Source organism: Nelumbo nucifera, chromosome 4, assembly GCF_055504915.1.
Source record: "Nelumbo nucifera cultivar China Antique chromosome 4, China Antique-T2T, whole genome shotgun sequence".
NCBI classification, from domain to species: domain Eukaryota; kingdom Viridiplantae; phylum Streptophyta; class Magnoliopsida; order Proteales; family Nelumbonaceae; genus Nelumbo; species Nelumbo nucifera.
This window is the reverse complement of record NC_142652.1, coordinates 30,403,789-30,533,679: the sequence shown is the minus strand read 5'-3', so window position 1 is coordinate 30,533,679 and position 129,891 is coordinate 30,403,789. Positions and strand designations below refer to the sequence as shown.

General features: G+C 37.8%; 3 protein-coding genes and 3 long non-coding RNA genes across 22 annotated transcripts; 5 read left to right on the top strand and 1 right to left on the bottom strand.

Moving 5' to 3' along the window:
- Nucleotides 1–27,991: 27,991 nt before the first annotated feature.
- LOC104587759 (pyruvate kinase 1, cytosolic-like) lies at nt 27,992–61,398 on the top strand. 14 transcript variants are annotated; one of them, XM_088886406.1, is made up of 15 exons: nt 27,993–28,251; nt 32,903–33,380; nt 33,466–33,675; nt 33,754–33,846; nt 33,941–34,042; nt 34,124–34,424; nt 34,516–34,621; nt 34,695–34,935; nt 35,017–35,071; nt 38,291–38,411; nt 38,630–38,821; nt 39,208–39,303; nt 39,418–39,485; nt 39,724–39,824; nt 42,653–42,932. In XM_088886406.1, the coding sequence occupies exons 2-6, from the start codon at nt 33,327–33,329 to the stop codon at nt 34,295–34,297; spliced, it is 633 nt and encodes a 210-aa protein (XP_088742532.1). In that variant the 5' UTR covers nt 27,993–28,251; nt 32,903–33,326; the 3' UTR covers nt 34,298–34,424; nt 34,516–34,621; nt 34,695–34,935; nt 35,017–35,071; nt 38,291–38,411; nt 38,630–38,821; nt 39,208–39,303; nt 39,418–39,485; nt 39,724–39,824; nt 42,653–42,932. The 14 variants fall into 14 exon arrangements, with proteins under 14 accessions (XP_088742540.1, XP_088742541.1, XP_088742532.1 ...); XM_088886403.1 differs by lacking the exon at nt 38,291–38,411 and adding an exon at nt 38,457–38,544 and having other exon boundaries at nt 35,017–35,084; XM_088886402.1 differs by having other exon boundaries at nt 35,017–35,084.
- A 6,459-nt stretch (nt 61,399–67,857) lies between these two features.
- Nucleotides 67,858–69,579, bottom strand: LOC104587758 (uncharacterized). The gene is made up of 2 exons (XR_733644.3): nt 68,766–69,579; nt 67,858–68,654 (listed from the first exon to the last, which is right to left on the bottom strand). It is a non-coding gene; the product is annotated as an uncharacterized LOC104587758 (long non-coding RNA).
- A 2,153-nt stretch (nt 69,580–71,732) lies between these two features.
- On the top strand, nt 71,733–82,157 carry LOC104587755 (uncharacterized). 4 transcript variants are annotated; one of them, XR_733642.3, is made up of 4 exons: nt 71,733–72,277; nt 72,370–75,379; nt 75,490–75,598; nt 82,010–82,157. It is a non-coding gene; the product is annotated as an uncharacterized LOC104587755 (long non-coding RNA). The 4 variants fall into 4 exon arrangements; XR_016085362.1 differs by lacking the exon at nt 82,010–82,157 and having other exon boundaries at nt 72,370–75,151; nt 75,273–75,379; nt 75,490–75,928; XR_016085361.1 differs by lacking the exon at nt 82,010–82,157 and having other exon boundaries at nt 72,370–75,151; nt 75,247–75,379; nt 75,490–75,928.
- A 14,780-nt stretch (nt 82,158–96,937) lies between these two features.
- Nucleotides 96,938–98,987, top strand: LOC104587754 (protein PIN-LIKES 2). Its single transcript, XM_010245478.3, has one exon. The coding sequence runs from the start codon at nt 97,492–97,494 to the stop codon at nt 98,848–98,850; it is 1,359 nt and encodes a 452-aa protein (XP_010243780.1). The 5' UTR covers nt 96,938–97,491; the 3' UTR covers nt 98,851–98,987.
- Nucleotides 98,988–117,864: 18,877 nt separating this feature from the next.
- Nucleotides 117,865–120,802, top strand: RPI2 (ribose-5-phosphate isomerase 2). The gene is made up of 2 exons (XM_010245477.3): nt 117,865–119,467; nt 120,315–120,802. Exon 1 carries the CDS (start codon nt 118,397–118,399, stop codon nt 119,201–119,203), a length of 807 nt encoding a protein of 268 aa, XP_010243779.1. The 5' UTR covers nt 117,865–118,396; the 3' UTR covers nt 119,204–119,467; nt 120,315–120,802.
- Nucleotides 120,803–125,193: 4,391 nt separating this feature from the next.
- LOC148792124 (uncharacterized) lies at nt 125,194–128,924 on the top strand. The gene is made up of 2 exons (XR_016085313.1): nt 125,194–125,723; nt 125,929–128,924. It is a non-coding gene; the product is annotated as an uncharacterized LOC148792124 (long non-coding RNA).
- Nucleotides 128,925–129,891: the final 967 nt, after the last annotated feature.

The following is a 129,891-nucleotide window of genomic DNA, read 5'->3' as shown; positions in this document are numbered from 1 at the left end:
TATTATTTTATTAATATTTTATATTCTTTTATGTTATATTTATTTGCATTGGACTATAATACAGGGCAGATATGATACCAAAAAAAACTTACAACCTGTATCATAAAAGAGGTTACTAATCAGGTGATATTCATCAAAATTTACAGGGATGTTTTGATTGGTGAAAGCTCTTCTGGTATCATGTTTTTTCAATATCATAGGTATTCCCTATTTATTTATTTTGGTAGTGAACCGAATGGAATGGAGAAACAGGATTCATGTAGCCAACCCAGATGATTGACACAACTGACAAGGCTTAGATGATGATGATAGTGATTTACACGATTTATTTTATCAATTTTGACAAGAAACCAAAATTTGGGGCAAAATATGTAACAAAATCCCGAAATTTTGGAAAAGATTCTGAACTACCTAAATTTTCCTTAATTTTGTTTCACCTACCAAATCCGAAACCGAAATTAAAAACTATGCCTAGAACAAATGGAGACCCTGACAGGCCCATTAAACATACCTTGGATTAGGCTATAAAGAAAAACACAAAGAGAAAGATAGCTCCTATCTCTTAATAAATTGGCCCAACGCAGGAAGCATCTTGGGTCTGGAAAGTGGATTCTGCCAGGGCCCCCATAACTAGCAAGATCTCGGAGTATAGAACCCACCAACCTAAAGTGAGTCCCACTTGGGAAGTGACCTATATTTTTATGTTATTTACAGAAAGAACACTACAGTCTAAACTGTCTAACTTGCAATTTGGATTCAAGTCAAAGGGTTCGCAGTCTCCGGAATCCAAAGATCGTTTTATTACAAGAATTATTGGCTCCTACCTGGTCGGAGGAATTGTGTCCGACCAAATGCAATTTTCAGCTAAAATTTAGTGTTTAAATTTAGGGGATTTAGGGTTTAAAATTTAAGAACTTTATATTTATAAAGGAAAAATCTATGATGTAAAAAAAACGTGGTACCCTAGAGCTTTGACCAATCAAAATCCATCCAAGAATTTTGATAAATTCCATCTGATTGGTTAATATATTATGATACCAATTATTACTTGGTCATAAGTTTTTCAGATATATATGATGTCTTTCCGGTATCATATTTCAACCCATTTAAAAATATCAAGAGGTGGTAGGAGCGAATATGTTGTATGTATGTATGTATGTATGTATGTATGCATGTGTATTTTTGTTTTGAGAAACAATTTGTTTTCAAATTAAATGGTTTTGATTTATTTTGGAACCGGTAACAAGAAAAAAAAATCATGTAATAAAATGCTACTTAAATAACAAAATGAAAACATGTCCATTAAACCAGAAATTCAAGAACATATTCTTAGTTTCAGTTGTGGAAATTAAAAATAAAATAAAAAAATAGTACCCAAGAACAGAACCCCTATCTTTTTGTTTAATGTAATTTTCTTTTAAGATCTAGCCAATTTATTTTCAAACCAGCTGATTTTGTTTTATTTGTGGAACTCACAGTAACAAAACCAATTCAAATTGACGAACTCTTAAAATGACTACGTTTTCACAACATGTGAAGCCTTTTTAGCTGTTTCTAAGCTAGCTTCTGGCTACGCTTATGGTACAGGATTCGTCTACCAAACTTGTCCCCATAAAGGGTAAATTATGGAATCTTTCTATACATCTCGAGGCAAAAACAAATAAATTGCCTAAACCACTTTTTGTCACGGGCTCACGGCATTAAAGAAAGAAGAATAAAATAAAATGCATTGTATGCAGCAGCTCGTGTTGACTAGTTGCACCTAGTGCTTTTGAAGTTGCACCTTTTCTTTGATCTTTATTGTACAGAAAAGGATTAAATGGTAATGCCTATAGACATAGAAAAGACAGAGTCAAGGATAACGGCATAGCCGGTTCTTAAAGGACCAGACAAACAAGATTTGCCTTGTCAGCTGTTGTTGGAAACACATGGAGATAGAGATTTTATTGGAAACAATTAAGATGGTTTTTTTCATTAACTAAGACTCAAAATAATATTTTTAATTCATTAGAAAACAACCCTATTAATATTTATAATACAAGACATAGGTTCGTTTGGTTTGCTGTTGGAATCAGAATTGGAAATGAAAATCCAAATTGAATGATCTATTCTCATAGTTTGTTTGATTCAAATAGGAATTAGAATGTGAATTGAAATAAGTTGGATTGGAATTTCATTCCCAAGGGAGGGAGAGAGGGATGAGAGAATGCCATTCCACTATTAATGGGAATAGGGATTCCAATTCCGATTCTAGACCCCTATTCCCATGAACCAAATGGACCCTTACTGTATATCCAAATTTTTACAATGAGATTAGGTCATGTTTGGTTCAATTCTCTTTCTTACCCAAGATGAAATTCTAAAATGAACAAGAATGGGCAAAAATGGGTAGAATGAGAAAATATTGCTATGAAACAAATGTTTTTTTTCTTAAAAAAATGAAATCTTTTCAAACTGACAAATGCCCTATATTGCTCATTTTCATCCTTAAAAAAAAAAAAACCTGTTTCAATGATCATAAACCACTGGACTAGGTCTCCAAAACCATTGACATAGATGCTTATCGGTGGATGACTTGTCCGTCTACATAAGTTTCCACTGTTCCACGGTAGTCTGCCATTAAGCATTTATGGCAGTGGTTTTGTAGACCTAGGCGAGTGGTTTATGACCGCTGTCATAGAGTTCTGTAAAGAATGAAAATGAGCAAGATGGGAAATAATTATTTTTCATGTTGCAGTCAACCTCAATTTTAATGCTATGGACTGATTTTTCATTCATAAAAGAATGAGATTTATGGCAAGAATTTTATTATCAAACACTCTAATGCTATTCATTCTTATCCATTATTATCAAACACCCAAAGCAGCAAACCAAGCATGGCCTTATGGGAGTAATTAAGTACTTATTTTAGAAGAAGACAAATATTGACTTTTTTTTAGCCCTTTTTAAATAAGTACTTGTTGTGTTTCTTAGAGCGTCTTAGCCCATCATGTAATTTTCAAAATAACTATGCTACCAGTTTAAAGCCATATCTCAATCCTATTTCTCAATGATTCTTTATGAATGGTGATCAGATGAGAATGCTTTCATGGGTTATCCCTAGCTATCATGTCCACATTCGTTGGCTCAAAAATAGAAAAAAGTTGACTATCATCAGGTTGCAATTCTTCCAAGTTCTTAAACGTGTAAATTTTCCAATAATATATATATATATAGTAAAAAAATATATTAAATTTTATTGCATCCTTTCCTAGTTTCTATGTATGTCCTCTCTGTGCACGGCACCATATTGCTACTGCTAGTTTAAACAAATGCAAATAAGATTCTATTCTTCAACTAAATGATAGCGTTTCCTTGGATTCTTCCAAAGAAGCTCTCGTTTACGCCTTTTTTTTTTAATTTCTTTCCTGGTTTTCAATAGAACTTGGTTAGAAAATCAAAACAGGACAGTGATAAACCAACACACACGCAAGTGGAGAGAGATTCTGCAAAACCCTAACCACTAACCATCCACCAGACAGAAAATTCTGTAGGCACACGTAAACACAAAGGCAAAGCAAAATAAACGTGTATCTGTGACTCTGTGGAGAGAGAGAGAGATGTTAATTTCAACAAAATAATTTACGCAAGATTACTAGAAAGCTGTTCCATATATACTATCATTGGCACAGAGTCATCAGCTTGTCATAGTGGTGCAAATGAAACTATTTGACATGAACAAATTGAACTGTTGCTCTGCACTCTTTATCCAAACCTATTTATCAGAACTCCTAATATGTAAATTAATTCCAAATGAGAAAAAAAAAAAAGAAAAAGTAAGGGAAGCCTTACAGCTTCTTCTTTGATAGAACGGAAAGTATATTTATATACTCATCAGATCATAATATCGGATTGTGCAATATTGCTTATGACAATATATATATATATATATATTTGATGAACTGGATCAACTGATAAAGCAGCATGTTGTTTGTTTGATTCAACTACTCAACAAATACCTATCTACTTCAGGATGATTTCGAGATATATAGCCATGAACAATATGTAAGAACAGCAAGAAAAGTCTTTTTGCACAAATCAATAACTTAACATATACACAAATCACCAAAAGAAACTCAACAAAGTTCTGCTTTTGCTTTTTCGCGAGTTAGCTGCACAAACATGTTTTTCCATTTTTTTTTAGGTTAATGCTGAGCAATATAGGTCTATTGGATGCATCTAGCTCTAGCTAATATGGGGTTCTTGCGGATAAAAAAGGTAGAGTGAGTGAACTCAGAAAAAAACAAGTAGTTCAAGTGGACCAATGGTAATGGTGAATGAGAGTGAGAGATTGCTCTTCTTATGTTACAGTGACCTGAGGGCTAGGAGGGGTAAGGGGCCTTAGAGTAGGAGACCCTTCAGTCCAAGACGAGACAGCGATAGCCAAACTCGGCTCCTGCATCGTTCAATCAAAAACTCATCCCATAGTACGTACCAGTTGGATGTTTTCATGAATGAACGAGTCAGCAGCTGTGACAGGCCAATACGGTCTTGTTTGGGCTGAAGAGACTCCAACCACCGGAACCTATCAGCCATCAACAAAGAAAAGGAATGACTGTAGCTTCACTGAGAGAACTGTAGTCATCGTAATCACGAATGGACAAAGCAAAGCAAATAAGGTTAGTGGGTGGGTGGCTTGCTCAATGCTCAGCCAAATTCAAGTGATGGAAGGAAAAACAATAAGTCCAGAATACGTTGTCAAAGGAAGAAAAATGAGACTCATGAAGGAGACGGTGAAAAGGACAGAGTTGAAAATTGAAAGGCCTCGAGAAAAGGCCCTTGCTCTTGCCCTTACAGTACAAGACAGCCATGACAGTCTCCCCTCCTGCATGGTTCGATTAAAAACACATGCATTTTCAGATATTCATGTGTTCATTAACCAGCGAGTCAGCAGCAGAGATCAGCTCAAGAGACCGTCCTGGTTGGACTGAAGAGACTCTTTTCTCAAAATCCAACAGAAAAGACACGCTCAGTTTCACACACAATTACACAAACAATAGGGTGGAGAGAGAGAGAGAGAGAGAGAATTAATTGAATGCTTGGAATAGAGATTGGTGTCTGCAATTTATAGACGTAGAACGCCAGTAAGCGCCCCATCATTCTCACATTGCAGGGATAGGGAAAACCGCCTCCTTGACCCCTAAGAAGTAAGAACACAGCAGTTGGTCTCTGTGCTTTGGTTACTTTCTGGAAATAATAATCCCTCGGAATCGAAAAAGTAGTGTGGGGGCCAAGAGCGACCATCTTCACTTTCCATCCACAGAATCAAACAGGCACCCTACCCTACTTACAAAATTAATTAACGTAACTGCACAGCATTGGTGGGTTGCAGGTGCCTTGCATGGTAAAAGGTTTTCTACCGAAATAAAAACTATATATTGTGCTTTCGTGCCTAACTAGACCACACTCAGACATGAATCCAACATTACAAATGCTTGGGCTGTTGGGTTTTGGGCCAAGAATTTGCCAGGTGCCCTAGCTATATATATATAGGATTAGGAACTTATTAGGACCCAATATAGTTTAGTTTGGTTTAAACTTAAAGTCAGCAAACAATTAATTTAATTGTACTAGGTGATTCCTCTATTAACCACGCATTATTGTTTGGTTTGATAACCCTCATCTATGTCTGGGTGAATGATTTGAATGCGTATCATTTGCTTCTCCTACTTAATGAAGTTTGTTGAGCTATGAGGGAAAAAAGCAACTTTTGGGTGGAATGAGATAATATCATATAATTAACAAGGACTTATTACAATGTTTTTTCGTTATAGATAATTTCCACAAAGATTTTTGTTATTATTATTTTTGCAAATATTGCACCATTTTTCTTTATAATTTTCATGTATATATAGGTGTAGATACGTATGTTGGGCTAACCTCAAAAAGTAAGGTTAGTTTTGTATTAAAATAAAAGAAGAATAAGAAAACAGATTCCTTTCTGTCTATAGGACAATAATGTCAAGTTTAAAATGGAGGATTCAGCAACTAGAATAAAAATTTAAAAAAAATGAAAAGTTTTCTCTCGACTACTGTAGCTTACTCAAAGACAATAAAATCTGAAAATTGTGTCTGTCTGTGGATTGGGAGCGGATCGAGAGAGAAAAAATAAATCAATTCCAACAGGGGATCAAGGATGGGAAGGGATGGGATGGGTGCTTGGGATATACTAGTAGATAGAGGGTAGAAGATAATTTTTCTCACTGTTTTTAAAACCGGACCGGACTGGACCGGACGGTCGGACCAGAAAAACGGGGAACCGGTCACTTGACAGTTCCATTTTCCTCCAAAATCGCTTTTCCCCCCAAAACCGTTGATTTTTGTTAGCAAACCATTGATCCGGCCGGTTAACCGTTCAAACGGTTTTGACTGTTTTCTAATTTTTTTTTATTTCTTTTGTCAGAACGGGACAGCCGTTCGGATCGAACGGTCCGATAACCGGACCCCTGACCGGTTTGATCACCAGTTCGTTTTTAAAAACCATGATTATTCTCATTCTAATTCTTTTCAAAAGAGAAAAGTGTATAGGAAAGATTTCTCTATTTCTTCAACATCTTTTAATTCGCTTTTAATATCAACTTTTTTTAATAAAAAAAGGGGGTAAAGAATATACAGTCATACCACACATTAAGGTTAATGTAGTTATTAAAGTATTAGTTATAAATAGTTGAACAAAGTTATTGGTTTATAAAATATTTTTGGCCATTGATGTTATTAATTATTTATAAAATATTAATTATAAGGGGGCCAACTATTTTAGAAAGCTCTAAAAATAATGCATAAAATTAATAGATGACAAGAATGGTGTTTGAAGTTATATTTATTTGGCTTTTCCTTAAATAAGGTGAAAATGTTGGATTGGATAAGGAGGGATATCAAAAAGTAAGGTGAAAATATGGTCAATAACTATTTATTGTTCCTTATCTAGATTGCTAAGTAGGGGTGGATTTGAGCCGAGTCAAGTCGAATAGTATCAGGCTCGAGCTTGGCTCAATAATGTTCTACAAGGTTCGAGCTTGAGCTCGAGCTCGATTTTGAGAAAAAAATATTTTATAAAAATAAAAATTATATATAAAAAAATTTATTTTATATTTAAAAATTTAAGAATTATAATAATTAATAATTATATATATTATTTTTTATAATTTTATTATTTATATATATATATATATTAAATATCAATATATATATTCGAACCAGCTCGCAAGCCAAACTCTAATAGGTTCGAGTTCGGCTCATTTAATAATCGAACCACTGAATTGGGCTCTAGCTCGAGCTCGATTAAAACCGAGCCGAGCTCGAACAACTCATGAAAAGCTCGGCTCATTGCCACCCCTATTGCTACATTAAGATCACCTGTGATATTAGACTTAAAATTATCATTGTCACGCCATGAAAATTTTCAAAAACATAAGCTAATACCTTTTATTTTCTATTAAAATTTTAAAATTACCAAGCTTCACTTTTTCTTCATATTAGAATCAGCATCTAACTTATAGGTTTTGAATATTTGCAATACTTATCCATTTAGTTGAGCCAAACTAGAGATAATGGCTCTGGCATTGGCATTCAATGTGAAAAAAGTATGCACATTGTTGAGCTGAGATTTCTCATCCATGCTTAGCCAGGGTGTTGTGTGTGATATGGCCAACTTAGAGAATGTCCTATATTTTGTACTTTATATATAAGTTTTAAGAAATTATAATTTTATTCCATACTAATAAGAATCTCCACCTACTTGATTTTTGTATAAACATTTTCTATATTACTTTTAATTCCATATATTTTTATTGTATTTTGTAATTCTCTGTACTAAGTTTTTCACAAAAAAAAAAGAAATTTCATGTAACATGACATTTTTACGAAAAAAATAGATGAGTTCATAAAGTAAAACTCAATTATTAGCATAGTGATCAGCCTCATCCTTGAAAGATTAAGAATCCCCCTTAAGCACATCCATTTGAACGCAAATTATTAGGTTTGAACATAAGAAGGCTAAGTTTAAAAGGAGTACAAATACTAATATGTAGAGTGAAAAATCTTGTCTTTTGTATTATTTTGTATGTAGTTGCACTGTGCATATTTGTGTTTGTACTCTTACCAAACTGAGTCTAAGGCTCTGTTTGCAACACAAACCTGAACAGGTTATAAGCTTTGCACCCAGTTCAGTTTTGCATCTGTTTGTTTGTCACTATGACTTGCATTTCTATCTTATGCAAATTTTGTACTTTTCGTCTCATTAACACGTATTGGAAGTGCAAATTTTGCATCCAAAAAATTGATGTAAAATTTACACCACTTTCCTCCTACCTTAATTCTCTCTTATATAAAGTGTGGATCACATCAATTTGCTTTCTACTTTTTTGTTCCTCCCAAACAAATAACCTTCCTACAGCCTCCATTCTCTTTTATATAAGGTGGTGATATTATTTTGCTTCTTAAAACAAACAAAACAAGATCAAATCCAAAGCAAAAGTAAATCAGGATTTACACTCAGCCCATTTGCACTCCTACTCATTTACATCAGGCTCAATTAGGAAAGCGTATAAATACAAATATGTACAGTACAAATACCTACAAAATAATACAAAATAGAAGATTTTAATTTGCACTCTATATATTTGTATTTATACTCTTTCCAAACTGAGCTTTAGTAGTAAAAAAGGGGGCATAAGGGGAAGAAAAAGAAAGCATTTCTTTGGAACTGGGTGCTTTAAGAATGGTGGAGGAGACAATAAATTCTCCATAAGAGGGGCCTCTACCTCTTGGGGAGGTATTATATCACCTATATCTCTCCCTAGAGATGAATAGCAACTCTCCTAGCTAGGGCAAAGGTGACAAGTGAAAAATAAGATAAAGGACTAGAATGGGAATTTAATGCTTTCAATTACACATATTACAGAGATTCAGAATTAATATGGAATATATGGAGTTTAATTTGGATATATATTACATTAAAGGAGTGTGAAAAGATGTTACTTTTTTGCTACATAGTGCCTTGGGGAGTGGCAGTGACAGAAGAATGGTGTAGGTGCTAGGTAAGAGGTTTGTCTACCTAAAGTACAATCCTTGTTAGGCAGGGATTCACCCCTATAGAACACTGCCTGAAGAATAGCGTTAATAATAACTCTTCTTTCACTTTTCTTTGTCCTTTTTATTGAATTGATACATAGATGGTTGAACTGGGGGTTCCAAAGACCAAAGATATATTATATTGGAAAAAACATTATTGGTTCTAACTGATTAAATATTACTCTCCTTTTTTATTGCACATACAGAGTTGTCAATGAGTCGGATCTAACCAATGTAACTAAACCAATTAATTTGTTGTTATCCGATTAAGATCCAAACCCATTCTGTAATTAATAATATATTTCTTTTGTGACTTTTAATATATATTATGCCTAAAAGGGTAAATTTTATAGACAGCATATAAGATAATTTTAGTTAAAACACTTATTTTTATAAACATGTAAACAGTAATTTGTCATTTACTGTTATTTTTATTAAGGCTTTTTTTGGTAGATAAAGCATATTAACTAGGTTGTCATTAAAAATGAAGTTTCAAGTTGTTATTTCATAGGTAATTATAGATGCCACATCTAAGTTGGGTCAGACCCAATTATCCAGATTAATAATTAGTTCGGTTGTGGGTCTATTTTGTGAAGCCAATCTGGTCCACCATGTCTCAAACCAGACCTGATCCATTGACATATGTTAAGTGTTTGATCAACCTTCCTCTTAAAAAAGGTTAATAAAGAGGTTGTTTGGTATCAATGGCGTTTATAAGATAAATGTTTTGTATGATTTTATCTTAAAAAATTAGACAAAATCTGATTTAAACATTTTATACTATTCTTTTACACCTCAGCGCCATTTGGCGCCACTAGACGCCATATAAGTCAAACAACGAAAAATCGGTCCTGAAAATGAAAAATGTCAAAATTGATATTTTTTTTAATAATCGGTTCACACAATTTTCGAGAAAACTGCTCAACTAAATAACTTTTTAAGCATTTTTTTGTTAAATGCGTCTCCAATGCTGAACTGACACTGTTTCTTCCAAAAGCTACATCAATACCAAACACCATCAAAAATTGAAAAAAAAAAAAAAGGAAGTATCCTACCCTTGCAAGAGAGAATGGAACTTAATAAACTTGCCATATGGGAAAACAAGTTTGCACACTGATAACCAAGATCTTATGTTTTTTTGGTGCAACAAGATCTCTTTAATTAATTTGATAGTCAGCAATTACTACTGATTTAACCTCGCATGGAAAGATGGCAGCAAGGTCCATTCAGGGCATTGAGTGGCCAGTAATTCAGTAAGTAACCACTCCACATCCTAATAAAACATCAAAACAAAGCCCGGAAGAAATCTACTTTTGCCACATGACAAGAGAGAATGGAGTCTTTCCATATAGAGTAACTTCTGTGTACCAGCTTATTTGAGTTCAACTTTTTACTCCAGGTCCAGGGAATGCTCCTTGTTTCGATTGGTGGATTATAAAAACAGGTTACCCATGTAATCATAAGAAGTAATTTAGAGTTCACTTGGGATGGCAGAAGGTATAGAGAGAGAGAGAGAGAGAGATGCCCCTTTCAATGGTTTAACTTAACATTCGGAGAAGTTGTTCAAAAGTTCTGCAGGACGACTTTGGCTCTTTCATCCACCCGTGAAAAGGAGCATTAATTCTCTTAAAAATCCCATATAAAGTAATTGCAACTTTTAATCTCGGATTGAATATTTTGAGCTTTGTTGATCTCTGGAAATTGTTCTCCAAATTCTTTTAAAGGCTTTGATTTTCATTCTTCTTTTTCGTGAGCTAGAGAATATCCCATACGTTCGGGTTCTATATATCAGACTACTTAATTAGGTAGAATTCGAGAGGGGAGATCATGATGATGATCACATACTTCAGTACACTCGATATCCTATTAAAAAAAGGGATAAGTAAACTTTATAGCACAACAGAAAAGGAGACATTTTTTGCTAGCTAACCAGTCAGCTACATAGTTAGTAACTCTCTAATGGGTGACAAAGAAACTGATTCCTTCTACTTTATTGCCAGACAAAGGCATTATGTAGCCCTAACTCAGCCGCACAATTTGACGTTCCTCTCAAATGTGGAGCACATTCACAGAGATGTTCACTCTCGTCTCGAGGTTCTCTCCGGTGCATGCATCTTTTGAAGACAGAACCATCAGCTAGAAAGCACTATCCCTATACCACTTACCACCTAATTAACGAGGGAGGAAATCATCTAATTATGTATGTCTCCCCTTTTTAGAGTTTTGGTTTGTTGAGACCAAGTTTGATACTGTTGTCATGGGCTGCATATATTCAAATTTGATACTGTTACCATGGTTGACTATGCATCATCTCTCCATCAAGGTGGTTACAGACGCATTTTAATTAGAGGCTTTCTTTGCAAACATGCATGGTACAATCTGGAACTTTCGAAGATTTAGATGGGTCTGCTCTATGATTACCAGGCTTAAATAAGGCAATAACCGTAATAATTATTAAAAAAAAAAAACATTTTTGTTCAAGTGTTGGCAATTTTCCCTACCCACCCAAGAGTCACTAATCGGTGATACACAGAAAAAAATACTTTCCCTAGTGCAGGAATTTTCGAGCTTCTGAAATTCCCAATACCCAGTAAATTTGTGTTCTCCACTATGAATGCAGCGAGCATTAAGCCCACGTGTTTCTTCGTTTTTCTACACAGAAGTGTTCTGGTAATCATACCTGTTTATGTTAAAAGCAATGGTGAGACAAGTTAACTATGGTTCTACACGAGAGAGATGAATTGATATATTACACACTGCAAAGTACAAACCTCGCATTACAATCAGAAATCCCACGGTAAAGACCTGAGGCCGCGCGCCTCGAATGTATGACCTACTGTATCTCTCCAAAAGATAAAAAGTAAGAGAATATGTCGACCTACTGGCCGGACTGTATCTGTATGGATGGACACAACTACAACATGCTCTGGCAAAATAATTTTCATTAAAATGTTCTTGCTTGTAGATCAGGAGACCATAATCATGGAACCCTGTAAGGGATTCAGGGTCAAGGCTCAGTCACATGTAAGTATGTAGCAATAGCACTTGATATACATGGACACAAGAGAATTCTCTCACATCTCGGAAAATATTGGAATATTGCAAGTACAGACAGACACACCAGCCAAACTCTCTTTTCTTTGGATTCTCGTAGCAGAGAACTTTCAAAGTTGCAATCCAAAACGGTTCATCAGTATCAGTAACAGCACTCGTATTAGTTATCATCAACAGTGGAAAGAACTTGAAACCAGCAGGAACAGATATGTAAATCTCAAATACGTTCACCCCTTTAGGTCCTCTTGCTCTTGCATCATCCGAAATATGTTCAAACAAAGCCACCCATTTCGTCGATGAGACCTGTCAAAGAAAAACTAAAGAAAAGGACAGAAATTAAGGACCAGAGAGAGAGAGAGAGAGAGAGAGAAGGGGTAAGGGGCCGTAGAATAGAAGGGAGCTCCCTTCAGTCCAAGACGAGACAGTCTCAGCCAAGCCCAGCTCCTGCATCGATGGATCAAAAACACATCTCATCCCGTAGCTTGATGGGTTCATGAACCAGCGAGTCAGCAGCAGAGATCAGCTAAAATCCATCTCGGACTGGACTGAAGAGAGCTCCTTCCTCCAAGACCTAGTTACCAACACATCAACGTGAATTTGTACATATGAGCAAGCTTGTCTTAATGCCTATGTTAGAATCAGAAACGACAACTGAAACAAACGAAAAACAAAATATTATATAATGAAATCAACTGGTTGGATGAATCTCCGTCTCACCTATTTTGTATGAAACCCTAACCCGAACGACCATAATTTTATTATAAACAATTACTTCTATCGTAAACCTCACTTTGTGCATATATATGACCATGCTTGTCTTGACGCCTAAACAAAAAACTGAAATAGAATGAAAAAACAAAAATATTATATGCTGAAATCTACTGGTTGAATGCACCCGTGCGTCATCTGTTTCCTTTGAAACCCTAAAGACAAAGTCTTTATTAATAGTAGACAACCATTTTTTTTATCATAAAGCCATCAGAAAACGCTTGAACATCACGAATAGACCAGTTGATCAAACAGAAACTTGCATTTTGATCAAAGCGAAGAACTTTCATGCGTGGAGCTTGGAAATCAGACCCAAGCAAAGATCATGAATGCAACCTTGAGAGAGAGAGATGAGGAAGAGGGTTAGAGGCGATGGACATTTAAATAAATGGGAGCACCGACATGGAAATCCAAAGCAACCTGAAAACAAGATTTAGAGCAGACATCAAATATTATTTGAATATTGGAAACTGGAGTTGGAGTTATCAAATCAACATTCCAGCACATCATCACTCTCAAAGCTCGTACTCTGCTAACATCTAATCATCCAGCTGGATTTTTCCAACTAAAAATTCTCTCTCTCCATCTCTCTCGCTCTGAGTCTGAGACACGCCCCCGGCCCCACATGCAGCCCTGGAAACAAGGCATATATCTGAAGTTTCGAACAGTGTAACTGGTTAAGAGGGTTCTTCACTTCTTTGTTTCAGTCCCTCACTGTGTGGCACGAATCTTAACGCTAGTCAGTGGTCAACCCATGGATCATCAAATTTGTCTACCAGTTGAAATTTTTTTCCTGGGTAAATGACGACACGGACCCACCGTACTATAGGGTCTGTGACAAAGTCCCTTTTGTACTTTTTTTTTTTTGAAATAGACCCCCGAACTTTGACTGTTAAACAAAGATTTTCCTCCGTCAGAATTTCGTCGGTTAGATTTAAAAAAAAAATCATTCAGATATTTTAATTTTTTAATCCCCAAATTACCCTCCGTCAGAATATCGGTGACGGAGTAGGGAATCGTCGCCGCAACTTGTAAGTGGTGTTTTATCTGAAACTGGCATTTTCATGCAAGTTGCATGTAGATCTGATCTCCAGTATATATGTATATAGGGGTTAGGGGAATACTGGTCTTCTTCACTAGGTTCGCTCGGGTTGTGCTGGTTATATAAGGAGAAAAACTTGGATTCTCAATGTCTAGGGTTTAGGTTATTGTGGAAGAAGCGGCGTTCATTTTTCCGAGGCTTATCACCTCTTGTTCTGTTCGGTTATCTACTGTTCTTTTTGGAGATTCCTATAGTTTGAGGGGTTTTGTTCATGGAGGAGGTTTACTATCTCCTTCATCCCGCTATTCTGGTTTTACTTCGGTTGGGAATAGTTTCAATGTGAAGTCTGAGCCCTCCACGTCTACATTGCCACCGCTATCCCCAGCGTCTACTTCAAAATCTTAAAGTCATTTTGGTCATGCAATGTCCAGTCGTTTTAGCCATGACATCAGCCGCATGTCGGAATTTTAACCTAGAAAAATATTGGTCATCGGAGGTGAGATGTTGTCTACTGCTGCGGCACCGCCACCAGCACCAATAACTATAGCTCCTTTGAAAAAAGAGGGGATCTGGGGTTTTCTCCGCCAACCAGAGCCAATAGCCCAAGACGTTGTTGGCCCAGAGAGCTACTTGATCCTGATCCTGGCACACAATGAGATTAGAGGAATGTTGGTTCTGTTCCTCCATTATTACATGGTCAAGGCTCCTGTTGTGCTTCAACAAAAGCCATCACTCACACTTCCAAAGATCAAAGTCAAGGTTGCCCATCTGCAATCGGAGGAAAATTACCCCATGGAAGAGTCATGCTTATTCTCGCATTTCATTGAATAACCAGATGCTTGTTCTTGTATTTCTCTCTCTGGTCTTTCTGATTGAAGGTATTTTTGGAATTTTGTGTCGATTAGATGGGGTATTTTGGTAATTTACTGCCTTCCGTCATCTGACATAATGGCCGAGAGGGCTTTTGTCTAACGGCCAAAGTTCAAAGGTCTTTATCGCAAAAAAAGTGCAGGGTCTTTGTCACTGACCCGATAATACAGAGGATCTGTGCAATTTACCCTTTTTTCTTGATTATGGCTGAAATTCTGGACCCAACCTACCCGATAAGCTCAATATTAATCACGGAAACTGTTGGATTGGAAATTTGGAACATATTGTTCAATTAATGGGTTTCTTATTTTTGAGCACATAATGACAACCCATATTGACCCGAGCACCCGAACCCAATTTGTGGGTGTGTGGTGTGGCTGTCTTTCTCGTGCTTAAGTTATAATTATAAATTTATAGTTAAGCTAATTGGGCTTCAAAGCCCAAGCCCTTCAAATGATAAATGGGTAACAACCATTGAAACCAATATTATTGACTTATTGAGTAGAATACAAAACAATAAGTCATTCAATTCAGTCACTTCTGTTGTTGTAGTAATTGAATAAGAGGATAAATTAAGTTTTATTAAATCATGTTAAATAACAGACAAGGTGTGTAAACATCGCAATTAAATGTATTTTATTAAATTAGTTTTCATACCAAATTAACTAGTGCTTTACCAGAATGCTAGTCTGTATGTCTTTGCTTAACAAGAACCCTAATTTAACCACAGAAGGACAAAACCTAACCAACTATTTGTTGGAGTTCTGTCCATTTTGTAGTTCAAACGTCTGATGTTGCTAGAATTTTTGGACCATAATTGTCTAAATGTCTATAAATCTTTATATGTTTAAACTATTTAACACAAGTTATGCAGCCAAATCATGCAATTTAAATAAAAAGTTCCATAGAGACCGTGGACATGTGAAGAATTTGGGCCCTCAAAATCACAAATATTTGAGTGATTTGACATTACTTGCCATGAGCCATATGATTTAAGGATTCAGACCCACTACTAGATGGGCAAAAGAACTAGTCAGTTACCAAAGAAAAAATAACAATAGATTGAAGAAAAAAAAACTTACATTAAAACATTCATTCACGGATTATAATTAGGGATGCAAAACGGATTTGATTGGATTCGAATAGAGTATATTCTAACATAATTCGACTTGTTTATGTTGGATCTGATTCAATTGATCTGAATTCGACCAAATAAGATCAGATCTCAGATTGGATCGGATCATGATCCAATCCATTTGTACCCCTAATTTTAACCAAATTTATTTTAGGCCTTGCGTGTAGCATATCACTTAAATTGAAAGAAGTTTATGTTGACTATTACGGGCCAACCAAAGTTTATGTTATTAGGTTTTAATGTAAATCAATGTTTTAAAAAACAACCCAAAACTCAAATTATTCTAACACTGGTTTTTGGGTCGATGGTCCAACCGTCTAATTTGAACGGGTGTCCTGTTTTGACAAAATAATTAAAATAAAAAAAATGATCAAAAATTGTTGAATGGGTCAAACAGGTCAATAGTTCGAGTGCTCAAATTAACGAGCCATTGACTGATTCAATAGTTTTTTGCTAGGGACCAAATTTAGGGTAAAACATAACTGGTTACTTGAAAGGTTCTCGGGCCAAACAATCTGACAATCTGAATCGAGGGGGTTCAAAAACCATGATATAAATAGGTAATGTATTTGAAATGGTAGGTTGTCAAATTCATCACACATTTGAATAATATAATATTTAGGGTTCGACTATAATATAGAAAAGATATGATATCTAAAATGTTTTCTAACCAATCAACTAGAATCATAAACATGGTAGCCAATCAGGTGTTATTTATCAAACTTCATGGGTGTTTTGATTGGTTGAAACTTTTCCCATACCATATCTTTTCCGCATCATAGATTTTCCCTAATATTTATATTATCGCGTGGTCTATTTTTTTGGTATTTGGTAGTTAGGGTCGCTAAATATTAGAGTATAGTTAGCACCGCATTAATAACCATTTCCCCAAGGTGAATTAGGATCTGCTCTTCAGAGCGTGCCTCACACAGACCTCACAACCACATCTTACCATGTATTGGGAACATCTCCCCATATTCCCGGTGTACGATCAGGACATGCTGTGAGACATGCTCTGTGAGGAGTAAATCCGATCTCCCCCAAAGTTGGTATATTCTTATTTATAGGAGTTAAAATACAAAAAAACTTTTATCAAAATATAAAAAAAACACAATCAATGTTGAGTGTTTAACGGTATGGTTTATATTGAAGCACAAAATTTTGAGTGGATAAGATGAACTTGATGTAGTGAAAATTCATCAAAAAAGTATGGATAGGCTTAATGCAGATTTCTGAATTTAACTCCAGACCTATAAACATTTAAAATGTCAAAACCCCCCTACTTTATACACACATACTGGCCATCAATTCCGACTTGACACCTATCCCAACTGTAATTCGGACTTAAAAATTCTGATCATGGGCTGAACCGTCATTCTTCCGAAAATTCATTACTCAGATACCCGATTCAATCCCTACACCAAATCACCTACCTCTCCCAATTGACCTGATGGATAATTGGGACCCGACCCGGAATACATCGGAGAAAGGTCAGTTGCGTTTCGCCTAACCTATACCCAACTAGACATTGAATTTTGGGAGCAAAAATGCTTCATTGCTTCCTCATTACGTCAGGGCTGTCAATTAAAGGGTCACTGGTTTTAAGGCGACTTGTTTTGTCCTTCGGAAACATCAAAGCATCAAACCAAATTGCTCGTCTAGTCATTTCATGTCAATTCAATATTACTAATTTATTTCTCTTTTTTACTTACTTATTCTATGAAAAATATATATTCGGGTCAATCGGGGAATTTTCCTATACAACCTGCAACAATTCTGCCACGTAGGATGATCGCGTGGCTGATTGAAAGTGCACCAAATTAAACACCTGATCTGTTCGTTATTAGCACTAATCTGTAAGCATAGAAGGTAATTCACCTCTGAATAAAAGTTGTGATATTTTTAAATTTCCTTAATATTGATCTAAGATCTGAATGATTAAGTAATAGCATATAAGGGCAACTATTGGGGTTTAATATCAATAAAAATAATATTTTTAAAAAAATTATAAAAATAGGTTAACTTTTTAAAAATAATATTAATAAAGGGCAAAGACATGTTAATCATCTTCTTCTTACCATTTGTTCACGGCGCAGCGCCCCAAAAGTTGCCTCTATATGCTATTATCCCTTAAAAAATGATAATTAACGATTTTACCCTTTATATTATGGATAATAAGGGGCATTCTTTCTTTTGGATTTGAGGGAAAGTTGGTTAATAGGATTGATCAAGAATCCCATGTTCTTTTCTCAGATTTATATGGGGATAGGGAAAGTTTATTTTCCTGGATACATCTTCTACGTGGGTAAATAACTTTTCCACCTTGGGGAAAGTTGTCAATACTTGAATGGGACAAAAATATCCTTTTTAATAATGGATTTTTATGGCTAAAATGGTCAATGCCTTATTTACTTGGGAAACAAAAGAATATGGATAAATGCATTTACCCGGGTAAGTGTTTCCTAGGAAAACCTTACCCAAGTAATTGCATTTACTCGGATAGACAACTTACCAAAAAGCAAATGGGGTCTAATTGTTTTGAAAAGGTGAAGTGATTAGGAAAGAATAAAAAAATGAATTAATTTGTAGAAGAAAATGTGAATTGATTGAATAAAATATCAAAATGTTCAAACCACCAATAGCTAATCAATAATAATATATAATTAATATAAATGTAATTATTTGAGAATTTAAAAACAAAAGTATTATTACATACTTACTTTTTAATTAATTAATTAATATTAAATAATTTCTAACATATTAAATAAATAATGTTAAATAAATATTTAATATTTAAATAAATAAATAAATAATTCAATTATTACTTAAAAATAGTTGAATAGTTATTTAATTACATAATTAATTAATATTAATCAAATAAATAGTATATAATTCTCATAAGTTATAACATATGGTTTGAACGAGTTAATACCTAATTAAATATTTAAATGTGAGTTAAATGGTAAGACTAAACTGGCTTGACAACAAATGACATTTGATGAAAGTATCGACCTCATGGTCGAAGATGTGAAAGGATAATGGAGTCTCACACTCGATAGTGGCATATTCTATAAATTCTTTGTATAAAACGGGTGGGGGTAATATGGTGGCATTCTCCATAATTTCTATATACAATTAGCGGTTGTTGTGTTGGTATATTTCATAAGTTTGGGAAAAATTAAGGGGTAATATGCTCAATTTAGGTGGTGTTCGAAATCGTAGTCATCTTGTGGATGGTCTGTTTTGGTCCATGCTACTGGATGGTCATAGCATTCAGTTGGCTGTGGATAGGACTAGTCCACGGTATATCATAGACCGTCTTCTTCCACAAACCAAAATCTCAACAACGCATATATCTTGTGGATGTGGTTGGTCTACAACATTTTCACACTATTTTGATACAACACATATTCTTTACATATTTTTATTTCTTTTTAATTTTTAAATTTTAAAATATTAACTTTTAATGTTAATTCTAGCACAATCTCGATGATGCTCCTTTTTCACTTATTTTCATTTATTTAAATATTATTTTTTTAATATTTTTATCAATAAAGTAATAATTTTATTTTTAATTATTTTACTATATATTTTTTATTAAAATTAATATCTATTGGTTAATATTAATTTATTGATGTCTTTTTCAATTTATTTATCATATAAAATACAAAAAATAGACATTTATGATAAACTCTGTATAGATCATTTCATAAATTGTATATGAGATATATGGAATCAAAATGTGTGGTGTGGACTAGAATGCCACTATGGGTGTGGATTGGTCTTGTCCACACGTCCACATTTCAGAACAACTGTAGATTGGTCCTTGCTATAGTAATGTGACGTGAAGTAGTCCACGCCACCCAATTTCTCATCCACACTATAGAACACCCCTTACTCATTTGATTTATGGATGAAGGTTCGATTTTCAAGGTATTAAAAGAAGGCACCTAAGAGGTAAGTGATTTTTTAAGCGCAAAGGGATGACACCTAATGGTGTGCGATCCGGTTTGTCCTAGCTGCCGGTTACCTAGCTTCTGACGAGACCGGAGGTGCCTGAGACAAGGAGGAAAATGGAGATTTTCGGGGAGGAACCCGGTTAGAACACTCCGAAGCTCAAGTTAGTGTTCTTCAAAAGGCAAGGGAAATGAGAAATTCTAAGACCAGAAAACGCAAGAATCACATACCCTCTTCTTTGTGGGATGGGGGCCTTTTATAATTACCCTGTACACTCACTTCCATGCCTCTGCCAGTTCGGGCATCATTACTTTTGCCAGATCGGGTCACTCCCTCTGCCAGATCGGGTCACTTTCTCTGCCAGTTGCCAGTTCGGGTGTCATAATCTCCACTGCCCAGTTGCCAGTTCGGGTGTCATAATCTCCACTGCCAGTTGCCAGTTCGGGTGTCATAACCTCCATAGCTAGTTGCCAGTTCGGGTGTCATAACCTCCACTGTTAGTTGCCAGAGCCGCCTCTGTCCGTCTAGGATGGCGGTGGCAGGTGGCCGTTGGATGGTGGCTATCATGTGTCGGTCCCCTAATCAGTCAGGTGCGCCGCCTCCGGGTACGGTCTCCTGGGCGTTAGGTACGGTCTGTTCAGTCAGGCGACTTGGAGCCGAAGTGGTGCGCGAGGTGAAGTCTTGAGTTCGGATAGAAGTATGGCCCGAACTGTCCCTACGCGGGCAGTTCGGGTTTTTTGCCTTTGGTGCTCCTTGTAAGGCTCAGGACCTCAAAGGGAGAGCTCGGAACTCTTTAGTTCGGAGCTCGGGTTGCAGGTTCCTTCGAGGGAGCTCGGCTCTTTAGTTCGGAGCTCGGGTTGTGGGCCTGCTGCCGTGCCGAGCTGGCATTTTTGCCAGGTCACCCTCGGTTGTTTCCACGTGTCGCATGGCCAAGGGGTCGGGTTAAATCTTCCTCCATCAATTGCCCCCCACTCCCCATGCTCGGGGTCTTGACCCGGCGTGGGGAGTTCACGGGATGACAGGTGGATTTGCCCCGGGACAGTTTGGCCTTGATCAGGAACTTTTCTGGTCTAGTCTGCTTGTGTTCTCGGCTCAACCGGGGTTGGCTTGGCTCGACCAGGGGTCAGTCCCGGGCTGCGTGTGGCTCACACGCGCCAACGATTTTCAAATTTTTAAATTTTTGAACGTGTGCGCCAAACAATTTCGAATTTTCGAACGTGCACGCCAAAGTGTCTTTTCGTCGGGGAGTGCGCAGCTGACTTTGCGGGGAGCCATTGAATGGTTTCGATCTTGGCCGTTGATGCGCGGGTACAGTGGCTTTAAATAGTGGGAGACCCCAGTCACTTTCTTCTATTATCCTTCAGCGTTTGTTCCTTGAGCTCACGTCCAAGCCGGCCAGCTCGCGTCACTCGTTTGTAGTTCGGTCACTCGTTCGTAGCTCGGTAGCTTTTCCTGGTGAGTTCTCAGCCTTCTTTGTTTTCGGCGTCTAGTTTTAGTAGCACGGATAGCCCTCTAGGGGGGGTCAGACGTTGGTTCTACGAACCGAGCTGCTGACCCCGACAACCTTAGTGAGTCCGAGGCGAGGCCCGAGGTAGAGCTCGAGTTTGAGCCCGTAGGCCGAGTCACCTCGGGTAGTTTGGCATCCACCTCTCGTTGAGGTCGGTTGCCAGATAAGTTCAGACCCTCTACTATGACGTCCGAAAGTCTTTGGTCCCTCATCGTCCAGTACAACCTGCCCGGGGAGTATACTTACTTTTTACTCTCGGGCGACTTTCCTTGGGAGCACGGTCCGGATGAGATCATGATATTCCGGGAGCAGCTTGTTGTTGGGCTACACCTTCCCTTCCATCCCCTAATCGTCGAGGTTATGAATCACTTCGGCGTCACTATAGGTCAGTTTCACCCGAACTCTATGCCCGAGCGTAGGAGGGCGTACTACTTGTCACCTCGCCCGAGCTTCAAGCTCTTACACGATCTCCCAAACAAGGTTCCGGCGTGGAAGCGGGACTACTTCGTGGTTCAAAGTGCTACGGGGTGGCCATTTCCTACTGAGTGGGGTTTGGCTGCTCCTGATCCTGGTGTTGTTTTAGATGAAGACACAGTGAAGGGCCTCTGGGACTGGGCCAAGCTTGGGCTAAAATGCGAAGCCTATCTGACGGAGGATAAACTCATTCAGGTCGGTCTAAGTTCGGGTAGGTTTCTTGCTCAGATAAAGATACTTGTTTCTGCTTTTATTCCTGTCTTTTGACGCCGAGCTCCTTTTTGTAGGTGTTATGGAGGCAGACAAGACTCGAGGTGCGAACTTGTTTGCTGGCATGAAGCGGAAGAAGCAAGCCGCTAAGCGAGTTCGCACTGATCCTTCCCGGGTGAAGGAGCCCGAGGTACTGAGGACGGAGCCTCCTGGGGAACCCGAGGTGCCCCCTTCAGTTCAGGAGGCGGCAAGGGCTCCCTATGCTGACTCTGCCTATACTCGGGCTACGCCTTCGGGCTTGGGGAGCCACGGTGGGATTGGGAGCGTGCTGACGCCGGGCTATGCTCTCCGAAAAAGCAAGGCCGCCACTTGTTATGAGGAGGTCGCGCAGTGGGCCGATCTCCCTACCAATCTGATAGGTGCTCGAGCTGCAACTCACGCCATGGTAGTACGTCGGAGTGGGTTTTTTTTTTTTTGCCGAGCTGATTCATCCTCGTTCTGGCAGGTGAACTCCTCTATCCACTTCTTAGCGATCCAGGCGGAGAGACGCTTGAGACGGGCAAAAGCTGCCGAGGCGGCTTCTCGTGCTGCGCGGGCTGAGCTATCGAGGTCTCAGAGGGACAAAGAGGCCTTAGGAATGGTGGTGAGACATATGGCCGATCTGAAGTTGGACTTGGAGCACCAGGTTGAGTACCTTCAAGAAGAAATTAGGGAGAAGACGCTGATCTTTTCTCAGGCCGTTGAGGATTATATCGCCTCGCCACACTTTGATGATATGATGGTGGGCTCGTACAGACGGGGTTTCAAGTTGAGCCGATGGATGATAAGGAACACGTACCCCAACCTCGATATCAGCGCCATAACCACCTCACGCATCACTAAGGAGATGGCTGCCGTAGCTGATGATGATGCGGTTTCCGAAGATGAAGCGGGTCCTTCGGGTGTTGTCAAAGTCCCTTCTGAAGGCGAGGAAGATTGACCTCTGGGCTTGTGAGCTCGTTTGTGTTTTTTGTTTGTTTTTTTTTTTAACACTGTAAAGCAAACATTTAGCAATGAAGTATTTTTTCTATTCAAATGTGTTGTGCAAATATTCTCCATTTGTCGAAGTGACTATACCCGAGCTGCTAGACTTGTGCCCCGAGGTGAGTTAACATAGTAAGGCTATGTGTCCGATCTGTTCTCCGCCTCGGGATCCATACTTGTGCAGATTGCTTTCATCGATGAGGTGCCGAGGTCATCTTTAGCTCGGCATTCTGCCCCTTTTGGTGCCGAGGTCCTTGTTAGCTCGGCATTCTGGGCCTTAGGGTGCCGAGGTTTTTGCTAGTTCGACAGTGGCTCATGGCTTGCTTAGTTTGATAACTTATAAGTAAAACCGTCTTAAGTTGACGATGTTCCATTCCCGGGGTATCTGCTTACCTTCCAGGGTCTCGAGCTCGTACGCTCCCCCGAGTTCTCTCTTCACTCGGTAGGGTCCTTCCCAGTTCGGCCCGAGTTTTCCAACGTCGGGTTTGGGTACCATGATTTTGCGGAGGACCAGGTCGCCGACGCGAAAGTCTCGTTTCTTAACTCTGGCGTTGTAGTACCGAGCTACCCTTTGCTGGTATGCTGCGGTTCTGATGTATGCGTGGTCCCTCGCCTCGTCAAGTAGGTCGAGGTTGGTACGTAGCTCGTCGTTATTAGTATTGTCATTGTATGCTTCCAACCGAAGTGAGGGGATCTCGATTTCGGCTGGGATGACTGCCTCCGTGCCGTAAGTGAGGTTGAAGGGGTTTCTCTAGTGGCGGTCTTCTCTGTAATCCTTTAGCTCGGTCTAGCCTAGCTTTTAGTCCTTTAGCTCGGTCTAGCTCGGCTGGGATGACTGCCTCCGCCCATAGTTCTTTAGCTCGGTCTAGTTGGCTTTTAGTCCGCGAAGGATAGCTCTGTTCGTGACTTCTGCTTGACTGTTTGCTTGTGGGTGCGCGACCGACGTGAAGCCCGAAGCGCGACCACTCTTAGAATTTGACGTCTTCAAAATGCTTGCCGTTGTCGGAGATCAGCACCCAAGGTAGCCCGAAGCGGCACACTATGTTCTTCTAGAAGAAGTTCTGGACATTTCGAGCTATGATGGTTACGAGAGTTTTAGCTTCAACCCACTTGGTGTAGTCTACCGCCACTACTAGGAACTTACTTCCTCCTGTTGCTGGCGGGAATGGTCTGAGCAGGTCGATACCCCATTGTGCGAAGGGTCGTGGGCTGGTGAGGTACTTGAGGTCGGCAGCGGGCTGATGATGGATATTGGCGTGCTTTTGGCACTTCTCGCATTTATTGATTAGCCCGAAGACATATGTTTTCATTGTTGGCCAATAATACTCCTGTCGTAGTGCTTTCTGAGCAACGGCCCTGTCCCCCAAGTGTCCGCCACATAGGCCTTCATGAATGTCGCAGAGTACGAGCTCGGCTTCGGGAGGTCGCAAGTAGCGCAGGTAGGGGAGCGTGTAGGATCTTCGGTACAGCCGTCCGTCTATCATGACGTATTTGGCTGTCTGACGCTCTACCCTCCTAGTGGCGTTGCGTTCTTCGGGGAGGGTTCCATGTAGCAGGAAGCTCGCGAGTGGATCAATCCAGCTCGGTTTTGCTTGGGCGACAGGAGCGACCTCCTCTGCCCCCCGGAGAATGCTAGGCCGAGGTAACTCTTCTATGTACACAGTTCTCATGGTGTTGTCACTGGTGCTGGCTAGCCGGGACAGGGCGCCGGCCTCAGTGTTCTCTGACCTCGGGATTTGCTTGATGAAGTGTGATTGGAAGTTAAGCAATGCTTCTTTTACCTTTGCCAAGTAGGCGATCATAGCTGGCTCGCGGGCTTCATATTCCCCTGTAACTTGGTTGACCATGAGCTGGGAGTCGCTGCAGATAACTATGTGTTTTGCCTTTACTTCTTGCGCCAGGGCTAGCCTGGCTATCAACGCCTCGTATTCTGCTTCATTGTTGGATGCCGCGAACTCAAAGCGTAGTGCGTACTCCAGTTTCGTGCCACTCGGACCGCGGAGAACTACACCGGCTCTGCTGCCTTGCTGGTTTGAGGAGCCATCTGCGTGAAGGATCCAGGGCTCTTCATCACAGTTCGCGCTTGGCCTAACCAGGAGAGATACCGAACTGGGTGCGACCTCACAGGGCTTGGACTCAGCCGGCCTGGGAGCACCGAGCTCACCCGAACTGGGAGCCTCGTGCTCAATCGGGCTGAGGACCTCGGAGCTGAACGTGCATTTTGCAACAAAATCTGCCAAGGCTTGAGCTTTGATGGCGGTTCGAGGCTTGTACTGGAGATCGTATTCACTGAGTTTGATGGCCCACTTCGTCAATCGTCCAGAGACCTCGGGCCTGAGTAGTATTTGCCTCAAGGGTTTGTCGGTGAGGACGATGATGGTATGAGCTTGGAAATACGGGCGGAGTTTGCGGGCCGCAGTGACCAGCGCACAGGCTAGCTTTTCTATCTCTGGATATCTTGTTTCTGCTCCCTGCAATATCTTACTAACATAGTAGATGGGTCGTTGGACCCGATCTGCTTCCTTTATCAGTACCGAACTGACCACTTCGTTGCTTGTCGAGAGGTACAATTCTAAAACATCGCCCTCTTCGGGTCGGGTCAACACTGGATGCTGGCGAGGTATTTCTTGAGATCGTCAAATGCGAGCTGGCAGTTTGGGTTCCACTCGAACCCTTTGCCTTTTATTGCCTTGAAGAAGGGTAGGCAACGGTCTGCTGACTTGGACATGAAGCGACTCAGAGTGGTTATCCTGTCATTTAGCCTCTGAACCTCTTTTACTTTTCGGGGTGGTCTCATGTCTAGGATGGATTTTATTTTGTTCGGGTTGGCCTCAATATCGCGCCGGTTGACGATGTACCCTAGGAACTTACCCGAGATGATACCAAAGATACACTTGTTTGGGTTTAGTTTCATGCTAAATTGACGCAGAATTTGGAAGACAGAATGCAAGTCTTGTATTAATTCATGTGAAAACTGTGTCTTGACGACCATGTTGTCTACATAACATTCTATCTTCATGCCAATTAAGGGCTGAAATAGCTTATTCACGAGTCTTTGGAAGGTCGCCCCAGCATTTTTCAGTCCGAAGGGCATGACCTTGTAGCAGTATAGGCCGAACTCGGTTATAACACAACTTTACAACTCTCAAAGGGGGTTATAATGAACAATCCTTTTAACTTCAAATGAAGTATTAGTAGGTCGACAATCCTTTTTCAGTCGTTAATCTGACTTTTAACTTGAATTACATATTTGTTTTCCCACTCTTCCCTTCTAGTATATGTTATCAACCTACTCTATCCATTGCTCTTTGTCAAGGCCACGAACTCTTGTTTCTTGTATTTTTTTTTCTCTCTAACCCTCCATTTTTGCTGTTGCCAGGTCTTGTTCGCTTTTTAGTAAGTTACTTAATTACTTGGGTAAATGCAATTACCTAGGTAAGTTTTTCCTAGGAAACACTTATCCAGGTAAGTGTATTTACCCATGTTCTTTTATTTTCCAAGTAAAAAAAAGAAAAGAAAATGGCCATTTTATCCATAAAAATCCATTATTAAAAGGGGCATTTTTGTCCCATTCAAGTGTTGAAAACTTTTCCCTTTGGTCTAGGAGATGGGTATCATGAATTACCCAGGAAGATAAACTTTCCCTAGTCCCCACATTAATCTGAAAAAACAACATGGGATTCTTGGTTAATGGAAACCAAAATCCGATTAACCAACTTTAACTTCCCCCTTCTCAATATCCAAATAAAGAATGCCCCCAAGTGTGAAACAAACTCCATTAATAGCAATGCACTTACATCCTTCCAACCTTGCTCGTCTTCCTTCAAGGAAGCAAACCAATTGCTCGTCTTCCTTCAAGGAAGCAAACCAATTGCTTCCATATATAAGCCTTTGGTATTCCTCTTGAATTCTAACACGTATCTTTTACCTTCTTCAGTGCCGTACTACTCCTAGTTTGGTTGTTTCACTTTAGCACTTGGTTCACTAATAAACTCCTTAAACCAGTCAATCACTTCAATGTCCTTTAACAACATAGTTGCCTTCTTTACTTCCCCAATCTTCAAGCTCAGCACACCCCTGATTACAAGAACTCCTTAGTGCTTCAACTTTCAAAGCTCTCCTCTATCGTCCAACATCCACGAACTAACTTATTCTTCATCATCACTTGTTTAACCTTTTTTTTCTTGAAGCACAATGCACTGCTCTTACTGAAGTGTTTTCTATGGTTATAGCTCATCAAAGGATTTTCCAAGCATGGTCTGTGACTTGGCCTAGCTAACCAAAGCTCAAGGGTCATTTTGTCTAAAAGCTACTTCCTATCTGGAGCCAGGTGACCTAATAAGTGCTTAGGCAACAAAGTGGTACCCTATTCCTTGGCCTTGCTTTGTCACCCTTGTAACTATGAAATTAACTTATGGGTTAACTATAAAAACAAAAATGAGTCATGTAGATTTTAGGACTATCTATAAGTGTATAGAATCCATACTCTCTATTTCTTGATTGGCACAACAACTTGGAAACACACTTATACCTTGTTTAAAATGTGCATTTACATGCATAAAATATTGATAACAATTTCTTATCTGAGTCAATTATTCTTGCAGACTTGAAAATTTGGAGTTGATGTCAAATGTAGGGAAACTTTACAACCAACAGTTGGAGGCATTCTTTTTGACCGCCGCTATAAGGATATCTGAGGCGGCGGTTTTAAATGCTGCCGCGGCAGTTTATATTAATAGACTCGACGGATTTTATAATGAACCGATCTAATCGTTTAATGAACCGGTGGATTTTACAACAAACCGGTCTAACGCGGGAGAGTAAAATATTTTCTCTCCCGCGCGAAGTCTTTCCTGTTCGACAAGATAGGAGGGTTCTCTTTCCAGAGAAAACCTTGCAGAAAATTTCCGAAGACGACAAGCTTCTTCACGAGAAAGAAAGATAGTAGACTTCTGTCCGTTCAAGCAAGAGAGGAGAAAATTTCTGGGCCATTCTCTGGGCGACCTCTGTCCGTTCAAGCAAGAGAGGAGAAATTTCAGCGGCAGTGAACAGTGAGAAGTGAGAACCAGCCGACCATCTTCCTCCTCTGCCATTCTCAAGGTGGGTTTTTTTACTATTTTCCCTTATTCTATCTCTAGTTTCTTTCTCATCTTTTAAGCATCCATTACAATCATCTACAGACAATAATTTCTTCATCAAAAGATGCTCATTCTAGCAATTTTTGTTTTTAGTTTAAATCTTTTAGTTTCGGAACTGATCTTGATTTCCCTTATTCTCTAGACAAAAGTTTCTTTCTCTAGCAATTTTTGTTTTCCCTTATTCTATCTCTAGTTTCGGAACTGATGATCTTGATTTTTTTTAAATCTTTTAGTTTTTTACTTAAAGGAGTACAATTGTAATTTTTCATCAGTTATGAATTCTATTATACACACAGATCTGGCCAAATGAGAGTATTTTTTTTTCTGTCATTCAGCAGTTTCATTTTTCTCAGAGCAGTTTGGAAATCAGAGTTAGATACTATTCTGGAGTTTCAAGTCCAACTGCCCATTTAGGCATTTACTGAAAGCTTCTCTGTATGGATTGTTGCATTCACTTTCTATATCTTCTTCTTGACAGATATCTGATGCAAACTGTTGCATATACATGCAGTTTCTTTTTCTTTTATGGATGCATATGCAGTTACTTAAAGCTTTTCGTTTTTGTCACAATATCATACACTAACTGTTAAGGTTAACATTATTAAAATTCTGAAACAGAACAGTAAAAAAAAAAGAAAAAATAATCTGAAACACAACTGGATCAGATCACCAGAAAAAGACTAACAGCAGAGTGTATTCCACTTCACTAGATCGGGCAATCATGGAAACTAATGGATCACCAAGAGTCTTGGATCCCTCTCGGGCCAATTCATCCAACCAATTGTTAAGAGTGGGACACATAACCTCTATGTTATCTCAGCACTAATCTTTTTGAACTATTTTACTAGAAGATTAAAGGATGTCTTTCCAACCCAATAACATGAACGGAGAAGACAATGGATTGGATCCAATCTTGATAAAAAAAGAACCATCCATTGATGCCTTCATAATGCTACTAAAACCGTAGACTTTGCTTCTCTAATTAATTTTCTCTCACAGTTCTAAGCCACTTGATAAAATGAGAGGAATACAAGCCAAAATCTATTGTAAGTGCAAAGGTTGTCATCTAATTAGTAAAGAAGAGGAAAAAAAGGATTAAAACAGAAAAGAGAAATAAAAGGGCTGGAGTTTTTATTCTCTATCCTCAAGTTGCCTGTCATAAGATCCAAATTCAGAAGAGATCTCCAAGATGAAGAGACTAATCACGACTGTAAAAGATTCAACTGTGCGTAACAAGTAAAAAAAAAAAAAAGAAAAAGAAGGGGAAGAAAAAAGGAGAGGAGACTAGTCAAGAGATTAACTATGCATCTCCATGAGAATATGCTCTTCTAGGTGCCAAATCACTTGGATACAGCATGTCAATTCCCATTGTTTCTTGGTTCAACAAATATTGGCCCAAGATAGCTTGGTATTAGCATTTCTAGACTAGGAGATGGGCTGCAACTGACAGGTATTGTAGAGTTAAAAAAGGGTTTGACTGTAGTCACAGAAGATGTGAGCTCAATTAAAAAATTCTCTACCATCGGCTTTAGGAGAGAGAGAGAGCTACAAAGATTAACAAAACTAGGTTTTAGTTAGGAAGCTTGAAATCTGAAGGAAGTTGTAGAACTGGGCCGTATATACAAGATCATGGGTGTTAGAACCATAAACCGAAACCACCCAACTTTAGTCTTACTTTTGAATGGAGTAACTGGGATTTTATAAAGACTTCACCGAAACCATTTATGTGTCCTAGCAGCAATATCTGACAGGGGGTTCTTTGGAGGTTTGAAAAAGTAAGGGTGACTATGAGAATTGACCAAAAAGGGAAGGGTAGTTTTAAATAATAACTCTACCAAAAAACAGATTAACGACCCCCACCCCCACCCCCCAATTCTCTCCAACTTTACATCCCTCCCTTCTTCCTTTTCCACCTTTACCTAACCAAAAACCCCAAGTGCAATGCTAGAGACACCAAAACACTGAAACAAAGGATGGCCTGTCCCAAATTCCTACAAATGAGATGTTTTGTGATCTTTGATTCCCTTTGAAAACTGTTGGGCTATTTGGAAGGAGCTTTGGAAAACTTTTGATAGATCGGAAAAGCTGGTGATTCACAAAAATGTGGACACAGTAGCTCTCTTATGGGCTGGGTTCCTGTGTTCTACAGGATAACACATGGTAATAACAACTCGTAGACTCCTGAGGGAGATTAAAAAATTACACAATCACATTGATCCTTGAACTGATCCCAAATAATACCAATACATTTAGAGAATTTGTCCAGCTCATCAGGATGCCTTCTAAGTCAAATCAGTCATTGAAGAATATAGAAAAGAAGAATAGAAACTTGAAGGAGTGCCAGTTTGTATGTTCTGTCCAGACCTATTGTTGATATTGCTGAGATACAGCAGTTTCTTATAATCTTCTTTCTTTATAATCATTAGTCAGTGTTATTGGATCCTTAGTGTAATTGGACCCAAGGCCTATTAGTTTATGTTGTTTTTTTGGAGCTATTTTTATGTTATGAACAGTATCCGCCCCATTAAGGGTGTTTTTAGTCTTTGTAATCAATCTTTTTTACGAGTATATAAGATAATGGCTGGGGTAGACAGATCATTATTGGCTTCTCTCCATCTCTTGTTCTCAGTTCATAATGACTGGGGCAGACAGATCATTATAAATAACAAAATACACCTTTAAACCAAGATCATGAGCTGACCTTGTTTTGTTATTGGATAAAAATGTAGGAGACACAAAATTCTCAGACTTTTCTCATATGGTGTAATAATTCTTTTTCAAGAAGTTAGGACTAGACACCTGATATCCAACTTCTTCATCCAAATATAATAGCATATCATTTCCATACAAACTCATAAGCTGAAAAGACCACCTTCTCAAAAGGAACCACACGTTTCTTGAACCCCCTCAAAAAAAAAAAAAAAATTGAATAAAACTCATGATGCATTTGGGTTAGGGCAGATGTGGAAAACTGGAAATTGGATGTAGATTTGGATTTTTAAATTCTGTAAATCTCCAGATTCCATCATTTGGGTTTCTTTCAGAGGCATCAAATCCAGAGAAACAAAGAAAAAGACTGTTGAATCCAACGTTTTAGCAGAATTCTTCCAGGAGGATGACCATTCATTTCCATGAAATTGACACAGAATTGAAGTTCAAATCCATTCTACTGTTACAATCCAAACACAGCTTGAAATATTGAAAATCCCACCAAAACAACCAAAGAAATGGTATAGTGACATAATATAAGCACTCAAAAAAACTCCTGGAAAGAAGCAAAAATGTATGAGGTGCAGATCAACATAATTGAGTACGAAGATTTACCTCCTGCAATTCCAACAAGAAATCTAAAACCTCGTTAGATGAAGTTATGAGGTTTGAATATGCTTTCTTGACTGCTTCATCAGAATCGCAGAATGAGGATCTCATGGGTTCCTGCAAACAATTTGTGATCCATTCACTAGATATGTAGCAAGAAACCAGTTTTTACATTTTTTTTATTCTCTGGGACAAAACCAAAGCAAAACTTGTGGTAGCTTATTTGAACTTGAAAATGTTTTCTACAGAAGAAATCTGAACTCAAGAGATTTGTCCCACAGAACCTTCACCAGAAAAGGAACAAAAAAAAAAAAAGATTCAGAGAAGTAATACAACCAATCACAAAAAGATACAGAATATATATTGAAACAAAAATATAACAAAATTGACCATTGTCCAAAAAAGAAAATTCAGAAAGAAAAGATGTTCTGCATTTACAATCAATGGTTAGCTAGCTCGGGTGCTAGAGAAAGTGAGAGTAAAATAAAACAAAAAATAGGTCAATGCACCATACCTGTTGGTTCTTCACAGCTTGACCTTTTAGAAGATCTTCATCCTTATGATGCTTCAAACTCTTCAAAAGATCCCTATGAGAAGAGGGAAAAAAGAAAGGGGGCAGAATGCAGAATCTTAGGAATAAGATTACAGGCATAACAATTAAGGCATTTTTATCAGCAAAAAATTAAAGGAGTATTCATCACTTAGGAAAGAGAAAATGGGTGCCCAAATTTTTTCAGTAAGCCGAGATGAACATGCATGTATATGCAGTATTTGTAACCAGCAGCACCAATTCAATTTCATTGAAAAAGCCCACACCATTTATTTGTTGTAACCCCACATCAAACTGTTTAGATAAGTGATGCACTTGAAAAAGTTGAACAAACAAAAGGAATAAAGGAAATGTTTTCCTGAGTGTATTAATTCAAAATTTACTTATTTCTGTGTATGCATAAGTAATATTAATTTCTGTATGGTCTTGATGTTCACGGTAATGTCAAATTTTGTGGTTAGCTGCATCATATTATAGTAAGAAAAATGTATGAATCTTCTTTTCTGAATTGTCTTTAGCTGCATCAAATTTATGTGTATGAATAAATACTATTAATTTTTTATTTTCTGTTTTGAGTTCTGAACTATTGATGGATCTTATAAATGCGTTATGGTGCAAGTAATACAAGTTTAGCTAGGTGTGGTTGGATTTCTGACCTCTTCCAACCTTGTATCTTGAACAATGGATTCTGAGTTAAGAGGAATTTATGGGTTTTGAAGCTCTATACCCTATTGGTTTATAACAGGTTAAAATGAACATACTGAAGAAACTTAAAGAAAAGGGGACATGATCACGAGCAAGTAAATCAGGGTCCCGCCTGACCACTAGTAACACACCCAATATAGAAGATATACAGGCACATGCAAGTCAAGCGATGGCTCATACTAGGTTAACACCTAGTGTAGATGATACTACATCACCAACCCAGTCACCAGACTTGGGAAGGCATGAGGAGTCCTCTAGTGGGCATGTTGGAGAGGGGTCTTCTCGTACAATACGTCGGTTAAGAGGCCCCACTATGGCCCTAGATATATGGAACATGCCTGAAGGGGAACAAATTGAAGTTGGGTTTAATGAATACAACCAACCCAATGATGGAAAAACAAAGGATTTAATTAGATTTTTGGGTAGCCTTGCACGAACTTCAAACTAGTTGCCCATAGCCATAGATGATTGGAGAGATTCCTACAGAAACAAAGAAAGACATATGGAAACTTATCAAGGTATTAAATTCATTGTTTTCTTGGTTTATTTTTTAGATGTTTTTCTTATGCAAACATGATGATTGGTTTATTATTTTGGTTATAGAAAAAATTCAAGGTGAATGATGACATGAAAGACTACACAATGAAGTCATTGGGTAAAAAGTGGAGGGATTGGAAGTCCAATTTGAATAAAAAGTATTATGACCCTGATCCGGATAGTGTAGATGCACTACCAATTGAGCAGCTTGAAAATCGGGTTGATGCACACCAATGGAGAAATTTGGTACAGTTTTGGAGATCTGAAAAAGGGACTGTAAGTATCTTAAACATTTAAATATTTTTGTTTTTTATTTGAATGAGTGAAAAGTAAATTAGTTGTATTTTAATATAGACAAGATCCATAACCAACAAAGCTAACCACTCCAAACAAACAATCAACCACACAGCAGGAGCAAAGAGCTTCGCACGAGTACACGAGGAATTGGTAAATATACAAATTTGATTTGTTCATTATACTTTCTGCATTCATTCATTTTGTATGTGTTAAAAATAATTACATGTTGTCTTCATGGTAACAGAAAATAGAGAGGGAAGCTGATGTATCACGTACGGATGTATTTTATGCAACACACAGGAAAAAGGATGGAACACTTGTAGATCCAAGATCGGGTTCTTTAATGGTATATTTATTCAAGTGTGTATTAAATGGTATTAATTAACAAGTTGCTTTGAATTATTAATAGTGTTGTATAATATCCAAGGAGGAAATGCAAAATTGCATGTCTCAAGAGGAAGACACTCAAAATGAGGGCAGTGAACAAGGACACGATGATGTTTATGCTCATGTGATGGGCCAAGAGCGTCGTGGCCGAGTGCGTGGTATAGGTTTAGGCCCAAACTCCGTCCAGGTTCAGGGGCCTATGACAAAGCCATGAAGATGCCTTGAGGGCTGCTAATGAAGGTAAAAGAGCAGTTGAAGAGTGTTCATAGAAGCTGGAAGAACAAATTGCATCAATGCGAGAACGGATGGATGCGATGGAAGCTCAATTACTTAATAGACAGGTATCACCCTTGTTTATATTTATATCTAAATAATTTATACTTGATTGCATAAATATTTATTTGATATTTATGTTTCATTAATTCTATGCAGGGATCGAGGTAAATCATCCCAATTGCGAAGACACTCCTCCACACATGCTTTTCAAAGTCCCTTTTATCATCAATTTAGCTCCAACATTGAATCACAGGTGTTTTTAGTAAGTGTCGTTTGATTTAAACACAAATGAGAAAGTGTAAGGTGTTTGTTGACAAAGACAATTGCATTTGCAGGAAAATACAGAATGTAATTTGTTGACTTTCATGCAAGGAGGATTTGTATCCGTTGCCAAAGCAACCATTACAAGTTTAGATCCTCAGAAGATTGTGGGTGGTGTGCCACTTGGTTATGGATGAACAGAGGTCGTGATCAATGTTCCAATTATAAGTGATGCACCATTAACGCGCCCATATGGACGCTATTAGAACAGTTGGAACCATTGTTGGTGTTCTAATTGCTTGGAGTTCAATCCATGTAAGTTTTATTTACCTTGTCTATCTTTTATAGTTAAAACATTTGAATATAATTTTAAAATTTATATGATATGATTTGTAGGTTCATTCCTTATGCTAAGCGGATTTGCATCTATTCCCGGTGTCTCTTTAGAAAAGTATGGAATGATTGTAAGCCAAATTTTGCCCTTGGAAACAATTTCATTTATATTTGATATCCATTTTTATGGGAGTACAATGTGTAGTTAAGATTGTTGGATAGGGGTGGCATGGCACTTGGCTAAGCTACAAGTTTGCATTTTTATGGGAAACAATTTCTGATGTCTCCCCATAGATCCTAAGTAGAATCAAAGGATTTGCAGTCTCATGAGAATATCCTTTTGTTTACAAACATAAAAATGATTCCTTCTGAAACAGAAGAATTATTTATGGCATGTCTTAACATTTGTAGTTCAGATTTAAACTAGCTTAGGCTATTTTCTGAATCATTTTCTTTTCCCAACATTGATTTTGATGGTGAAGCCTTTGACAGGTTGTTTCAACCCTTGCTATTGATCATTCAGGATCGAGGGTTCTAAGAGAGGATTTGGATATTTCTGATTGCAGTTTGGGTTCTAATCTCTCCAATTTTTATCCTAGTTTTAGAGAGGATTTGGATATCATATTAGGGGATATATTGGAGTTTCATCTCTGTAACTTGGAAACTTTGTTCTGGGCTCAAATAGAGTCCCCATATTCCTCTCCCCAGCTTATATGGAAGAATTTTGGACATACCAGTGGGAAAGCTTGTTAAGCTTTTTGGAAATTAAGTAGTGAAATGGTAAAACTGTAAATATAATTCTATTCATTCAAACCTGTACTGACTTAGACACTTAAGCAGTTATGAATACTCCCTACTAATCCTATTAACACTAAATTAACTAAAACAACTTTCAAATAGACCATAATTTTGAAAAGTTACTGGTTATACTCTAGGACATTGAATATTTCTCCCACAATCATTTTAGAGGTCAGTGTAAGAACATCTTTTTTGATTTGTCATTTGTCTTTTGATGTATAAATACCAAATGCAAACTTGTATATGAATATATCTGGTTCTGACTATTAACCATGTATAGAGCACTCTAAGCCTTAGGTTCCCCTAAATTTGATCTATAGACTATAGTAATATAATTACAATTTAAGACTGAAATCCTGTCACAAGCTGACTCTATTAGTAAGATGGTCATAGCATTCCAAAAACACCTTTTATTTACAATATCTTGGTCTCATAGGATAGGCAACTGAAAAGCCTATCTAATGAGGCCAAAATTAAGTCAGAAAAAAGAAAAACCAAAGTTTGACTCTAAAGCTTAGGATGCAAGAAAATTGATGTGGCTACAATTTGAACTTCTGAAATTCTAATACTTCATTAACACCTTTGAGCTATCCTGATTCTTGGACTCATTAAATCTATTCCTGTGACATGTGCAAAATAGATAACTACTCTGCAAAGCTGAAATTGACCCAAAAATGAAATACCTGTAGATTATGGAACTGTCATTGGAATAGATGTTGGGAGAAACTTGGTTTCTTTCTTTGATTATGGAACTGTCTCTAAGATGGATGATATATGCTATTGTCTAAGGGATTTGGGAAGGAAGCAATACTTCAGTCTTCTTTAATAGAAGAGGATATTTTCTAGGCTGATTTGGTTTTTGTCATACTGATTGCTTGTTGAAATAGGCGAAAACCTCTAAAGTATCTTAGTTGATTCTTTGACCGGGTGGTGGCAATTTATTGCTTTCTGCCAGCCTGTGGGGTTGGATCTTTCTTTTTTCTTTCCTTCCCAGTGAGGGTGTCTTTTAACTTGCCTTTGATTGACTAGCCCTGTCAATTCTGGGGCATTGGGTAGGTGGTGTCTTTGGAGATAGAAGAAAGGTGATTCTGGCATAGTCATGGCTTGTGGGAGATTATGGTTTACTAGAAGTAAAGCTTTATTCCCCTTCTTAAGGTCATGGATTTTAATTCTCCATGGGATTTGAGGTAACCTGTATTGAGGGTATTGACTGAATGAGACACCCCTCCTTGGGTCCTTTGAGACTGGGTTATTATATTTGTCAGGTCAAATCCTCGATGTTTAGGCTGAACACTCTATTCTGTGGACCCTGTAATCTGCCAATGCAACTAATCTGAGCTTATGGCAGTCATACAAGGCCTATGATTGAGTAGAGACATGGGTTTCAGAAATATATTGAAGGGGGCTCCTAGGTAATTGTAAATAACAGCCAAGTTCTGTGGCAATATAAATATGTTATGAGGGAACATGGAAGAAAAGAAACTGATGAGAGAAGTTGGTACTAGCTTCATTCATCAAAAAAAAAAGTTGGTACTAGCTTCAAATGGGTTCAGACTTCAGAGGCTAAACAAGGGGTGAATTTGTAACGTTTTATTGGATAAGTGATAAGATGGGGTTAGATGGTAGTTTAGCCCAGCAAGAAAAAGGAATTTCTTGCAACCTGATATACATATCTCATTCAGTCATTCTTTTTCATAACTAATAAAATGGATACTACTTACCAATAAAAAAAGTTGGTTACTAATCAAATATGAAGAAATCACATCTTGCATAAGCATGGTATCACTCCATTCTCATTGAGCATCACAATTACTCTTCAAGATATTGCTTTTTGGTATGAAAATGAAAGACTTGATCTTCAATATTTTATGAAACTACTATCTCTTGTTATCTACTCTAAAAGCAGCAGCAGAAGCAAGAGTTCATCTCTTTCTTCTTAATCTGCTATTCATTCTTTGGTGGATAGCAAGCTTTCCACTTGTTTCTCTGTATCCATTCTTCATCATTAATCCCTCAAATTATCTTCCTTCACCCTTCAAGGCTTGTCAACAGATCAGAAATTTGTAGGACCCCCTTATATATCCTACATCAGTTAACTTGATTTCTTCTTCCATGGTCTCTTTTCCCTTTCCCACATTTACATCAGCATGTAAAGATTGTTTGTATATTTTTATATGCGTTTGCGGAGGGGAGGGTGTTTTATGCTGTAGGGCCTTAGATTGGCATGATAATTGCTAGTAGTGTTAAAGGGAATTCATATTAGCCGAACACTTTATCTGTGAGGCAGGCTGTGGAACCAATGATGGCCCTCCACAGCAGTGATAAAATACATTGGACCCACACTAAGAGGTTGAATGATTGTGGGCCCCATGCATTTTATGATTAATGTGGAGTGTTATTATTGGTCCCACAGCCTGCTGAACAGCTAAGGCGTTCAGCTAATCCTATCTCTGTTAAAGGTAAGCACCTATAATGTGCATCAAAGAATATGCATGCTTTGAAACATATCAATTTAATCTTCTCTCTATGTTTTGCCCAGGTGTCCAATAAAATTCTCCTTAATTCTCCTTTTCCTGTGGAAGTTCATTGTACCCCCTCAACCCACCTTCAATGCTGTCTCGCTCAACTTTGATGGCTATTTATTGGGGCATAAGTATCATGTAACAACTTTAACAGTTTTTATTCTTGTTTCTTGGGGCCTATAGGTGTTGGAAATACTATTATAGTGAAGATCTGTATTAGTCAGGGACTTGTTTATCAATGTTATTGGCTCTGAGAACCTAGTGGTGAAAGGTGTCTCCTTGGTTGTTTCTTTAATGCCCATCTGTTGCTTTGCAATTCTCCATTAAACATGACTCATGCAGACTGTGTCCTGCAGGTGAATTGCATGCCTCAAGCTGGTGCAGCCTGCAACTTATTAATGAGAAAGAAAAGAGATAGGAGAAGGAAAAATGGTGCACCTGCACCCCCAAGAACAATAAAACATGAAGGGTAGTCCCTAAGCCATCTTTCCCCAACTAAGCAACTCAAAGATCATAAGGATTACACTGATAAAAAAACGATCATAAGGGTAAGATGTCCTGCATGAATATATATAGTATCATTCTATTCGTTAATAAGTTACATAGATGATGAAGAAAGTGATGGAAATCTGTATTTCTATCTTGCCTGAAAAATCTTGGTTGCACTTTTCTCATTTAAATGTGTTTCATTGTTGGTTTCTTTAGTTTTAGCAGGGGTTGTATTTGATTCCATGTGCCTGTGCATGGAATTGAGACATCTATAGATTTTGTGTAACGGAGATTGACCTCCAACTTTTAGTCACAAGTTGTCCCGCTCTTTTTGATTTCTATTCTTTATATATCATCTATTGGCAATATCCATTGAGCTTTTATAGCTGGCTTTTATCGAGGTTCATGTACCCTTGCTTATATAGTTAAATTGCTAAACGTGCAGGCAGAGAAGGTTTTCAACCAAGATCTATATTTCAAGAAGACTGTCAAATATGTTAGAGAACCAATGACCCACTTGGAATCCATTGCTTCTTCTGCGGTATTTCATTTGGAATTTCACTTTTAACCTTTTTTTGTTGCAGTTAATCATTGATCACTGCATTAAAAGTTGCTCTGTTGAGAGGTATGCTAATGTTTGATGCTCTTTATCTAGGTACGTGCGGCAATTAAGGTGAAGGCTTCTGTTATTACTTGTTTCACCTCATCTGGAAGGGCTGCTAGGTAATCTCCTGAATCCTGATGAACATTAGAATGTAAATGTTTGGCTATTTAAAGGAAATTTGATGATTATGTTTGGCTGCCCTCACTATTAAAAAAACCTTTTTCCTCTTTGTTTTCAACAAGATCTTTGGGTAGCTAGTTTTATCTGGGCCTTGTACTAGAGAAATTAATCAACATATGCAGTTGTGTGTTTTATTTGTACGCTCGCCTGACAATCTAAATGTACTTGTTCATGCAGATTGATTGCAAGGTATAGGTCAACAATGCCTGTTATTATCAGTTGTCATCCCTCGCCTCAAAACAAATCAACTTAAATGGAGTTTTACTGGTGCCTTTGAGGTATGTGGCCAGCCTAATTATTTATGACTGCATTACTGTGAATCGTTATGAGACTGCTGCCTTAGCTGAATTAAAATCTTGTTGGTTGCATTCCTACTTTAGGCTTGTTAGAGAACATTAAACCTTTAAAGCCCCATGACCACCATTTAATCTCCAGTATATTGGATGTGCAAAGATACGATGCTTTTTGCGTACTACAAAAATGATCAGTAATCAAATTATCTTGGGGTAAATACTTAAAACCTCCCCTGAGGTTTGTGAGAAATACTTGAACCTCCCCTCGCCTTTCTTGCTTGACTGTAGCCTCCCTTGTCTGCTAATGTGGCAGGACAAGACTAACACCTGTTACCAGTAGAATATCATCACATGTGTCCTTGGAAATTTTTCAAAAAACCAGAAATGACCTCATTTAGCCTCACAGGAAATTAAATGTGGGCAAAAATACCCTCTTACCTCTATTGTTATTTATTGGCAGTCACTTATCTTCAAATCTTGTGTCCTATTCTTAAATTAAGTCATAGTAAAATTGCAATAACCACCCAACAATAAAAGTCTACTTGAACTGCTAATCTCTGTTGGGTCCCCTTAACAGGATACCTCAGTTTGTCAACAATTGAGGTCCGTTTGGGAGGGCCAATACAAGAAAAACGGTTAAAGCCAGCGGTCCTTCTGACTGCCGCTATAGGCATATGTAACGTGTTGGACTGGATTTAGGCAAGTTTAAACAAGTTGGACCGGATTTAGGCAAGTTTACACTGGTTGGATTGCTAGGTTCATCCAGGTTCAGCTAAGTTGGGTTGGGTTGGGTTCAGCTATGGTTGGGTTAAGTTTGGTTAGGTTCAGCCTAGGTTGGGACTAAGTTTGGACAGATTGGGTTTGGTTTCCTATTGCAAATTGTAGCTGTTGGATGAGGAAAAGGGAGTGGGTTCAGGTTTGGCTTACTGCTGTAAATTACAGTAGACAGAGGGGTTAAAGGAAGTGGTTTTGGGGCTGATTGGGTGTTTGGTTTTTCTGCTGCAAGCTATAACAAATGGATGGGGTAAAGGGAGTGGGTTCGGATTTGGTTTACTGTTGTAAATTACACTAGATAGAGGGGTTAAAGGAAATGGGTTTGGGGTAAATTACTGCTATAATTACAGCAGTGAGAAGGGCTCTAAGGTGGTGATTTGTATTGTAGGTCACTGCTGTAAATTACAACAGTGAAAGGGGGTCTGAGGTGGTGGTTTTGGGACTGGTTTGCTGCTGGGCTTCTACTTCAAACCACAGCAGTTGGATGGGGTAAAGGGAGTGGGTTGAAGGCTGGCTTTCAGCTATAAAATCACAGCAGATGGAAGGTTAAAGGAAGTGGTTTTGGGACTGTTTTAGTGCTGGTTATCTTCTGCAAATTGCAGCAGTTGGCTGGGGTAAAGGGAGTGGGTTTAAGGCTGGCTTATATGTTGTAAATTATAGTAGATAGAGAGGTTAGAGGGGGTGGCTTTGGGATTGGCTTGGTGCTAGTTTTCTGCTGCAAATTGTAGTAGTTGGATGGTCCTTACGGAAGTGGGAGATGTGTTCACTGCTGCAACTTGCAATTGCTGGGATGTCTCTTAGTAGTGGGTCCACGGTTGGTTTCCTGCTGTAAATCATAGCAGTCGGAAGGTTTAAAGGAGGTGGTTTTGGGATTGGTTCACTACTGTAAATTGCAGCAATTGGAGGGGGGGTCTAAGGAGGTAGGCTCAAGGCTGGTTTACTAATATAAATTACAGTAGTGAGAAGGTGGGTAGTGGGTTCAAGGCTGAGCTACTGTTGTAGTTTGCAGCAGATATAAGGGTCAGTAACCAAAACTACTGATTTATAGACATGTAAAGGTGTAGGTTCAGCTGTGCTTGGGATTAAGTTTGAGCAAGTTTTGTAGGTTCAACAAGTTGGATTGGGTCCACCTATGGTTTGGACTAGGATCAGCTAAGGTTGGGACTTGGGACTAGGTTCAGTAAGTTTAACTAGATTGGGTTGGGTTCAACTAGGTTTAGCTATGGTTGGGTTAAGTTGGACTGGGTTCAGGCAAATTTAAATAGGCTGGATTGGGTTCAGCTAGGCTCATTTAGGTTCAGCTATGGTTGGGTTAAGTTGGACTAGGTTCAGCTATGTTGGTTGAGCTTGGGTCTAATTAGGAAAGGTTGGGTTAAAATGGGTCTTAGATAGTTAAGATACAAAAAGGAAATGAAATATAGTTATGATATCTCTCTTTATTGAAATTGCTTGGCAACTCTAGCTGGCACCAAATGATTTGAAGTTAGTAGGACTGCAAAGGAATCTGATTTGAATCTGATATACCTAGATGCAAATTTCATCTATTTATATTTGGAGTTGAATTGGATCTTTTTTTATACTATTTAGATCACACTTAAGTTTTCCCAAGGAACTGTAGTGGTCAGATTTGACTTTTCCCATTAAATGCACATATATACGACTAAAAGGTTTGTTTACATATAATATTTCTTGTACCTAAGGTTTATTGTTGAAGGACATTTGGCATCTAACTTGAGCTATATTAGGAAGTATTGATTTTATTAGCAATTTTTTGTCGGCAACAATATTCCACTCTTTCTGTTAAATTTTCTTATGCTTGAAGTTTATAAGTTTTAATATAATAATGTAAAACATTTAACTCTTCTAAACCATTTAAAGTTTATCTATTGCTTTCTCTCTGTTAGAAAAGACTATTTTCCTACCATTTCATTGTGTTCTTTCTATACTTCATGTATCCAGGAAATATAATCTAGTCATAAAGAATGTACTTGCTATCATTCAAAATGGCTTAAAATACATGTTCTGTCCCGTTCATGTAGGTCAACAGATCCTACAAGTTTGGGCACTGTTAGAGTTGACATCTCAGAAAGGAATTTCAGAGCTCTTTGGTTGCTGGTGTTCCATTGACTAGTGTTCTTGAGCCCACACAGGCACAATGCCATGATGTTTCTGGATATTGTAATAATTAATAATTTAATTAAAAGTTTTTTATTTAAATTGATTTGTATGCATTATCTGTCATGAGATTTGTATTAAACAGGTGCCAAAAAAAATGTTGAAATCAAATTGATATAAATAATAAAAAATAAAAAAATCAAAGTCGGCAGTCATACAACCGCCGCCTTGGACATAAAAGAGCTCTAAGGAAGTGGTCATGCTCGCCACCTAAAAACCCAAGCAATATTTCAATAGACCTAAGGCGGCGGTCCAAAGAGCTTTAAGGCAGGTCCTGACTGCCACCTAAAAATGGTAATAACATATTGACGGACCTAAAGGTGGCAGTCCAAAAAGCTCTAAGGTGGCGGTCTTGATTGACACCTAAAAAAGGGAAGTAGTGCTTTGACGGATCTAAGACGGCGGTTCAAGCAAGGTTCAAAGTATCAGAAACGTAAGGTTATCGGAAAGATAATTTTAAGAGACGTATCGGGATACACTTTGGATACGGACAAAAAATCAAGATACGCATAAATATGCTAAAAAGCTTAAATAAATTCTAAAATATATATTAATAACGATAGTTACAAGTTTTAGATGATTGCAAATAAGTTATTTAAAGGTAAAAAACTGCAATTTAATGGTCTATATAAAATTCGAGATATCGAGACACACTTAGTAACTATTTTCAAATGATGGAATAACTAAAACGTGAAAAACCAAAAAAAAAACTAAAATAGTAAAATGTATATTTATATACATTAGTTTTAAAATAATCAATATAATTTATCTTAATATTTATTAATACATAAATTTAAATAATTAATTCTAACATTTATTGATAAGCATACACTAAGAAAAAGAGAAAAATTACTTAAAAATAAAAATGCATAAACAAATAACAAGCAATGGGTGTGGCTTAGTGGTGAACCTCTAGTTCTTAAAGCTTAATGTTTAGGGTTCGAATCTTGCTATTGCTAATTTGTAGTTTTATACTAACAAAACGAATTTCTCTGTGTTCCGTGTATCGGATTTGTACCGAAACAATACGTATCAGTCGATACGGTCCGATACGTTGCGAAATTTTGAACCTTGGGTCCAAGGAGCTCTAAACTGGCGGTTATGACATACCGCCGGCTTAGGAATGATTGAACCGCATCGGCCCAGTTCTCAAAGGGTGCGGTCTTAACCTAGGCCGGCAATGGTTTAGGGGGTAGACTCAGGATCGCCACCTTACCTCTGAAGCAGCGGTCTAAAGGACTATGCCGGCGGTCTTGCGACCACCGCCTATGAACTTTTTTCTTGTAGTGAAAACGGATCATGTTAGCTTTTATTTAATCTAATATTCAAGGTGTTTTTACACTTTTGATTAATTTTCTATTGGATTATTATTCTTTCCCTATTGGTTTGGGCACATCTTGAATGAAGAAACAAAATATACCCCCATATGTAATTATGGAATTTAATCCATAGGGTACTTTCTACCTTTAAACAATAATGTAGTTTTTGACTACTTGTTTGGAGTATGTGATGTAGCACAAGTGAAGCCCTTTTGGGGGTATTGATTATATAGGTTAGCAAGGTTGTTTCAAGACTAAGGGAGAAGGTCAAACTAGATGCCGGTGATGCTGAATTACGATTTTGGCAACAAGAAGAGTAGAAGGATATTAGATAGAGAAGGGAGAAAATGTCTTGTTGAAATAGAAAAAGGAAAACAGAGACAGAGGGAAATAAGTGCCATATGTAAGACACTGGACTTGTTGTTAAGGCCAATTATTCACTTAAGCAAAGTTATTTACAAACAATTCAAGAGTTGCAACTTTCACTACAAGGAAAACAATCTAAAGCGGCAGCTGTATAACCGCCGGCTTAGATCTAAGGTGGCACTCATTGGTCCGCCGTCTAAGTGGCAGCTGGCCTAGATCAAGACCGTCGCCTTAGATAAAAGAGTCCGCCACCTTTGGTGGTTGGGCTGAGGCGGTCCAAATTTCTTTAACGCGACAGTCTATCAAAACCGTTGGCTTAGTGTTATTAAAGGTGGCGTTTTCAACTGCCTGCTTAGATTTTGTCAAAAAATGTTTGGTTCTTTAGGTGGCAGTTTGAACTGCCGGCTTTGTTCCTAGTTGACCGCCACCTTAGGTTTAGTCCAACTCTTATGTGCTGGTCTGAACCACTGGCTTATGACCGCCACCTTAGGTCTTGTTTATGGCTAATCCAGCGGTTACATGGCCGTCGGTTTAGATATATATACATTTTTTAATTTTTATGCCAGGTTAATTCTGATATTTGTTGGGACCTCCACTTTTTATTGATTCATCACTTTAATATCTACTTAATAAATAATTCATGACAATTGATACATGAAAAGTTAAGCAACTTAAATAAAAAATGCAATTTAAAACAAAATATATTAAATTAAAGATTAATTAATATCCAAATCAAATTGTTCAAATACAATATATAGTTGACATATAAAAATACAAAGACTATAAAAAAATCAATTTATCGAATAAGGTAGCACAACATCCGATGCAAATCCACTTGGCATAATTGTTGAACCTCTAAATCAAAAACATATAAATTGTTAGAAAATGTAAAGTAAATGAGATAACCATAAAAAATGTATAAAAACAAGACATTCAAGGAGTCAGCATAATTTAGCATTCGCATATCAATAAATGAACTATGCAACTACTAAATTAACCAAACCAAATTGAAACCTCTATGGCATGACAGAGTTAATGTAATTAGATTGGAGCACATAAAAGCACATTAGGATGACTGGTTTGGATTTAATAGATAAAAAATGTAAAATATTCCAAATAATGAATCCATTCTACCCATTTACAAGTTGTGCCAGATGTATCCTTTCGCTAACCTTGAAAAGCTCATAATCATAACTTATAGTTCTATCATATTTTTTTTCTTGGAAGATGTCAGTTTGCATATATCAATCATCAATGTTAATAGCTGAAAGACTATACCTGAACAAGAAAGGTGATGGAAACAAATTAGATGAATGACTCTTTAAAAAAAAAAAAGACTAGATGACTATTTACAAACCATTAATTGTAATTAAACTTCTCCATTTAGTATGGATTTAACCAACCTAAAGCAAATAAATAACATTAACCTTATTCTTTGTTTTTGATAAAATATTAACCTTATTCATATGGTATAAATAAGCAATTTAACACTTACAGAGGAGTTCCATAGAGCACTTTCAACATCAGATGGTGTCAAAGAGTTCCCAACTTTGCTTAGTTCCCGTGTATAACCATCAACGAAGTAACAAATCAATCAAACCCTAATGAAATCAAAAGATGAGTTTATAGCATGTTCAACAGGATGGTCCTAGTATAAACAGAACATACACATCAAACATAAATAGCTCAAAGTCTTACCATATAAGAAAAAGTAAAAACCATACATGAGCCATTCAAGAACGTCTGCTTCATATGACAAACCCAATATTCTTGTCTAGAATCTTTTATTTATGAGGAGGGAAGAACAAATGATTAAGATCAAGTTCAATTAGATGGTATAAAAACACTGCCATAGAAAATTAGTGATTTATGGATTACCTTTTTTATTATGGTTTCCTTTTTCCATGTTTCAACACCTCTAAAAAAATGTCTTAGTAGAAGTGCCTGCAGCCCACATTGACAAATCAAGAATCAAAACACCATAATCAATCAAGAATTCATTCGAATTCAAATATGTAGAATTGGAGAAATGCCACTGGAACAACAATTACCTATGAATATGAAGAGGATAATGAGCAGGACTGTACCCATCCGGTCAACAAAGATCACATTGAAAATTCTTTAGTGAAATTCCCTTGTTGGCCTTGTTTACTTCCATGCAAATTGAAAATTCTCCAGTGAAATTCCCTTGTTCTGTATTCACAAGGTGAAGGTTTCCAGAGATGTAAATTCAACAAGAGATGTAAATTTGACCATCCATTTGGTTCTCCCTTCAATACTGATTGACAATGGTTGTAATATGTAAAAAGTTGATGTCATTAACTAATTAACAAGATGATCTATGTTAAATTGCTAATGCTAAGCAAAACTATAGAAGAACCAAAGAATAAAATGACTAAAATGGCCCACCTTGTTCTGAACCAGACCCAACACTAACCCAAACCAAACCCATAGTGGTAATGCATTGGATCAGAGTAAGGCCTCTAAGATATATTTTGACTTCTAGCTTTTGGTCCATTATTCAACTAATATGGCCTACAATATCAAAATTAGTAATCCCATGTGTACCTGCAGAGCTAATGGCATTTTGTCCAATAATAAACACTCCTAGAAAGAAAATTTTAAGATCTTGAGGGGCTACTCGTTGTTATTGTGGTGTGTTGAGAATGTATGAGTATTTGGATTGCTCTCCAACATGTATAATATTCATTTGGTGGGAAAAAAAAAAAACAAAATTTTAGTATGAGTGATACCCAAAGTAGTCAACCCAAGCTTCACTCCCTTCAACCCTAATTCAATTTTCTTCATAGTCTTGCTATAACATGTGTGTGTAAGAATAGTTTCTATGTAAGGTTATACATACAAACAAGTTTGGTTAAAGTTTTTGTTATAGATGTCAAATTTGTGAGTTGAAAGGAAGAAAGAACCCCTTGAAAATAAAAGGTGATGAAGGAAGATTTGGCCTGACCTCGTAATCACTCAACACGTGGCAAAGGCAACAGCTCGGCATGACAGTACGCTCAAGGCGCGAGCTCCGAAACGAGGAACTAGCGGTCCAAACTCCCTACAAGGAGCTCGAACTCTCCCTTTGACCCCGGGCCTTACGAGCACAAAGGGCAACAACTCGAACTGGCCCGCCCCAGGGCAGTTCGGGCCACACCCCTATCCGAACTCAAGACTTCACCTCGCACACCACTCCAGCACTTCGTCTCCTGGCCACCGAACTGAACAACCATACCAGACACTAAAGGAGTCCGTACCCTGAGGCGGCGCACCTGACTGACTTAGGATCTGACGCTTGACAGCCACACTTCAACGGCCACCTGCCACCGCCACCGCCACCTCCAGTCACAGAGACGGCTCCGACAAAGAGAGCAGTGGCGGTTGCCTGCCCCAGCAGAGGTGATGACACCCGAACTGGCAGAAGTGCAGAGGTAATGATACCCGACCTGACAGGAGCTTGGGAGTGAGTGCGCAAAGTGGTTATAAAAGGCTCTCTTCCCCCCAAAAAGGAGGTATGTGATAACTTTGTGCTATCTGGTTTTGATCTTGCCTTTGAGAGAATACTAACTTGAGCTTCGGAGCAATCTCACCGGGTTCCTCCCCGGAGATTCCTCACCTTCTTCTCCGTTTCAGGCACCTGTTGCTCTAGTCAGAGGCAAGGTCGTTGACAGATAGGACTGACCGGATTGCACTCCATCAATTGGCTTCGTCTATGGGAATACGCTTCTAAAAACCTCCCTCTAAAACTCTTATAACCCCTTTTTTCCAAGAAACCCCAACACTCATGGCTTCTTCCAGCAATGCCGGACGTAGCACGATAAACGCCCCCAGGGAACAACTTCAAGTCCCCGTGGTGTGCATTAGACAGTTCACCATCCCCCTTCCGATGGATGGGATCCCAGCCTGAATGCGCCACGAACAGTGGTGCCAGTGAACCTTCCCGCCGTGAACGCCCCCCTTCCTCTCCCTGTCGAGACAACCTTTACCGAACCAACTGTTGTCCCCCTGGCGACGTGCCAAAGCCAGTTTGACGACCTGATGCAGTGCATGCGGGCAATGCAAGCCCAAATGCAGCAGTTTCAACAGCACCAAGTACTGCACCACCTCTCTCAATATCACTATCAGCAGCAGTTCCCCCAACTGCCTCCTCTGAACCAACCACAGCTTCCACCTCGGCACCCTGCTCCAAAGCCGATTAAGCTCTCCCCTCAGGGCGGACGCCTTCACCGAGGAGAAGCCTCCCAACTTCAGAACCTTTCAAAGAGCCAGGCCTCATCCCCGGGCCGGAGGGAAAGAAAAATCTCCCCCGTCTCGCAGCTCGCTGACGGATCGGGAACCTCGTTCGCCAAGTCAGCACCTCGGCACTCCAACCCTGAGCTCCCGCCCACAGAGAACCGATTCAGCATCCTAGCGGTGGGCTACCAACATTCCGGGCCCATCGAGCTCGGCAACACAGAGGCCAACAGCACCAGTACCAGGCCCACTCGGCAACGAAGACGCCGACGAAGTCGCTGAACCGCTACCCGTGTCCTGCCTGAGCTCAGAGGAAAAGAAGAGACAAGCTCGGACGAGGTAAAAGCTGCCCCTACTCTCTCAGTTCCTTCCCCCCTCTCATCAGAACTCCTTGAAGTCTCCATGCCCAGAGACTTCAAACTCCCCCCTTTAGACAAGTATGATGGGTCCTTCGACCCCAATGACCACGTCGACGCCTTCCAGTCCCAAATGCACCTAGCAAGGGCCAGTGAATCGTGCATGTGCGTGGCCTTCACCACCATCTTCAGGGGGTGGCCCTCACCTGGTATAGGAACCTGGCCCCCGGGTTGATAAGAAGCTGGACCTAGTTCGTGCAGGTCTTCACCGCACACTTTGTTACCAGCAAACGGTGCCCCAAAACTGAGGAAAGCATCTTCGGAGTAGTCCAAAAGGAAGGAGAGTCCATTCGGGGCTACATCAAGCGGTTCAATGACGCGTGGTTGCAGATACCGCGACTAGACCCCGCGGTGCAGCTTGCGGCAGCCAAGAGAGGAGTGACGCACAAGGAGTTCAAGTGGCACATGGTAGTTAGCCAACCCGCGACTGTAGCTGAATTCCTCAAACTCGCGGATGAATTCATGAGAACAGAGGAAGAGATCAACTAGAGAACTGAGAGCGGGATCGAGAAAAGGAAGAGGGAAGGCGAGCCCTCCAACCCAGATGACAGGAGGAGGAAAGATCCAGCTCGGGAGACGAAGCCAAGCCAGCCCTTCCGAGCTCCCTTAGCAGCTCGGACGGACTACACACCCTTAAATGCGAAGCGGGCTGAGATCTTGATGACGATCAAAGACGCCCCATACGTAAAGTGGCCACCTCGCCCAAAAGGGAACCCCAATGAGAGGAACAAAAACTTATACTGCAATTTCCATAGAGACCACGATCAAAGTACCGAGCATTGTAATAATCTCCGGGACGAGATAGAGGGACTCATCCATCGCGGGTACTTGAGAAATTTTGTACAGCATAGCAATAATAATAATAATAAAACAGGTCGGCAAGGAGAGCATAGTAAGGATGCTTCCAGCGGCAGGCCGGCTGAACCGCCGCAAAGACAGCCTTCGGAAGAGAGGCCAGTTCGGGGAACCATCCACGTAATAGTGGGAGGTTCGATAGTCGCGGGTTGCACTTCAGCAGCAGCCCGGGCATTAGTTCGCGAAGCTGCCCGAGAAGAGCAGAACCCTCCAAAGAGACCAAAGACGGAGGAACCAATTTTCTTCACAGAAGACGATGCGCGAGGGGTCCACTACCCCCACGATGATGCACTTGTCATCAAACTAAGGATCAGCGACTTCGAAGTCAGGCGCATGCTTGTTGATTCAGGTAGCTCGGCGGACATTCTCTTCAAGTCGGCGTTTGACCAGCTCCAGTTGTAGAGAAGCGAGCTGAAGCCCACAAACACTCCTCTGGTGGGCTTCAGCGGAGAGGAAGTCAGGCCCCTCGGGAAAATAACAGTACCAGTGGAAGTCGGCACATGGCCCTGTGCGGTCAGACTCAACCACGATTTCCTGGTGGTTGCGACCCCCTCCCCATACAATGCCATAATAGGGCGGCCAATCACTCATGTCCTACGGGCAGTGGTCTCCACCTATTACTTGGCAATGAAGTTTCTTACAGACTTCGGTGTGGGAGTAGCGCGGGGCGACCAGCTCGAGTCCCGCAAGTGCTATGTTGCCGCCCTGAAGGGAAAAACCAAGGTGGTCGACGACCTCAAACTAGAGTGATCTACGGAGAAAGGCAAAGAACGAGCTGCGCTCATAGAAGAAACGGTCACGATCCCAACTTCAGCTGCGGACCCAGCTCGGACGCTACAGATCGGTGCTTCCATCTAGGAACCTCTACGAACCGAACTGGTGAGTTTCTTACTTCAAAATTTAGATATTTTTGCATGGTTCGCTTCCGATATGCTCGGCATTGACCCAAACCTTATAACTCACAAACTTAATACTGACCCTGTAGTCAGACCCATTAGACAGAAGAAACGCAACTTAGCCCCAGAACGCTGGAGGGCGGTCGACGAGGAGGTCGAAAAGCTCATCGCAGCAAACTTCATAAGGGAAGTTCACTACCCGATCTGGGTAGCCAACTCAGTGCTGGTAAAAAAGGCAAACGGCAAGTGGCACATGTGCGTCGACTACACCGACCTAAACTGAGCCTGCCCGAAAGATTCCTTCCCCCTCCCTAGATTGACCGCCTAGTGGACGCGACATCGGGACATGAGTTGCTAAGCTTCTTGGACGTCTACTCGGGCTACAACCAAATCAGGATGGACCGATCTGATGAGGAAAAAACCACCTTCATAACCGAGTTCGGCCTGTACTGCTACAAGGTCATGCCCTTCGGACTGAAGAATGCTGGGGCGACCTTCCAAAGACTCGTGAATAAGCTGTTTCAGCCCTTAATTGGCATGAAGATAGAATGTTATGTAGATGACATGATCGTCAAGACACAGTTTTCACATGAATTAATACAAGACTTAGATTCTGTCTTCCAAATTCTGCGTCAATTTAGCATGAAACTAAACCCAAACAAGTGTGTCTTCGGTGTCACCTCGGGTAAGTTCCTAGGGTACATCGTCAACCGGTGCGGAATTGAGGCCAACCTGGACAAGATAAAGGCCATCCTAGATATGAGACCACCTCGAAAAGTAAAAGAGGTTCAGAGGCTAAATGGCCGCATAGCCGCCCTGAGCCGCTTTATGTCCAAGTCAGCAGACCGCTGCCTGCCCTTCTTTAAAGCAATTAAAGGCAAAGGGTTCGAATGGACCCGAGACTGCCAGCTCGCGTTCGATGAGCTAAAGAACTACCTCGCTAGTGTGTCGGTCTTAACCAGGCCCGAGGAGGGTGAGGTCTTAGGACTGTACCTCTCGACAAGCGACGAGGTGGTCAGTTCGGTACTAATAAAAGTAGATCGGGTCCAACGACCCATCTATTATGTTAGTAAAATTCTGCAGGGAGCAGAGATGAGATACCCGCAGATAGAAAATCTGGCATACACATTGATAATTGCAGCTCGGAAACACCGCCCATATTTCCAAGCTCACACTATCATCGTCTTGACTGACAAACCTCTGAGGCAAGTCTTACTCAAGCCCGAGGTTTCTGGTCGGCTGACGAAGTGGGCCATCGAGCTCAGCGAGTATGACCTCTAGTATAAGCCACGAACTTCTATTAAGGCCCAAGCCTTAAAAGATTTTATCGTCGAGTGCACAGCCTTGAAGTCCCGAGGCTGGTTGAGCCCGGAGCTCCCAAGCCAATAGAGTCTGAACCCCGTGAAGTAGCAGCCAGTGTGGCATCTCTCCTGGTTAGGCCAAACGCGAACTGGGATGAGGAGCCCTGGATCCTTCACGTAGATGGCTCCTCGAACCAGCAGGGCAGCGGGGCTGGATTAGTGTTGTGCGGCCCGGGTGGCACGAAATTGGAATACGCAATGCGCTTTGAGTTCACGGCATCCAACAACGAGGCAGAGTATGAGGCATTGATAGCCAGGCTGAACCTAACACAAAAGGTAAGAGCAAAACACATAGTTATCTGCAGCGATTCCCAGCTTGTGGTCAACCAGGTTACGGGCGAATACGAAGCATGCGAGCTAACTATGACCGCCTACCTGACAAAAGTAAAGGAGGCTCTGCTCAACTTCCAGTCACACTTCATCAGGTAAATCCCAAGGTCAGAGAACACTGAGGCCGACCCCCTATCCCGGTTAGACAGCATCAGTCACAACGCCATGAGAACCGTGTACATAGAGGACTTACCTCGGCCTAGCATTCTCGGTGGGGCAGAGGGGGTCGCTCTCGTCCTTGAAGCAGAGCCGAGCTGGATCGACCCACTCGCGAGCTTCTTGCTAGATGGAACCCTCCCTGCGGACCGCAATGCAGCCAGGAGGGTGCAGCGCCAGGCAGCCAAATATGTCATAATAGACGAACGATTGTACCGACGGTCCTACACGCTCCCCTACCTGCGTTGCTTGCGACCTTCCGAAGCCGAGCTCGTACTCCGTGACACTCATGAAGGTCTGTGCGGTGGACACTTGGGGGGCAGAGCCCTCACCCAAAAGGCACTTCGACAAGGGTACTACTGGCCAACGATGAAGGCAGAGGCCGTTGAGCTCGTCAGAAAATGCGACAAATGTTAGAAGCTTGCCAACATCCACCATCAGCCTGCCGCCGACCTCAAGTATCTCACCAGCCCATGGCCCTTTGTGCAATGGGGCTTCGACCTCCTGAGGCCGTTCCCGCCAGCAATAGGTGGGAGGAAGTTCCTAGTGGTGACGGTATATTACTTCACAAGGTGGATAGAAGCTGAACCTTTTGCAACAGTTACAGCTCGAAACGTACATAACTTATTTTGGAAGAACATAGTATGTCGCTTCGGGTTACCTCGGGAACTGATCTCCGACAATAGAAAGCAGTTCGAAGATATCAAGTTTCAGGAATGGTGCCAAGATATGGGGATTTGGCAGAACTTCACATCGGTCGCGCACCCGCAGGCAAACGGTCAAACAGAAGTAATGAACAAAGCTATCCTCCGCGGACTGAAGGCGCGACTAGACCGAGCTAAAGGGTTGTGGGCGGACGGGCTACCAAGTGTTCTATGGGCTCATCAAACTACGAAAAAAACCGCCACGAGAGAGACCCCCTTTAACCTCACCTACGGCACTGAAGCGGTAATCCCGACGGAGATCAAAATACCTACACTACGACTACAAGCATACGACGATCAGACAAACGGAGATGAGTTACGTACCAACCTCGACCTACTGGACGAGGTAAGAGACCTCGCATACATCCGAACCATAGCTTACCAGCAAAGAGTAGCTCGGTACTACAACGCCAGAGTAAAAAAGCGGAACTTCCGCGTCGGCGACCTGGTCCTCTGTAAGAACATGGCACCCGAGCCCGGCGTGGACAAACTTGGACCGAATTGGGAAGGGCCCTACCGAGTAAAGAGAGCGCTCGGGGGGGCATACGAGCTTGAAACTTTAGAGGGCAAACAAGTACCCCGAGCTTGGAACGTCGTTAACTTGAGACGATACTACCTATAGATCACCAAGCGAAGTGGACTAAGTCGCTACCAGAGCCAAAGGGCTAGGATGCCGAGCTAACAAGGACTTCGGCATGGGCAAGCAAAGGCAAAAAATGCCAACTAAAAGCTTAGGCAAAATGCCAACAACGAACTAATAGGGGCATCGACATATGGTTAGTTCGGCAATACATCCAGTTCGGAGGAAAGAGTGACCAACACTTAACCAAAAGAAAATCATTCCATTGCAAAATACTTTGTGTACATTTCGAAAAAAAAAACAACAGAAGTGAGCTCATAGGCCCGAAGGTACTTCTTCACCATCAGAAGGCACTTCAATGATACCCGAAGGTCCTGCCTCATCATCAGAATCCGGCTCACCGTCAGCAGCGTTGGCCATCTCCTGAGTAATGCGTGAAGTGGTTATGGCGCTAATATCGAGCTCGGGGTACGTATTCTGGATCATCCACCGGCTCAGTTTAAATCCCCTTCTGTACGAGCCCACCATCAGGTCGTCAAAGCGCGACGAGGCGATATATTCATCGACGACCTTCTTCTTGGCATCCTCGATGCCCTGAGAAAAGATCTCTGTCCTCTCCCTAATATCCTCTTGAAGGTATTCAACCTGATGCTGCATGTCCAGCCTCAGGTCCGCCATATGCTTCACCACAACTCCCATGGCCTCGGTATCTCTCTGAGACCTCGCCAGCCTGACCTGTGCAGTGCGAGAAGCCGCCTTAGCAAGAAAAGATAAAAGAACGATAGCAAGAAAAGATAAAAGCAAAGAGCCTGACAAGAAATCGCTGACTTACCACTATGGCATGTGTGGCATCACGACAAGCTACCTGGTTCAAAGGGAGCTTGGTCCATGCCGTGACCTCCTCAGGATAAATGGCCTCCCTACTCTTCTGAAGAGCGTGGTTCGGCGACAACACGCTCCTGAACTCACCTTGGTTTCCCGAGCCTGAAGGCCCAACTCGCGTATAAGCAGACTCAGAGTAAGCAGGAGCCCCCGTGTAAGTAGCCTCGGCATAAGGGGCCCCTGTCGCTTCTTGCACTGGAGGGGCCATCTCGGGCTCCCTGGGTGGATCCACTGACGGGTGGTCTGGTACCTCGGGCTCCGCATCTCGGGGCAACTCGGCACGAGTTCGTTTGGTGACTTGCTTCCTCCTCTTCATGGCGTGAAATAGGTTCCCACCACGAGTCTTCTCTGAGTCCATCACACCTGCAAAAAGAGCTCGGCATCAGGAAAACGAAAGAATAGAGCAAAACAAAAGGCAAGCCTCTGAGTAAGGAACCTACCCGAACTCAGACCGGCCTCGAGCTCTACCTCGGGTTCACTAGGGCTGTTGGGGGATGCAGCTCAGTTCGTAGAACCTGCATCTAACCCCCTCGAAGGACTGTCTAAGCTAGACATCGGGAGGAAAAGGATTCCAGGAAAGTATACTCACACGGAAAAGGCAAACGGACTACAGGAACTTGAACGCAAGCTAAAAACTTGGACGCAAGCTGAAACTTGGACGCGAGCTCAAGAAGCAAAACGCAGGAGAATGATAAGTGAAAAGTGACTGGGGTCCCCCACTATTTATACCCACAGCAACCGAAAATCAACGGCACTGATCAAGGCAAATCCAACGGCCCGCAGTCGCGCTGACCGCACGTTTCCTAAGACTGAGACGTGACTGGTCGCACATCTTTTGACACTGAAGGAGCGCCGGCACATGTCTCCCCGCGTTTAAGGCAGCAGCGGCGCGCTTTTTTTTTCAAATTTGAAGTAAGCGCCCGCTGTCACGTCTCTCAGCAGCGCGTTTTTTAAATTTTGAAATAAACGCGCGCTGTCACGTCTGTCAGCATTTATAGACGGATTGGCACGTTTCCCGACTTTTTGGCCCTCGAGAAACCTGGAAAAATCCTGACGAACGTGCACTTTGCGCTATCAGTCAAACCAGTCCGAAGTACGGGTCAAATCCACCCGCCACCTCGCGAACTCCCTGCGCCAGGGCAAGCCCCTTTGCGCGAGGAGTGGGGGGCAATTGATGAAGGAAGATTTGGCCCGACCTCGCAACCACTCAACACGTGGCAAAGGAAACAGCTCGGCACGACAGTACGCCCAAGGCGCGAGCTCCGAAATGAGGAAGCAGCGGTCCGAACTCCCCACAAGGAGCCCGAACTCTCCCTTTGACCCTGGGCCTTACGAGCACAAAGGGCAACAACCCGAACTGGCCCGCCCAGGGCAGTTCGGGCCACACCTCTATCTGAACTCAAGACTTCATCTCACACACCACTCCAGCACTTCGTCTCCAGGCCGCTGAACTGAACAATCGTACCTGACACTAAAGGAGTCCGTACCCTGAGGCGGCGCACCTGACTGACTTAGGATCTGACGCTTGACAGCCGCACTTCAACGACCAGCTGTCACCGCCACCTCCAGTCACAGAGACGGCTCCGACAAAGAGAGCAGTGGCGGTTGCCTGCCCCAGCAGAGGTGATGACACCCGAACTGGCAGAAGTGTAGAGGTAATGATACCCGACCTGACAGGAGCTTGGGAGTGAGTGCGCAAAGTGGTTATAAAAGGCTCTCTTCCCCCCAAGAAGGAGGTATGTGATAACTTTGCGCTATCTGGTTTTGATCTTGCCTTTGAGAGAATACTAACTTGAGCTTCGGAGCAATCTCACTGGGTTCCTCCCCGGAGATTCCCCACCTTCTTCTCCGTTTCAGGCACCTGTTGCTCCAGTCAGAGACAAAGTCACTGACAGATAGGACCGACCGGATTGCGCTCCATCAAAAGGCATGATTTCTTGGATGAATAACCTCTGCACAAGTAGTTACTAGTTCAAAGAACTATAAATAAATGAGCAGAGGGTCCATGCATAGTTCAAAGAACTATAACATAGTGTAGCTCCCTCTATCCAGAATGATAGATAAGAAGCTTTTTTTCCCTAATCACAATGTTTTATAATATAATTTAGATGATGAATATAACAAGAAAACCAATTATCAAAATCCCTTCTTTCTTTTAACCAAAGTATTTGAAATCATATGAAAATTAGATGGCGTCAATTAATCATCTATATATTGAAAATATGAAAAAAAATAGAAAGTATGAAAGCATGAACCTTTAAAGTGAATGTTCTTCACTTTAATAGCCACTTGAGCAATCCTGCAACCATTTGCACTGACTGCATTCCTCATTAATAACATGCAAATTAATTAGGATAACCAACAAAAATTAATCTACTGTTAGAGTAATCCATCAGTGACCAAAATTCAGAAATCCAGAAAGGAAATCACAACAAAATTAAATGAACCCCAAACTCCAAAGCTGCAACCCCTTGAACTTCAAAGTTGAATTTCCTGCATGAGGTTAAAGTATCTATTGTCCTTGGGTTCGCAACTTAGCAAGGTAGAAGATTTAATTATGCAATTTTTACTGATTACTTTTAGGAAAGAATCTGTAGTTGATATTAGAAACTCATATATATGATATATTCTATATTGCACACCTAAATATTGTAGCCAATTAAAAAGCAAACATCCAATAGCCTGGGCTACTTTTGGATTTTATATAAAAACTTACAGGTACCTTTGAAATACATTGAGTCAAATGGTCATACACCAACCAATCACTCTAATGTGGCAAAATGTTCAAATCAAAACAACGTCTGATCCCCAAATCCCTTACAATTTTGTAGGAAATTATAAAAAAATGGCAAGGGAAATTAGAATGAATTTACCCATTAAGAGTTCGCAGATCAAGAAAAAGAAAAAGGATAAGGGAGAAAAAGAAGCAGCAGCTGGGTAAAATACAATCTTTAGGTTGCCACCGCCTTACTGTGCAGGGGTATTGTTCATCCTAGACCCACTCTCCTTTAAACAAATGATGCCCTTCATCATCCTCTCCTAGGAATCCTGCCCTTTTATCCCAAGCAGTAACAGCAAAACCTAACCACCTAAACTTCGACTGTCCACGAATGCGAAGCCCTCTAGTGACAACCATGTAGTCCAAGTAAAAGAAGCAATACATAAAGCACAAGGCTATAACAAAAAAAAAAAAAAACCATGAATCCCCATCAGTGGCTTGACCCTTTTCAGAATCTCCCAGTAAGGCATGGTTTCTGGGTCTTGAGCAAGTGGAATCTTAATCATTTGAAAGGCAATGACCGATGAAATGGGCTATTCTTAAAGAAACTCGAAATGGGTTTTGAAAGAGACAACTGTCTTCCCTTGTACAAGCCCAACACAGATGAAACATTTTTCCTCCAATGACTCGAAGAAAGATTGTTTGGAATCAATGGCTTTCTCTATGAAGAATATTATGTACAGTTGTAATAGTCAGTTAGTTGTTACAATGTCAATCAGATATTAGAGGTAGTTACGGTGGTTAGTCCTAGTCAGTACTTTCTTGTTAGTTAGTCGATTATCCTGCATCTATTTATAGCTGTACTGTTGAGCTAATTAATCAACACACACAAATGCAATTTCTTTTCTTCTTTGGTGCTCCTCTGCATCCGTGTTTGCTTTGATCTTGTTCTTGAATATTTTCTTCTATTTCTGATCAATTTTCTTCTGTTTCTGATCATGGTATTAGAGTTGCGGTTCTGAATCTTGTGTGCTACGCTGGAGTAATCTGTATTTGAAGTTTTTTTTTTCTTCTTGCTTCGAGAGTATTATCTTTGCGAAGATGATTGACGGAAGCGCGAGTACAGGAGATGGAAACCAGGCTTCGAGCAATCGTTCGGTGAAGACGTCAATGCAGTTGCACTCGTCCGATCATCCTGGTATAACTCTCGTAACTGCGAGGAACCTGATCCTACATCAACTGAATATGAAGAATGGAGTCATGTAGATTCTATGGTGATTTCATGGATATTGAACTCGATGTCAAAGGAGATGACAGAGGCATTTGTGTATACTCCTACCGCTAGGGCATTATGGTTGGAATTAAAAGAGAAATTTGGCCAAAGTAATGGACCGCAATTGTATCAACTCAGGAGACAAATAGCTTCAATAGAGCAAGGTAACAATACTATTGCTGTGTATTCGAACAATTTAAAAAAATTATGGGATGAACTCAATTGTTTGGAACCAATTCCGAAATGCAGTTGAAATTGTACATGTTCTACCTCAAAGAAAATGGAAGAAATCAACTCCTCCAACAGAGTTATGCAATTCTTAATGGGATTAAATGATTCGTTTGACAATGTAAGGAATCAGATATTGGTAATGGATCATTTACTGAGTATAAACAAGGTGTATGCTATGGTAATGAGAGTGGAAAAACAACAGCAAGTTCATATTAACTTTGGTGAGTCTGTTGAAAGTAGTGCTTTATTAGCAAAATCTGCAGGATAATCTGCAAATACTTACAATCAAGCAGACAACTTCAAGAAGAAAGATGGAAAGAACAAGGGAGACATATTTTGTACTTATTGTAACACTCCTGGTCATCTTGTGGAAACTTGTTTCAAGAAAAATGGCTATCCAGACTGGTTTAAAGATTTGAAGAAGCAAAAGCAGTAGAAATCTGAGAAGACTTTTGCCAATATGGCTGATTCTCCACTTGAGGCAGGCAGAGACCAAATTAACTCTTTGAACATGGATACTCTGAGTTCATCTTTAGCAGAAATCATACAACAAGAGTTGAGGAAGCTTGTGAAGAATACACAACAGGTGGAGGAGAGCAGAGTTAATGCAGCACATTTTGGAGATTTCACTAAAGATTTTGTAGGTACAATTTATTCTTTTGGTTCTAGTAAGTCACATTATATAGTTCATGGTTCTTGGATAATAGATACAGGTGCTTCGAGTCATATGTGCGCAGATTTAACTCTCTTAACTCATAGCCATACTCCTACTCATACCAGCATTGTTCACTTACCTGATGGGAATGTAAGGCAGGTCACACAGATTGGTGATGTTGTTTTACATCCCAACTTAATTCTGAGAAATGTCCTATAAATACCTGATTTCAAGTTCAATCTGTTATCTATCCATACACTCTTTTCTTGCTCAAATATTAGTGTCTCATTCTACTCTACTCATTGTGTTCTACATGACCAGTTGAGTAATCAAGTTCTTGCAGTTGGCAAAGTGATGAGGAATCTCTACATTCTTGATTACACTTCTTTCTTGCCAACTACTATCTCTAAATTTGCTTATTGTATCAGTTTTATTCCTTCTGCTCATTGTAATGCTGCTGTTGCTAGTAATAAACAGTTGTTTGTTGATTAATTGGATTGGCACAAGAGACTTGGCCATCCTTCTGCAACTGTTATGAAACATCTTCCTTTTGTAATAAATTCTGCAGGTTAATGAAGTTTGTTCTATATGTCCTTTGGCTAAACAAACCAGAATTCCCTTTGATTTGTCCAGCATTCATACTTCTAGTCCTTTTGAATTAATACATGTGGATATATGGGGGCCTTATAAGACACCAACTATATCCGGAGCACATTATATGCTTACTATTGTAGATGATTTCACAAGAACTACTTGGACATATCTTATGCGTCATAAATCACAAACTATACATCAGCTGCAATCTTTTTTTAAGCTTGTTAAAACTTAGTTCTCAACTATTATCAAATCTGTGAGGTCCGATAATGGTACTGAATTCTTAAGCCAAGAATGTCATTCTTTCTTCACTAATCTTGGTGTCCTACATCAGAAATCTTGTGTTTACACTCCACAACAGAATAGAGTTGTAGAGAGAAAACATCGCCATCTTTTACAATTAGCTCGAGCTCTTATTTTTCAAGCTGGTCTTCCTATAAAGTTTTGGGGTGATGCTCTTTTAACAGCCACACACCTGATAAACAAATTGCCTTCAGTTGTTCTATCTTGGAAAAGTCCTTGTGAGCTATTGTTTAACAAGCCTCCGGATTACTCATATCTCGGAGTCTTTGGTTGCTTAGCCTATGCCACTAATGTTCAGCCTCACAAATCTAAATTTTCTCCTAGATCTCCCAAATGCATCTTCATAGGTTATGCTCCTGGTTATAAAGCATTTAAACTGTATGATCTAGATGAGCATCACACTATCATATCTCGAGATGTTGTATTTCATGAAAGTGTCTTCCCTTATAAGGCCACATCTTCTATTTCCACATCCACTCCTTTTATTCCACATCCCATTTATCAGGTTTCTGATTCGCTTGATTCTTCTGTTTCTACTGAGCATTCTTCCTCTACTAGTTTTATTCCCTTTGCACCTTTATCTTCCACCAATAAGCCTTTATCTGATTCTAATATTTCTACTCCCATACTGCAGCCATCTCCTTCCACACAACCTCTTATCCGCCACAACTCTAGACCTAAGAAACCACCTAACTGGCTGTAGGACTATGTTTCCAATTCAGTTCATTTGTCATCCCCACATATCCCACCAGCTTATCCTTTAGTTAAACTCAGTCCAAAATGGGTTAAAGCAATGGATGTTGAGCTTGATGCCTTAGAAAGGAATAATACATGGTAGTTAACTGAGTTGCCTAATGGTAAAAAGGCCATCGGTTGTCGTTGGGTGTACAAATTGAAACTTAAACCGGATGGCACAATTGATCGATATAAGGCTCATTTAGTGGCGAAGGGGTACAATCAAGTAGCTGGAATTGATTATGTGGATAGTTTTTCTCCTATTGCGAAACTTGTCACAGTTCGAATTGTTTTGGCTTTGGCTGCAGCTAATCAATGGCCTTTGCATCAATTGGATATCAATAATGCATTTTTACATGGTTATCTCAATGAAGATGTGTATAAGTATTCCCCACCTGGATATCTCAAGGCTGCAGTAGGTCAAGTGTGCAAATTAAAACAATCTTTATATGGCTTGAAACAAGCCTCTCGATAGTGGAATTTTGAGCTAACATCTAAGTTTCTGCAGGTTGGTTTTCGGAAATCCGCACATGACCACTACTTGTTTGTTAAGAAGTCATATTCTGAGTTCATTATTTTGTTAGTTTACGTGGATGATATTCTTGTCACTAGTAGTTCTGAGAGCAGTATTACTTTTGTGAAACAGTTTCTGCACAATGAATTTATAATTAAAGATATTGGTCCTACGAAATATTTTTTGGGTCTTGAAATATGTCGATCACGACGAGGAACATATGTGAATCAACACAAGTATACTCTTGACTTGCTTGCTAACATGGATGATTGGTGCTAAACCTGCAAGTACTCCATTGCCGAAAACACAGAAGTTAACATAGCAGCAGGATACTCCATTTCCAGAACCTGATAAATTTCGCAGATTGATTGGGAGATTATTGTATTTGGGTTTCACATGACCGGATATCACTTATGCAACACAACAGCTTAGTCAATTTGTACAGAACCCGTGTGATTCTCACTGGAAAGCTGCATTACATATACTCAAATATTTGAAAGGTTCTCCTTCCAAGGGTCTTTTTTTCCCCGCTGATAATACACTTAAGTTTGAAGGCTATTGTGATGCTGATTGGGCATCTTGTGCTGATACTCGCCGGTCCTTAATAGGATATTGTATCTTCTTAGGTCCTTCCTTGATATCTTGGAAGACTAAGAAGCAAGCCACGGTGTCCCGTTCCTCTGCCGAGGCTGAATATCGCAGCTTAGCATCTACCGTTTGTGAACTTCAATGGATCCATTACATCCTCCGTGATCTTTGTATACCTGTTCAGCTGCCTATTAGATTGTGGTGTGACAATCAGGCTACCTTGCATATTGTTGCGAACCCTGTTTTACATGAACGAACGAAGCATTTGGAGATTGATTGCCACCTCGTCTGTGAGCAGTATAAGGATGGTTTTGTGCTTCCTTCGTATATTCCATCCAAGTTGCAACTTACTGACTTTTTTACGAAGTGTTTAGCAACTCTACAGTTTTCTCTTTCACTGTCCAAGTTGGGGCTTTTTGATCCTCATCAGCCTCCAACTTGAGGGGGGGATGAAGAATATTATGTACAGTTATAATAGTCAGTTAGTTGTTGTTTCAGTTTGTGCAGTGCCAGTCAGATATTAGAGGTAGTTACGGTGGTTAGTCCTAGTCAGCACTTTCTTGTTAGTTAGTTGGTTATCCTGCATCTATTTATAACTGTACTGTGGAGCTAATTAATCAACACACACAGATGCAGTTTCATTTCTTTTTTGGTGCTCCTCTACATCCGTGTTTGCTTTGATCTTGTTCTTGAATATTTTCTTCTGTTTCTGATCACTCTATGAAGAGCAACCGAGAAGAAAGATTTTCAGAATTGAAGTTAGATTGCCTCTCATTGGACTTGAACGCAAGGTGCAAGGGACATCCTCTCTTTGACTTGGTGTTTTGCTGCTATAAATGTCCATTCGAAGAATAAAATAGGGATGGATTGGTTCAAATCCGGTTCAAAGTTACAAACGACAGAAAGACCGCCACCCAATGTGCATTCGTAAATGTTTTGGTATCTTAATATTCTCTGTACCGGCGGTTCTAAACTGCCACCTTAGACCGTAACACTTGGGGATATTTCAAAATAATAACTAAAGGCATGTCAATTAATTAAGTATAAGGGTAAAATAGGCAAAAAGAAACCAAATGGACCCTTATGCTTTTGGTAACTCCCCATGAGTTTCGCGGGTTTGTGATCAAAGAGGTGTTATGCAATAGCTTCAACGGCTAAGCATACAAAGCAAACTCCAACAGCTTGCGTTTTCAGGTTTTTTCTTTTCTGTTTGGTTGGGGGGAGATCTACCTACTGAAAAATTGTGCCCCAAAAAGATACAAGAAGCTCAATTCAAGCTTATTTTGGGAAGCTAGAAATGGAGCTTCCCGTCTTAATGGAGAAAAACACATGGAAAGATGGGCCTCCAACCAAACAGTTTATGGACTGCCAAGATCTTTATGTAAAATCCCACTATATCTTTTGACTGTCAGATTTTCATCTCATCTTAATGTAGAAAAATGCACGAAAAGATGCACTTCCAACCAAATAGTCTATGGACTGCCAAGATCTTTATGTAAAAACCCACTACATCTTTTGACTGAGGATTGGACACAAGGCCATTGGGCCAACCTCTGAAACTCAAGAAACTAGGGTGTAGACAACTTTTGTGGGCTTGGGGTAGTGATTGTTGAGCTGGAAAAAATTTCGAATGTTGATCACTATAAATACTAGTTCTTTCATTGCAAATAAGGTATAAAAGAAATTCATCTGTTACTATGTTCAACTAAGCGAATCGGGAAGTAAAGTTTTCTTTAATTGATATATGTGGTGTCTTTTGGGTGATCTCAACTGCATCACCATCAGGCAAATACGTCTTAATATCAGAATCTCAATTTTAATCATGATTCTCGAATCGTCGTTGACTCGAACGGTTGGACCATTCGGCCTGTGAATCATCCAGACAACCAGTTCAGTTTTACTCTAAACCCAATATCTGACAAAAAATCGTTAAAAAATTCAATGACCTATTGACCCGAGCGGTCAAACCATCGATTCATCGACCCATTAAACGGGTTTTGACCATTTTTTTATATTATAATTTTTTGTTAGAATGGGTTGTCTATTCAAACTGGACAGTCAGACCGTCGACTCGAAAACCAATGGCCAAAATGGTTCCATTTCCGGGTCTTTTTTTAAAACCATAATTTTAATTATGAACTCCAATAGGCTGTGGAACCAATAATAACATTTTACACATACACCAGCCATACAGAAAAGTACAAACAGGCCCATTGCAGATTTCTGAATTCTAATACAGACCTATAAACATTTAAAATGCCAAATACCCCACTCTATATACCAATGCCCCACCCATGAATTGGCATCAATTTCGAACTGACACCTACCCCCAACTGTACTTGGGGCATAAGAATTCTGACTCTGAGCTGAACCGTCATTCTCCCTAAAATATATGAAATATATGAGACTCACAATCATTAACTGTAAGTCCCACTGGTGTGGAGTGATATCATTGGTTCCACGGTCCGTTACACTGCTAATCCGAATTCACCCACTCTCGGAGCTAAAAGTCAGAAATGAACTCGAGAAAATGGGTAGATCGAGAGGAAACATACTGGAATCAGAGGGCACGGGTCACTTGAAATCCTGAAGGTGTAAATAGTCTCTTCTCTTAGATATCCCGAGGGAATTGAAAAACCTGACATTTACCCTTAACTCAGTATGTCTAGATTTCCTTCTGTCCCATTTCGGAAAATAATACTTAGTTTGACGATTAACAAACAACATTCTAGACATGGAAACGGAAGCATAGGCATTAGGCCACACATGGTAGCTTCAAGCTTGACAACATTGTGGGAAATGATTGGACCATCTTCTCTCATTTGAGATTAAATGGCACCAAAAACTTTTCCATTTTAAGTTAGCCACAATGTGAAAGCCTAGGGTCCATAATAGCAGATCAGCAGTATTGGATCAAAATTAATTGCGTGAGGATTATGGTGAGATTTCCTGTAACCAAAAACCCTGCATGAGAATCCAGTCAATTACACATTGAAAACATTTCCTCATGAATTAGATATGTTATGGGTCGAGTAGTCTGACAGGCCGGCTCAGTCTGATCCATTATAAGTTGGGTTTAGATATGAAATTAGACTCAACGGTTCAGGTTTTCTCAAAAGAGCTCGGTCCAATCCCATGCCTGAATTGATAATAGAAAAAAATACATTTTATATAGTAAAAATATACATATAATATTTTTTTTTTCTTTGTTCCTCTTCTCATTTTTCTAGTCATAACGAGATATTTTATTTATTTTTGGGTTTTGAGGTCCTTTAATATAAATAAATTAGTATTTTATCGAGTACAAAAAAGAAAAAGAAATATTTTTTTTCAATTTATTTGCAGACTTCAGGCTCAGGCCCGGGTTTCGGACTTCATATGAGGGTTGGGCACAGACTGAATACCTAGCCTGATAGTTGGGGCAGGCTTGGGCTCAGGCCTGACCGTATTATGTTAAAGTGTTAATATAGAGACCAAGCCCAGCCTATGAACAGGTTCACCCATGAATGTAACATAACTGAAGAGGAGTCTAATGTGATTGGTAGTATGAACGAGTTGAACAGAACCTTTCACCCATTCTAAATTCTAATCTCTTTCTTTTTGTTTTTTTTTTTCCTCCTCACCTACATAGTTTTTTCTCACCATTCTAGACAAGCAATGACAGCAAGCTGTTTTATTTTCTCTCTTGCTAGTCGGATGTTATTGTCGACGAACTCATGTCATAGAAAAGGAGACGTAGGAAAGCTCAACTCCACCCATGACCCAACATCACTTATTTGATAACAGTCTTAGATTCAAAACCTTGAATTGTTTGATCGTTTAAATGGAGCTCGCATAACTAACTATCAGGTTCTGACTTCTGAGAAAGCAAACACAAGTACAAACCAAACAGTTATTGAGACAGTCAGGCCCTGCCTAACAACTCAATGAATTGCATTTATTGTTGGCATTCCTACCAACCCAGCTTGAAGGAAACTTGTAAATGCAAGAGATAAAATGCACACTCCCTCTCAATCCAACTGCTTGGGAAGTTGGGATATGGTTGAGTTACACAATTGGGGCCATCTACAACTCCTTCCAATTATCATCACCCTCTATCCAACTTAATTCAATGTGCTGTGCAAAATTTTCATCCATAATGCCACCACCCTTGTTTACGGTGTAAAGACCGGATCGGTGTAAACTTGCACTCGGGTTCAGTTTTTTCGAGGCAACACTTTCTCCTCTTGTTCCCACCTCTCTGCTTCTGACCGGAGGCAATACAACGGCCATAGTGTTGGCCTTCTATGCGGTCGGCGACCAAAATTAATCCAACCCAACATTTCAATCTAGATCTAAGCAAAGGAACTTAGAACCACATCTAAGAAAACGGAATTTCACTGATCTCAGATCAGATCTGGTGAGAACTGAGAACTTGTCAAGGTAATGCAGGTAAAACCGGATTTACAACCTCGGATCTGAAAATAACAAATGTAAACGTGGCCCACAACCGGATCTACAACCACCATTTACAAAACTCCGGCAAGATTCACAACTTCCAAGGCTGCGTTTATTTGGAATGTAAACCTCATCTAAAACTCCATTGAGCTTCACACGGAAGCTTACGAAAAAAGTGAACATTGAAAAATGTGACTAATCAATGTAAAACTTTACTACAAATGACATTTTACATGGATTTACAATATAAACCAAGCCTCCATCCAATCACTGACAAAACCGAACCAATGGTGACGTTTTATACCAATAACGTTCTACACCACAAAGGAACAAACACACAGCCTAAATGCGCACGAATTTTCCCTCGCAAAGTCCTACCATCGTCACTCAACTCCAGCAAGTGCATTTTTACACCGCGACACAAACACAGCCTAAGGCTGTCGATTAGCAATTGCATCTAAATTCCAAACTCAACAAAACCACATCTAGCAGACCAGAACCTTGAGCTATAACCTCACCCTCTCGTCTAACAAATTGGAATGTCAGGATCCACATTATTCAAAAGAAGCCAAAAACGAGCAACTACATATTATCACTCGTTTGTGAGCACCAAATCCGATTTCATCCCCACAGCACGAAGCAATTACATCTCGACTCTGGAGTCAACACTATATGGTTTTTCTAGTTGCACTCCACAACAGAACGTACTTTCGTATGGAACGAGTCCCTATTGTTTGATTACCCCAACAAGGACGAGACTTGTGGTCGGTGGTTCAAGTCCTTAAAAGGAAGATGCAGAACCGAAACGTGGAGCCACACAGGTTCCCCAACACATTGTTTAATCACCCCAAGAAAAACACAGAAAAATTTTTAAATGGTTGGTGAGAACTTAAAGTAAGAGGATACACTACGCATCAGATTCATCACATGTCCATCATCAAGGGCTAAAAATTAGGAATCTCAGGATAATCGTTTTTAGTTCGTCGCTTCTTTCAGATCCACAGAACTAAAACTCAGATACAAGGCTAGCAGCTTATCATCACAAAACACACTATGTTCCAGGATATTGGTACACGCAGATACAAGAGCTTTCTCAGCTAGCTACAGGAAATTGCGACTCGCGAGTCAGTCGTCTTTAACAAGTGAAATTGGGCAATGGTGGTACAACAGCTTTTGGCTCAAGTTCTCGACTGCCTCGTCTGATCGGCCCCCTCTTAGTGCGTAGTATTGAGAAGGTGGGGTCTTTAATTGTCGGAATGTAAAGACTATGCAGCAAGTCTTTAAATGGACTGCACAAAATTCCAAATACAAGGCTAGCAGCTTATCATCACAAAACACACTATGCTCCAGGATATTGGTACACGCAGATACAGGAGCTTTCTCAGCTAGCTACAGGAAATTGCGACTCGCGAGTCCGTCGTCTTTTAACAAGTGAAATTGGGCAATGGTGGTACAACAGCTTTTGGCTCAAGCTCTCAACTGCCTCGTCTGATCGGCCCCCTCTTTGTGCGTAGTATTGAGAAGGTGGGGTCTTTAATTGTCGGAATGTACAGATTATGCAGCAAGTCTTTTAATGGACTGCACAAAATTCCAAATCCTTCCAGGCCATAACCGGGCAGTTTAACAACTCAAGCCTGTTAAACTCGGTCAATTCAGACCAGACCCATTTGCGACTCACCGTTTCAACAGACCCAGAAAAGCAGTACAATTGCAGACCTAAAGAAGTAATAATGGAGAAGTATTACACAACGCCCGTGGCTAAAAGCAGCGTAGAAGTTCTACAATCTTAAGAAGACCGGATTTTTTTAAACAATGAATTCTTTTCACCTTTGTAATGTTTCGATGGCAGGTTCAGAAACAGAAAACACCAAATATGGAATCCAAACACCACCAAACCCAGAAGAGGTTTCCAGAGAATCGGAACAATCAAGGATAAAAGTAGATCATCGGGTTTGACTAGTTGCACCACAAATCTTTCGACGATCGAGGTTGTAACATAGTTTACAATGACTAGCGCAAGGCCACGAACATCCAAAAGCAAAATGGAAGAAAATCAGAGAAACATAACGCAGTCTATCATGAATCATATCTACACTTTTTCCAACCTTGAATATTTTTCTCATCTACAAGAATAAATTGAACAGTTAATTGCCTAAACTTCCCCAAGATTTTGGTACATTATTTTGATTGCGATTTTGTGCAAGATCTTTCAGGATTGCACCTCAACTTTCACAAGAAGAAAACCGGACAGTCCCCGTTACCTGGATTCAAAGCATAGATACTTGAAAAGTTTCTTTTCGACCAGTTGGCGTTTGCTTCATGTTATACAAGTTCTTGATACATCCTGCAAGTCAAGACTTTCTCGAAAGATCGATTAATGAGGCTAAATTCCATGAAAAGAAGATCAGAATTACAGGAAAATATGACGGACAAAAAAGAAAAACAAAACATTATGAGATTAAAATCCTACTGTGATGAAAGAATTTGTTTTCGCTAGAACTGCGTATAGATAAAAGGCAGGAAAAAAGTTAACAATCAAATAGATAAACAGAAGAGGTATCAGAGATGATGATGTAGAGCTCCCTTCAATCCAAACAAGGTTCTCATCTGGATAATGCAGCTCCTGAAATATGCAAACCACAAACCTATCCAAATCCCTCCAAGCATGATATAGGGCTGTGGAATCCATAATTCAGCAGCTCTATCTAACCAGAAAGAACCAATATTGGACTTGAAGGAGCTCCACCCCATAACCCCAAAATGCCAAATCTAAGTTCTTCCACCCCCTCAAGACCCTACACAACCACAGTCCTCCACACCCCTCCGCCAGAACCCAAAAGGGGTAACCGAGGTCACAAACACCCTCCAGAGCTCAGTCACCAGACTCACCACCAACCACAGAACAGTATACACAACCGGAGAAACCCTAGACCAACCATGGAAGCATCGAAGGGTAGAGGGGTGATCTTTTTTATAAGGAGAAGCTGACCGAGTGAGGAATTAATGGTGGGGGGTCGGCAGACCGGTTTTTCCATCTCGATAAAAAGTCTCGGGAAGCGGCTCGTAAGATTCCCTGAAAGCCTGAACCCCATCACATGTCCTGGCCGCGAGATTTCGTTTAATTTCCTGTCTATTTTATCTTATCGTGATATTTTGATCCGGTACACCTCTCCCCGCCATTATATAATAGCTAAATCTGTAGGGCCACGCTGAGCGTGATCTAGGTCAAGCTAGTTATGTCGAAGATACAGAACGATGAGGGAGAGGGATATGCGTGTATATACGAAGCGAAAAAATTGAAAAAGGAGGAGACGTACACGTGGCGGTGAAGAGCGTGAAAATCGGGAAATGAATGAATAAGAGGTTTGAATAGACAAAAGAGACGTTGATGTGACAAGACATGACGGATTGGGGCCAGAGCCTCTTCAGACAATTGAGAGCACGGAAACCCTATATCCCGGGTGGGCCGGTAGCGTGCGCCATTGAGTGAGTGGGCTGCTGCTTCAGTCAAGATACCCAAATCCAATAATAGATCTTGTGGTACGGCCCATATCTCGCCCATCTGCTCTTCGTCTTTTAGGGCAAATCCTCGCCACGAGTTTCAAATCACCCAAAGCCAACGGTTAAAAAAGTCCACGATAAAAGGAAATGCACATAAAATTAAAAAAAAACCTTCTGCGCTAAACTGCAATCCATGACGGATGTCTAACTATTATATGCCTCCCTATCTTTGCTATATGAAATCAGAATATATATTTTTATTAGAATGTATAGAGCTAAATCAGTTAATAATTATTAATGAATTAAGCCGTTCAATCAAGCAGAGTAAACTAAGAAAAGATGATTAAGGATTTATGACCATAAGAATTTGGCAAAAGCTTTAAATGTCGAGTTATATTGTTCAATAGTTCTCTTCTTTATTTGGGATTGGGACGAGGACAATGTAAGACAAGTTAATAATATTGGTGGAATTAAAATAATATAATAAAAACATCTTTCAAATTTTAATTCTTTTTAAAATTTTAAATTCTGTCTTTTTATTTGCACCTGCAGGACATAAGCACTTTCATGAAGTTGGGTTTGGATTTCGACAAAATTTCAGTGGGCTTGTCCCGAAAACCTGCCCTAAAGACAGTTTAAAATGTTAACTGTGACCAATCCGACTTGCACCTCTTTGCCCTTCATTAATACCAAAAGAAAATTGTTGATCAAAACATTAACGAGCCTCTGAGTGATAAATGGTGAGTTATTGCGGGAAACTTTTATATGGATATATATACATTATTAAACTTAGGGAACAGCACTTTGATGGAAAGATACAAAAGTTTCAGAAAAATAGAAAGATATAAAAAATTAGAATGGTTGCCAGGTGGCAATTTGATTTGGGGTTTAAAAAAGCACCAATAATTTTTCTTCTAGTACTTAAATCTCAACAATATTTTGGACCTTTGGGAACGGTGCTGCTTACAATCTAGTTAAAGTTGATTTTTCTTCTACTTTTCGTTTGAAAGACTCCTTTCTTTGAACAATATGTGTTACGGTGAAGCACCACCTCATAAATCACTAAAACAAATAAAATTAGGGTAAATTTTTTAAATTATCTTTATTCTTTAGTTAATTAACTACCTACCTGTATCCTTACTGTTTGAAAATTGACCGAAACTATCCTATTATTTATAACAAGTGACTAACTATCCTTATTATTAATTTCCATTATTATTCCGTCAAAATTCGCATACACGTGAAATCACGTGACATTGAAATTCTTTTAAAATCCAATATTACCCCTCCCTTGTTCCCTTCCTCTGGCCGGCACAGGAACCGATCTAACTCCTTTCACATGACCTGTCCTTTCGCTTCCCATTCGCCATTGCCCACTTCGGTACTTTAATGACGAAGCCTTCCAACCTAAGATAAAGCCAGAAAAAGGAACCACGCAAGAAGCCATTAAAGTATCTTCTAAGCTTTCTATTTTCCGTACTTTAATGGCGACTTATTTGTTGCTATGACGATCACGGCAATCGTAAGGAGCTCAGATCTGTCCATTTCGTTCGAGGATTACTGGTCCTCGATTTTGCTCACGTCAACTCCACCTGGTTCCGTTGTTTATTTAGCATTTCTTTAATCGAGTGCATCTTTGTTCTTTGGATATGGTGGAATTCGTTTCGTCAGCTTCTCATTTGCAGCTTTCGCTGCCTTTATTTCTGGTTCTATAAACCCTTTAAAGACAAAACCCCACCTTACACCTTTCAATCCAATCCGAAATTAAAAATTAAAAAAAAAAGGAAAAAAATCCGCCAAACCAATCCATCAAGCTATTGAGCAATCAAGCAAGCTCTGTAAGTCCACTGTTTTTTATACTTCTTAGTCTCTTACTCTCTTCATACTTTCCACTTCTCGCTTCTCATTCGCTGGAATTTTGGATTTGCAGAGAAGGACTTGAAAATGGCGATTTTGGAAGCATCAATGACTGCAACGGTTGATAATTCTGAAGAGAATCAGGAGAACTCAGTGCCATTGATTCCTGGGTTACCGGACAAGATCGCCGAGCACTGTCTTTTACATCTCCCCTACCCTTATCAGACGTTGGTTCATTCTGTGTCTTCATCTTGGAACAGAGCCATAACAAACCCCAACTTTCTGCTTTCCAAGAAAACCCTCTTGCTCTCTTTCCTTTACATCTTCGTCTTCACCTTTCACAAACCGACGGGCAAGATCCAATGGCAAGCCTTGGACCCATGATCGGGTCGTTGGTTCGTCTTACTTCCCATGCCCTGCGTCAAACTTGTGTGCCTTCCTGGCTTCGCCTGCGCATCGCTGTCACGACAGGGTGCGCTTAACATGCTCGGCAGGATGCGCGCTTCAACACGGAGACGTCGTTGCAAACGTTGATGACCTATAGGCCAGTGCCTATGGCTAAAATGCGCGTGGGGTTGGCGAGGTACGCTAACGAGAGTTCTAAAGGTAAAATGGTCATTTTAACATTTTTCCGTTTATGTTTAACGATCCTGGTAATGTTTACACAATTGTCAGAAACAGTCAATTTTCAAACAATAAAGTGAAGAGAAGACATATGAGTGAGCCAATCCGCTGCCTGGTTCACCTCTCTGAACATGTGCGTGTATAATACACCTTCCTTCAATGCCTCTTTCAACTGCAAGCATCCCGAGATGATGTTCCTAAGATTCCAAGGGGGAGATATATTTGCCCTTTTAAACAACCAATAACGATCTTCAAGTCACCCTCAATCGTAAATGTCCGGTTAAAGTTGAGGACTAGATTGTGAGCTTCCCTCGCAGCCCAAGCCTCTGCATTAATAGAAGAAGTGCCAAGCATGTAACTTTTGAAATCCAATACTTTGCCCAAATGGTCTCTAACAATAGCCACAGCTGAACACATTCCCTCCTCACACAAGAAGCATCAAAATTGATTTTAAAGATTCCAATTTTTTCCTTACTATTTTATGTTCAGAATTATCATTAAGCTCCCGATATTCAAAGAAAGCCTTTCCCGCTCTCTCCAATATGGTTTGGGGGGCCTCCTCTTTATTTTCAAAAATTTTCCTATTTATATTCTTCCAAATCTACCAGAGAATGAATACACATTTTTCCTTCATAAAATTTTTCTCCATTATGCCCTTGTGAATAGAAGACCACCAATCAACCATCTGATTTATATTCCCATTAGAACTAACAAGATTAAGATCAACGCAAGCCCAAACCTGCTTAGAAATGGTGTAGTCTAAGAAAATATGATTGAAATCCTCACTAACCCCACACCAATCATAATCCCCATCTATATTAACACCTTTCTTACGAAGGTTGGCCTTTGAGAGGAGTTTGTTATTTAGCACAAGATACAAAAAAGCTTTTAACTTTGGGGGGCATCAAATACCTTCATTACTACTAATCAGTTCGTAAGCTTATTTTATGGTGAAAGAGCCTCTCGGAGTTGAACCCTATATTAACCTATCTTGTTCACCACCCATAGGAATGAAAATGGCTTTAATTTTGTTCCACAAGTTAAGAGGGACTGAACATTGAATTTTTTTCCTCAATCCAAACCCTTCTCTCTTTATCAATGTATTTCATCTTCGTTGATAGTCATGGAGTTGGGGAAATATCCCAAAAGGGGACCACCATCAACCCAATTACCTATCTAGAATTTAACCGAGTTATCATTGCCAAGCTCCCATCTAAGACCACTTCTTAGGAAATCTTTAGCACTTAAAACTCCTCGTCAGGCCCACGAGATCCCCTTCCTTTTCTTACTCTCTCATAGGCTTTCTTTCCTTCAATATTTACCTTTCACCACCTTTACCCATATGTTATCTTCTTCAAAGAGGATTTTCCACCCAAGTTTAGCCAAACTAGCTTCATTCATCCACTTGAGATTCTTCATCCCTAATCCACCACTACTTTTTTGAGTACATACTATTTTCCAATTAAAGTGATGTACAAGATATTTACCATTGTCTTTGTCCTAGAGAAAATTCCTTTGCATTCTATTAACTTCCTTAATAGTATTTTGAGGAATTTTTAATGACCTCATGATGAATAAAGGCATCATGGAAGTCATAGAATTCAATAAAGTTAATCTCCCAACCAACGATAATAATTTCTTTTTCCGGCCAGAAAGTCTTTTGCTAACTTTCTCATTTAAGTCCTTAAAAGTATATGATGAAGGAATATTTGGCCCGACCTTTTAACCACCCAACATGTGGCAGAAGTAACAACTCGGCACGGTAGTATGCTCAAGGCGCGAGCTCTCAGAGGAGGAACTAGTGGTCTGAGCTCCCCAATAGGAGCCCGAACTCCCCCTTTGACCCTAAGCCTCACGAGGAGTGCAAATGGTAACAACCCGAACTGGCCCACCCCAGGGCAAATCGGGCCACACCTCTATCTGAACTCAAGACTTCACCTCATACACCACTCCAGCATTTCGTCTCCAGGCTACCAAACTGAACGATTGTACCTGACACCCAAGGAGTCCGTATTCTGAAGCGGCGCACTTGACTGACTTAGGATCTGACGCTTGATCGTCGCACTTCAACGGCCACCTGCCACTGCCACCTCCAGTCACAGAGACGGCTTCGACAAAGAGAGCAGTGGCGGTTGCTTGCCCCAGCAGAGGTGATGACACCCGACCTGGCAGGAGCTTGGGAGTGAGTGCGCGAAGTGGTTATAAAAGGCTTTCTTCCCCCCAAGAAGGAGGTACGTGATAACTTTGCGCTATTTGGTTTTGATCTTGCCTTTGAGAAAATACCAACTTGATCTTTGGAGGAATCTCACCGGGTTCCTCCCTGGAGATTCCTTGCCTTTTTTTCCGTTTCAGGCACCTGTTGCTCCAGTCAGAGGCAAGGTCGTTGACAGATAGGACCGACCGGATTGTGCTACATCAATATACTTTGTGACTCTTGAGTTGATAACATGGGCTCCCAAGTAATTCTTAGATTCAGAAGCCATGGCATACTCCAACATAATTTTTCTAATTTTAGCCCTGCATTTATATTGGGTTCAGCAAAAATGATGCAATCATCTGCGAATTGCAGGATTGGGATTTTGGAGCATTCCTTGGTAGGTCTACACTCATTCGGGTTTCGGGGCTCATTAGCCTCTTTCTTAAGCTTTGGCTAAAGCTTCCACACAGAGGACAAAAAGGTACGGAGAGAATGTCACCCTGTCTAATACCTCTGGTAGGTTTAAATTCTCTAAAAGGTGTGCCATTAATAAGAATATGAATGTCTTGATACACTCCATCACCCAACCAATCCATTTATGATGGAATCCGAATTTCTTTAGGATTTTCTCAATAAAATCCCATTCCAACCTATCATAGGCTTTCTTCATGTCAACCTTACAAGCCATAATTCACTTCTTGGCTTTTTTCTTTTTCATGGAGTGGAACATTTCATGAGCAATTAAGATGTTATCATTGATTTGTCTATTAGGCATAAAAGCACTTTGTTAAGGGAAAATTAAATTATCAAGGAAGGGCTTTATCCTATTCACCAAAATTTTTTAGATGACCTTGTAAATCACATTACATAAACTAATAGGTTTGTAATTATTAACAGTCTCTGGATTCTCTACTTTCGGGATAAGAGTTATGAAAGTTTTATTCAGAATGGGACACAATTTCCCAGTGTGGAAGGACTTAATAGTCCCACAAAAGTCTTTCTTTATAATATTCTGAAACTTCTTAAAAATAGGGCATTAAGTCCATCCAGACCTGGAGCTTTAAGGTCCCCAATAGTTTGGAGGGCATCAAAGATTTCCCTATTTGAAACCTCTTTAATAATAAATTTATTCTGTTCCTCAGAAAGTTTCCTTGAAATCTCCTTAATGAAATCATTAACCCCTTGAGTACCCTCACCTTTAAATCTATTTTCAAACTCGTAACTAAAATAATTTGCAATTTGCAAGTGATTTTCAAATTTTTCTCCTTCTTGGTTAAAAACATAGGTGATTCTGTTTCTAGCTCTTCTAATAGTAGTTATCACCTAAAAGAATCTATTATTTTTGTCACCAAGATTGATCCAGCGAGTCCAGTAAACTTCTTCTTTCAAGAGAATATTTAATATTATTTATTTCAGGAGTAGACTTTTTATACCAATAAAAAATCTCAACCAATACATTTTTATTGGACATCATTGGTACCTTTTTCCTGATTATATATCAATGGGATTCATTGCTCAAATAGAAATGTATTGGGAGTGCTACATTTACTTAACAATTTGTAGTTGGTACACCAAAAATCCAAAATTAATGTGAACCTCTTGGAAAGAGGAAAATAGCAGATCTAGTGTGCATTGATATACACATCATTTATTATCACTTTCTAGTTGTATGCCACTGAAAGATGTGGAGGAAGAGAGATGAGTACATTGCAAGAATATGAAAATAAATGGAGGATAAAAAATAAATGAAGAAGAGAGTGGGAAATGGGGAAAATATACGAGTTAAATGTGGGAAGTAAGGATAAGGAAAATAGATGGGTTAAGTTTTCAAAATGGAACCAAGGAAAGTATCAATATTATATGGTATGAATTTGAAGAAAAATATAAAAAAAAAAATACATGTTTTCTTGTCTAAATTCTTATACCCAAAGATTGATTATGAACCGATGAACATAACATGCCATATATAACTTTAATTCTGAAAAAAAAAATTGCCCAATTATCCTTGCCAATGACAAATACACAATGGGTATATCAATCGCTCTGGATCCGATGCCTTTGGACTCGAGAGTCCATCCAATTTTTTACATGTTGACAATGATATAAGCAAAACCTTTATTCTTAGTTTGGAAAGAGTACAAATATAAATATGTACAGTGCAAATCCATTTGAACTCAAAACCAAGTATATGTTTGGCATCGCTGCTGCAGTTGTAGGATTGTTTTTTGAGAAAACTGTGTTGCTGATGTGTGGCTTGGAGTACCGTTTTCTGTTTGGTACCATTGCTCCAGTAAATGTTTTCTGTACTTCTATCCATTATCCACTGCCACATCATTGTCCTGTTGGTAGCAATAAGCTGCAACTCTAGGAAACGCCAAATTTAGCGTTGCTTCAAGCCACGCCTTCCTGATTTCCAATGTGTGGCTTGAAGCACTGTTTTCTATGGAAAAACGGTTCCAAATAAATGATTGTTTTTTGCATCAATATTTTTTACTATATAGCACTGATGTGGTGTCATTTTCTGGAGCAACAGCAACGGTTCCAAACAGACGCTAAATTGCAACCCGGCTAATAATTCCCTTTCTTTATATCTTTCCATTGAGGTGCTCTTCCTCCAACCATCACGATAGATAAATTTTCCATTAAGGAGATTTGGATCAACCATGTGAATTATTGAGGAATTTCAAGAATAGATTATCTGTTACACTATGAGGCTAATGTTTTGATCAAATATTACGAAAGCTGACTTCTGATATAAATATCTTTTTAGTACTAGTGGGTAAAAATAAAAGTAATATAAAGGTACGTGGAATAAAATTTAGGGAAATTTATGGTTTTTCCACCCTTTCCCCTTTGAACTTTGATGGATTTCCTCAACTGTTATAAATGTACAAATCAATAAAAATTCAGGAGGTGAGGAAGTCAATAAAATCCTATGAATTTAAAGACATTTAGATTTTGAAAGATTCTTTTATTATTTTTCTTTGTCTTAATTCATTGTTTTAAATTTAAAAATCAAAATATTTAAATAATTATTTACAAGCACTATCATTATAAAAATATTCTGATTAAATTTTTATAGCCCACCGATGAAGGCGTGTAATAAATGGTGGGTTAAAATGAAGCTTCTATTTATAGATTTTTTTGGTCAAAAACCCAAGACAAAACTTATCAGGATGGTGTAGAAATCATTTACCAAATTAGCTACATGATTTCTCTAAGGTCCTATTTGTTTTTCGGTATGTTACTTACTCGGGTAAATGCACTTATCTAGGTAAGTATTTCGTAGGTTTAGTGCATTTACCCATGTTCTTTTATTTCCCATGTACATAAGGCAATGACTATTTCAGCTATAAAAATCAATTATTAAAAGGGGCATTTTTGTCCCATTCAAGTGTTGACAACTTTTCCCTAGGTGGAAAAGTTATTTACCCATAGGTCTATCATTGGATCGAACTCGGATTGGATTCATCTAAATCTGAGTTCAATTCAACATGTTTTTGGCTGCATTCGACTTCGATCCGAAATCCAATCGGATTATGTGCGGGGAATCCGAGTTTGAATCCGATTGGATTTTTCGGATTTCATATTTTTATCCGACTTTGACTAAAGTTACCTATTTTAGCAGTTGAATGGTCACAATTGCCGAATGTAATATTATTAAAACAAAATCTATAATCAGTAATTTTTAATCAAAAGTTTTGAAACAATTATGTAATTTGTAAAATTTAAATTTTTATTTCAAAAAAATTGAAATAATTTATAATTTATTCAGATCAAATGAAAACCTATGGTCAAGAAGAAAATGGTGCATGAGAACTCTATGGTCAAGAAGAAAACCTAGGTGAGAAAAGAACAGCGACGACGACTTGGTTGTTGCAAAGAGTGAGAGTTGAGAGAGGAGAGAATGACAACAACTTAGCAAATGGAAAGGCGAATTAGGCAACAACAAGAGAGGAGAAGTGAGAAGAAAGTGTCGACTGAGGGTTTAGGATTTTAGGGCTCACTGACTAGGGGTTAAGGAAGTATTTTCCTCATTTACCCCTAAGAAATTTTATCTATTCCATAAATGTATATAAGTATATAATATAAAATATATATATTTATAAATATATCGGACTTGGGTTTTTATCGAATCAGATGGAGGTGAGTCCAAGTTCAACCCGATCTTTAATCGGATTCTACTTTCGCCATTCAAATCCAATCTGATATGACATTCAAGGTTTTAAAAACCAACTCGAAGAACAAACCAGTCAGGGGTCCAGTTCCCAAGTCAAACGATCTGACCGTTCGAACCGAACGGTCATCCAGTCTTGACAAAAATACAAAAAATAAAAAAATAAAAAGGTCAAACCGTTCGAATGGTTAATCGCCTGGGTTAGTAGTTTGCTGGCCAAAATCAATGATTTTTGGCAAAAAAATTGGTTTTGGGGAAAAATGGAACCAGACACCTGACCGGTTCCCGGTTTTGAAAACCATGATTACATTTACCTCATCTGAATCCGAGATTATCGAATTGGATATCGGATCGGGTCGTAGGTTTACAGGTATCATTGATTGGCCTATTTACCCACCTAGTAGATGGGATACCTAGGAAAATAAACTTTCCCTAGTCCCCACATAAGTTTAAAAAAAGAATATGGATTTCTTGGTAAATGAAAATCAAAATCCCATTTACCAACTTTCCTCTCTCTCAAAATCCAAAAAAAGAATGCCCCCTTATAAGTGGTATAAATACATGGGGTTATCTGTCTACTTGGTTGATTGGTAAACCTATCTCAAAAGTACAGATGCATTGTTTTATAATATCAAAGTACCATCACCGGTAGCTAGGGGTGATGATTTATACGTAAACCAGAAAATTTTTGGAGGGTGTTTCTGGAAAACAAGATTCTACACCTTGATCCTGAGTATAATATTGTCAAAAAAAATCTGAATATCCATACTACTTTAAAAGGTATGAATAGTCTCAAGAATATTTCTGGAATTTTCTAGGAACAAAATTTATCCCTTCATATCTAAATTTATTGATAAAAAATGAGGACAAATAGGGTAATTGGTTACTAATATTAAATGAGTTGAAAATAGGTAATTTTAAGATAGTCAATGCATTCAATTATTTTTCATTAAATCTCAACATTTAAGGTATTAAGTTGCATTCATCTTCATTGAATCATATATTTAAGGCATTTTTGTTTATTCTCATAATTAAATTGTATTAATTAAATCTATATATAATAAATTAATAATTTCAATAACATAAAAACTTGTACTTTTAAAATCTACCTAGAAAAAATAGTGTTTTCATCTAGGTGGTGGTAAGAAATTAAACCATTTTGGGTCAAATGGGCCAATCCATGCTGACACAATTAAATAATAAAATTTAAAAATAGATAAAATGCAAAAAAATATAAATATTAAAAAGGGAACATTTTTAACATCATATATTCGGCATATTAAACACTAATAAGTATGACAATAAGAAATGTTTTTTATTAATGATGAAAATGGAATGTAAGATTTAAGACCAATTGGAAATAAAACTATTTTCCTATTTTCTCATTAAATCTCATATCTAAGGTATATTCTCTTATTAAATCCTATATTTAAGATATAGTTTTCTCACCATTAAATTCTATTAATTAAATCCACAACATTAACTTTAATAGTATAAATATAAATATTTTGAAAAGTAGTTTGAAAATAAAACCATTTTCTTTTCTCTCAGTGGTGGGTAAGCAATTTAACCATTTAGGGTCAAATTGGTTAATAAATAATGCCACAGTTGAATAATAAAAAATTAAAATAAATAAAATATATGATACAAAAAATAATTAATTATTTCAAACAAAAATTAAGTGTAATAAGTAAAAATTATTTATCTATCGTAGATGAAATATATAATTTAAAACTAAACCCAAAGCAAATTAATCTATTTTCTTATATAGATGGTGAGTCAACGATCCAACTTTTTAAAGAAACTCATGATATCATAATTGAAATAAAACATTTTGGAACATTTCTAATGTTAGATCATATTAAATAAAATGCTTGTTAAAATAAAAATTATTTTTATTTATGATAGTTTGATAGCAACGAAAAGCAAATTTAATAATAATAATAATAATAATAATTGTTTATAATTTAAAATTTTCACGTGCAATGTATGTAAACATTTACTACAAGCATTTAAGTTTATTTTTAATCATAATTTAAGTTTAATTTTAATCATATTGTTATTTTTATTAATTTTCAATTTATATCTTAACTATCATGTATTTAAAATTCAAGTAATTGATATGAAGAAAAATTTCTCATGTGCAACGCATATGCCAAATTACTAGTAATATCAAATGGAAAATGGTATGCAAGGGCAGATGGATATGACACTTAAAAAGAGATTGATGAAACAGGATTCAAGTAGCCGACTGGACTGAATATTGATTCAATACGGCCTAGTCAAATACAAATACATTACCAATGGACCAAATCCAATCTAATCCAATTTCGACCATTAAGTCTAGACTGGTCCAATTCAATATGGTCTTATTGGTCCTTCAAATTGATTTTAATTTGGATGGATCCAATCTAAACCCGATCCATTGACACTCCTGTTGAATTATATTTCAGGCTTATATTTCAGGCCACGCCCTATATATATAAACAGAAACCTGAAATTGAATTAAAAAATAAATAAAAACATGTAAATTTTAGAAACCCCCCCCCACCACCACCACCACCGGTGGTTTGTGGATACTCTGTTTTCTGGGTTTGAATCATTTTGGTTGGTGGTCCCTCTGTAATGGTTGGTGAGTACAGTTGTTAATGAAGCATCTTCTCTTCCATTTGTTTGATACTAATTGAATGGCACATGCAAATGTACTACATGCAGGTACAAGAGAAAAGAGAAAGTAAGAGAAATAGAGTCAAATGCACAGACATGAAGACAAGGGAACAACTTCATTTGTGATTGTCCTTTTTCAAGTGTTGTGCTGCAATGTGAGCCTCTCCCCTGAATCATAGCATCTTAATGTCGGTAAGAAGTATATTTCTTGCTTTTAATTTTCATGAAGTACGCTGTAACACTGTTTACAGGAATAAATAAATAAATTTTTCAATGTTCAGAAGAATTTGTTCATCACCCGTCAGTTTACTTAGAGAAATACCACGTTTTATTTTTTAAGAAAGTAGTTGCCTTGTTAGTATATCATCAGGACCAACAATGATTTTGTGATGCATTGATCAATTTATTCCTAATTTGCACATCCAACGAGGCTGGAACAATTAGTCACTCAAACCATAATAAAAGAAGCATTAAAATTAGTGAACGAGTGGCATTTGTGGGCATCTTCTTTGTCAAGTTGATGCCTCCATGGCTCCATCTCGGATCGGATCGTTTCGAATCAGGTATATTTGAATTCAATTTGACATTGTTTATGTTGAATTCTAATTCTATTGTTAAATCGGATCTTTAGATCTTATCTGATTGAACTTGTATTCTTTAAATATTAATAAATTATAAAAAATAAAATAAGTTAATTTAAATAAAATAAAAACAAAAAATATAATTATTTAAAAAAATAATAATAATAATTTTTAAAAAATAATATAAATAATATATTTATAAATAAATAAATAATATATACATGTACTATATACAAATATATTTATATAATATATACGATCAGATCTTTTCAGATTGGATAAGGGTGATACAAATTTTATTCGATTTTCTATCAAATCCTATTATCCGATCAGGGGTGATTCATATTCAATCAAATAAGATTGGATCGAATCATGATCAAATCCATTTGCATCCTTATCCATCTCCACTTTCTACTAGGGCGTTGATATTTTTTAATTAAAGAAGTTCATATTTGTTCAAAACATATTAATGAAATTGAAAAGAAAAACTTTACCAAAAGAAGAAAATGGGAACGCAATTGACCATTGAAATGATACAGACCCTGAAATTGGAATCCTTTCATACTTCATTAATCATTGTCCATCCAATCACGTGGGTTCTACATGGGTTTCATACGCATGATTTCTCTAGCAAAATTTTAACTATAGATTTTAGGTTTAACCAACCCGTTTCTTGTTTTAAAAAATGTTTTTTTAGGGTATAATACAAATATCTCTCTTGAAGTTTTTGACAATCATAAAAATCTCTTTTATAATTTTATTTTAGCAAAAATAAGTATTTTAAAAAAACGATCATCTCTTTAACGTTTTCTGTCTTGGTCTAACCGAAAGAAAGTATTTATTAAAATTTTCAGAAATAAAGAGAGAATTTTTACTAAAATGAAACTATAGGGAAAATTTTTATGATTATCAGAAAATTCAAAGGAGATTTTTGTATTATACCCTTATTTTTAATAGTGAAGATTGCATAATTGCATTAACTCTTGGCCAAACGAAGTAGTACTACACAAGTAATTGCATGTATCAGTTTCCTTTTGTTCCCCTGATAAAGTTAGGTAATCAGCACATTATTCACAAAAGTGTTATTACCACTTTGTTCCATTATATATTAGTTATTAGGTAGAAAAACAATTTATCTGTTATACCTGAGAATCATTCTTTTCCGTGAAACCTATTAATAACAAAACAATGAACTCAGACTGTCGTGCTGACGACTGACGAATTAGTTATCAAGAAAACAAACAACGCCTTAATCTTATAAAGTTTTCCAAGCAACTGGATATATATTCTTTAACAAGAAAAAGTTTACAATACTTTTGAATCTCAAGTCCCAGCCTAGAGATGAATAAAGTGTGGGAGGCCAAAGAACCCCACGAGCCAATAACTTGGCTCCGCCCTAGACGTACATGTAAATTAATTTGATCAAGAAATTTAGAAGCAAATTTGGTTCGGTTTTGTATTATTTTTTGCTGTAATGGATACAAACACCAATTTTGAGTGCAAAGTTTATTTGCATTCTTGGAAGTAAATTTTACTCTAATTTTGAATTCAAAATTATTAGAAAAAGCAAATTTATTTCCATTTTTAATACAATGATGTATTCTTACCGAATCAAGGTTCAATGCAATGTTTTCAAAATCAGATCGGATGGTCAGATTAAAAAAATCGGGAATCAGTTTCATTTAATCCCAAAATCGTTTTTTGGCCAAAAACCGTTAATTTAGTCAACGAATTACTAACTTGAGCGATTGACCGTCAAACCGTTTGACCCGAGAATGGTTTTTGGCAATTTTTTTGTTTTTAATTTTTTTAAGTTTTTAATTTTTTGTTTGAGTGGACCAGCCATTTGGACCAAATGGTCAGACTGTTAGACCTGAGAACCGGAACCAAAACGGTTCCTTGTCAGGTCTTATTTTAAAAACCTTAGTTCAATGTATATCAATACTCTTGCTACTTAAAATTTGCATATCAAGAATTTCAATACCAGTTTTTACCTTTTCTAGGATATAATTTGTAAGTAGACATGTCACATCACCTATTAACCTTTAAAACAAGGGATTTTTACTGTTCACCCCCAACAAATATTAGCTCCACGGTACAGTTGGGGGAATTTTGAGGTGGAGTGCAAACTATTTATTTCCTTAAAACAATTAAAATCATCTAAGTCAAGGGTAAATTTTTTAAACTAACCTTACGATACCCTTATGATTTAGCTAATTGACTAAATATGTCCCGACCGTTATCTAACACTACCTCTACTACTTTTGAAAATTGACTACCTCTATTCTTACGTTAGTATTCATTGATATTCCATCAAAACTCGTATACATATAACATATAACTTTTTTAAAGCCCAATTTTACCCTCAACCCCTCTCCCTCTCCCTTCTTCTTCTTCTTCTTCCTTTCCACTAACCCTGACAAGAAAGTTTTAGACAATTGTCAAACAACTTGAGTAGTTGGACCCTCGGGGATATTTATCTAAATATCTACTTAAACCGGTAAACCGCATTTGTAAGTAATCTACTTTTGATATTTATCTAAATGAATGGAACTTACCTGTAAGGCGGTGGACTAGTAGTGGTCAATACTCTAAGGTGTAAGGGATTGGTTCGAGTTGCAGACTAAAAGGGAAAAGGAAGCGAAGAAAAGAGAGTAGTTGGACCCTCGGAGAGGTTGCCTAAATACCCTTTGGCGGGGGATCATACTATTGTGGTTTACCAGAGCTGGAATTCCGACAATGAGATGAAAGAGTGGCAGATGGAGAATGGCAAGGCCAATTCAGGGATGGATGATGGATTCCAAAAATCCCTTGAAATGGGTAAAAAGTACTTATAAGTTTAGGGTGTACATTCCAGAAGTTTCCTGGTGTTGTGCTTTTTCCATTTTACCCTCTCATTCTAGAAGGTTTTTTTTACACATTTAAAACATGTGATTAAATGCCTTTTTAAAATGTTCATTTATTATGCACATGTTTATTTTTATTCAATAATATACTTAGTTGGATACATGTCTAGTTTCTAGATATGCATCATTTAGTTGTGCATATATTAATTTTGTTATTGTGTTAGAATGCTCAGAACTTAAATTTAACTTGTAAAATGGATCGAACTTACCCTGGTTCGGTCGGTCCCAGGTTGGTCGGATTGTGTACTTATGTAAGTAAGACCACCCTCTTACAACACCGATTCAAGCAAGATATTGAAAGCCTTTATTGCTTGAGATGGAATTATAAAGTTTTTATTGATGGATACATGTAACTTTTTATTCACAATTAAAATTTCTTTTCTTATTTTTCTAAATAATAGATTAATCATGTCTTTGAAGGAAAAGTAGTTTTGTCTTGGGACTTTGATTTAATTCATTCAATGCATGAGATTAAATATAAATGTGGTTAGGTTTGAGTTGACAAATTTGGGTTTTGACATCAATTTGGCCCTTAACCCATGCATCTGATTTATACATATATTTTATTAGAGAGGGTCAAAAGGGGTTCAAAAATATTTAAGAGGAAATGATGGATTTATTAGGGGAAACTTCTAGCCATTTAATTTGTTGTTTGTCATTTGCCTTATATTTTATTACAATTGGATATAGTAAGATGTTACGAAATATAAATTAAATGGAATCATTCGAATAAATTACTTTTTTGGCTGTGCTGGAGGGTTCCTTTCAAAATGGGCTTTTTAATAAGTGTTTATTAGATAAGTGTAACACTTGCATGGGTTTTTTCTTTAAAAAGAAAGGCTTCTTCAAAATGCAAGAAACTAGAAGCTATTTTCTTTGGCTTCTTCTAAACACAGTGAAATCCTGATCCCTTTTTCTTCCCTAGGAATGTGGTAACTTAGGAGTGCACTTCATTGCTGTTATGGTGAAGGCACCCACCTAATGATGATCCATGTATCAGTTGGATTTCCATGTTGCCCTACCTGGATTTGGATGTTAGACGATTAATTGTACACCAGATTTGCTAAAAAGAAATAAAAAGGAAACCACATCTGGACCCACACTGCTATCATGGCGTAAGGTGGGAGGAATGAATGTGAAGTCCCTAGCTGTCTTTGCTGGTTTTTCACACCTGCTATGGTTGGAGGTGTGGCTAAAAATGCAAGGAAATGCAAGGGGCGAGGCGAGGCGTTTTAGAGAAGCTTTCACTTGCACTAGTTGAAAATATCCGATGATATTAAAAATTGATGTTCGAATTTGAATTTGATTGATTATTTAAATATTGGGTTTGATTTAGATTCGATCCATTAATTATTTTAGAATTTTAGGTAATTAATAAATATATAAAATGGTTATTTTGTTTATGTAAAGTATATAAATTATTCATATAATTTTTATATTATATATTTATATACATTATATATAAGAATTAAATAGTCAATCAATTTATTGAATCAAATCAGGTTATATCTCAACTTAGCATATTATAATATTCGAATTATCCGAATTTAATTCAATTATGACAAATCTCGAATATTATTGAATATCATTGACACCTCTACTGCCATGCCCCACCCCTGGCTACCTTGTAATATATAGTATGCTTATGGCTTAAGTACAAACGCATGATTGATTTTCAATTTTAGACTTATAAAGTAAAATGACATTAGGCTATATAGCTCATATCTACTATATGTTAATGTCCTTGTTGCAGGAAAGTATTTCTCCATTTTGAATGAGTTTTTCAATGAGCAAGTGAAGGATAAAAAAAAAAAACTGCTTGGCATTGGCATTCTAAGAATAATCAGCAATGGATATACTAATTGGGACGTTGTAGTCAATGAATGACCCAAATTGACACAGGAATCTTCAAACTGAGAATAATATTTGAGGGCCCACAATACATTCCTCTCATTATCCCTTGTTCATGGGCCCAATTTCAGCATAAAAGCTCTTGCCATATGGCCAAAACTAGTCCTCCTCCCTAGTGGGGATTTTTAGAGTAAGAAATTGTGCTTTGAACTGCTAATCTCCTTTGGAGAAAACTACAAAACAGAGATGGGTATGGGACTGACTGCCCAGGTTGGGGAGTGGACATGTATTCCTTTAACACTTTATACCCCAGTCGTGCTTTGGGCCCAGTGTTGTCAGACTTGGACCGGACACTTTTGCAATGTAAGGTGTGGATGGGAATGAGTTGATATTGGATTTGATGCTTGGATAAGAGGCTAACTACGAAGAAAGATTTGCCACGTGTCATAGTGGCAAAAGTGAATGGATAAGGCCTTTCAGTTGGAAGAATGTGTGACTCGGCTTTCTCTTTGTGTTTGTAGACATTTCAATTCTTGGTGAGGCTTGAAAGCTCCGTTTAACTGAATTCCATTCCATTTGACTATCTTTATTTATATTTCCAACCACTGATTATTTTGTCGTGCAACAGAGAGTGAGATTTCTGGTGCTTACTGTTTACACGTATAGAAACTTTTGCACCCCCAGAAACAAGTGAAGCCTTTGAGTCTGTATACTTAATAGCTTTGTGCATCAGAAAGTCCATTTAGGCTGATTTGATCATAGAATAATCCTTGGTTGGACCTATTTCTAACGGAGTGTGCTGGATTTTGTGTCATAATTCCAGTAATAGTTGGTACTGGACCCATTCTTTTATGGTCTGGTATATGTTACATTGGATTTCTTAAAAGAATTTGAGGTAAAAGGAGATAGGGGTACAACTTGAGTGGGTTCAACCTAAAGTCTAATCTGGTTCAATCAAAGCTTTTACATAGGTTGGGTTTAAGCTTTTAAACTTTAAATTGGGCTTGGGTCAAAAAAACTTTGGCCTAACCTAAATTCAAATTCGATTTCAGTTGAATCTTTGGGTAGCCTGAGCTTAGCCTGATCAGATTTGAGGCCATCCAACATTTTATGATATATATATCTACATATTATCAATCTATTCTAAACCTAAAAATTGGGCAAAAAAGCTCAACACACCCAAGCCCAACCAGAGACGTTGAGTTAAGCTCGGGTCAGGCTTGGGTTGGTAAGCTCAAGCTTAACCTTGAATTGGGCCAAGCTTGAGCTTGAGGTTTGAGAGTTAGGGTTGGGCATGAATTGACCCTCAACCCGAATGAATCCACCCAAATTGCACCTGAAAAAGAAGCATGTGACATCCTAATTGTTTTAGTTTTTATTTTTTATTAAATTGTTTTAACTATTACGAAATTTTTATTTAGTATTCATTTTTGGCATTTTAAAAAGGACTAGGAGATTTTAAATTAATAATAACTAAGTTCAAAACTAATAATTATGTTAATTTTATCAAGAAATTTGTAGTAACATTTTATTTTTTTGAAATGAAATTGAAATGGATATCAAACTATAAGATTTAACTTTGCAACTAAAATTTTCTTACTTTTTTGTTATTTTATCAGTAAACATGTATTCATTTGTATTAACTTTATTTTTAAATAAAAAATTGTATTAATAAAAAATTATTAAAATAATTTTTATTAACTCATATTATTTTATCTATAATTTTTATTACATTATTAACTTAATTAGTTAACTAATTTATTATGTTATTAATTAATTAGTCAACTAATTATATAAGTATCTTATTATTTAATGAAACTTTTTGATTATATTATCGTTTTCTAAGTTAACTAATTCTGTTAAGTTAATTAATGGAAATAAGAACCTTAATTCATAATTTCCTACTTTAATTATAAAAGTAAGTTAACTAAAACTTTTTAAACAACCCTGTATAGGTTAGGCATATACAACGTTAACTAATAACTAATTAATTAATTCAGTTTAATTAACATAAAGAAGTTAATTAATTAAGGTAACAACTTTAAGTAAGTCAATGAAATAAAATGAGTTAAAACTTATTTATTTTTGAAGTTAACTAATTTGAGGATTATGTAATTAATGACTTAATTATGTTATTATTAATTAACTAAGTAGATTAGTACTTTTACAAATACTCAAAAAAAGTTACTTGTAAGGGTGACTGGGTTGATCCTCATTTTTCTTCAAATGGGTAAATATTAACCTGTAATGGAAATAATGTATAGAACTATATAATTAATTGGGTTGATCCTCAGGTCAGTGAAGCTCTAGTGAAGAGAAGATAAATAGGAATTAAAGATAATTTAACAAAAAATAATGAATCCATTTTTTTGAAAATACTGTTGGATGAATTAAAGTATTTATTGGTTATTTGTAAAAATAATATGGAATAAAAAATTAAAAATTAAAATGAAAAGAAAAGAAGCATACACTTCCTTATTTTAATATATATAAATAGATAAATATAATTGAGAAAAATGATATGCTGCGCCTTTGGATGCAATATGGGTTGGGCCAATGGAAATGATCCAATCTTATCTAATCCAAGCCGTAGGTCGTCTACAACCATGAGTTGGCTGAGCTTGCTTGTGTTAGATTTTTGACATCATGACTACTTGAACCCCAGATGAGTTCATCTCATAAAAGCGTTTTATATGGTTCTGTATATGTGTTCACAGTGGGTTGGCTACCCCAAGCATGGGCCCTCGGTTGGTCCTAGGCCTGACACAATAACGAAGAAGTCGCATATAGAATTTACTCGTATGAATAGATTCACGTGTGACCATTCATTTTCTATAGATAATAATAATTATAATTACTGTAATAATATAATTACTAATTATTATATTAATTTAATAAATATATAATTAGTGATTATAATTAATAATTACTGTTATGTATTGTTAATAATTAGATATTTACTTCAGTTTTACTTTAAATTAAAATTGTAAATATTGTTATTAATAAATACTGTTAGTAAATTTAGTAATTATTGTTATATTAAAAATAAAAAAAATGTTATTAAATGTATTGTTATTGATTATTTAATAAAAAATTATAATTATTGACTATTACTGATAAATACTATTAATTTAATTTAATTTTGGTAATTATTAATTTAATGAATATTGTTAATAAATCATATTCATAAATTTAATAATTACTGTTATATTAAAAATAACTAAATAATATTATTAAAACTATCATTAATGATTATTTAATTAAATAGTATAATTACTTACTATTATTGATAAACGTTGTTAATAACGTTTTGATAACCGACGGTTCGACCGTCCAGTTCGAACGGATGGCCCGTTCTGACAACATAAATTACAAGCAAAAAATTACGAAACCATTCTGGCTACCGGTTTTCAGGTGGATGGTTCGATCATCCGATTTGAACGGGCAGTCCGTTCTGACAACAAAAATTATAGGCAAAAAATTGAGTTTGTGAGGTCCATTAAGTAGTATCATACATGTTATGTCATTCGAGCATGTGACTCATACGACCCAAAAACAAAACCATTCTGGCCACCGATTTTTGGATTGACGGTTTGACCATTCGGTTTGAATGGGTGGCCTGTTCTGACAACAAAAAATTATAAGCAAAAATTTACGGAACCGTTTGACTATGGTGTGGTTCTTTAGACTGTAGTGAGTGATAATACCAAGTTGGAATGTTGAACAATGTTCTTAAAACCTAGACCACATATTGAACACAAAAGGGTTTTTGTGTTTTTTTTTGGTAGAATTTTCATAGATTGTTCAATTTCAGGGTGAGCATGGGCCAGTTTGGTTTGGTTCCATGGCAGAACTTGGAACCTACCTTGTAGGGGTCGATTTCATGTTTTTGGAATCGGAACCTACCCTATGAAGGTCGGTTCCAGGAGTGGTTCTAGCCTTAGTGGTTTCAGGGTCGGTTCTAGGGTCTACCCATGGAACCTGTACTTTCTTTTACTCTTCCCCATTCACAAAAAAAAAGCATGTTCTTTAAAAACTTGATTTTTAATAAATATAATATATATATATATATATATATAGTTTAAAACTTACATTATCTTTATTGATTAAATTGGATAACTTAATACGTAAATACTCATAAATTAAATTTAAGTTTTGTAAATATTACCCTTTACACTACTTATTATACACATTCAAATATTAAAATGAAAACAAATGATCAAACACTTAAGTAACACAATGGTCAAGTGAACGTTGAGTTCAAATCTTCACATCCCCAAAAGTATTCTTGGATTTATTTCAAGGTAAGTTCAGTTCCAAGGCAAGTTCCAACAAGGCCAACCAAGGCCGGTTTGGGTAGGGTAAACCCCTAGACCCTGGAACCGGCCTAGGTGGAGGTTGATTCCAAGAATTTGGAACCAGACCCTATAATAGATTTGGTAGAATTGGTTCAAAGCTGGTTCAAGGTCGGTTCCATTCGGTCTAGGTAGAACCTACCCATTTGTTCACCCTTAGTTCAGTTCAGTCAGTTTTACAAATGAAATATTTCTGGTAAACTACAATTCAATCATATTTTAACTAAACTCAACAGTTTCCATCTATAGTCTGTGTGGGTCCAGTTCTAGTTTGTCATAGATGACCCAATCAACTCTCCAGTTCAGTCCAGTTGCAAAACATTAAGAGGTCGTTCAATACTGTGGATCATTTTGGTAGATAGTCTAGATCGTTTGGTTCCAATCTATGCCATCAAAAAAGTGTTCGTGAGTATAGACCAATTCAGTCCATAGAGCCAAACCGAGCTGAATATTTGGTTATTCTTGCTTGGCTCACAAATAAAAAAAAAAGGCTCTAGTTCAAATTAGAGACTTGAGCTCGAATTTGGCTTGACTTAAAAAGCTCATATGTTGGTTCTCAATTTGGCTCAAGCTTGATTGTGAGTCAAGGTCCCTATAAAAATAAAAAATATACATATAAAAATTAATTAATAATTATAAAAAAATATTATTATACATATAAAAGATAATACATACATACATGTATATAAACTTGATTAAGCTAGCAAGCCTCAAAAGTCAAGTTTCATTGGGCTTGAGCTTCACTAGATTAGCAAATGAGTCTATATAGCTCAAGCTCAATTTGAAACTCAGTTTAGATGGAGTAGAATCGAACTTTTCATAAGCTAAGATTGAATAACTCATGAAAAATTTGATTCATGTCAACCCTTAGTCCATATTAGGGTGTGGATTCAACTGGGCTATATTGCATTTTTTTTATTCATGTTTAAATCTTGTAGATCAATCTACGCCATACACACACATACACACACACACACACACTAAAGTAGAGCTTGCCACGTCATATGACTTCTCTTTGCCCCATTACCCAAACCAAGAAAATATCGAGGGGGTGTAAGATTCTCTGTAGAAGCCCATGGAATTGCCACATGGCATGGCAATCTCCCTTTTTAGCCCCATTAATTTAGGAAGAAAACCCACTAATCTCTTCTTATAATCTCTCTCTTAAAATCTCTCTCTCTCTCTCTCTCTCTCTCCCTCTCTCATGTTCTGGAACACTTAGCCTATTCCCTCCTAAAATTTCTCCTAAACTATCTCTCCCACCAAAAATTCATCCTAAAAACACCTCTTAATCTATATTACCAGACATAAACCATTTAAAACCCAAAAAATGTGGTTAAACTAATAAGTTAAATTAAGGGAAAATTTCTTAAACTACCCTTATAGTTTAGCAAATTAACTAACTATACCCCTACTATTTAACTATTGTCTTGCCCCACAACGAACACTCTCACCGGCGTAACTAGTGAACTCCGGTGGTGACTAGTGAGCCCTCTCTCTCTCTCTTCATTGTTCAGTTGTTCCTCTTCTCACTTCTCCTTCTCACTCTCAGAATCCCAGCTAAGCTCATTTATTAAACGCGAACTCAGGCACCGACGGTGAGTCCTTTCTCTTTGCCCTTTTGTTCTATTCCTCTCTTATTGTTTGCCTGGCGGCGAACACATGCACCAGCGCCGAACACAGACACAGGCACTGACCTATCTTTTTGTTAGGTCGGGCTTCGGACTCGAGCTCAGGCCCGGGCTTCGGGCTTTGTATTAGGGCCAGGCTTGGGCCCAAGTTGTAGGCCCATTGGTCGGGCCAGGCTCGGGCTTAGGCCTAACAAAATCCTATTTGTGAAGAGTAAAAGCCTGGCCCATGAACAGGTCTAGTCCCCATTAAGGTAGTCTCCATCCCTATCCCTGCCTAGTTAGGGAGGCCAGATACTCGACAAAGATGGGGAAAATTGACATCCCTAGCCTTAGCTTGTGTAGCCCCATAGAGCAATAAGTTTTAAGCACAATAAAACCCAACATATTTTTCCCGTGCGTTGCAAAGTGGCGCACTAATCTATATGTATACTAAATTAATGTTATGCAATGTCAAATAGCCTCTTTGTGCTCCATTGCCCCAAGGGAACAATTTTAGAGGGGGTGCAAGATTCTCTCTAGAAGCATTAGAAATTGCCACCTAGCATGGCAATCTCCCCTTTTTTTTCCCAAAAATTATCACTCCCAAAATCATTCATTATTTTTCTCAACACTCCAGAGAATTTCCTCTTTTAAAGCATATTTAATCCCCTTGGTTATAGGCATCTCTATCTCTCCCCCTAACCGTTACCCCAATCCTAGCTTCTAATTCGTTAACTTTCTATTTCCTCAAAATGCAATTAGCTTGCCACTTCATTCATGTCCTCCCTCTCCCATTGGACCACATCATCTCTCTCAAAAAATCATATTACAATATTACAGAAAAGTTGCCAAAAAATTCCGATATAAGAGGAAGTTACCAAAAAATTGGGGACTTGCTTCATTTAAGAGGGAAGCTGCCAAAAAAAATAAAACAGAGAACTTGCATCATTTAGGAGGGAAGTTGCCAATTAGAGTAATGTAATTGGAATACAAAGTTAAACTAAAACAATTGTTTTTCATGCCATTCAAATTATGTAGAAAAGAGAATGACAATCAAATGCATGGTTTTTAAAATCGAACCGGTGACTGAATTGGTTAGGGTCCGGTTACCGGTTCGAACAGTCTGACTGTTCAATTTGAACGACCGGCTCGTTCTAACAAAAAATAAAAAAATTTTAAAATTGGAAAACGGTCAAAATCGTTCAAACGATTAACTGGCCGATTCAGTGATTTGCTGATTAAAATCAACGATTTTAGGGAAAAAACAGTTTTGGAGGAAAACATGACCAATTCTCAGTTTTTCGGGTCCAATTTTAAAAACAGTAATCAAATGAGTAGATAGGGTGAAGGAATTGATAGTGTGGATTTGAATAGAGAGGTAATCTTCTTAAAAACTCTAAGGGTTTTACAGGAACAAGCATATGTATGACAAAAGTAAAAAATAATAATAATAAAAAAAATAAAAAAGACAACACCAAACAAAGAAGTGAATGAAACTTTAATTCTAATCTTGTTAAAAAGTCAGGAGATGGTATATGTGAACTTTTCACTTCTAAATGGGCCACCCAAGCACCCTCAACGATGTCAACACTCTGTCTTGGAGATGGAGACCTCTCGGGACTGGGAAGCACGTACAGAACATCCTCCTTCCTTTTCATTATTATTCAACGGTGCATTTAAGTCTCCAACTAATAAAACAAGGTGATTGGCATTATGAAGTAGGGGTGTCAATGTACCGATTTTGGATTGGACGGACCAATAAGATGTATTAAATTTGTATGGATTGGACAAGCCAATATGACATATTGAATTGGACCTGGTCCATTCATAATGAATTTATATTGGATTGAGCCAATATCTAATTCATAGAAGATAAGAACATAGGTGTCAATGGATCAGGTTTGAGTTGAAACCAATCAAAATTAACAGAAATTTGAACAGATTGAACAGTCTCTGGACCAGTCCGAAATAGTTCAAAATATTCATTAAACTGAATTAGATCAGATTCATTTGTAATGAATTCACATTGAACTGGATCAGATTGGACCAAATCCAGTGCAATTGACACCCTTATTCTTAATCAAAGATGAGATTTCATCAAGGATTGGTTGTCTCAAGCTTGTGACTGGGTGACCGTAAGCACAAATTAAGGTCCAAATAAAATGAGGAGTGTTCAGAATGTCAGCCATATATGTATAATATTACAAGTGTGATGCACTACTTGAAGTGAAGTTGAAGCATCGATCCCAACCAAGCCATAAACCACCAACTCTACCCATACTATCAACAACAAAATAATGGTAATTTTGAAATTTATATATTTAAAATAGATGAAACTTTATCAGCTTTACAACGAGTTTCTGAAAGAAAGAAAATATCGTTATCTCCTGGAATGCAAGGTTAGGCTGATGAGGAACTAGGAACACTTTCATCTTAGTGATGAAATCTGGGTCAGAGTTGCTGCTTATATGATCTTCAATGTCGAAGCGAAGTGAGCACGCTTCAATTGTATGCCCCATATGTCTATAAAGATGGCAGAATGGAGGAAGACGTTCGAAACGAATTGAAACCCATATGGTTTGGTTATTCATATGGGTGTATGGGGGCTTTAGATATATACCAAAGGTTGATGAACATTTATGTATGCTTACATTAAGAGGTATATTGGTATATTAGTACCGGTGAGTCCATATCATTAAATTTGAAGTCTGAAGTCTGACATCCGAAAGTGTTATAATTACATTAAAAGGCATATTGGTATTGATAAACTTTTTTTTCCTATGATCTCATCTCTAAATATAGAGAATGTTGTTCTAAATCCTGAAAATTATAAAATATCCATTTTAATCCCATATATGAAAGTTTTGTTAATCTTTTTGAGAGTAACGTTGAAAAACAAAATATTGAATGATTGCACTTTAAGAAATAAGAAGAAAAGAAATTCATGTTTATCCTCACCAAAATCCACAATACAATACAATGGTCCCTTTCCCTTGGGTTAATTACCGTTGACAATTCTTGAATTAATTGTACGTTGCAACACCCCATCCGATATGGCTAGTGGCAATTGATAAGATGAACCGTTTCATCATCAACATCATCATAGCTTTTTCAAACTCAAAACATATATAAAGACTCGTTGCTTCTTATAAAGGATGCGGCCATTCATTCTTCTTCTAGTGGTAATTATCTCAAAAATGACCAAGTACTGCACATGCATTTTCCTAATTGAATCGTCTCACGCATGTAATGTTACATTGTTCAACCCAAAATGTTTCAAGTACAACAAGGGTTTGACTGTGATACCGAAAGATCATCTACCCAAATACCCAGCAACCGAACCGACAACCCGTATCATAAAAGTGATGATGATATTAATCAAATTCAAAAATCACCCCCGGGGCCGGGGGTTGTGAAATGTGAATAATCAAGGCCGGCATCAGAGATTTTCATAAAACAAAGACGGTGATGTGGGGTTTTGTTGTGTAGTGCATTATTAATAAATTAATCATATAACTTAGTTATATGACGTGTATCCGTACGTGCTATCATTTTTAGACCCGGACCCACTATTCAACCAATGGGTCTATAAAATGAGAGTGTATGTGTATCCATACCCTGATTGCTTCATGCTTCAAGCAAGGGCCATCAAATATTTGTGAGCCGTCTGAATCATCAACTACTGTATCTCCCACGGATCTCTCTTCTCCCGGTCCAATCATTAAAAACAGACGGTTGAGATCATCGATGGTCCCGATTATTTATTAAGAAGGACCATGCATTGCCATTATTCCATTTAATACTTCACAATAATGTGTGGGTTGCTGGATGTTGCATCCAAGGTGGAAACTGGCAACTGGCAATTGCCTAGGAATCCGATCTCTCGAAGCCGAAGACACCTTTTTTGAATCCATCTCCTCCCTTAATCCCTTCCATAGTTCCAATCTCTGGGTTGCTCTGTTTTTATTTGTAAGTCCCCTCTCTCTAGATTCTCAATTCCAGCTTTGACTGTTGTTCTTGCAACTCTCTTGTTGTGCCCATGTTCCAAATTTTCAATCCAAGTCTTCAGTTTGTATTTGTTGACTGTATTATATTTGAAAGGCAGAATCTCTGAAACTTGTTTTGTGGAGTAACAGATATTCCCTAATCTTAATTGGGTTTCTCCCAAGTTTGAAAACTTCCGTGTAGAAATATTGTTCCAGGTCTCCAAAGTACACAGAAAAGAAGATGTCAGACTTCTTTTTGGCATCGATTAATGGTGACATGAAGAGGTCTCCAGGCCAAGATCTGCTAAGCGCCGTGTTACCTCTGATGAAAATCCTCTGCCTCAGTATGGTAGGTCTGATTCTCACACACCCAAAAACCCAAATTATCCCAAGGGCGACTTTCAAGCTCCTCAGCAAGCTCGTGTTTGCTCTGTTCTTGCCTTGCCTTATCTTCATCCACCTTGGTCAGTCAATGACCCTCAGAAATGTTGTTAAATGGTGGTTCATCCCTGTAAACGTGCTGTTCAGCACATTTATTGGTTGCATGTTGGGCTGCTTGGTTGCGGTCATATGCCGTCCATCTCCCCAGTTCATTCGGTTCACCATCATCATGACTGCATTTGGAAACACCGGGAATATCCCTCTTGCCATTGTTGGGTCGGTCTGTCACAGTGCAGATAACCCGTTTGGACCTAATTGTCACAGAACTGGTTTTGCTTATGCCTCCTTTGCCCAGTGGGTTGCTGTAATTCTTGTCTATACACTTGTCTACCACATGATGGAGCCTCCGTTGCAGTATTATGAGGTCGTCGATGAGGGGGTCGAGAATCTTGAGATTGAGGAGCAAACACCAGTTAACGACATCAGTAGGCCTCTCCTTGTTGAAGCTGAATGGCCAGGCATTGAGGATAAAGAAACTGAACATTCCAAGACACCCTTCATTGCCAGAATTTTTAACAGCATCTCAAGTTTGTCACAGGCTGCTCTTCCTGATCTTGATCTCACTGAGGAAGGAAGCTGCAGCAGTCCTAAGTCCATTAGGTGTTTGGCAGAGCCGAGGGTTGTCCGGAAGATTAGAATTGTTGCTGAACAAACCCCAATACAGCACATACTTCAACCCCCAACAATTGCTTCTCTGTTGGCGGTCATCATCGGGGCAGTACCACAAATCAAGAGTTTCGTATTCGGGTATGATGCTCCACTTAATTTTATCACAGACAGTTTAGAAATCTTGGCTGGTGCAACGGTGCCTTCCATAATGCTTATTCTTGGAGGAATGCTTGCAGAAGGACCCAATGAGTCTAAACTGGGGATTAGAACGACAATTGGTATTACAGTGGCAAGGCTGTTGGTGCTTCCTTTATTGGGGATTGGGGTTGTGGGTTTGGCAGATAAACTGAACCTACTGATTGATGGTGATAAGATGTACAGATTTGTGCTTTTACTGCAATACAGTACCCCAAGTGCCATCTTGTTGGGAGCCATTGCCAGCTTGAGGGGTTATGCAGCTAGTGAGGCTTCAGCTCTCCTCTTCTGGCAGCATGTCTTTGCTATTCTCTCACTCTCAGTTTATATTTTCATCTACTTCAAGCTGATCTGATATGTTGGAAATTTATACATGTGATGTCTTCTTTCTGCTTCTCTCATTTATTGTATTCAGATGGGATTCCCCTGCTTGATTACGATTTATTACTACTTGTTGATTATCAATGCGAAAATGGTTTTCTTTCATTGAACTATTTCCTGAGCAGATCTGCTATAACTCTCAAGGCAAACAATAGAACCTACAACCGAACTGACTGACTTATTTCAATGGCACAAGACTTCCAAGAGCATTTAAACCAAGTAGACATGATATCTCTGTGAAGTAAAAAACATTTCAGACTTGTAAAGAGCATTCAAAGCTCAATCAGATGCAATTGTCAGTTCCCCTTCAGAAAAATGTAATGCTTAATGGCTTACATTGTTTGAGACTTTGAGTTCTGGCCTCTGGGAGAGTTTGGTTGAGTTCTTATACAAAAAGGGAAAAAAGTTGAATTGTCAGCCTCCTGATGGATGGTTTCCGTTATGATTCCTATCAATAGGCTAGTAGGTTTTTCTTGTCAAACTGAGAAGGGTGATATCCAGATACGGAAGATGTTTTAATATTGAGCATAGTAAGGCATTTTGTTTTTATCATTTCTTTCTTTCTTTCTTCTTCTTCTTCTTGCTTTTTGTTTTTGGGGGAAGTCAGTTGGCCATAACTAACAAAGCAAAGGAAATATGTACTACAAGTAGCATCACCAAAGAAAAGTTATCTCCAAATTTTGATTTTTAGATATTTGGTTGCTAGCAAAATTCCTGGGGAAATAAAATGTTATCCAAATCTAAAATAAGAAGGTCAAATTGGAAAGTTGTGTCCTTTCTGAATCTATTATAACCCCATGATTCCATTTTACGTGTTCATGTTGAAGTTCCAATCAAACACTTTAATTTTTGTCAAAATAATATTTTTACGAGAAAATTTCTTGATTTTTTTGCATTGCATAATATTTATTTGGGAATTGGGATCCAAAGACAGCTTAAACAAAAGGGAAAAGGGAAGAAACAACCAAAACCAAAACAAAATGGAATGGAGAGAGAGAGAGAGAGAGAGAGAGAGAAGGAAGGTAGTACTTTAGCTCATACTGAACAAGAAAACAATTTTACTATGTTTAGTTAGAGTGGACGATTGGACATCAAGGTCGGGTTGGACGTGATGGGACTTCGTTTCTTCTTCAGAATATGAGAAAATACTCGCAAGCGTAGAGCCAAAGTGAACTACAGGGAGAGAACCAAGGGGTACATAGGGAAAAACAGACCTCCAATTCCATGGAAAAGAAGTAATCTGTTGTTCCAATTTAAGTGAGACTGCACCTCTCTATGTAATAGTTTAAGCATTTGCAGTGAAGGTTGACAAATAGTGTAAGAAACCTGAGTAATAATTAGAATTTAGAAGCCGCATTTATTATTCTTTTATGCCCAAAATAAAAATAATTAGAAGCAACAGTCTGGGGTATCTGATTTGAAGTTCTCTTTTATCTTTTAGTCCCAAATAATTCAGATTTCCTTCTTGTTCCCACATTGCAATTCTGTAACTGGAGAGCTGTTTGTTTATGCCCATGTTGGCCTTCACTACTAAATGGTAGATGTAGAGGAAATACTGGAGAACAGTATCACATTCTGGGTCTCCAGGAAGATACAAGAAAATGTGATCTTTACCCTTTAGGGATTGGAGCATTTCTAATATGATCCACAAGGATGATCAGTGGCCTATTCAATTGGCAATTCTGGGCTTTGTATTTGATGTAACACAGGAAAGGTCTCATTATACAGTCGTTTTACTGGAAGAGATATGTCGCATGCATTTGCTTTTGGAGACTTTTCAAGGGATGGAATAACTGATTCCTGAGATGAAGACCCTTGTGAAGTTGTGATTCTGTTTCTGGTTATTTTGGGTAATTTTATTTTTGCTTCTTGGATGCAAAGAAAACAATGTAAAATTCTGCTGTCCTCAAATTGGAATATACAAAATGTGTTTCATGAGTTTTGGGTTCAGTGTGTAGCTGACTTGATTGATAATCTTTCAGAACCTGGTCTGATACAGAAATTCCTGGCTTGGATTGCTATGGCCATTTATTTTATTTGGTGTGCCAGACAGAAATGAGAAGGTGTTTCATCAAAACTCAAAAGGACCTTATTTTCGTTTCTACTCGACACTACCAAGAGATGTCTCTTAATTATATTTTATTTTCAGATGGAGGGCTCATTTCTGGAAATTCCAGTTCTTATGGTTTCATTTGGTTAAACTCTAAACTCTCTTTTGTAGGAGCCTTTGGAGGAACATTTGAATCCCAGGGACTTATTGAAGAGGCAGAACTAATGGCAATTCATAAGGCTTTATGTAAAGCTGATCATGAAGGGTGGCATAATATTCTACTCTGCTCAGACCCCTTCAATGTCATTACTTCTCTTCAACCTCCTTTTGAATTCCCTTAGCGCTGTCTTCATCTTTTTGCTCTCACCAAATAGTTATTGTTAAGACTTGGTTCAATTTCTTTTTGTCCTGTTAATAGGAAGTTTAATTCCTCAACCCCTAACATGTCTCAGTTTGCTAAAAATTCAGATCAGACTGAATTACATTTTGTAAGCCTCCTGGGCTTCCGCCTGTATCAGACTTTGTTTCTCTTTCTGTGTTATAATATAGTTCATTTATATATCAAATATAAAGAAATATATTAACTGAAAGGTGGTTGGGGCAGGGGTTGTAAACTTTCCTAATTAGGGAAATTAGTCGAATAAAAAAATGTAGAAAAAGAAAAAAAATAAAAAGTAAAAAAGCAGTTCTACATTGTCTTAAGCTGCATTTGGCATTTCTTATTTTAAGGACTTGTCTCCTTTTTGCAGTTAAAATGCCCCTCTAAAGACTGAATTTTTAACTGCAAAAAGGAGATAAGTTCTTAAAATAAGGAATGGCAAATGCAGTCTAAAAAAAAAAAACATTTTTAAGAACTGGGAAGTCTAAAATCCTCATGACTGCCCGTTCCCAGTTCTGAGGTCTGACTGTTTAGTCCAGTTGGAGTCTGATAAAACTGGTCCCGGGCTGTCAATTGGACTGTATTTGGTCCGATCCAAAGTGGTCCAATATGAATTCATTACAAATGGACCAGTCCAATCCAATCTGATGAATACCCTGGACCATTTTGGACTAGTCCAATTCAATGTTTGGACTGTCCATTCTATTCAAATTGGTTTTAATTTAGATTGGTTCTTAACTAAAAAACGGACCAGATATTAGTACTATAAATCATTAGGATGGACCAGGTCCAATCCAATCCAATAAATGCTTTGGACCATTAAGTCTGGACTGGTCCAATTCGATATGTCTTATTGGACTGTCCAATCCGTCCAAATTGATTTTGATTTGGACGGGTCCAACCAAAAACCAATCCATTGACACCCCTATTCCCGGCTATAACTAAGCCATTTTTTGTATGCAGTGCTTAGTCTAATGTTTTAATCTCGAATTCCTTTGGCCCTAACTCAAATTAATGCCCAGTTAGGAGAGCCATCTATAGTAGATTGGGTTGAGACATTTTAAATATGATGAACCTGACAAAACTGGTTCAATATGACCACTTCAATATTCCATGGACTGATTGCACACCATAAACCTGTCTTATAATCCAAAAGCATCAATAACTAAAGTATTGTAAGAAAGCATGAGAAATATGAAAATTGAGTAAATGGTCCAATAGTTTTGTCCAACAATCTAATGCCTTAGATTAGCTACTTGTAAGCTCAACCAAGCAAGCCATGCATATCAATACCAAATGGATCTGATCTCTCTCACGGTCTCACCAAGGATTGCTTGGAGCAACATTCTCTAGGAAATTTGTAGGATGTATTTGTTGTTAAACATGCAGATGTGATTGGTTGAATGTACAACTTGTTAAATGTGAAAGTACATGAAAATCAATGTTTTAAAAACCGATTCAATAGTTGATCCATTTTTCTTTTTCTGGGTGACGATTCACCAATTTGACCACTTGGATTGAATGGGTCAGATCATTATGTGAATAGATTAAATCTGGACCATTGACAATAGGTTAATCATTCTACTCTTCTTCATATCTATATCTATATATTAAAATGGAATGTGCCAAGTTGGTATTTTCTTGTTTTCTAGTTATTTTTGAGAAGCACTCATTCAATAACTCATGCCATTAATTCTCTCTCTTCTTCATTATTCCATTAAATTGCCTAAAATTCAGTAACTTTTATCTATATTTATATCCCTTTCAATTTGACTATAATTTTATATATAAATTAGATATATTTATATTAAATTATAATTATCAATAAAAAATAATTATATTAAAATAGAGATATTCAATGGTATATTATTAGGCTAAATAATCTGCTTCAATTTAAAAGATAATTAGTTTTGAAGTTAATTAATAAAGTAATTTATGTTTCAGGATAAATATTATTTAATTCACTCAACAAATTAAACCAGTGCTTTAAAAATTGACTTGGAGGCTAAATAGTTTTTGCCTTTGGGTCACAGGTCAACGGTTCAACTGTCCAGGTTAGACAAATTAAACCATGACACATCTTCCATCTGTATATGTATAATATGATATAATATATTTACATTTTGTGTGTGTATATATTATTTTAGGTTCAAATTGTATTGTTATTTTAGTTTTAAATGTTTATAAATAAAAGAGCTGGAAATTGAAATTTGAGATCACAAAATGAGTCTTTTGTATAGTGTGGCTGCAAAGATCGTGAAAAGTTACCTAAAATAAAACATAGATCATCCCAATTAGACAACTTACCACAAAGTTAAGTCCTCTAAAAGTTTTCAATACATTGTATATTGTAACCCATTACCCAATGACTAGATCAAAAGGGTCAATGGTTTAACTGCTTGGTTTTGACCAAATCAATGGTTTTTTAACAAAATAGTTGGTTTTAGGAAACATAGAATATACTAGAAATAAGGTTGAGTGATGGTTCAAATCGTTTAACCATCAACTATGAGTTGAAAACATTGAATAAAGCATCATAAAAATTATAATCCATTTATATTCCTTTTGAAATAATAAAAATTAATAATCTTGTAAAAATAATTTATTAAATTACTTAAATAAGATAAAAATAATTATTAATTATTATTATTATTATTGATAAAGATAGTTTTATTAATATAATATGAAACAAATAAATTAATAAAATGTAATAAGATAAATTCAAAACTAATATCTATTTAAAATTAATACAAAATTACCTAACGATTATTATTTTTATAATTATTTTTTTACTAATGAACTTAAATTCCATTGAAAATAAAAAATTAATATAATTAACTAAATTTAATAAGGAATAAAAAGATAAATTAATAAAAAAATGTTAACATAAAATATAGTTTAATTAATTTAAAATCAATTGAAATTCTATTTAAGAATAGGGTAAATTATTAAAACCTCCTTGGATATTCTAACAATCCTACGAACCTCCCCTATATATGTTTTGACCTTAACAAAAAACACCCATATTGTTTTGAAAAAAAAAAGGTGCAGATATTTTCCTTTCATTAGCATTTGAAATAAAAAATGTTGATGTAATGTATTAATTTTCTTTAAATATCATATTTACCCTTAACAAACTTTATTTAGAGATAATTACAAACATAAAAAAATATTTTTACCTAAAAATAAAACAAAAATAATTACAAACCATAAAATTTTAAAAGTTAATAAAAAATAGCATTAAGATACAAAAATAATACAAATTTGTCTAGAGCATCGGAAATCAGCCACTCTCACTAAAATGCAACTTGAATTGTGACCAAATAAAATAGACATAACCCAAAATAAATGCTTGTATTGGACTTAAATGAGCATCATTTAATTAAAAATGTCATAAAGCTCCTTTCTCAATTTTTCTTAATAAAATTCATGCATCGCATGAGTCTTGACTAGTATATAAGTAAAAACTTAAAGAATGAAAGAAAGAAAGAGGGGGGCAAGAGAGAGAGAGAGAGAGGGCAGTTAATGAAAAGAGGAAGAAGAAAGGGACAAGTGGAGGAAAGAGCAAGTTGTTGGCATTAGAGGTGAGCATGGGCCAGTTTGGTTCAGTTCCATGGAAGAACTTGGAACTTACCTTGTAGGGATTGGTTCCAAGTTTTTGGAACTGGAACCTACCTTGTTAAGTTTGGTTTTGGCCTTGTGGTTCCGGGTTGGTTCTAGGCTCTACCCATGAAACCTATACTTTCTTTACTCCCCCCTTCACAAAAAAGGCATGTTCTTTAAAAACTTGATTTTTAATAAATATAATACCTATACTATTATTAAAAGTACGAATGAGGGTGTGAAACTTTTCTTGACTAAAATGTCCACATTTGTGTATTTAGTCAATCTCTAATTATGATGGTTGAAAATGTAGTTTCAATTAATGCTTTTCACCTCATTTAATCCCCTCTCATTAAGTCTTATATTTAAAGTATTATCTCCCATTATCTCTTATTAAATCCTATATTTAAGTTATTTTTTAATAATAAATACTACTAAGTACTAATTAGATCTATGCTCAATACTTTTAACAATATAAACTCATATATTTTAAAACTTACTTAGAAACAAAACCATTATTTATCCAAGTGATGGCTAAGTAATTCAACCATTAGAATAAAATCGGTCAACCCATGAAGTCATAGTTAAATAATAAAATTTTGATATTTTTGTTAATCAAATAAAAAAAAGAGTATATTTAGTCCATCTCTATTTATAAGGGTTAAAAATGTAATTTCAATTAATATATTTCACCTCTTTTAATTCCCTCTCATTAAGTCTTATATTTAAGGTATTAACTCTCATTCTCTCTTATTAAATCCTATATTTAAGTTATTTTTTCACTAATAAATGCAACTAATTATATCTATATCCAATACTTTTAAAAATATAAACTCATATATTTTATAACTAACTCAAAAACAAAACCATTCTTTATCCAAGTGATGACCAGTATTTTAAAACACGGAGGCGTGACGCTAGGCGCTCCACTACCTAGAGGTGTGGGGCGTAGTTCAGAATGTAAGAGGCGTAAGCTTACTTAAGAGGAGGGGGATGAGGAGGAAGAAGGAGGGAGAAGAGGAAGGGGATAAAAATTTTTTATATTAAGAAGAATGAAGATGCATATCACTAGTTAAAAGGGGGGCTAGGGGGCAAAGGGGTCCATGGGCTTAGTCCCCAGCCTACTTTCTTTCCCCTTATCTTTTCTTTCCTTCCCTTTCCTTTGCTTTTCTTGCTTTTTCTTTCCCTTCTCTTTCTTTACATGGGGTGTGCATGAGGAGCATGAGGTGTACGCCTCTAAAACGCCTCATGAAAAAAGTGTATGAGGCGTATGCATCTTGCACCTGAGGCACAAGAGGCATACGCCTCAAAAGTGTTAGTGCCTTGGGCATACACCACCTCGCTTGGAGGTGCGCCTCCAGTCGTACGTCTCTCATGCCTTTTAAAACATTGGTGATAACTAAGCAATTCAACCATCCAAATAAAATTGGTAAACCCGTTAAGTCATAATGAGATAATAAAATTTATTAATAAAAATAAATATAGAAAATTACAAAAATATAGAAAAAATGGACACATTTTATGATATTTTTATTAATCAAATTAAAAAATAAGTGTAATAAACAAGAATTGTTTTTATTGATGATGAAAATGAAACACATAATATAAAACTAACAAAAAATGAAATGCTTTTCCTATTTGGCAGAGATCAATAATTCAACTTTTTGGTCAAATGTGTTAGCCTTTAATGTCATAATTAAATAATAAATATAAAATCACAAAATAAAAAAATATATAAATTTAACAAAAAAAATTGGTACATGTATAATATCATATATTTATCATATTAAATAAAATTAAATGTACATAACATAATTATTTTTACACACATTGAAATAAAAATTATAGAAAAAATTGAAGACATCTATAATTCTATATTTGCATTACTACTAAAATATGAATAAGATTGTGGAATTTTATTTTGACTAAAATACCCATTTTTTGAATTTACTCCCTATTTAATTGTGAGATTTAAAATGTAATTGAACTATTACTTTTTAGTTCATTCAATTCTCTCTCTTTAAAGCTTACATTTCTTTTTGATAAATGAATAAAAGGGACACAAAGAAAATAAAACATTACAAAAAGAAGAGTTCAGTCAATGAGGTAAACCTATCATTGATACCCAAAACTTTGTAGCCCAATATGAGGTGTTTTATGTAATCGGATTTAGATTTTGCAATTTGCATCCAATTAATAATGAAAAGCAAAAAAATACATGAATTTTATAGAAACTTTTGGATACATTATTACTATCATTATCATTATATGGTTAAAAACTTATAAATTAAATTTAAAATTTATAAATATTACCTTTTGCACTACTTATTGTACATATTCAAATGTTAAAATGAAAACAAACGATCAAATCACTTTAGTAACTCAATGGTCAAGTGAGACCATGGCCTTTGCAACCACGAGTGGTTGGATTCAAATCTTCACATCCCTAAAAGTATTTTGGGGTTTATTTCAAGGAAAGTTCAGTTTCAAGGCAGGTCCCAACAAGGTTGATTCTAGCAAGGCCAACCAAGGTCGATTCATCAAGTCAGTTCGGGTAGGGTAAACCCCTAGACCTTGGAGCCGACTTGGTGGGGGGTCGGTTCCCAGAATTTGGAACCAGCCCCTACCTTGTAACAAATTGGGTAGGGTCGGTTCAAGGTCGATTTGAGGTCAGTTCCATTCGATTCTGAGTAGAACCTACCCATTTGCTCACCCCCTAGTTAGTGTGGTTTCATTACATCCGATGCTAGCGTTTAGAAGTAGCAATAAATGTTGATGACTTTAAGTTGTAGAGGTAGCTCCGATGGTATAGCAGTAGTAAACACGTAAGGTTGATTCAGCAATGTAGCAACAATAAACGTGTGATTGCATTTTATAAAGGCAGATTCAGCATAAAAATAGCTATTAAGAGAATAAGGCAATTTTGTGGGTGCTTAAAATATAAGTGATTATTCGAATAAGTTCTTATTTTGGGTTGAGACCACACCAATAAATATTTATTGGCACTTGGGAAATAAGCCCAAAATAACTACTTATTTTGAGAATAAGCAGTTATTTAAGAAGCCCAAGATTCGTGCTTATATTTAAGTGCTTATTTCCTTTTTGGCTTGTCTTGGCCTACCACATCATTTTTTATAATACTTATACTACTCCTATTTGAAATAAGTGCATTTTCTCCAAACACTCATGAACACTTATTAGAATAAACAATTGGCAATCTTGACGGTTTCTCTAATAGTTGTGTTGACATCAAATGTTATTGCAATTAGGGGTGTCAACGGTATTCGAAAATCCTATTTCAAATTTGATATTCGATATAATCGAATTGAATTCGGATAATTCGAATATCTAATCGATCGAATTCGGATATCCTATTCTTACCGAATAGTTAATCGGATTCGAATTCGAATATGACTTGATTCGATTCGATAAATATCCGAATTCGACTGATTATTTAATTCTTATATATAATATATAAAATATTTTATATAATATATATAATAATTAAGTTATATAAATAATTTATATATTTATATACTTTATATCAATAAAATATTTATTTTATATATTTATTAATTATCTAAAATAATTAATTAATCGAATTCGAATCGAATATTTGAATATTTAATCGGATTCGAATTCGGATATCGGATTTTCTAATCGGATTTAGATTTGGATATTGCCTGATCCGATTCGAATTCGATCTGTTTACACCCCTAATTGCAATATCAAAGTACTGACATTGGAGAGAGATGAATATTTTCCAACATATCCTCTTTTTTAGGGTAAATTACAAAGTCTCCCTTGTACCATCAACTTTCACTTTGTGACAAATACCTCCCATTTGTTAGAGTTTCCTCACGTAACTTTGAAAAAGATTCTCATTCAGGTATTTAATTTTTTTAAATCCCCAAGCTACCCTTTTCTTATTTATGACTTGATTAGTTTTCTAAATATAATATTGAAGTCCTCTCAGTCGCTGTAATTGATCCTTGTAAAGTTCTAGTTAGATTCAATATTCAAATGAAATGCCAAAGGTTTCTTTCTAATAGATATAAATTTAAGGTTTTGTTTGGTTTTTCTTAATTTACTAGAGAAAGGAGTGGATAATTTTTATATTTTAAGATGAAGAGAAACATTTATGTTAGTGAAATGAAAAAAGAATTTAATTAAAGAAACATGTTTTTTATGTCAGTGAAATGGTTCTTGTTATTTTAATTGGTTTTGTTCAGAGAAAATGGAGGTATTTTTGGGTCAATTAGGGTTTAAGAGAAAAAGGTGGCAAAAAGAAAATAAGTTTAGGTGAGTATTTTGGTGATTTAACACATTCCATCATCTAACTTAACGATCAAGGGGTATTTGTCGCAAAGTGAAAGTTCAAGGGAGTAATTGTCACTAACTCCATAGTACAGAGAGTCTTTGTAATTTATCTTTTTTATAATACTTACCACTAGATATAATTACCCAATAGTCCCCGGTATATCTGTGATCCCATTAGGGTTTTTAACATTTAAGAGGATAAATTAGATGTGGTATGACCTATCACCTACTAAGCAGGTTAATTGATTCAATGATTCTATTGTCTAGGTTGATAGGATTTAACCTTAGTCAATGGTTTTTTGAGATCAAGTGGGTTTTGGGTTAAACAAAGCCTCCCAAAGTGGGCTTAATTTCTAAGCCAAATAAGTGGGCTTAATTTACATGATAGCCTCCCAAGTTAATATGGGCCTCCATGGGTCCAAGGCCCAAGTCTACAAAAATATGACCTATGGCCCAGGAGTCCAAGTGTACCAAGTCCAATTAGGCCCATGTCCTATTGTAATAGGGTGATTCCATTGACAAGACCACTAACTCCATAATAGAGCATATATGGGAATTAACCCTAACCCAACACCTCACTTACATGGGATTCGTTAGCAAGGTGGGTTAAGGTAGCATCCCTAATCCTAGGTTGTAAATAGTATTGCCTTAGGGAAGAGCTCTCTCTTTTACAATCACACTTAAACATTTGAAAAGATCTCATTCACTCACACCAACACTTAGAATTGTAAGTAATCACAATTTCTTACAAACTCCAATTACTTCAAGCTCAAAAGTGAAGAAAGAAGAAAAACAACTTCTTAGTTTATACTTCACACTTGGATTCAAGCTCTTCTAAGAAGATCAAGCCACTAGAAAGAGGCCCTTCCTAGAGATACTTCTACATCCAGTCAAGTGTGAAGCCCAGAGTGAAAAATTCTATATCAATTATTCAAAAGCACCAAGTTAAATAAATCTACATCAGCCCTTTAAGAAGTATGGGAAACATGCCAATGACCCTTGTCTTCACTGAATTCAACCGTTAATTAGAGGTTTCTCAAATCATCAAGCAAAATCAAAGAGAGTTCCATCCATTGTATTTTTCTTTATTACAAATTCATTTTGTAATTTGCCTCCATATTTTGTGTTAATGAAATACATGAAATTTGTGCTGATGGTGTCCAAGTGATGGATTGAACAGTTTAACTGCCTACTTCAACAACAACTTATCATTGTAATTTAAATTTTATAAATATTACCTTTTACATTACTCAAATCACTTAAGTGACTCAATGGTCAAATCAGACCATGGTCTTTGTAACCATGAGTGCTTGGGTCTAATAAATTTTCATATCCTCAAAGTATTTTGGGATTTGTTTCAAGGCAAGTTCAGTTCAAAGGCCAACTCCACCAAGGTCAACCAAGGTTGTTTCTGCCAAGGCCAACCAAGTTTGGCTCTTTGGGACAATTTGGCTGTTTGGGTATGGTAAACCCCCAAATCCTTGGACCAGCTTTTGAGTTGGGGTCTTTGAACCAAACCCTACCTAGTAACATATTAGGTAGGGTTGGTTCAAGACTAGTTTAAAGTTGGTTCCATTTGCCCACCACTAATCTCGTGCATTTTTTTATTAGAATTAGACTAGGGGTGATCATGGGCTGGGCCTGGGTTGGGCTTTGCACTTATGATAAGGGCTATAGCTTAGGCCTGGGTCAGCCCGGGGTTCCGGGCCTGAAACATAAGCCCTACCCTAGGTCTACATGGGCCTAGGCCGGGCTGGGCCTGATTTTGGGCCAATGTCTTTAATATATAAAACATTATATATCTAAAATATTTTATATTAAATGAAATAACATGCATATAAACTTATTTTATACATTATATAATATAAAATATTACATATAATATAAATTATACATGCCATGTTATAATACTTATATATAAAATATATAATCTAATGTAAAATAACATGTATACATATGTATATATTATACACAAAATGTGTAAGTTTAAATATATGCAACCGAGCCAGGCTTGAAGTATTAAGCCCAAGCCCGACGCTAAAATTTGTTGGCCTAATGTGGGCCCGGGCCCGAGTTGTGCCTGAACACAAAACCTAGGCCCAAGCCTAGAATTTCCGAGCCAGGCTTGTGTGGGCCGGGCTGAAATGATCACCCCTAAATTAGACCTGTTAATGGGTTAGGTAGCCCGACGGGCCAGCCCAGCATGACCCAACCCGATCTAAATCTGGCTTGGATAGGATTTCAGGCCCACATGCTCGGGCTCAAACCTAAAACACCAGGCCCGATTTTTTTTTCAGGTCAGGCTCGAGCTTTCTAAAAAAAACCCAACTTGAGCCTGAACTTGACTTGATAATGTATTATACGATAAGAATATATTTTATGTAATATATATATGTATTATATAATATTTTTTTCTTTATTATTCTTCTCCTGTTTTTTCAAGTAATAATGAGCTCTTTCATTATTTTTTAGGTTTTGAGGTCTTTAATAGAAATAAAACAAATTTTTATTGAATAAAAAGAAAAAAATATTTTTTCAATTTTCTGACTGAGCTCGGGCCCAGACTTCAGACTTTATATAAGGGCTGGGCTTGGACTCAAGACTTAGGTCCAATGGTTGGGCTGGGCTTGAGCTCAGGCCTGAATATATTCTTTTAATACAGAAGCAAAACCCAACCAAACCCAAATTTGACTCGATAAAGTTTGAGAAGATGGCATGCGTGTTTTACTTATGTTTTAAGAGTTCAACAAAGGTGCATAAATACATATTTGCGACAAACGCAGTAAGATTTGTGTCTTGGATAAGATGGACTCCTCCCCCTATTGATGAATTTAAAATAAATTTTGATGCCTCAATGCAAAATGACGGTAGTTGTTCCTTTGGATGTATTATATAAGACTTCTCGGGTAAAATTCTAATGGCTAATGGGCCAAATTGGTCGGACTTTAATAACAATAGCTGAAATGTGGGTTGCCTTTGAAGCTCATAAGCTTGCCTTACAGGGTCCTCAAGCGCATTTCATAATTGAAGGCGATCCGCTGAGAACTGTCAAAGCCCTCCAAGACAAATTCAAGCCTCCATGGAGATGCCACAGAATCCTTGAAGAGTGCAAGAGTATTGCCAAAACTTTCCATCGAGACAACTGTGCTGCTGACTGGTTGGTTGGGATGGGTCACCTTCGAAGCGAGATGTTTGTTCAAAACTTCTTAGGAGAGTTCAGTTTGATCTCTTTCTTGGATATTTTGGGGAGGTTTCTCTTCTTTTCTTTTGTTGTTCTTTCTCTTTCTATAAAAAAATAGGGAAAATTCCACTTTAATACCTTGAACTTTGTCGAGGTAATGTCAAGTTAATATCTAAACTTTTAAATATATCACTGTAGTTATCTAAACTTTTAAAAAGTATCATATTGATGGTTGCTGTTAACCGACACCGACCATCAATTGTCTGTTGAAAATGTCAAAACTATTCTTATAAAGAAGACACTGTTCATTATATTCTACCAATAGGTTTAGAAAAATCATATAATATAACCTATTTTATTTTTCATTGATTTATAATTTATAAGATGCAATTTATCATTAAAGACTTCAACCGTTAAATATATACAAAAATCCTACCCACATACACTATAGCTCTACAAGAATTCCAATAGAATTTGGATCTCCTACGCACGCCTCACCTAGAGGTGTAAAGGGGCCGCCCTTCACGCAAAATGCGAGCCATGCCGTGCTGGTTTGGGGGCTGTCATGGATCGTGCCACCCTCTCCAATTTATTGTTTGGGGGTCGGCCTAACACGGCTCACGGTCCAAGCCTGTGCGAACCCATGTCGAGTCCAAGTCGAGCTATGGATTGAGTCAAATTTATTTTTGCTTATTTATTTAAGAAAATTGGAAAAAATTTAAAATTTTAATTTTATATGAATTTTGATGTACACAATTGTTTATATATACAATAATTAAATAAATTAGTATAATAAAATTGAAAATAATTGTTTATTTTATTAATATATTATATACTATATATTATTATATAATTATAATTTATATAATATATTATATATTATATATAAACATATAAAATATATATAAATAGTATATATGTGTCGTGCTGGGCCATGCCAGGCTAGGCTAGGCCACAGACTTAAAACTCTAGGCCTAGCATGGGATGGATCATCGTGTCGGACTTGGCACAACCCATATGCCATCATGTCGGGCCAGGCCACGAGCGGTACGACCCGATTTACACCTCTATGCCTCACCACAGTTGTTGTACTTTTAAAAACATCTCCCATATTTACATGTTCCCTTTCATTCAAAACCAAAGCTTCTGCATTCCCCCATCTCATAGTGTCAATCCAACCTCTTCTCTTCAATGTTATTATCCTCCTTAAAAAAAGAAAATAATGAAAAAGAAAACATCTTCAATGGGCCATGGTTCAAACCGGCCTAAAACCAAAGTCCAAACCACTATCATTTAGGCTGTGTTTGGTGTGTCTTTTCACACAGTCTTTTGGCTGTTTATAAGTCAGAAAATCGATTTTCGGTTTGGCACGCGGAAGATCTAATCATCAAAAGACGGAACGTCGAAAAAACACGAAAAGCCTAGTTTAGGCTGATTCTGGAAACCTCTAAATAAAATTTCTCGCGTCTTTCATGTTTTATTCTCAAACAAAAAGACACACGGAAAGACGCACATTGTCAAACATACTTCGGGCTATTCAAATCTTCATGCAAAAACTCAATGCATCCTTTAACGGTTAGAATTACCCGGAGATCATCTAAAAAATACACGCCAAACGGACTCTTATTTTACTACCGTAGACGCCAATCCCTCTCTCTCTCGTGTCACTATTTCCAGTGAAACACCAACGGACTATGGTTTTTTCCGGCCTATTAGTCAACATTCACCGGTTAGAACGAATCGTTTGACCCAGATGCCAGATGGCAACCCTCAACAAACACGTCACACTTATAGAAAAGATGGTTCGATCTCCGGTTCAGATAAACATTACGCTGCATTTCAAAAAGTCAAAAACCCTGTGGCGTACTGGCGCGTTGTTCTGTTTGTATCAGAGTAAAGAGGGTAGGGGCCCACGCGTTATCAAGAGTTATTATGACATCGACGACAACTTCAACGGTTCAACCCACAAAATACGATCATGGATCACCTCTTTTTTTCTTCCGACACATACACATTATCAACGGCTGTAATTTCAGATTTCTGAGGGGAGGGGGAGTACAGCCTACTTACCATTCAGTTCACCCCTAAGTAGAACTACTAATAGATTAGGGTAGACCGATTCCTATCCGTGAACTGATGTCAAATTCACGGATAGGATGCGGTTTATAGAAAAGTACTAGTAGACAGAGGCTGCAAATTAAATTTCGGGGAGTGCTGTCCAAAAATCTCTAAATTTAAAAAAATAAAAAAATGGTCGACTGGTCGGGACTAGAAAATATGCGAGGAATCGTATTGTATTTTGGATGCACGCTCCGTGGGGCCCTCTACCCTCTAGTGTCATAATCATTCTGGTCAATCAGGTCCCACCATCCCCATCATCATTCTGGTCATGTGATGGGTTTGATCTCATCATTGGTGAATCAGGCGGTTAGCCCATTAACTCGGTCGAAAGTCTGAGAAGAAGGTTTGAACACTGGTTCAACTGACTGGTCGGGACTCGAAAATACGCCTTGGGTCACCGCTCCCTGGTTCAACTGCCTGGGCTAACAAGGGTTTGAACACACCGAGAGTCTGAGAAGAAGGTGAAGAAATAAAATAATGGATTCCCATTAACTGTTATTATTAAATCCAATATAAAAGTATATATTTTAAAAAGTGGATCTTTGTGGGAATCCAAGCCCATTAAAATATAGATACCATGTAAGGTCGAATCTGGAATGGGGCCCACTCGATTTCAAGCCCTAAGCAACAAGGTTGTGATTACTGATTCCCCCGTTGACGCTTCTCACCAGTGAATTAATAAATAAATGTTGGGTTCATTTAATTTGTAGGGCTGTGAGTGGGCCTTTAATATGGTCCATTGAATTTAGTCCAAAACTCCATGTACGTGTTTGGTTAGGAAAAAGCGATTTTCAACAAATATTCTACAAATTCAACGGACAGCAACCCCTCTTTCAGTCAGCTACAAGTTCTGATTCCTCATTTACAAACAATCCATTGTTGGGCAGTGTTCGTTTGTATGGCTATATTCTATTAATACTTCAATGGGCTTAACACAGGCTGGCCCACTAGGTACAACAAGTTGGGTTGGGTTTAGAAAAAAAAAAATTCAACCAAGTTCTTGGTTTTTTGCAAATAATCTTACCATAATTTGTCATAGGGTTCATTCAAAACCTATTCCTAGCACAATTATTAATTATAGCCCATAACATAAGTATCATTATTGGGTTGAGTTGAGGATTCATGATGATTCCTGCACAGCCACAGATCTTAAGCCCACGAATCAATCCCATTTGACACTAATTAAATGATGGACCCCCTTTTGTTGACTAATCGCATAAAGCATTAAACCATGCATAACGAGTCAAAATTAACCCTACAAAGTGCATTTCAAAAGTAAGGATAACGGAGTGGATGCGTGGAGCTTGCCACGTCAGGTGAGAATGAATGATATAGACAAAAAATTTAACCTTTTGCCACGTAAGCTGCCACTTGTAATAGTCAATGGGCCATTTCTCATTTCATCTCTATCCTCTCGCTAGGAATCAAATCCTTGCACTCAATCTTATCTTCTTGTTGCAAAGAACGAGAAAGGAAATGAAATCGTTATTTCCCTATCATACAAAAAACCTCCCTTCAATTTTCTGACAATCATAAAAATCTCCCCTATAATTTCATTTTATAAAAAATCTCCCCTCTTCCTCGTTACAGGTTCTCTAAAGATTTATTTATTTGGATGTTTATTTTTCAAGTCATTCAACTGTTTCAATAGCTTCTAGCTTCAGATTCCACAATGATGCCATTTCAGACTTTTGCAGCTTCAAATCCCCTCTCCATGCCATGTCAGGCATCTCTTCCTCTTCTCTCTCCAACTTTAATGGCTGAAATGGCAAAACCTGAGAAGACCAAAACCAAGAAGATTAACTCCTATTTCCCGTTTTGCTTTAGGTTCAAAGGTCGAGTCTTCGGCCCCAACTGACATGAAACCTAACAGTAGTGATGGTGGTCAAAGAAGAAAGTGCTGGCTCTCCTGGTCAAGTCGCTCATTAGCTTCAACTTTCTTCAGACATTATTATTGTCTGATCTCTCCATTATCTAATCTAACCATCTTACCTTGAATCTGAAAAAGGCAAGCAGCCAGGATGAGAGCAGTGTCGATGCTCTTTAATGGCAGCCTCGTATTGGCGGTGAATTAGTTGCTTAATTCCCCCCGAGACCAGCGTAGAGAAGCTTATTTTCCTTTTATTCGCCCGCTTGTCCAAACTATCAACAACTAAAGAGGAGCATCAAGCATCCCCATCAACATTCTCGAACCGCAAGGCGTATGCATTTTGTATGGACGTCCTCTACGTTACCAAGTCCAATATCCAGGTTATAATGGAGCTATGATGGTGATATAAAGCACTAACAAGAGAAGGGGGAAGAAGACGGAGATGAGGGAGGGTGCAAATACACGTATGGTTGGAAGCCTAGAGATGAGGGAGGGTGCTTCACTAAAGACCACGTTATGTTTTTCGTGAGGAGCATCGACGGGAAAAATTTTGGTGGCGATGGGTTTCTTCATTGGGAATGCATGAAATGGTAAAAGGGTAAAACGTATTTCGTGAGCAGCATCGATCGGAAAGATTTTGGTGGCGCTGGGTTTCTTCATTCAGAACGCATGAAATTAGGGCTGTTCACGGGTCGGGTTGGGTTGGTTTACTGACATTTTTCCAACCGACCCGATCTGGTCGGTTTACCTAGAAATGAAATCGAAACCGACCCAGTACTAAGTAAAACCGACCTTATCGGTTTGAATCGGGTTGGGTCAGTTTGGATCGGTTTTGTGAATGATTCTTTTGGTACGGTAAAGGATTCTAAGTCTAAGAAAACAAAGACTGGATGCCTGAAAATTAAAAATGATTTGATGGATTAAAATCGATATTTTATATATAATATGTATATTTCTAAAATAAAACTGAAATATATCAGATATATATCTATATATATATATATATATATATATATAATATCTGAAATATATTATATATAATATATCTAAATCGGTTCGGATCGGTTCGGTTTCGGTTTTCACACATGAAAACTAAAACTGAACTGAATCATCAGTTTATGTTTTTAGTAACCCAAAATCGACCGGTGCTGAAAAAAAACCGGCTAACTCGGATTAGATCAGACTGGATTGGTCGGTTTGGGTCTTGTTATGAACCGCCCTACATGAAATGGTAAATGAATATTAAAAAATAATATATCAATTAACCGTTTTTCGTCTAACATATTAACGGAAGGAAGGTTTTTATGATCGTCAGAAACTTGAAGGAAGGTTTTTATATTTTACCCAAAACTTAAAAACCTTAACAAGGATTTCGGTAGAATATCTTGATGTATCTTTTATTTTTGACTCCCGTGCCTGACCGTGAGTTCACAAAATCCGTCGTTTTTGGAAAGCTTTGAAGTGAGCGACGAAACGCAAAAGAAAACAGAAACGACCCTAGAAAATAGTTCAATGAAAGAAAGCAAACAAACGAAACCTCTCAGAAAAACCCTCTTCCTTTTCTTCTCCACTCCTTTCCCTCCAGATTCTCTGCATCAAAAGGGTCCAGACTCCAGATAACTATCTCTCAATAATGTCGTCTTAAATCTTCTTTTCTATTTATTTCTTTTTTCTATTTCTTCTCTCCCCAAATCTTCCCCTTTTTTCAGAAATCGAATAAAGGAGTGGTTCACGTCATCTCTGCTGCTTTTATCTCCATCTTTCTTCCTATAAATACTCTCCCGGAATCCCCATTTGATATCTGTGTTTATCTCTCTATCTCCTTCGCCTCCCATTTCGAAGTCGAAGGTTCCTCACCAAACATCCATGGAGGTTGGCATTTGACGAAGCGATCTCTGTTTTGTTTCTTTTGCTATCTATTATTATTCCAGACAGATAAGAGGAGTCTAATCGAAACCCTAGATTGCATTTAAGTTCGTTGCCTATATCTAGCGATATGGCGATTGCTTTTCCTCCTCGTATCGTCTGCTCTGAGAAATCAACGATAGAGAAAGCCGTCATGGTGTCGCCTTCATCTCCTGTTCCTCCGGTCATTTTGACTCAAGATGAGCTGAAGAAAATTGCTGCATATAAAGCCGTCGAGTATGTCGAGTCCGGGATGGTTCTGGGGTTGGGAACAGGTTCGACAGCTTGGTTTGCCGTGAACCGGATAGGCGAGCTTCTGCAACAGGGGAAGCTCAAGAACATTGTGGGGATACCCACTTCGAAGAAAACGCACGAGCAGGCGCTTTCGTTGGGAATACCTCTCTCCGACCTTGATAAGCATCCGGTGCTTGATCTTGCGATTGACGGTGCCGACGAGGTGGATCCCTATCTCAATCTCGTTAAGGGCCGAGGTGGGTCTTTGCTCAGGGAGAAGATGGTCGAAGGCGCATGCCGGAAGTTCGTTGTTATCGTCGATGAGTCGAAGCTAGTTGATCATTTGGGAGGTAGCGGTCTTGCCATGCCGGTTGAGATTGTTCCCTTTTGCTGGAAATTCACAGCCTACCGGTTGCAGAGGTTGTTTGAGTACGCCGGTTGTGTCGCCAAGCTCAGGACATGTGGGGAAAACGGCGAGCCCGTCGTCACGGACAATGCGAACTATATCGTGGATTTGTATTTTAAGAAAGATATTGGGGATTTGAAGGTTGCTAGCGATTCAATTCTGCGACTTGCGGGTGTTGTCGAGCATGGAATGTTTCTTGACATGGCCACCACTGTTATCATCGCCGGCGAGCTTGGAGTCACCGTGAAGAACAAATAGATGCTTTGAAGAGGGGCCTAGGTAGTTTTACTGATCACAATCTTAGAGGTTAGCTAACTTATATATGAATCTTCAGAAAGTTTGTTGTTGCGAATTACTGTAATGGGAGGAAGGTGTTATTTTTCCCAGTATCAATCGAAATAAGTACTGGACTGTGAGACCTACTTGGTTGACAATGTTGAGGAGTTGGAGGTCTCCTTAAATGGTGGGAAGACCAATCTTTCTATGTTCTAGCCGTCTTCTCTTCACCAGAATTTTTGACTGGTAGGATGTTCCTATTCTTTTTGCTGATTATAAGATGGAACGGATTTTTCAGTCTGTTTTGTCTCTCTTTTGCTTTCAGTCTTTCTATTACTTGATACCATGGATTTGTAACACTGTAACTAAAAAAAATCATTGTTCTGCTGAAACTAGCAGATTGTTGCAGCATCTTAACCTTATGAATTGTTATGGGTTCATAGGATTTACTTGACAAAAGGCTATTCCTTTGGTTTTTTTTCTCCTTAAATTAAATTTACTTCCAAACAAACAAGAACTACTTATTCTTGGGAATTGTCAGAATGTATGCATCTCCTTTATAATTAAAATATTCTTTGTCAGTTTCGTTGAAGCATTAAAATGATATGCTCTTCATTGCTTTCTCTGCTTGTGAATATGTTTGTATGTTTCAAACTGATTTTCGTTCTATTTGTTTTCTTGGTTCGATTCTGCTTGGTTCTTACACTTGTTAATTTGTTGTGAAAGTAATATTTCATGGGAAGGAAGGACTGTGCCCTGTGGGTGTTTTTCATAATTCTCAATTGCAGTGCTAATTTTCTCATGAGCTTGGAGTCATCGTTCTGGAGGCATAGTGGGATCCATTGAAAAAACATACTACAGGAAAAAAGTTGAGCATGGTTTTTCATGGGTCCCACCTTGTCTGTAGGGCGCAGAAATCCAAGAGTTGCACAGACTTGCTATTTTACAAGCATTCCCCCCCACCCCAATTTCATAACTTGTTTGGTATGGATTCTATTCTATAAAGCAGTCATTGTAGTGATCTTTCTAGGGTAAGTGACATGCAACATACTGTCAATATGCCTGTTTTAATAATCTGACTTCCTTTTTGAAGGTTATGGGTTCTTTGCGTAGAAACATATGTTGATATCACTCTGGATCTTATTCCCTTGTCATGCTGACACTTCAGAACAGAGTTCATGAGTTGTAACCATGTCAGACACTTCCTAACTCTGTAAATTTCTCATCCAAAACCAGAACAAAAGGGGTCTAGTAAGTACTTACGAATTTACTACAACCATGGGGTAGTATGTTTATCTGAGTTTATGACACCCTTCCTCACTCCAAATCCATCATGAATTTTAGGGTGTATTCCGCTTGATGATCAAATGTTGATATTGGTTTCTAGTTAAACTTTCTCAACAGAAAGCACATCTCAGTTCTCTCAAAGCAGTGATTTTTCCTTGTTTACTGCTCCAGCTATGTAACGCTATACAGTTTATGGTAATAATGAACTTATACTTTGTTTGAAACCTAGAGTTCTGCCTGAATGTATGCTCTTACACAATAATAAGATATTGCCAATTGAGTGCTCTTGCACTAGTGATTTGGTCTTGCGACTATTTGCCCACACTCTTTAGAATTAATTCAAATATAAATTTACTGCTAATATAACATGCAATATTGAAACATTTGTTTGTTATCCATCAAAGAAAAAACATTTGTTTATTATCCATAAAAGAAACATTTGTTTGTCATCATGATCTTATTCTTCTTCTTCCATGTTTATAATCTGCAGAATGCAATTTTGTGTCAATGTGATAAAATTTGCAGCGGTCAAAGTTCCTTCTCCCTTCAAACCAGGAACTGCAGCTCTCTTTTATTTCATCCATCAAACAATCCAAACCCTCACCCAAGCCTTTATATTTCCTCTAACCCACACCTCACCCAGACTCTTCTTCCTTCTCTAATAAGCCATCTACCCCACAGGCTTTTCTTTTACAGTTTTTAGGCCTTTAGCAAACCCCTCAAAGCCTTCCTTATCTTAACACTTGTTGGAAGAACAATAAATGATGGGGGAGATTTTGAATCTTCCTTTACTGGTGCTACGTCTGTATTTTTTATCAACAAGATTTTGAATCTTGGGAATCTCAATAGTTATTCATGCTAAAAGAAAATCTCCTAATTTTGTCATGGACTCATGGGGACCATGAGTTTGATTTCTTATAATCCTATTTATTGATTGGAGACATTTGCCGCCATCGTCCATTTTCTCTCATCTTTTCTTTTTTCTTGGCTGGGTAGTGGGTAACGCTCATCTGTGGATATATACTCTACTAAATATAAAATATTAAAATCTCTCATCCGAACAAAAAAAATCCTACACATCGAAAACTACCCTGTATAATAAAGTAGTCTGAGAACCTCTGAGTCTGTGTTATATCAGAACTCCGAAGAGAAATGGTTAACAAGGGGAAATTTCAATATAGGTGATGTTTGGTTTCATGCACGTTTATTGAAAATGTTGCCACATCAGCGCCACTAGGTGTTGGCATTAATTGCATATGAAACCATTGTTTGGAGTTCTGTTTCTATCAGGGCAAAGTTGTGCCCACACCGTTCTAACAGCCTTTTTCATTTTTGCATTGAGAATATCTCCTTATGAAATAAAGCACACAAATGGAGATATTCTCAATGCAAAGCAGATCTCCTCGAATCGACTTTGCCATGACTAAAGCCGAACTCTATTGTTTGGTTGTTCCACAATTTATTAAATAAATGTTAAGAAATTAAAATGTTTTGATTTTTGTGCATGGGGCATTTGAAAAAACGTTAAATTTTCATTTTCCTTAATGTCTTAACATTTTTTGAAACAAAATGTTGATGTGGCATGCTTTTATGGGTGTTAATTTGAGGTGGAAATTAAAATACGTTTAAAGTGGTGTTCAATGAAACAAAAAAAGGCAAAAAATGTTTAAAGTGAAAAACATTTAAAGTAAGATAGTTCAGATAGTTTAAACCAATAGAATCAAGCATATAGTTAAGAGGAAATGCAAAGAAGATTCATGTTGAAATATTTGAGATATATTTTTTTGTCCCCATTTGCGATGAAAAGAAAGTCCAATTAGGCTTGTAAACGGAACGAATTTGAATAAAATCAGGTTGGATTTGAATTCGAAACCGATTATGAACACTAATATTCGAATTCGATTCGATATCCGATGGATATAAAATATTTTAGTTCGAATTCGATTTTGATTATCAAATCGAATATTCGATTCGATTCGAATTTGACCGATGGCAGTGGTGGTTGGTGATGATGGCAGTGGTGGTTGGTGAGGCGGTGATGTTGGATTGTTGGCACTCTTGTAGTATTAGCTTGGGTTGTAGTCTTAGGGCTTGCTCATTTCCTCTTAATTCTTTATCTCTTAAGAAGAATCTTTTAATTTTAAGAGAAAATTGGTTGTTTGTTTCCTCTTATCTCTTATCTCTTAAAGCGTAATTATACAATTTTTTGTTTTTCAATGATACCCCCAAAAAGATATAAACTCTCATATGGGTCAAAATGGATATTTGATATTTTTAGAATTCAGAATTAAGAACAATATTCTCTGATTGTTTAGAGGAAAAAAAAGTTCACCAATACCAATATGTAATTATTACACTTTTAGATGTCAAATTTCAGTGCAAACGAACAGGCCCTCAGAGACAAGATTATTGTTACTGACAATGGTAGCGCAACAAAGGAGGGATAGAGGAGAAGATGATGGTTGTCATTGGTGATGGTGGTTTCCATTGAGACTATTGTCACTTGATCGCTGTTACTGACGTTGTTGTTGGTGATGGTGGTTGCTCGGGTGGCTGCGATGCTTAATCGATATTTGAAAGAGGAGAGATAGAGGAGAAGATGATTAGATGAGATATGAGAGAGAACTGAGGAGAGGTAGAGGATGAGGGGCGGTGGCCAGTGACCAGTACTCGACCATTGAGTTGCAGATGTGGCCAGTGTGGTTGCTCGGGCGACGATGGCAAAGGGAGGGTTAGGGTTAGGGTTCGAAAGGAGATGGAGACTTGGAGAGAGATATAGAGGTTCTAATGTTTCATGTTTGCTTGATTCAATGCAAAATGAGAAAACGGAGAATCTCAAGTTTTTTATTTATATTTTTAACCTTCTTTATATATATATATATATATATATATATATATATATATGTATGTGTGTGTGTTTATGTATATATATCGGTTCAGATATTTATTGGATCGGATTAATACATATCTGAATTCGATTCGATAATTTAATTGGTAAGAAATTATTAATCGAATTCAATTTGAATTATCCAAATTCGATTCAAATGTATCGAATTTCGAATTAAAATTTAGATTTTCGAATTCCGTTTTCAGGCCTAAGTCCAATTGATTTGTCGACAGTACTAGTGTCCCATCCGTTCTTCCAGTAAAATCTTCTGGGTCGGTAGTCCACCAGAATGGGCTTTGATGGGTCAATCTCAATTACTTATGCTTAAATGTGGTGGGCCTTGGTATGAATCGGCCCAACCTGACCTTTAGGCAATCTTGTTTACAAAATATGGCTTGCTTTCCCAAATGTTTGGAGGGTCTTTGGTAGGGATGGTTGTTTTTCACAATGCACCAGCAGAAACCCCAGTGTCCTTAAAATTATGCGTCGTTTCTATCAAAAACGTGTTTGGTTGATAACTTGATATACAATACACGCCGATTAGGCATTTAAAATGCTTTGTTTTTTTATTATTAAAAAATGTAATTACCCGAAGACGTATTCTGCTTTTTTACTTTATAATATATTGCATCAGATTCAGAGTGGCGATTCAAAAAATGTCAGAAATGGCCATTTGAGAATTATAACCTCTTTCTGCCTGAAATTTTAGGTGAATCGGTCAGCATTTATACATGAATTGGTATTATTTCCTAACGCAACCATGGATCGAGTTTGCCATGAAAACGGACTGTTTTCTACCGTAACCACACTTTATTATTGGACTTAAAATTCCGCAGTTGGGTCGCCTTGGGCTCAACTCTAGCCCAACCCAATATGTTCGAAGTACTTTGAACCCTTATCCAAGGTTCAAAATATCCATACAGTTTTTCATGCTTTTTTTATTTTTTTCACAATCAATCAATTTAGGGGAGTCGGATTAGGTCTCCTCTATTCTCTGAACCGGTCAGACCTCTGATACACCCACTATAAAAGCGTATTGAAAGGGTCTCGGAACGATATATATCGACCGATATAAGCCAATACTTTGAACCTTGCCCCTATCCCAATCCTACCAGTTAATCCAACCCAATTCAATCAAGGCATCCGCGGATCAATAAACTTGTTTATCGCCTGGACTTGGCATCAATGCAAGTACACAACTACACATACATTTGAAAAGCAAAAACAAATATCGAACTTGATTTTAAAATTAAAGCTGGGCTAACATTTTTTATTACAGCCTCAATCTATTTGCCCCAATGTCACAATCGTATCCTAGATTGGCCCATATTCGAATTGAGCCCAACCCAAATTAAACTCAATTTGAAGTTTTCAAAAGTTATTATTTATTTTTGTCTGCAGCAGTTTTCAACAGTTGATGCGGCATTTATGCAAATGGGTTTCTCGCACTAATTCAATATCAATAGATAAAAAATGTAAAAACAGTAATAAAGTGAATTAGGAATACATCTTTCGCGAGGGTAAAATTAAGGCGGTTTTTGGAACTAATGCCGTTTCATGTTTCATGAGAGGTGTTTCTTTAGAAAACTATGCTGTATAAGCATGCTGTTTTCTTAGAAAACATTTCTTCATGTTTCCTATTTGGCACCATCGCTGTAGCTGCCACATAGGCATTTTTCAATGCCATGTCAGCATAGTGTTGCTACCAATAGTAGGAAAAACATAAAAACACCAAAAAAGGCATTTTCTTATACTACACTTTTCCTGATTTCTAAGGCATGCTCTAGGAAACGTTTTTCGAAAAAATGGTTAACCAAACAGCAGAGATTTTCCCAAAAAATAAATTTATGATGTGCCATTTTGGCATTTTCTGAAGAACAGCATTGATGCCAAACACCAATTAAGTCAAGGAGGTTGTTAATGGAATATGGGGGAAGCAACTGAATTTTTCATAAAAAGTGTACTCCCATTTTTAGGAAAACAATTTGATTGATTAATTTCGGCTGCGTTTGTTTGGGGTGGTTTTTACCCCGGTTCGATTTTCCAAATGTTTGGTAAGCATGTAGTTTTACACCGAAAATCAGTGTAAAACTCCAAATTATCGATGTAAAACTCTTACCCCCGTTCGATTTTCCATATGTTTGGTAAGCATGTAGTTTTACACCGAAAATCAGTGTAAAACTCCAAATTATCGATGTAAAACTCATCGGTTCTATCATCGAGGTAAACTCCTCTCACTCTACCCTGGCTATCTCGCGTGTCTCTCTCCGTTCTTCGTCTACTCCGTTAGCTCTCTCGCGGTGCCGCTGCTTCTTCGCCAAACTTCCGGTAATCTCACTCACTCACTCTATCTCTCTTTCACCCCTCTCAGTTCTCCCTCTCACACTCTCTCGCTCTCTCACCCCTCTCGGATCTCCCTTTCACTCACTCTATCTCTCTTTCACTCCTCTCAGTTCTCCCTCTCACTCACACTCTCTCGCTCTCTCACCCCCTCTCGAATCTCCCTCTCATTGATCTGCTCTCTGTATTGCAGATCCCAGCCTATATTCAAGGGAAATCAATCCCAGCTCTTGCAGTGCAGGTATTGTCTTCACCGGAAGAGCCAGAAAGATATTAATATTAATATTATTTTATTTTCTTCTCCCTCCCTGTTGATTTCTATGTTCTATCATTCCTAGGGTGGATCTGGTGCTCGATCCGCGTGTGGTTTTTGTTGGATTTGTAGTGTGTTATTATTGTTGTTATGTATTATTTTTATCGTTGTTGTTATTGTTTATTCATTTTGTTATTTTGTATGTATATAAAGTTACTCTGTTGGTTTTCCTGGTTCTGGTTTGAAGTCTATTTAATATGTTGGGGAGTTGAATGATGTTGCATAGTATGGATATATAGATTTCTGCACCAACTCTATAGATTCCATTTTAATATGTTGGGTTTTTTATTCCAAGGCTTCTGGGGAGAATGGGGTCGTTCTCGAGTGACAAGACTTAGTAGAAAACGGATCTAATTTCTCCCTCAACTAGATCCTACCAAACTCACTTCCTAATTATTCAATTTCTACCTGAATCTGGGCTACTCACACCAGCTGTGTGAATAAGGGGTTTTTGCAATAAACGCTTAGGGGCTGGAGTTCTTTTGATTCTTGGTTGGTGAAGTCAATTAGTGGCATGTGAACATCTCTTGTTTCTTGTTGTTTTGCATTTTTTTTTTCATTTTCTACTCAATTGTATCATTCTTTATGGGATCTTTAGCTATTTATAGCACTATGGATTCATTATATACACAGAGAATAGCAGAATCAACCTTTAAACAAATGAATTATATCACACCAACAGATATTGTTTTTACAGCCTTTTGAAGTATATAGATTTCTTAATTCGTTGTAGGTTTACATAATGCATGTTAATGGATTGAATTGAATGTTTGAATGATAGGGTTGTTTACCCTCCCTTTTGAAGGAGATTCACTTGCCTCTTGGCTAGATTAATTGAATGTTGGATAGATGCTATTCATATCATCAACTTAATGCCAATCTTCACCACCTTTTGGTCAAAATGTGAATTGAAATGGGGTATTAAGTAATTGTACGAATCTTGAAGTATATAGATTGTGTTTGCAAATAAAGCTAATGTTGTTGGTGAAATTTTCATATAAAATTAATATTTTGATTTAGGTTAAGATGCATGGTGCATTTGGTTAGTGGTTGGCTTTGGAACATGAAGCCACAATTTGGAATTATTTGACATGTGTTTATGGATTTGGAGCCACAAATCTCATTGTTCTAGGACCATAGGTAAAGGTTCTTTGAACACTAGGAATTCTAGTTTTCTTAGCCAGGAAAAATAGTTGTCAAGGCGGCAAGGTGGCCATGGTTGGTTGCCTTGCTTAAGTGCCTAGCTATATTGAGTCCAATTCAGAGTATGCTTGTCATGTTTTAGTAAGCCTCAGTGATATATTGAGTCCCAAGGTCGGGATTTTGCTGCTATAAACAGCTATCCTCAGAGTAGGCTTCTTTTTCCTAAACATTCAGGATCTGCAGCCACAAGATTATCTTCCCAAAGCAGCAATAGTCCAAAGGAGTATTCTGGTTAGCAAGGTGTGCTGATATGACCCAGACAACAAGGAGCTACCTTAGGAGGTCTTAATGCCAAATAACCACTCCTAGACAGGTCTCTATCCAAAATACTTGCTGTTTAGAGAGAGGGGTCGGGGTACCAAGTTCAAATTGTACTGATTAGGCTTAAGACTGAAAAGAGCTGTTTGGTCCATTTATCACTTTTTTTTTTAACATTGATGGAGATAATCAAGTGATGAACAGCAATCATGCTTCTAAAAACAAGAAAAAAAAATTGAGAATACCCTCTCCTAATTTAACTAAGGACTGATTGGTCCTCCTACGGCTAGTGTACATATTGGACTTATGTTTTTTGTAGGAGACTTTTAGATTGACATGAGACCCTCGGGAGAGTAAAGGTACATGGGCTATTCTACCATCCTGGAAACTCAATTGATTCCCTATGAGAGTAGTCGGCTTCTGATAGAAACCTAGTGTTGCAATGCTGATTTGAAATCAAACCCCAAAAGAGGGAAGTGTACAAGGCTGGTATAAACCTGGGTTCCAAATCTGATGACAAAAAGAGGGGTACCGAACCTCAAAAGGATCTTCAACAACCTCGAAACCAGAACCTGTTTGGTTGACTTTGAGGAATTCCATTGACCAGCCTTGGGCTTTAAATGGCATGAAGTAGGATTAAACAAAAAGTTAGAGAAACCACTAGATAGACATGAGATCAACCTAGAGAGCAAGGTTTTGAAATCATAGGACTTTAAACCCCCAAAAGTTCTTGCCCAAACCTGTGATCTAAGTGCAAGTTAGAAAGTCACATCATGCAAAGGGCACATGCACAAACTTGGTACTGGGTTCATGCTTGCTGTTTTGACAGATCGCTCTATAACTTGTTCGAAAAGGAGTAGCAAATGAATTATCTCTAGTTGTTGGGGTCTAGGTCATTGGACCTGATGAAAACAAAGAGAAGTCTGCTGAAAAGTTGAAAGAAACAGTGGAAGGGGAGATACAAATAATTGCTGAACCAGAGGAAGGTAGAATTCAAGAGAAGCCTAGCAGGAAATCTATAGAAGCTGATCAAATCCAGATGAATAATCCAACAGCTGAAACTCCACAAACAAATGATCAAATGGTTTAAAGGTTAGGTTTATTTTGTCATTCCTAATATTTTTCTTATTTTGTGTATGCAGAAAAGTAACTTGAAAGGCCTGAATTGGATTCTTTGGTTTCTTCCACCTTGGTTTCCTGAAATGCCTGAAATATTTTCTCACAGTTCTTATTTTGTCATGATTTGACTCCACTTTGGTTTTTACTTCTATTTTTACCAACTTTGTTGTCGTTGGGTAGGCTAGGCAAGCAAGACCAAAGTTGGCTTTGTTTAATGCTATGTACATGCACAGGTGTATACGCATAGGTGTAATGCTCTGTTTAAGCGAAGTGAGTTGGACTTTGTTTAAGCGAAACGTGTGCCGTTCTATATACATGCACTGGTGTTGATCTCATGTACACGTTTTTAATTCTGGGTGTAAGCAGGTTTTATCTCATGCTATGTACACACACAAACGTATTAATTCCAAACAAGCAGGTGTAAGCATGTTGAAATTGGCACCTTTCAATTCTGGGTGTAGTTTTACATCAGGTTAACTCCAAACAAGCGTAAAATAACACTCAAAATTTACAATTTTCTTCCAAATGTATTACAATGCAAAATTAACATTGACCGGTTTAATTTTTGCATTTACACATCTCGCCGGTTTTTGGATTTACACCTCAAACAAACGAAGCTTTCATGTTTACTGTCTACCTTAAATAGGCAGGTTCTAGTTTTGAAAATTGTACTTATACGGTTATACCCATCAGTGATGGGCCATCACAACCAAACACAATACAAAATTGAAAGAAATTTGCATTTTTACTAATTTGTATTTACATTGATACATGTTTTAAGGCAATATTTGGTTTGAAGGAAGAAAAGGAGTTAAAATCAGCCCCCCACAACCTACAATGTCCCACAGCACATCCCTGCCGTATATTGAAAATATCTCCTAATGATAATATCAGAAATGATGACATCATTGGGAGATGTTCCCAATACATGGTGGGGATGTACTGTGGGACGTTGTGGGGGGCAATCTTGTGAGGGACTGATTTGATCTCGAAGAAAAGGTAGGGAAACCTCTTTGATATCAGATGGGAGAAGTTTCCCATCCCGTTGCACCTCTTCTTCAGCAGTGAAAGAGGTCAAGAAAAGCTTCATGTAATCTCTCTCTCTCTCTCACAGACACACTAGGTCACCTTGTCTATTAGAGCAGAGCAGGGGTACAGTTCGGATAAATTGTGAGTTGTGACCAGCTAAGTCCAATCTAGGCCCAACTCTAAGACTTAGACCTCAAATGTAGGCCAGACACAACCCAACGTTTAAAACCTCAA

Bases quoted from the DNA above. Each gene is read 5' to 3' on its own strand.
- LOC104587754 (XM_010245478.3), top strand. From the start codon at position 97,492: ATGTCAGACTTCTTTTTGGCATCGATTAATGGTGACATGAAGAGGTCT.
- LOC104587759 (XM_088886409.1), top strand. From the start codon at position 33,327: ATGATTGGAGAGATTCCTACAGAAACAAAGAAAGACATATGGAAACTT. The intron at 33,676-33,753 runs GTAAGTATCTTA...ATTTTAATATAG, and splicing joins GGAGATCTGAAAAAGGGACT to ACAAGATCCATAACCAACAA. The intron at 34,043-34,123 runs GTATATTTATTC...ATAATATCCAAG, and splicing joins CAAGATCGGGTTCTTTAATG to GAGGAAATGCAAAATTGCAT.
- RPI2 (XM_010245477.3), top strand. From the start codon at position 118,397: ATGGCGATTGCTTTTCCTCCTCGTATCGTCTGCTCTGAGAAATCAACG.